This window comes from Scyliorhinus torazame, chromosome 12 (assembly GCF_047496885.1).
Source record: "Scyliorhinus torazame isolate Kashiwa2021f chromosome 12, sScyTor2.1, whole genome shotgun sequence".
NCBI classification, from domain to species: domain Eukaryota; kingdom Metazoa; phylum Chordata; class Chondrichthyes; order Carcharhiniformes; family Scyliorhinidae; genus Scyliorhinus; species Scyliorhinus torazame.
In genome coordinates, this window is record NC_092718.1 from 29,760,377 (window position 1) to 29,885,813 (window position 125,437).

The 125,437-nt window shown below is 45.6% G+C and overlaps 1 protein-coding gene across 2 annotated transcripts; it reads right to left on the bottom strand.

Moving 5' to 3' along the window:
• Positions 1-31,433: 31,433 nt before the first annotated feature.
• clpxa (caseinolytic mitochondrial matrix peptidase chaperone subunit Xa) lies at positions 31,434-103,108 on the bottom strand. Of its 2 annotated transcripts, XM_072470597.1 has the most exons (14): positions 102,766-103,107; positions 87,036-87,196; positions 86,672-86,792; positions 85,265-85,419; positions 79,724-79,883; positions 67,484-67,525; positions 57,585-57,761; positions 55,031-55,195; positions 43,772-43,860; positions 41,155-41,319; positions 37,292-37,591; positions 35,053-35,145; positions 34,324-34,430; positions 31,434-32,425 (listed from the first exon to the last, which is right to left on the bottom strand). In XM_072470597.1, the coding sequence occupies exons 1-14, from the start codon at positions 102,836-102,838 to the stop codon at positions 32,335-32,337; spliced, it is 1,899 nt and encodes a 632-aa protein (XP_072326698.1). In that variant the 5' UTR covers positions 102,839-103,107; the 3' UTR covers positions 31,434-32,334. The 2 variants fall into 2 exon arrangements, with proteins under 2 accessions (XP_072326698.1, XP_072326699.1); XM_072470598.1 differs by lacking the exon at positions 67,484-67,525 and having other exon boundaries at positions 102,766-103,108.
• Positions 103,109-125,437: the final 22,329 nt, after the last annotated feature.

A 125,437-nucleotide genomic window follows, 5' to 3' on the forward strand; every position in this document is an offset into this window, starting at 1 on the left:
CCACCTCCTACATGCAAACCCGCAGTACGCCTACGTGGCACACCCCGACGGGCGCCAGGACACAGTCTCCCTCCAGGACCTGGCACCCGCTGGATCCCCACCCACGACCCACGACCTGACACCGCCCCCCCCCCCCCCCCCCCGGTTGCCTCATTCACCCCTGCGCCACTCATCCTCCATCCAGCAAACCTCACCACAGCCCCCACCCCAGTTGGATCCGTCCTCCCACTGGATTCACTCAGGGGTGATGAAGACGAGGACAACACGCTCCCGGAGTCGCAGGTGACCAAGTCGGCGCCCACATCACCACCAGGACTGAGGCGATCGCAGAGGAGAGCCAAGGCCCCCGACAGACTTAACTTGTAATGGTGTCCACCACCCCCAGGGGGTGAATGTGGTGGTCACCACTAGTGGCATATTATATGTATTACGGCACTGCCCGTATATTAAGGGTACAACGGTAAATCCCTGCCTGCTGGCTCCGCCCAGCAGGCGGCGTATAAAAGTGTGTGCTTTCCGATGCTGCAGCCATACAGGAGGCACAACATCTTGCTCAATAAAGCCTCGATTGTTCCACCATTCTCGTCTTGTGGTAATTGACGGTGCATCACAAGGGCTCTTGGATATCCCTGTAACCCTCAGGGAAAATCCAGGGCTCCATCCCACACAAACCAGAGGAACAGCACCTCATCTTCTGATTATAATAATAATAACCTTTATTGTCACAATTACTTACTTACACAATTGCTTACTGCAATTAACATTAACACTGCAATGAAGTTACTGTGATTAGGCACGTTACAGACGTCCGGGCCTAACATTGAGTTCAACCCGACTGTGAACTCTCTCGTCCTTCACCCCATTTATATTTCTATCAATTTATTTTCACTTCTTTCATCCATCAGTTTCTCCCCCACCATTGTCGTCCCTCCCCCCCCCCCCCAGTAAGGTCATCTGTTCCTTGTTCCAAGTTGTCCTGTGACACACCGCTTACCTCTGTTCTACAACTAACATATTCTGATCTCTTAAAGTGCCACTATTAGCACTCTTCTTAGCATGGATCACCACCATTTACATTCCCTTTTTTCCCACAACAATTTTGTCAATCTCCACTCTATCCAGCTCCACTGATCCACACCATCCCTCCCCGCCACCCCCCCCCCTCCCCTACACACAACAGTATAAATCTCATCCTGTTTCCAATTCTCTACAGCTTTGACAAAGAGTCATCCAGACTCGAAACATTAGCTCCCTTCTCTCTCCCCTTGATGTTGAGATTGTCCAGCATTTTTCGTTTTGTTTCCATCCCACTTACCTTCACTGTACCCTTTAGTTATGTTAGGTGGTTTTACCTTTCTCTGCAGACTTGGAAAACTTCACAGGAAAAAGTAATTATTGCAGATTGACATGATTATTACTTTCATTGAAGCCAAACCAAGCCACTGCTCTTCAAATCCATCACATCACCAGTCAGTTAATGATTCATTTAATTGAAACTATCCCTTAAGTTAACAGTAGTGTTCATTATAACACTGGTTAAATTTAATCTAATAACAGGAAAAACTGACAATTATTTAATTTCCAGGCAGGTACTCAGGATACAACTTATTCTACCAGCACTGTGGGCAACTACACCACATGAACTGAAGAGGATCAAGAAGGTGGCTCACCACCATCTTCCTAAGGGCAATTAAGGCTCGGCAATAAATGCAGGCCTTGCCAGTGATGCCTGCATCCAGCGAACAAATTTTAAAAAATTATTGAGTGTTTTTTACGTATTTTTAGAATGTGCCATAAATGTTAAATATAGTTAAACATAAAAATAATTTTAGTATTTGGCTTCTTGGGACACTTTGGTGTGATGAATATCAGAAATTATCATATTTTATATACATTTAAATATAAATATATTTTATATACTTTTTTTGCAGTAATGTTATTTAAACCCGGGTTCAGATGCAGTCAAACAGTATGTCTGCTAAAGCTGTGATTAAGATGTCATAAAAGTGAATAATCATTGATTTTACAGGTGATGTGTTCTGCTAAGGGAATATTGTTTACATTTAAAGGACAGTTCTGGCTTAGATCATTTATGAGGATGTTTGGCCCTAGCTAACCAGGTCATGGGACATCATGTGGGAGGAGACAGAAGAATACCTCATGCTTTGGGTACAGTTAACGTAATTAAAGGGAGGAGCCAGGTCTGTCTGAAAAGGTAGTTCTCCCAAGGATTTTAATCTGTTTCAGATTTGGTCCTGAAAGGTTCCCTCTCCAAAGGTTCTGCACAGAGAAAAGCAAGTAGAAACCTGATTGATAATGTCATTCATGAGTGGTATTTGGACTATATTTGCTTAATTGGAATGCAGACGCAGGTTTAGGAAGTAAGTTACAGTTTTTCCTTTTACTTAAAAACTGTTGCAACTGTTAACTGTCCAGCTATTTCTCTGTTGTTAATGGGGTTAATTGTGTGCTTCAATTAGAGTTTGTTTTAACATGGAATATACCTCTGGGTCAATGTTATCTCTTGTGTGGTGCAGTAACATTTCCTCACAATTTTTCGAATTGCAAATAGTTGGGTTCTCATCCAGGATCCTAACACTTGCAAGTAGATATTTGATGATTAAATATGTTTGTGATCCAAAATGTTAAATACAGGTTGTCACTGGGACTTCCTGGAATGCTAACCAATATACAGGGTTGAGAAGCGACCACACCAATGCAAGCAACTGAAAATAACAATTAAAAGTTTCAACTTAAAAAAAAAAAAAAAAATTTACAATAATGTTTATTGAGGTTTTCACAAAATATCAACAGAAGGAACCCAATAGAATTAAATACAGAACAAAATAAAACAACCCCCGTGCCCCCTCCCCCCTATACATAAATAATAAATTAACACCCCGAATTAACACAAAGCAAACATAGCAAATATATACACCCCCTCAGATCCCCCAGTGTAAACAAACAAGAATAAAATAGAACCCCGGGGGGAGCCCATACTTCTCCTCCAGCTCACCAGGCTCGCAAACTTCCCATCCACAACAGGACCCCCAACCTTCTTATCCCTGCACTGTGCCACCCCGAAAACTCCGCTCCTGTTGACCCGCCTAAAGAAGGCCTTCGGGATAAAAATGGGGAGGCACTGGAACAGGAACAAAAACCTTGGGAGCACCGTCATTTTAACTGACTGCACCCTACCCGCCAGGGACAGCGGCAACGCGTCCCACCTCTTGAACTCCTCCTCCATTTGCTCCACCAGCCTCGTGAAATTAAGTCTATGCAGGGCCCCCCAGCTCCTGGCCACCTGGACCCCCAAATACCTGAAGCTCCTCTACGCCCTTTTTAGTGGGAGCTCGCCAATCCCCCTCTCCTGGTCCCCTGGGTGAACCACGAACAACTCGCTCTTCCCCATGTTGAGCTTGTACCCTGAGAAATCCCCAAACTCCCTGAGGATCCTCATTACCTCCGGCATTCCCCTCACCGGGTCCGCCACATATAGCAGCAAATCGTCCGCATACAGCGACACCCTATGCTCCTCCCCACCCTGCACCAACCCCCTCCAGTTCCTCGACTCCCTTAGTGCCATAGCCAGGGGTTCAATCACCAGTGCAAAGACTCCCTCAGTGCCATATCCAGGGGTTCAATCACCAGCCGCATAAAACCCGCATTGTCCCGGTTCGGGGCATACACGTTGACCAGTACCACCCTCTCCCCTTGCAGCTTACCACTTACCATTACGTACCTGCCGCCATTGTCTGTCACAATGCTCCCGATTTTTGGCATCTAGCCCCGAATGAAAAACCTGACCTACCCACACTTCCTCAATCTTATCTGGTCTGCCACCTTCAGGTGCGTCTCTTGGAGCATGACCACATCCGCCTTTAGCCCCTTCATGTGCGTGAACACCCGGGCCTGCTAGACCGTCTCGTTCAGTCCCCTTACATTCCAGGCTATCAGCCGATCAGGGGGCTACCCGCCCCCCTCCCCCGCCGACTAGCCATAGCCCCTCCTCGGCCAGCCACGCGCCCGCATCCCACGCCCGGCCCGTTCCCCACGGCGGCAGACCCCGTCCCAACCCCCTCTACTCGTTCCAGCTCCCCCTTGACCATACCAGCAGCAACCCGGTTCCCCCCCACCCACCCCCCACCCCCAGCTAGGACCACTCCTGCTGACCCCAGCCACTCCCGCCTCTCCTTCGACTCCTCCCATTGTGGGACATCCCCTCCTCCTCCATTACCCATCAGCAGGCTCTCCACCTCCCCCTTCCATCCCAAGCGCGGGAAACACCCTTCGCTTCCCCGCCCTGGCCCCACCCCCTCCAGCCTTCAGCACGGGTAAAAGCCCGCGCTTTCCACCTGCCCGGCCCCGCCACCTCTGACGCAGCTCCTTTTACAGGCCCAGACCCCTCACCCCCGACTTGGGCCTTCCCCTCCCCCGCGGGGCCCCATCCCCCCTACTGGCCATCCACCCCTACTCCATTTACTTACCCCCCTCCAAGAGCCCACCCGACAGACCCAACCAAAACAGTGCCCAACCCACCCTAACCACCCACACCGAACCAAAAAGAAACAAGAGCAAAGAACCCCCCTCAAAATGTAACACACCAACAGCAATCCCCGACCACCCATCCCGACCTCAGTTTGTGTCCAGCTTCTCGACCTGAACAAAGGCCCACGCCTCCTCCGGAGACTCAAAATAATGGTGCCGGTCCTTGTAGGTGACCCACAGTCGCGCCGGCTGCAGCATGCCAAACTTCACCCCCTTCCTGTGCAGCACTGCCTTCGCCCGGTTGTACCCGGCCCTCTTCTTCGCCACCTCCGCACTCCAGTCCTGGTATATTCGAACCTCTGCGTTCTCCCACCTGCTGCTCCTCTCTTTCTTGGCCACCTGAGCACGCACTCCCAATCAGTGAACCGATGAAACCGCACCAGCACCGTCCACGGCGGCTCGCCTGCACTCTATGGGCCCCTTCTAGCTCCAGGGGCCCCTGGAAGGACCCCGCTCCCATCAGCGAGTTTAACATGGTGACCACATAGGCCCCCACGTCCAACCCCTCCAGCCCCTCCGGGAGGCCCAGAATCCGAAAATTCTTCCACCTCGACCGATTCTCCATCTCCTCGAACCGTTCCTGCCATTCCTTGTGGAGCACCTCGTGCGCCTCCACCTTTACCGCAAGACCTAAGATCCCGTCCTCGTTTTCGGATATCTTTTGTCGGACCTCGCGGATCGCCCCCCCCCTGGGCCGTCTGGGTCTCCAGCAGCTTCTCGACAGAAGCCTTCATCGGCTCCAGCAGGTCCGCTTTGATCTCCCTGAAGCAGCGCTGGATAGCCTCCTGCTGCTCCTGCGCCCATTGCATCCACGCTGCCTGGTCCCCGCCTGCCGCCATCGTGCTCTTCTTCCCTCGCACTTTCTTTGGGTTCACCACCACTTTTTTAGTCGCCCCGCTCCTGGTCCAAGCCATACACTGTCGGAGGAATATTGCAATCTTCTTCCCACACCGGGAAATGTCGAAAAAATGCTGTTGGGGGCCCTGAAAAGAGCCCAAAAGACCGTTCCAAGCGGGAGCTGCTGAACGTGCGACTTAGCTCTACATAGCCGCAACCAGAAGTCAAAAGTTTGAACTTTATAAGGGACAAATCTGAATATACTGAACTTCTGGTAAATTGATTGAAATACCAGAACCTATAACTTCTAAAGCTATGTAGAGCTGATTAGTAACAGAGGAGCAGGCATGAACTTGTATCTGAGATCACCATTGCAGTCGTCAGAGCAGCCTTCTCGAAGGTCAACCCACGGAAAGCCACTGGCCCGGATGGGTTACCCGGACGGGCACTCAGGTCTTGTGCGGAACAGCTGGCGGGGGTATTCGCGGATATCTTCAACCTCTCTTTACAACAATCTGAGGTCCCTATCTGCTTCAAGAAGACGAGCACATTCCTGTACCAAAAAAAAGCCAAGCATCGTGCCTTAATGACTATCGTCCAGTTGCTCTGACACCCATCATCATGAAGTGCTTCGAAAGGTTAGTCATGGCACGAATCTACTCCAGCCTCCCGGATTGCCTTGATCCACTGCAGTTTGTCTACAGCTGCAACAGGTCGACAGCAGACGCCATCTCCATGGCCCTGCACTCTACCCTGGATCACCTAGATAACAAAGACACCTATTTCAGACTCCTATTTATCGACTACAGCTCAGCCTTCAACACCATCATTCCTACGAAACTCATCTACAAACTCCGTGGCCTTGGCCTCGGCTCCTCCCTCTGCGACTGGATCCTGAACTTTCTAACACACAGGCCACAATCCGTAAGGATAGGCAACAACACCTCCTCCACGATCATCCTCAACACCGGTGCCCCACAAGGCTGTGTCCTCAGTCCCCTACTATACCCCTTATACACCTATGACTGTGTGGCCAAATTCCCCTCCAACTCGATTTTCAAATTTGCTGATGGCACCACAGCAGTGGGTCGGATTTCAAACAATGACGAGATAGAGTACAGGAATGAGACAGAGAATCTGGTGAACTGGTGCGACGACAATAATCTCTCCCTCAATGTCAACAAAACAAAGGAGATTGTCATCGACCTCGGGAAGCGTAGTGAAGAACATGCCCCTGTCTACATCAATGGGAACGAAGTAGAAAGGGTCGAGAGATTCAAGCTTTTAGGTGTACAGATCACCAACAGCCTGTCCTGGTCCCCCCATGCCGACACTATAGTTAAGAAAGCCCACCAACGACTGTACTTTCTCAGAAGACGAAGGAAATTTGGCATGTCACCTATGACACTCACCAACTTCTACAGATGCACCATAGAAAGCATTCTTTCTGGTTGTATCACAGCTTGGTATGGATCCTGCTCTGCCCAAGACCGCAGGAAATTACAAAAGGTCGTGAATGTAGCCCAATCCATCACGCAAACCAGCCTCCCATCCATTGACTCTGTCTACAATTTCTGCTGCCTCGGAAAGGCAGCCAGCATAATTAAGGACCCCACGCACCCCGGACATACTCTCTTCCACCTTCTTCCATCAGGAAAAAGAGACCAAAGTTTGAGATCACGTACTAACCGACTCAAGAACAGCTTCTTCCTGCCATCAGACCTTTGAATGGACCTACCTCGTATTAAGTTTCTCTACACCTTGCTATAACTGTAACATTATATTCTGCAGTCTCTCCTTCCCTATGTACGGTACGCATTGTTTGTACAGATGCAAGAAACAATACTTTTCACTGTATACTAATACATGTGACAATAATAAATCAAATTTAAAAAAAAGGGGGAGGCCTTTTAGCCATTCGAGTCTACTCTGTCATTCAATGAGAGATCATGACAGATCTACAACTTAACTTCATAGTAGTTCCAATACAAGCAGTACCTGCATAAAGTTGAATCACTAAACAGCTCGCAGAGTAGTTTGTTAATATTTTCAGATATCAGAAAAAATATATATTTTTGTAGGTTTTGAGGGATATTGCACATGAATAGGATTTATTTTGTAAAATATTTTATTAAGGCATTTGTGATTGTATAACAGTAACAGTAAACCATATACAAACAACTATAAACATAGTGCAAAGACCCTGTACCTCCCCCACAGGTCGCACCTTCCTTGAACAGTAATCTAGACTACCCCCACCCCCCTGCTAATGTGAATTTTCGTTTCCCTTCAGTCCGGATGAAATTATCAATCGAACACCAAGTTACTTCAACAAACGTACGTTTATTCACGGCCGGGACTTGAGCACTGTACATCAGAGAGTCTACAGTAGCAAGCTGAAATTAATACAGCAGACAATTACTTATATATAATTAAATGACAATGTTTCCTTCCTAAGGACGGCCCCCTTAGAGGAGGCCTGAGAATTACAGCATTCTGTGGCTCTCAGCTAAAATATAGTTATCTGTAGAATTAGAAACGATTCCCAAGGCCGTGTTTTGTTACTGCAAACTGTCTAGCGCAAAAGCATAAGCGATAACAAAATGCCTTGAAATTCCATTAGACTAAAAGCTCTGTTTGACATTTCATTTTCCCATCAAGCTCTATTCTAGTTTAAGCCATATTCTCACTGACAGTTAATTTTCTTTAAAGAAGTCGACAAACGGCTGGCACCTCCGGACGAACCCTAGCGTTGACCCTCTTGGGGCAAACTTGATTTTCTCAAGACTGAGAAAGCCAGCCATGTCATTGACCCAGGACTCTGTTTCGGGGGGCTTCGAGTCCCTTCATGCTAACAGTATCCGTCTCCAGGCTACCAAGGAGCCAAAGGCATGAATAGGATTGAGCAGCATGTTATGCAAGGAACACTTGTTTACTTTCTGATGTTGTTATCATTATTGTTTGCACCAACAATGCAAATGATAAGACTGATGCCAATATTCTTGTCAGTATTTGTTGAGTATTGCTACAGAATGAACTTTCGTGGTCTTTGATTTTAATGAACATGGAACTTCTTTTCTCTAAGAATTATTCCCAATACTTTACATTCTGATACAGGCAAAATTCTGATATCCTATTAGGCTAGGCTATAATCATTAGCTACAGTATGCCTGAAGAATTGTTTTGAGAAGCATATGCCCTCTTGCAAGTGTTGGAAGATGGGTCCCTTTACTAAAAAAAACCTAATCTGCTGGTAGTTCATATTTGATCAATGTACCAACTTGGTCAATCAGTTAGATTGTCCTCTGGGAGGTATGAATAAATCAATGGGTTCAGCAGAGTGGGTTAGTGAAAAGCAGATCGAAAGGATCTCCTTGAACCTTGTCCACTTTATTGATAGCCATGTGCTTGAACTGTGTATAGTTTGTTCCTGGTCACAGCTTCTGTTGGCCTTTTCCCAAGAAGTAGGATCGATCCATGTTTTTCCAACTCCCATGGCTTGTGCAAAAGTGTTTATCTTTATATTTCCTTAGTTTAAAGAGTATGAAATTCTTACAGAAGTGTTACAATTTAGACTTTCATTAAAGTAATTGTACAATAAACTGATTGTCTCTTACAATCTAGATCGGAATCTTTTCAATAAATGGCTCTTAGTGAGCAGCTGTCCATGAACAATTAGACATAGGTCGGTTGCAGGAATCTGCTCGCTGGATTAAACGATTTTCATATTATATACTATCCAACTCACTTTGGAATGGCAGACATCAAACACAGATTGGGTTTATCAGACTGAAGCAACTCTTATTTACCATCAAAGAGAAGTACGAGATATGAAATTTCAAATATAGTCTGTAGGATATATGAGATGGCAAAAGTAACAGGCTTATAAAAGCTTTGCTTTGACTGATTTTTAAAATATCAACATAATTCTTGCACTATATGTTTTGTAGCCCAACATATAAGGATCGAGACAGAGGCAGGGATTCTCTGCCCCGTTTTCAGCGGGTGGAAAAGCCAGTGGGCGGGGACAATCCAACAGGAGTCATTAAATGGCTTTTAGGCCAGCGGGATTTCCCCTTCCTATTATCCTCGCCCCATGCCATTGGCATATTGAGGTGACAACCATGCAAGGTCGGTTACTATTATCATATATTTACATATCATTATCATGTTTCCCCGCTCCATCACCCCAACATGTTAGAGCATCCCCGTCACATCAGTGGGCTTTACAACAGCATTTGACAAACGGGGACCCGCCGAACGGTCCCTGCTGGCTGCGCACAGTTAAGTACAACCCCCAAGGGGTGGAGAGTCATTGTTTAAAAGTATTTTATTACAAACATGTATCAAAACAAGTTACAGCGAACAAACACCCCGGGAAACATACTTCCCAACAATCAACTATACAGTCTGTACAGATTTTTCCTCTTTTTCACCCCCTGCCTCCCCCGTGATGAACAGCCCCTCAAACACGGTCACAAACATCCCCCACCTTTCCTCAAACCCCACTGAAGAGCCCCTTAACTCATACTTTATCTTCTCTAATTGCAGGAAGTCGTACAGGTCACCCAACCAAGCCGTTAACCCCGGCCATGATGCCGACTGCCACTCCAGCAAAATTCGCCGCCGTGCAATCAGAGAGGCGAAGGCCAAGACATCGGCCTTCCTCCTCTCCATGAGCTCCGGCTTCTCTGAAACCCCAAATATCGCCACCAAACGGTCCGGGTCGAGCACCTCCTCCACTATCCCGGCTAAGGCCGCGAACACTCCCGCCCAGAATCTTCCAATTTTTTGCAACCTCAAAATATGTGCGTGTGATTTGCTGGCCCCCGCCCACACCTCTCACACTCATCTGCTACCCCCTGAAAAAACCCACTCATTCTCGCCCGAGTCATATGCACCCTGTGCACCACCTTAAACTGTATCAGGCTCATCCTAGCACAAGAGGAGGTCCCGTTTACCCTACGCAGTGCCTCGCTCCATGCTCCTCAATTGATCTCCCCTCTCAACTCCGCTTCCCATTTCTCCTTGACCTTCACCACCCGCTCGCCTCCCTGCTCCCCCAGCCACTTGTATCTATCCCCAGAGGGTAGAGAGTCATTCCCAGGTAGTGCTCCATGGCACTTCCTCCTGGGATGTAGGCTTCCATTGGGAGGTCAGTTGAGGGGAAGGGGGGGTGAGGGAGATCCTTTTTTTTAACCCTTTGAAAATGGCTCCCTGATTTCCTGAAAGCTGAGATTGCTGGTGGGGCAGGCTCCCAGGATTTATTTTGACCAAGTATCAGAAGGTCGCAATCCAGCTCTTGGTCTATAACATTGTAGGTAGCAAATGAGGAACATATCAACCATGATCGAATGGCAGAGCAGACTCGATGGGCTGAATGGCCTGATTCTGCTCCTACACCTTATGAACTTATGAAAAGGCAGCGATGGACTTCCGGTTGCGGCGATGCGGAGCTAAGCCACGCGTTTCGGCAGCTCCCGCGAATACGGATTTTCGGGCTCACCAGAGGAGCCCCAACGGAGGTTTTTTTTTGACTGATCCCGTGTGGGAAGGAGCAGTGAGGTCCCCCCCCCGACAAAATTTGGCAGGGAGCAGCGGTGGAGCAACGAGGAAAGAGACTTTGGAGCAGAGAACAAAACGGGGAGAAGAAGGCAAGGTGGCGGAGGGTGGAGTGCATGCAGCGTGGGGGACAGAACAGCAGGAGTTCTTCATGAGATGTGTGGAGGTGCTGAAAAAGGAGGTGCTGGCGCCGATGCTGTTGCCGATCGAGGGGCTGAAGGAGACCCAGACGACCCAGGCGGTGGAGCTTCGTGAGGTGAATGATAAGGTGAACACCAACGAGGACGATATCCAGGGCCTGGCGGTAAAAATTGGGGCGCACGAGGCGGTGCACAGGAGGTGGGCCGTGAGAATTGAGGTCCTGGAGAACAGGTCGAGGAGGAAGAACCTCCGGATTCTGGATCTTCCCGAAGGAGTGGAGGGGGCTGATGCTGGGGCGTATGTGAGCACGATGCTCCATTCGCTGATGGGTGCGGAGGCCTCTCCGACCCCCCTGGAGCTGGAAGGGGCTCACCGGGTCCTGGCGAGGAGACCCAAGGCAGATGAGCCGCCAAGGACGATAGTGGCAAGTTTCCATCGCTTTGTGGATAAAGAAAGTGTGCTGAGATGGGCCAAGAAGGTGCGGAGCAGCAGATGGGAGAACGCGGTGATCCGAGTATACCAGGATTGGAGTGCGGAGGTAGCAAAGAGGAGAGCTGGCTTCAACCGGGCCAAGGCAGTGCTGCATAGAAAAAGAGTCAGGTTCGCCATGCTGCAGCCTGCGCGACTGTGGGTCACTTATCAGGACAGACACCATTATTTTGAAACGCCAGAAGAGGCTTGGACCTTTATACAGATGGAAAAACTGGACTCGAACTGAGAGGATGTGGTTGTATATGGGGTTGTAAATATGGGTAAAGAATATTTTGTGGGTGGGGTGATGGATGGGAATGTGGGTAGAGTTCTGGTTAAAATTCCTAAAATTTCCTTTTTTCCTGTCTGTAGACAAAATGATGATGATGGGGAATGTGGGCGTCGGTCCTGGAGGGAGGTGAGACTCGGGGATGAGGGAACTGGGATGTTGGACGCAACAGGAGCTGCGCCACAGGGGGCGGGGCTGGTTCAGGAAAGCACGGGCTTTTTTCCCACGCCAAAAGGGGGGGGGGGGAATGGAGGAAGGTAAGGAGGAGGAGAGACTCCCACACGGGGAGATCAACGGGAAGGTGGGGGAAGCCGGGGTCAGCAGAGGTCAGCTGACTCACGGAAGTAATATAGGGGGAGCAAAAGTGCTAGATGTGGATCTAGCGGGGGAGCGGGAGGGGGGGGGGGGGAAGAGGGGGGGATTCTAGGGTTGCTGCTGCACTGTCCGAGGGGGAACTGAAAATGGAAGAGGTGGTCGGGGCGGGGGTTCCCCGCCTGGGGGACTGGAGGGAGTGGGAGGCGCAAGCACGGGACTGGCCTAAGATAGGAGATGACTGAAGGCAGACGTGGCCATGCTCCAGGAGACACATCTGAAGGTGGCAGATCAGGTCAGGTTAAGGAAGGGATGGGCAGGACAGGTGTTCCATTCAGGGCTGGATGCGAAGAATAGAGGGGTGGCAATACTGGTGGGAAAGCGGGTGTCATTTGAACCCAAGAACATAGTAGCGGACAAGGGAGGCCGATACGTGATGGTGAGTGGTAGGTTGCAGGGGACGGAGGTGGTACTGGTGAATGTATATGCCCCAAACTGGGACGATGCTGGATTCATGAAACGGATGTTGGGGCGTATTCTGGACCTGGAGGTAGGGAGCTTGATAATGGGTGGGGATTTTAACACGGTGCTGGACCCAGCATTAGATCGTTCCAGATCTAGGACGGGGAGGAGGCCAGCTGCGGCCAAGGTGCTTAGGGGGTTTATGGATCAGATGGGGGGAGTAGATCAGTGGAGATTTACCAGACCTTTGGCCAAATAATTTTCTTTTTTCTCCCACGTACATAAGGCCTACTCCTGGATAGATTTTTTTATTTTGGGCAGGGCACTGATCCCGAAAGTGGAGGGAACGGAGTATTCGGCCATAGCCATTTCAGACAATGCCCCGCACTGGGTGGAGCTGGAGCTGGGGGAGGAGAGGGACCAACGCCCGTTGTGGAGGTTGGATGTGTGCGGGATGGTGCGGGGGTGTATTGAAAGATATCTGGGGGCTAACGACAACGGGGAGGTGCAGGTGGGAGTAGTATGGGAGGCGCTGAAGGCGGTGATCAGGGGAGAGTTAATCTCCATCAGGGCTCACAGAGTGAAGAGCGAGGGTAGGGAAAGGGAGAGGTTAGTGGGGAAGATTTTAAGGGTGGACAGGAGCTATGCAGAGGCTCCGGATGAGGGACTACTCAGGGAGAGACGAAGTCTCCAGACGGAGTTCGACCTGTTGACCACGGGGAAGGCAGAGGCACAGTGGAGGAAGGCACAGGGGGCGATATATGAATATGGGGAGAAGGCGAGCCGGATGCTGGCACACCAGCTCCGTAAGAGGATGGCAGTGAGGGAAATAGGTGGAGTCAAAGATGGCAGGGGAACTACGGTGCGGAGTGCTGTGAAAGTGAATGAGGCTTTTAAGGCCTTTTACGAGTAACTGTATAGGTCCCAGCCCCCTAGGGGGAAAAGAGGATATGCGGCGATTCTTGGATCAGTTCAGGTTCCCAAGGGTGGAGGTGCAGGAGGTGGCTGGTCTGGGGGCGCCAATTGGGGTGGAGGAGCTGGTTAAAGGACTGGGGCGCATGCAGGCAGGGAAGGCCCCGGGGCCGGATGGGTTCCCGGTGGAGTTCTACAGGAAGTATGTAGAATGTAGACCTGTTAGCCCCGTTGCTGGTAAGGACCTTCAATGAATCAGGGGAGGGGGGGACGATCTCTTTGATCTTAAAGCGGGATAAGGACCCACTGCAATGTGGGTCATATAGACCGATCTCGCTCCTTTCTGTAGATGCTAAGTTGCTGGCAAAAATGTTGGCCATGAGGTATGAGGACTGTGTCCCGGGGGTGATTCACGAGGACACTGCATAAACTCAATTTGACATGATTGGTGAAACAGATGGAGGGCGATTTTAAAAGGTGGGACATGTTGCCACTCTCGCTGGCGGGTAGGGTACAGTCGGTTAAAATGGTGGTTCTCCCGAGATTTCTTTTTGTATTCCAATGCCTCCCAATTGTGATTACTAAGGCCTTTTTTAAGAGGGTAAGCAGGAGCATTACGGGATTTGTGTGGGCGAGCAAGACCCCGCGGGTAAGGACAGGGGCTCTTGGAGCGTAGCAGAGATAGAGGAGGGTTGGCATTGCTGAATCTGGGTGGTTATTATTGGGCAGCCAACGTGGCAATGATCCGTAAGTGGGTGATGGAGGAAGAGGGGGCGGCGTGGAAGAGGTTGGAGATGGCGTCCTGCAAAGGAACGAGCCTGGGTCGCTGGTGACAGCACCGCTGCCGCTCTCGCCGACAAGGTATACCACGCGCCCGGTGGTGGCGGCAACGCTAAAGATCTGGGGGCAGTGGAGACGGCACAGGGGTGCGACGGGAGCCTCGGAGTGGTCCCCGATCAGAGACAACCATCGGTTTGTCCCAGGAAGGATGGACGGGGGATTTGAGAGCTGGCACTGGTAGGGATTAGAAGAATGGGGGACCTGTTCATTGACGGGACGTTTGTGAGCTTAGGGGCGCTGGAGGAGAAGTTTGGGCTACCCCCGGGAAACGCTTTCAGGTACATGCAAGTGAGGGCGTTTGTGAGGCGGCAGGTGAGGGAATTTCCGCTACTCCCGGCACATGGGATTCAAGACAGGGTGATCTCGGGCGTATGGGTCGGGGAGGGCAAGGTGTCGGCGATATACCAGAAGATGAAAGAAGAGGGGGAGGCTTTGGTAGAGGAGCTGAAGGGTAAATGGGAGGAGTTGGGGGAGGAGATTGAGGAGGGGCTATGGGCTGATGCCCTAAGTAGGGTTAATTCCTCTTCCTCGTGTGCCAGGCTTAGCCTGATACAATTTAAGGTGGTTCATAGAGCGCATATGACGGGGGCGAGGCTGCGTAGGTTCTTTGGGGTGGAGGACAGATGTGGGAGGTGCTCAGGAAGTCCGGCGAACCATGTCCATATGTTTTGGTCATGCCCGGCACTGGAGGGGTTCTGGAGGGGAGTGGCGGGAACAATATCTAAGGTGGAGAAAGTCCGGGTCAAGCCAAGCTGGGGGCTAGCACTATTTGGAGTAGTGGATGAGCCGGGAGTGCAGGAGGCGAAAGAGGCCGGTATTCTGGCCTTTGCGTCCCTAGTAGCCCGGCGAAGGATCTTGCTAATGTGGAAGGAGGCGAAGCCCCCCAGCGTGGAGGCCTGGATAAATGATATGGCAGGGTTTATCAAGTTAGAGAGGATAAAGTTTGCCTTGAGAGGGTCTGCGCAGGGGTTCTACAGGCGGTGGCAACCGTTTCTAGATCATCTCGCGGAGCGTTAGATGAAGGTCGGACAGCAGCAACAGCAACCCAGAGGGGGGGGACATCGTTCATGGGGGGAGGGTGAGGTTCCTGTTGGGGGCATGTGAGCAAGAAAGCACATGAATGATCCGGAAACTGACATGTACGGGAAGTTCTGTATTTTATTGACTTGCCATGTTCATGTCTTGCCACGCGAGTTCTTTTTCTTTCCTTTGTTACGGGGGGGGGGGATGTTTGTAAGGTGGAAAATATTGTTATTGAAAAATTCTTAATAAAAATATATTTTAAACTTTAATTAAAAAAAAAAATGAAAAGGCAGCGATGGAGCTGGTGGGTTACACACTGCTTTTCCTGCCTGAGATGACACTTAGTTAAAAAATGATAAAAGTCTGTCTCAAGTGCTTTGACTCTATGTGGACTATCAGAAAAATCAGTGAACTGGAAATTCTGTGAACTGCTTAATTCCTTGGAAAAAGTGATTTTCAAAGAAATATAGATCTGATAACGTTATAGACAAAAATCCAATTACATAATGCAAATGTGTCACTTGGCAGGATTCATATAATTTGATCATAACAGATCACAAACCTATCCATTTAATATCCCATTTATTATCAATAAACTAAATCACTTCAACTTTTACATGAGACGTCCTTTTTAATTAATTGTGAAACAAGGCAATGATGAATCCATAACAGGAAATATGTCATTTTGGCATTAAAATATTTTCAAACATTTGCCTGAGATCGCCTCTTTCCATTAGATGATGAGGCTGGAGGCTCCTGCATCCCAATCAAGTTGGGATAAAAGGATCAAAGCAATGAGGGCACATGCGGCAGACATTTGGCACATCATCTGGCCTTTACTGGTACTCAGTCTTCAACCGGTGTCAGCGCCTCAAGTCCCAATATAATCAGAGAAAATAAACTAATTGTGAACTCAACTAGCATTTGATCTCGAACATGCCAGCTCTTTTTCAATCAACAACGTTGGCAATATGGTCCTCAAAGGACTATTGAATCATTATTGATCGCAAGGCCAATTGGAAGTCCTGTAATTAATGGGTAGCCTGCAGGGCTGATGTGAAATACTTCTAATGGATTGTGCGTGGGCCCTAATATCTCACAACTGGATTGTGTGGTGAACGTATTGTATTAACCATTCACCATGTATGTCACTGTATCACACTGTTGCCCATGTGGGCTCCACCTATGGACCATTGTACGATATTACATGGAATGTATCATGTTGGTGCCCTTGTGGGCTCCGCCCCAGGCTCCGCCACTTGAGGGGAGGTATAAAGAGCAGCAGTCCTGTAGGCAGCTCTCACCAGCAGAGCAGTCGCAGGCAGGCACTGTTCTAGTCGATTAAAGCCACAGTTTACATCCACTCTCTGTCTCGCGTGAATTGATGGTTGCATCAGTTTAATCGACTACAACACCACAATGGAATCGGCCCTCAAACCTGACCGACTGGGACTCGACCCACAGGCCGCGGAAGCCAAAGGGATTTTTTCACACTAGCTCCGATGTTTTGAGGCCTACCTCGCCACCTCCTCCTCGCCCTCCGTCACCGACGGTCAGAAGCTGAGCCTCCTCCACGCCCAGGTGAGCCATCGAATCTCTGTACAACTCGAGGAAGCCTCCACTTACGCAGACGCCCTCGCGATGCTGAAGCACCTATACGTAAGGCCAGTGAATGAGGTGTACGCGCGGCATCTCTTCACCACTTGCCGCCAACGCCCCGGAGAATCGCTGGAGGAGTACCTACACGACCTCAAAGCCATGGCGCGAAGTTGCAACTACCAGGTCATTACGGCCCCTCAACATATGGACCTCGTTGTCCGGGACATCTACGTGGCTGGAGTCAGGTCCAACTACTTGAGACAGCGCCTACTCGAGAAAGGTGCCCTCGACCTGGAAGAGATGGTAAAGCTAGCCTCCTCCCTAGAAGTAGCGTTCCAAAGACTCAACGTGTTCCCGTCTGATCACACGACCCCCTCGTGGACCCCCGACCAGAGAGTACCCCAGGCCTGTGCCGCGCGGCTGCCCACCCAACACGGGGGGCTACCCTGCTATTTCTGCGGCCAGCACCAGCACCAGCACCCCAGGCAGCGATGCCCGACCCGGAACGCGAACTGCAGCGACCTGCGGCAAAAAGGGACACTTCGCTAAAGTTTGCCTGACCAGGTCCAAATCCTCAAAATCACAGGCCCGACTCTCAGACTCACAGGCCCGCAGACCCCGCGGTGTGGCTGCCTGCCTGCCGGCTCCACCCGGTCGTGTCATCTGCCTCGTGTTGTCCATGGGGGCAGCCATCTTCAAGCCCGCACAACAGGTTTGATTCACGGGGGCCGCCACCTTGGCCATCGTCGCCCACATGGCCCGACACATGAGACCGACGGGGGCCGCCATCTTGGCCGCAATCTGCAGCGCCGCCCGACACGTGCGACCGACGGGGCAGCCATCTTGGGACCACCCCAGCACCTCCGCCCACGCCGGCTACCCGCAACTCGGCACGGTCACCCTCGACCAGTCGCGACCATAACACCTCCGAAGCTCCATGATGACCGTCCAGGTCAATGGACACGAAACACCTTGCCTGTTCGACTCCCGGAGCACAGAGAGCTTCATTCACCCAGACGTGGTAAGGCGCTGCTCGCTCCCAATCTTCGCTGCATGTCAAACCATCTCCCTCGCTTCTGGGTCGTACTTGGTGCAGATCCGGGTGTGCACTACCGCACCCTTGCAATACAGGGCGCCGAGTACGCTGATTTTAAACTATATGTACTCCCCAACCTCTGCGCTCCTCTCCTGTTGGGACTGGACTTCCAGTGCAACCTCAGGAGCCTAACCCTGAAGTTCGGCGGGCCCCTACCCCCAATTACCGTATGTAGCCTCGCGACCCTGAAGGTCGACCCCCCCCCCCCCCCGCGCTCTTCGCAAATCTCACCGCCGACTGTAAGCCATGGAATGTATCATGGTGGTGCCCTTGTGGGCTCTGCCCCTGGCTCCGCCCCTTGAGGGGAGGTATAAAGAGCAGCAGCCCTGTAGGCGGCTCTCACTAGCAGAGATGTCGCAGGCAGGCACTGTTCTAGTCGATTAAAGCCACAATTTACATCCACTCTCTGTTTCGCGTGAATTAATGGTCGCATCAGATTGCTATCAATATCGTCAAAGTTGATGGATTGAACAGGCCAATAGCATGGGCTCAATAGGTCTCCATCTGTGCTGTATCTTTCTGGGATTCTCAATGACGATGCAGCCACTAACCTCTGGCAAAATCCTTGGAAGTTAATCATTTTCATTGAGAGAACAGGCAGAATGCCATCTGCAAACAACTTCTGTCCCAAGGTAAAGGCCCTATATTTAAATTTAGGAGTCAGATCCAGCGGGTTTCTAACAACAGCTTTAGTTTCAGTTGTTTTAAAAGCGCAAGAGGCCGACAATGCCTCTCATTATTTTTACAGTATTAAGGATTGCAAATCAGGGAAAACGCCATTTGTCCCCGCAGAAGAGTTTTCTCTAAACCCTGCAGCTTTACATTCTCCACTTCAATTGTGTAATTGCAGGCCACGAGCTTGAATTTTTGATTTGCTCTTTACATGCTACTGATGTGGCTGTAATGATATTTTATGTGGCAGATGTAATCTTTTGAGGTCTTATGTTTCAACTCAAATTCCTCTGTTGTTTTCAGCACTGTTTCTTTCTGCATTGCTTGAAATATGTGGCTTTGGTTCCTGACGGGACCAAGTATTAATTCCAGTGTATCAGTTTGGAATCTAATTGCTGATATCCACCAACCTTTTTTTAAATTCAGAGTACACCCTTCCTTTTTTCCAATTAAGAGGCATTGTAGTGTGGCCAATTCACTTACCCGACACATCTCTTTGAGGTGCGAGTGTGAGACGCACGCAGACATGGGGAGAATGTACAAACTCCACATGTACAGTGACCCGGGTGATATCCTGCAACTTATCAAAATCTGCTCATCGAAGGCGAGCAGGTGGTGAAGATCAAGGAGAAATTGGAAGCGGAGTTGGGAGGGAATGTCAATTGGGGATAGAACATTGAACATAACAACGCAGTACAGGCCCTTCGGCCCTCGATGTTGCGCCGACCTGTGAAACCACTCTAAAGCCCACCTACACTATTCCCTTATCGTCCATATGTCTATCCAATGACCATTTGAATGCCCTTAGTGTTGGCGAGTCCACTACTGTTCCAGGCAGGGCATTCCACACCCTTACTACTCTCTGAGTAAAGAACCTACCTCTGACATCTGTTTAAACTAATGTGGCAGGGGGATGGGAACCGATGCAGGAAGTTGGAAGGTAGTAAAACAGGGACAGAAACAAAAGTGTAAGGCAGAGAAACCATAGTCAAAAATCAAAAAGGGAGACAGTACAAGGTACAGTGACTGAGGGGAGCTCAGTGAATAAAACGGGAAGTGAAAACATTAATGGTAAGCGACGTGGCAGGTTGTTACATGAAGATATGGGTTCAACGACAAGGAAAATTAGGAGAAAGGTTAAGAGGAAATATAACTTAGGAGAGGTTACTGATCGAACTGTTAAGATTCATAACAGAGGTAAAAAAGCCAACATAAGTGTACTTTACCTGAATGCTCGTAGTATTCGGAATAAGGTAAATGAGTTGATGGCGCAAATCATCGTGAATGACTATGATTTAGTTGCCATTACTGAAACATGGTTAAAGGATGGTCACAACTGGGAGTTAAATATCCGAGGGTATCAAACTTTTCGGAAGGACAGAGTGGATGGTAAGGGAGGTGGTGTAGCTCTGTTATTTAAGGATGACATCCGGGCAACAGTAAGGGATGACATCGGTACTATGGAGGATAAGGTTGAATCCATTTGGGTGGAAATCAGGAATAGTAAGGCGAAAAAGTCACTGATAGGAGTAGTCTATAGACCACCAAATAGTAACATTATGGTGGGGCAGGCAATAAACAAAGAAATAACTGATGCATGTAGAAATGGTACAGCAGTTATCATGGGGGATTTTAACCTACATGTCGATTGGTTTAACCAGGTCGGATAAGGCAGCCTTGAGGAGGAGTTTATAGAATGTATCTGCGATAGTTTCCTAGAACAGTATGCAATGGAACCTACGAGGGAACAAGCGGTCCTAGATCTGGTCCTGGGTAATGAGACAGGATTGATTCAGGATCTCATAGTTAGGGATCCTCTTGGAAGGAGCGATCACAATATGGTGGAATTTAAAATACAGATGGAGGGTGAGAAGGTAAAATCAAGCACTAGTGTTTTGTGCTTAAACAAAGGAGATTACAATGGGATGAGAGAAGAACTAGCTAAGGTAGACTGGAAGCAAAGACTTTATGGTGAAACAGTTGAGGAACAGTGGAGAACCTTCCAAGCGATTTTTCACAGTGCTCAGCAAAGGTTTATACCAACAAAAAGGAAGGAAAGTAGAAAGAGGGAATATCGACCGTGGATATCTAAGGAAATAAGGGAGAGTATCAAATTGAAGGAAAAAGCATACAAAGTAGCAAAGATTAGTGGGAGACTAGAGGACTGGGAAATCTTTAGGGGGCAAAAGAAGCTACTAAAAAAGCTATAAAGAAGAGTAAGATAGATTATGAGAGTAAACTTGCTCAGAATATAAAAACAGATTGTAAAAGTTTCTACAAATATATAAAACAAAAAAGAGTGGCTAAGGTAAATATTGGTCCTTTCGAGGATGAGAAGGGAGATTTAATAATGGGAGATGAGGAAATGGCTGAGGAACTGAACAGGTTTTTTGGGTCGGTCTTCACAGTGGAAGACACAAATAACATGCCAGTGACTGATGGAAATGAGGCAATGACAGGTGAGGACCTTGAGAGGATTGTTATCACCAAGGAGGTAGTGATGGGCAAGCTAAAGGGGCTAAAGGTAGACAAGTCTCCTGGCCCTGATGGAATGCATCCCAGAGTGCTAAAAGAGATGGCTAGGGAAATTGCAAATGCACTAGTGATAATTTACCAAAATTCACTAGACTCTGAGGTGGTCCCGGTGGATTGGAAATTAGCAAACGTGACACCACTGTTTAAAAAAGGAGGTAGGCAGAAAGCGGGTAATTATAGGCCAGTGAGCGTAACTTCGGTAGTAGAGAAGATGCTGGAATCTATCATCAAGGAAGAAATAGCGAGGCATCTGTATGGAAATTGTCCCATTGGGCAGACGCAGCATGGGTTCATAAAGGGCAGGTCGCGCCTAACTAATTTAGTGGAATTCTTTGAGGACATTACCAGTGCGGTAGATAACGGGGAGCCAATGGATGTGGTATATCTGGATTTCCAGAAAGCCTTTGACAAGGTGCCACACAAAAGGTTGCTGCATAAGATAAAGATGCATGGCATTAAGGGGAAAGCAGTAGCATGGATAGAGGATTGGTTAATTAATAGAAAGCAAAGAGTGGGGATTAATGGGTGTTTCTCTGGTTGGCAATCAGTAGCTTGTGGTGTCCCTTAGGGATCAGTGTTGGGCCCACAACTGTTCACAATTTACATAGATGATTTGGAGTTGGGGACCAAGAGCAATGTGTCCAAGTTTGCAGACGACACTAAGAAAAGTATCCAATGACCATTTGAATGCCCTTAGTGTTGGCGAGTCCACTACTGTTGCAGGCAGGGCATTCCACGCCCTTACTACTCTCTGAGTAAAGAACCTACCTCTGCCATCTGTCTTATATCTATCTCCCCTCAATTTAAAGCTATGTCCCCTCGTGCTAGACATCACCATCTGAGGAAAAAGGCTCTCACTGTCCACCCTATCCAATCCTCTGATCATCTTGTATGCCTCAATTAAGTCAGCTCTTAACCTTCTTCTCTCTAACGAAAACAGCCTCAAGTCCCTCAGCCTTTCCTCATAAGATCTTCCCTCCATACCAGGCAACATTCTGGTAAATCTCCTCTGCACCCTTTCCAATGCTTCCACATCCTTCCTATAATGCGGCGACCAGAATTGCACGCAATACTCCAAATGCGGCCGCACCAGAGTTTTGTACAGCTGCAACATGACCTCATGGCTCCGAAACTCAATCCCTCTACCAATAAAAGCTTTCTTAACAACCCTCTCAACCTGGGTGGCAACTTTCAGGGATCTCTGTACATGGACACCGAGATCTCTCTGCTCATCCACACTGCCAAGAATCTTACCATTAGCCCAGTACTCTGTCTTCCTGTTATTCCTTCCAAAATGAATCACCTCACACTTTTCTGCATTAAACTCCATTTGCCACCTCTCAGCCCAGCGCTGCAGCTTATCTATGTCCCTCTGTAACTTGTAACATCCTTCCGCCCTGTCCACAACTCCACCGACTTTCGTGTCATCTGCAAATTTACTCACCCATCCTTCTACGCCCTCCTCCAGGTCATTTATAAAAAGAACAAACAGCAGTGGCCCCAAAACAGATCCTTGTGGTACACCACTAGTAACTGGACTCCAGTCTGAACGTTTCCCTTCAACCACCACCCTTTGTCTTCTTCCAGCTAGCCAATTTCTGATCCAAACTGCTAAATCACCCCGAATCCCATGCCTCCGTATTTTCTGCAGTAGCCTACCGTGGGTAACCTTATCAACTGCTTTACCCTCATCCACCTGTTCGGTCACCTTCTCAAAGAGCTCAATAAGGTTTGTGAGGCACGACCTACCTTTCACAAAACCGTGTTGACTATCTCTAATCAAATTATTCCTTTCCAGATGATTATACATCCTATCTCTTTCCAAGATTTTGCCCACAACAGAAGTAAGGCTCACTGGTCTATAGTTACCGGGGTTGGCTCTACTCCCCTTCTTGAACAAGGGGACAACATTTGCTATCCTCCAGTCTTCTGGCACTATTCCTGTAGACAATGATGACTTAAAGATCAAAGCCAAAGGTTCAGCAATCTCCTCCCTAGCTTCCCAGAGAATCCTAGGATAAATCCCATCTGGCCCAGGGGACTTAGATAACACCTCCTCCTTATGAACCTCAAGCCCTTCTAGTCCAGTAGCCTGAATCTCAGTATTCTCCTCAACAACATTGTCTTTTTCCTGTGTGAATACTGATGAAAAATATTCATTTAGCACCTCTCCTATCTGTGAGGCACTGCGTAGGGTAAACGGGACCTCCTCCTGTGCAAGGATGAGTCTGATACAGTTTAAGGTGGTGCACATGACTCGGGCGAGAATGAGTGGGTTCTTTCAGGGGGTAGCAGATGAGTGTGAGAGGTGTGGGCGGGGGTAAGCGAATCATGCACACATGGTTTGCGGTTGCAAAACAATTGGGAAGATTTTAGGCGGCAGTGTTCACGGACTTAGCCAGGATAATGGAGGAAGGAGTGGACCCGGACCCTTTGGTGGCGATATTTGGGTTTTCAGAGAAGTCTGAGCTCATGAAGAGGAGCTTTCGCCTCTCTGATTGCATGGTGGCTAATTTTGCTGGAGTGGCAGTCGGCATCGCCACTGGGGATAGCGGCATGGTTGGGTGACCTATACGACTTCCTGCAGTTGGAGAAGGTAAAGTATGAGTTAAGGGGCCCTACAGAGGGGTTTGGGAAAAGGTGAGGGATGTTTGTGACCGTGTTTGAGGAGCTGTCCTTCGCTGGGGGGGGGGGGGAGAGAAAGAGTTTGTACAGACTGTAGAGTTGATTGCTGGGAAGTATATTTCCCGGGTGTTTATTTGTTGTAACTTGGTTTGATACATATTTGTAATAAAATACATTTCAAAAAGAAATATGCTCATCAGCAACTGGCCATCTTTTTGAGGTCTGTGATAAAATTACACGGAGCCCATTTATTTCCATAGCAACAATTAGGGTGAATTTGATTGCTCAAATTTCTAGTATTTTGATGACTTGTACAAATAATTCCAACATTCATAATTGAGTGGGCAGGTTTAAACATATTCTGTGGTCACTGCTCTAATGATCGTATCTAGGAAATCCGAAGATGCAAGAAGAACAGATTTCTATTCGGCTGAATTCAACAGACATCTTTTAGGCAAGTCTGGCAAGTTAACCATGAGAAGCACCAAGGTTCATAATGGAGGACATTACCGTGCTGAAGAGAGAGATGACCCGTGGATCAAAGCGACGACCTATACCACCTAGGTGAACAGGGCAGCAGGTACACAGGTGCACCACAATCTGCACGTTCCCCTCCAAGTTACACATCACCCCAACTTGGAAATATATCACTGCTCCTTCCCCAGCACTGGATCAAAATTCTGAAACTTCCTGCCTAACAGCACTGGTGATCAACCTACGGCACACAGGTTGAGGCAGTTCAAGGCAGCTGTTTCTCACCTACACAAGTGCAAGTATGAATGGGCAATATATACTGGTCTTGCTAGTGAAGCCTACAACCGCTGACAAAATAAAGAAAAAAGAACAAGTGAAGAGAGCATTCAGCAGAGCAGATTCCTCTGTTACCCTACTTTAATGTTCCAATCACTCGGATGTCCGGTGGTGGCCATGGAGTGAGTGGTCGCACACAGGACGGCGCCTGCTTGAAGATTTTGGTTTTGGCCCTTTTCACCTGTGGTTTGGGTAGATTCGGCGGGAAAATGAAGCGGAGAGTGTAGGGGAAGAAGTTCCCCCAAGGATGGGCATGTTTACGGGCTATCAGACCTGGCTGAAGACAGTGAAGGACCTGGCGAAAGGGTTGGAGGAGACTTGTGGCGTAGCACCAATTACTAAAATGGCGGATGGGGAAGGGTCTGCAGTGGCGGGAAAGCTGTAGATGGAGCAATTGATGGGCTTCATTAAAGAGGAGTTTTGGCAGCAAAGGAAGGAGATGCAGAGCGATTGGTTGAAGGCGATTCAGGGGGCAGTGGCACCACTTTCCGGGACCCTGTTGAGGGTGCAAAAGTGCCTCGAAACGCAGGGAGCGACGATCCATAGGTGGAGAAGGTGGTGTCCAACCAGGGTGACCGTATTGCGGCTTTGGAGGCGGAGTTGGAGAACCTGGGGGAATCTGTGCAACTTTCCGCGATCGAATTTGGAGGACCAGGAGAATAGGTCCAGGTGACAAAACCTGCAAATTGTGGGTCTGCGGGAGGGAGTAGAGGAAACGAGCGCCACGAACTACGTCGCGAGGATGTTGGCCAGGTTGGTGAAGGAGAAGGTATTGGACAAGGTCCCAGAGGTGGACCGGGCCCATAGGTCTTTAAGGCAGAGAGCAGGGGAGACACCGCGGGCAGCGATCGCATAGGTTTCTGGACAAAGAAAAGGTCCTGAGGTGGGCCAAGGCGAAAGGGGCCTGTTAATGGGAGGGAAATCTAATACGGATTTATCAGGATATTGGAGCAGAGTTGGCCAGGATGCGAGCGGGGTTCAACAAAGCCAAGGCAGTGCCGTACCAGAGATAAATTCAATTTGAGGTGTTGTACCCGGCCAGACTTTGGTTAACTTATGATGGCCGGGATATCACTTTGGGACGCCGGAGGAGGCAAATTACTTTATCAGGGATCATAAACCGAGGGCTAGCTGAATGGTGACTTGGGATGGAGGAGTTAGGTCTGTGAAAGTTTTATTTTGTTATTGTTCTCCTTTGCCGATGTTGGGGGAAGTTAAGAAGCTGTAAGTTTATAAGGGGGGACAATTGCTCCCACCCCTCTACTTTTTTAGGGAGGGCTTTGGGTTCTTTGGAAGGGTTGTATTTTGGGGGCTTTTTGGGAGGATTGGGGGGCCTTTGGGAAGGAGTCGCCAGGCTAATGAGCAATGCCAGTGAACGTGAGTGCAGCGTGGGGCGGAGAGGCTGCGATGGTTGGCCAGTGTGGGGTGGAGGGGGGAAGAGAGAGACTGCGAATTGGCAGGTATGGAGGATGAGTGTGGTCACGGGAGGAAATCTTGGATGGGCCCTGTTTAGAGTGGGAATGGGCCAGACGGAGTCTAAGGATGAAGATGGCGGACACTAGACGTGGGTGGAGGCATAAGCTTCCGGTGAGAATTGTGACATGGAATGTCCCACGTGTTGAACGGGCCTGTAAAGAGGTCCCGGGTGTTCGCGCACATGAAGAGCTTTAGAGCGGAGGTGATCTTCTTGCAGGAGACGCATCTCTGGATGAAAGATCAGGTGAGGCTCAGGAAGGGATGGGTGGGACAAATGTTTCACTCATCGTTTGATTCAAAGTCAGAGAGGGTGGCCATTTTGTTGAGCAAGAGAACAGGGTTAACGGGGGCTTGGGAGGTGCCGGACCCTGGTGGGTGGGTGGGGGGGGGGGGGGGGGGGGGAGTGGTGGGGGGAGGGGGGGGGCACTATGTGATAGCGAATGGGGTATTAGAGGGGACGCCTGTGGTGTTGGTAAAAGTGTATGCGCCTAATTGGGACAATGTTGGTTTTGTAAAGAGGTTATTGGGAGCAATTCTGGAACTCAACTTTCATAAGTTTTTTTTTAAATTTAGAGTACCCAATTCATTTTTCCAATTAAGGGGCAATTTAGCATGTTCAATCCACCTAAGTTGCACATCTTTGGGTTGTGGGGGTGAAACCCACGCAAACACGGGGAGAATGTGCAAACTCCACACGGACAGTGACCCAGAGCCGGGATCGAACATGGGACCTCGGCGCCGTGAGACTGCAGTGCTACCACTGTGCTGCCCTCAACTCTCATAAGTTGATTGTGTGTGCGTGTGTGTGTGTGGAGGGGGATTTTAATTGTGTAATGGAGCTGAGGTTGGATAGGTCGAGCCCCAAGTCGATGGGAAGGTCGTGAATGGCAAAAGAGCTGGGAGGGTTCATGGAAAGGATGGGGATAATGGATCCGTGGAGGTTCTAGAACTCAGGAGGAAAGGAGAACTCCTTCTTCTCGCACGTGTATAGAGTGTATTCCAGGATTTATTTTTTCAGTGGTGATCCAGGCAACATTGGTGAGAACGGTAGGGGCGGAATATGCAGGAATTGTGATCTCAGACCATGTGCCACACTGATTAGAGGTGAGGCTTGTTCGGGACAGGTGCAGAGGCCAGCTTGGAGGTTGGACTTGGAACTTTTAGCTGATGAGGGGTTTTGTGGGCAGGTGAGTGTGCCGATTAAGAGCTATGTGGAGTTCAACCAGAATGGTGAGGTGTCAGCAGCAGCTCTCTAGTAGCATTAGGAGGTTGCTGAATGGAATTATGACTCCGTCAGGGGATCAGGAGCCAGAGGTGATTATGTCCACGGACATGGAGAAGGCATTTGACTGGGTAGAGTGGAGGTACCTGTTTGAAGTTCTGGGAAGGTTTGGGTTTGGATCGAAATTTGCAGCAGAGTGCGATTGTTGCATGCTTTCCACCAGCGTCATACCCTGCTCTCCCAACCACCCGTATATGGTTGGTGATTGAACATTTGAGATGAGTTTGGGGTATCTTGGGTTGCATAGGGGGTGAGGCAGGTGTGTCCACTGTCACCGTTATTTGCATTGGCAATCGAGCCCTTGGCAAAGACTCGTCAGGCGTTGGTTGAGTGGCGAAGGATTATGAGTGGGTGGGTAGGAAGAACCGGGTATCACTGTATGCAGACTATCTGTTGATGTATGTCGGACCGTTGAAAAGTATGGGCAGCAGACTTTATCCAGCTATAAATTGAATGTAGGGAAGAGTAAGGTGTTCCGGTGAACGCAGCGGGGTGCGGGCAAACCTGGGGGTGCTACCATTTAAGGCAAGGGAGCGGTTTAGTATCTGGAGATTCAGGTAATGCATGAGTGGGCCACAATGCATAGGTGGAACTTGACAGGGCTAGCGTTAGAGGTTAAGGAGGAACTTTAAAAGGTGGGATACATTGCACTTGATGTTGGCAGGGAGGGTGCAGGAATGTGGTGCCTAGGTTCCCGTTTGATTTTCAGTCCCTCGCGATTTCTGTCCCCAGGGCCTTTTCCCAGAAGGTGGAGGCGCTGGTCTCAGACTGTGAGTGGACAGGGATGGTACCGAGGATGAAGTGGGTTCTGCTACAAAGGCAGAGAGGGTTGGTGCTCCCGAACTTGACACACTACTATGCATGTGTGCTGATGTATGTCGGACCGTTGAAGAGTATGGACAGAATTATGGTCCTGTTGAAGAGATTCAGGACTTTTTCCAGCTATAAATTGAACGTAGGGAAGAGTAAGGTGTTCCGGTGAACGCAGCGGGGTGCGGGCAAACCTGGGGGTGCTACCATTTAAGGCAAGGGCGCAATTTAGTATCTGGAGATTCAGGTAATGCATGAGTGGGCCACAATGCATAGGTGGGCAGCGAATGTGGAGAAGGTGAGGCGTTGATGGTGGGGAGAACGGAGTGGATCAGGTTCAAGGGGAGTCCTGTAGAGGCTCATGTTTAAGGGCCCTAGTGACGGCCCCATTGCCATTAGCCTCAAGGAAGTATACGGGGAGTCTGGGGGTGGAGCCGACTATTAAGATTTGGAAATCAACTGAAGAGGCACTTTAAATTGGACCAAATGTCAGTGTTGACGCCACTGTATGGTAACCACAAGTTTAAGCTGGGGTAGAGGTTTGGGGGGGGGGGGAGGAGGGGGGATGGGATGGATGGATGGGATGTATAGACAGTGGAGGGAGGAGTTGGAACAGGTCAGGGATAGGTTCTCGGGAAGGGAATTTCGCTGGGTTGGATGGACTGCGGGTGAGGTTTGAGGAGGAGTGAGCTTAGGTTAGACAGGTGCTGGACTTTGCACGAAAGGAGCTGCCGACGTTCCCTCAACTACGGGAGTACACGCTGCTCGAGAAATTGCTGCTCCCAGACAAGGTGGGGAGGGCGGGATCAAAGCCATATACGGGTGGTTGGGAGAGCAGGGTATGACGCTGGTGGAAAGGTTTAAGGGGAAGTGGGAGTTGGGAGGGAGATAGGATGGGGTCTCCAGTGTGAAGCGATGCGGCGAGTGAACTCAACTTCCTCCTGTGCTAGAATGAGCTTGATTCAGTTTAAAGTGGTGCATAGGGTACACATGATTCAGATGAGTGGGTACTTCCCAGGGGTAACGGATGGGTGAGAGAAGTGTGGGCAGGGACTGGTGAATCATGTTCACATGTTTTGGGATAGAGGTTTGAGCGTTCCTGGAAGCGGTGTTTGGGACCTTACTGAGGTTAGTGGGGGCCTAGGTGAAGCCGTACCCCATGATAGCGATCTTTGAGGTTTCGGAGGCACCGGAGCTGCTGGAGGGGAAGGGGGCTGATGTCGTGGCCTTTGCTTCTGATTGCCCATCGATGGATTCTGTTGAAGTGGTGGTCAGATATGCCTCCGGGGGTGGGAATTGCAGCTTGGCTGGCAGAGCTATGCGAGTTTCGCTGGTTGGAGAAGATTAAATTTGCCTTAAGGGGGCCAGAAGAGCACTTTGAGTTATGGTGGACGCCTTTCATGATATTTGAGGAGCCGTTCGACGCAGTGGGGAGATGAAAGGGTGAAAAAGTACAAATTGTTAACTGTGTTTTGTTGGAATGTGGTTTTGTCATTATTGTTTACATTTGGAATAAAATAGCTTTTAAAAAGAAACTTTACAATCACAACTTTCTGTATGCTCTGTAACTACAAAACTGAAAAAATAAGTCCTTTTATAAAGGGCTTCCATCTCACAGAGGCGGCTTCAGCTCAATCCACATCCAACAACGTACTCTGAAAACTCTGCTCACATTTTGACAGCTGTGACAAATTCTATCACCGCAATGGAGACAAACTACAACATTATAAAACAAACAATATTCTAAACTGTTCATAATATTCCAAAATTTGCCCCATCTCCCAATGCTAAAGGATCAATTAAAAATACTCCAAGATCCAGATCTGCAACTTCGCCATAATCAAATCAGTTCTTCCTTGGGCCATGCAATATAAACATGGTTTTGTTGAAATTCACCCATTAGTTTTTGAGATTTGTTTACAGACCAAACAGGCTAACAAACAGCTTCAATGGCAGAGGTAAAAAGAACTCCAAACCTTTTTTTCCATATTTTGAAATGGCTTTATAAACGTACCCATTTTTAACATCACACTCAAATGTTTCCATGTTGTTGACAATTCTGGATTGTATAGCTCATCTTATGTGCAAGCTTATTGATTAAATTTTTTTTAAATACAGTACCCAATTTTCTTTTTCCCAATTAAGGGCCAATTTAGCGTGGCCAATCCACCTACCTACCCTGCACATCCTTGGATTGTGGGGCGAGATCCACGCAGAAACGGAGAGAATGTGCAAACTCCATACAGATAGTGACCCGGGGCCGGGATCGAACCTGGGTCCTCACGGCTGTAGGCAGCAGTGCTAACCACTGCGCCACCATGTCGCCCCCGTGCTTATTGATGATGACTAATTGTATCTGTAGTTTCAATAAATCCCGTTTTTTCCTTTGTAATGGTGCAGGAGACACAGAAAGGAAACTGAAAAGAAACCCAGCAATAATTATTTAACAAAACAATTTAAACCCTCCTGCTGGCTCATTGGACAAAGATACCATCCAATAAGGCACTGAACCATAACAAGACCTGGAAAGTCACAGGTTTCATTCTGTCCTCTAGTTCCCAGATCTCAGCTGGGATGACAGTACAGCTGCTGAATTTGACCCAGAACTCCAGGATTATTTATAAGTGTTCAGTGGTTCTTCCATCAAATGCACAAATAGATATGTGGCTGAAGACATCGGTTCAGTTGCCACACACTTCAGGAACGAACAGTTGATTTCATTTGTTAAGGTACCCTAGGGTTGCTGACGCCCCTGGATATATAGGTAAATCGGGGGATGAAAGGTGGAAAACCTCTCATCTTCTTCCCATTTCTAAAGGTTGCTGTTCTGATTCCTGGCACTCTCAATTATGATCAGCATGGTAAAAGCTTCAACCCATTAAAATATTTTACACAATAATGGTTCTCCCACTAATTCATTAGATAAAACACAAAGTGCCACCTGGCATTTTCTCTGCTGCAGACTCTGCACATAGTAGCAGTTCTGGATTGGACATAGATCTCAGAATGTGCAGCCAGCTTCTGTGCTTTTTTTTCTCAGGAGTCTCCATTATTTGTGCAAATCATTCTAAGTTTGCCAGTTCACTGTCAATCTTTAACGATTGCCAAAGTCAAAAAGTATCACACTTGGGTGAGTGCTTAATTTATACACTTTATTTATATAACCAGAAATTTGCAATAATTCATCTTCAAATCCTTTAGTGCTCCAATAAAGTCAATTTCTAAAGGATCAGAGCCAATCCGGTTTCTGGTCAGCCATAGCATAAAATGAAGTACAGAAAAATATGGTACAGATTTATTTCTTGTGCATAATATTAAATGTATCTAAAACAATGTTATATATACTTTAGCACAAGCAAAATGAAACCAAAATCATGTCCAAACTATTGTAATCAAGAACAGAGGCTGAAATCCCTGCAATACCTGTGTTAGTAAAACCTGTTTATTGTTTAGTTCCATTGACACTTGCTGTGACCCAACTTTGCCTCAATCTGATTCCTAAATCTTGAACGCAAATAGAAATTCTACCTTTTAAAAGAAACAAAATACCGTTGTTACATGACCACAGCACATCTAACCCAAAGAAACATGTGATATTTTCAGACACATTAGAGAAAACTGAAGGGGCATCCAGTAAGATTATGTTCTTTGTACTGGGGTGGAGGGGGAGGTTGATGACCTCTTTTGTTTCTAAGCAGTTACTGTAGGGAAGCAGCTGTTAAAAATTGTATCATAATAAACACATTCAGAATGTGTCTACAGTAAAATTCATAGGCGGCATAATGTCCACTGTACAAAATGTTGCTATTTTACAAATCCATGATCAGTTTCACTGGTCTGCTGAGATCATGTCAAATGGGTGGGTGGGGATGAAACTTTTAGCCCTTTCCAAAAAAGCTATTTTCTTTAAAGGGTAACTTTCTCTGGCGAGAGTATTGGGTTAATAACACATTTAAAATTAAATTAAATAAAAATAGTTTCATATTGTATACGAGGCTCATCTTTGCACAAATTGCTCCAAATTATAGCTGTTTAATTATTAGCTGCATCTGCTTGGCGATGCCACCGATCATCTTCCACTCCAGAATCATATTCTTCTTCAACAGGTTCCTTGGATGGGGCTCTAAATACAAAATATCTAATCAGTTAAAAATGACTTAACTGAGAAATCTACATGTTTTTAAACAAAAGTCCTCCAAATTATTTGGCACAGCAGCAAATCATCTGCCTGTGAAATCTAAAATTTATTTGACCTCTTTGACCTGTCTTTGTCATTCTCTTAAACAACCTAAAATTTAAGGACGAGGGGCGCAACCAAACGGATTTCTCAAGCCCAATGTAATGATGCCAAACTGTAGCTAACGATCATGATCAGATTCAGGTAATGCTTGATAAAAGATTGTGCTGTTATCCAATATTGATGCATTATAGCTGCCCTTTAGGCAAGCAGCTTAAAATTAATCTACAGTAGAAGCAATGATCCAGTACAGTCAGCACCAACTGATGTGTTTCCCCCCCCACCAAAAGTGTACGTGCAAAGCTTGAGGGGGTGGGTGGGTGAGTGGGGTGAACAGGGGGACAAGACCGCAAATACTGATGTATGCTTGCTGGACAGAAAATATTATACAAGCTGTAAGAGCATCTAAAAGGATGTCTCATAGCAACCAATTTCTATGAAGAGCAGAGCCACTTGTTAAATGTTGTAGGTGAAATGCTGTCAATGTGACAATCCGCCCAAGACAACAAATGAAGTCCGAAAGAGCTGGTACAATTACAAATGAACTCAAGACAGGTTTAAGAACCAGGTTTCCCCATGGCTATTATGTCACTACCAGAATTAATGATCTTTCAGCTTAGTTGTTCAGCAGATCAGAGCGTTCCACTGCATGACTCCTACAAAATGATTTGGTCCCGGGGCCTGCAGGAGAAATTATCCAGCTGTTTGGGCTAATCAGTGCCCATCAGATCTAATTTGTGATATTTTCTCAACATGAATTTGGCTTGAGGGGTTGTGAGAAAACGTACTGTTACATTTCCTCAGGAATTGTATTCCATCTACCAAATAAAAGATGTCAAAATTACATTGTGGCAAGGCTATTTGCTGCAAGAACGGATTTAGCCAGTCTATCCCATCTGCTTGACGGGGAAAGGAAGAAAATAAAGCCCAATTTTACCAGAGTAGGATTGGAGGCAAATGAAAAAATATTTAAACAATAAAGGGAGATACTATTAAATAGTCTCTACTGTCACTGTGCTACCAAGATGGTTGTTATATTGTTGCAGAAATCTGAAATGGGTTTTGACTTGGTTTTTCCTTTCAGCAGCATCTGGGAAAAAGACCCACTGAGCACAACATTGTGCAAGGGTTGCAAATAGCTTATCCCAGTTTGTCAGGACTTACAGGCAAATGTGGAAAGGGACGGCAAGGTTGCCTCACAGCACCAGGGACCCGGGTTCAATTCTGACCTTGGGTGACTGACTGTGTGGAGTTTGCACTTTCTCCCCGTGTGTGCGTGGGTTTCCTCCGTGCTCCGGTTTCCTCCCACAGTCCAAAGATGTGCAGGTTAGGTGGATTGGCCAGGCTAAATTTCCCCTAAGTGTCCAAAGGTTGGGTAGGGTCACAGGGATAGGGTAGGGGATTGGACCTAGGTAGGATGCTCCTTCGAAGGGTCGGTGTAGACTCAATGGGCCGAATGGCCTCCTTCTGCACATTATGATTCTAACTTGCAAAGTCCTAGACACTGCCACAGTCATGGCTTTCAGGGAGTTCACTGGGGGAAAAACTGTACTATTAAGCATCTTAGATGTGTTACTATCACCAACAATAATCTAAATCTGGAAATAATTTAAATCAGCTGAGTGTTAAATAGAAGCTATTGCCAATCTTAAAAGCGGTGGGTTCTAAATTCAATGGTACAAATATGCAGATCAGATTAGAATCATACACAGATTTTGCACCTCATTAATCAGATTCGGCCAGTCTGCATTGTATCCAGAGCTACATGACCACTCAAAATTTACCGTATGTATGCAGGTGGTTTCTTTCCATCCACGATGTCTTTGTCCACTTCTACGGCTACAATGTCAGAATTTGGCACTTCAAACATTGGCTCCAACAGCAACTTTTCCTGAAAATGCAATTTTCTTTCATGAATTGCTGTTTCATTCACCTCACCACCCACACCCCCAGAAAACAGTAAACCAACCATGTAAAGCCCCCAAATTAGACTTGGTTCCCTTAGGAACATGAGTATTTCATTTAATTCCCGCTTGAAGGAGGAGTGCAGTGCAAGGTACTACTTTGATGCTTCAGATCGAACAGGCCCTAATATCTCCATGCATGGCTCCTGGTCAAATTTAGTTTGATCACGTCATGGGACATTATGTTAAAGGAGCAATAAAATGAGGTTGTTGCTTCAATAACCCATTCTTTTTAAATAGAAGAGTAAAATTCTTTGAAATATATTCTTAATGAGATTTCACAAAACAGCAAGGATATTATAAAAACTCAGTCACACACATCTTACTGTGTACCCCACTACAGTCACCTGCCTGCGATATATTTCAAGTTTGAATTCAAAATATAGAACTACTTGATGGATCTTTTTATTCCGACATTGAACAAAAACTTTACATTACCCAGTCAGGAGATTAAATTTTCCAACACCATCCCCAACTCCTCACTCTTAAATTGCTAAAGGACAATAACCTTGTAAACTGAACTTTCTAATAACCTTTTCAGCAACTTACCATGATTGACCTAAGGCCCCGAGCACCAGTCTTCCTCTCCAGAGCGAGTCGAGCTATAGCTCTCAAAGCATCCTCAGATACATTAAGATCACACTACACAAAGTGTAACAAATTGAACGTCAGTAACATCAAAACAAATATTCATTTCACAAATTATTTCCTCCAGGTAAAATGGTTAGATTCAAATTGTAAGATTCAGGGGAAGTAATTTTTTTGAAAAGACAGGTTAATATTTAGCTCAAGTCTTTCAATTATTACCTATCATCCCGTTCGCCAAGTAGGGTCTCTGGTATCATTCTATGCACATTATAAGTAATAATGTTTTGACTGATTCAGATTATTTCCATTTAAAATAAGGCTGACGGGAAGCTTGTAGCACATTACAATTGTATTAACTGGCAACATGACTGTCATGGAATTTAATCTGGAGAAGTGTGAGGTAATGTATTTTGGGAGGGAAAACAAAGCAAGGGAACATTTAGTAAATGGGAGGAAATTGAGAGGTGTAGAGGAAGTAAGAGATCTTGGAGTGCATGTCCACACATTCCTGAAGGTGGCAGTTCAGGTGGATACGGTAGCAAAAGGCGGCAAATGGAATTATTTCCTTTATTGGACAAGGTATAGAACACAAAAGCAGGGATGTATTGGTGGAAATGAATAAAACACAGGTTAGGCCACTACTGGAGCTCTGCATAGTTTTGGCCATCATAGCACAGCGGTTAGCACTGCTGTCTCACGGCGCCGAGGACCTGGGTTCGATACCGGACCTGGATCACTGTCCGTGTGGAGTTTGCACATTCTCCCCGTGTCTGCGTGGGTCTCGCCCCAAAACCCCAAAAGATGTGCAGAGTAGGTGGATTGGCCTAAATTTCCCCTCAATTGGGAAAAAAATAATAGGGTACTCTAAATTTATTTTTAAAAAGGTTTTGGCCATCACATTACACAAGGGACATATTGGTCTGAAAAGAGTGCAGTAAGAAGTTTTACAACACCAGGTTAAAGTCCAACAGGTTTGTTTCGATGTCACTAGCTTTCGGAGCACTGCTCCTTCCTCAGGTGCTCCTTCCACCTGAGGAAGGAGCAGCGCTCCGAAAGCTAGTGACATCGAAACAAACCTGTTGGACTTTAACCTGGTGTTGTAAAACTTCTTACTGTGCTCACCCCAGTCCAACGCCGGCATCTCCACATCATGAATAGAGTGCAGAAAAGATTCACAAGAATGGAAAATTATAGCTACGAGGAAAGATTAGGTAGGCTAGCACTGTTCTCCTTAGAACAGAAAAGACAGAGGGGTGAAGTGTCCAAAATTATGAGGGCCCTGAGTGACAGTAGACAGGGAAGACTTGTTTCCCCAAGTAGAGGGCTCAATTACCAAGGGGCACAGATTTAAGGTGATTGGTAGAAGGATTCTCGTGGATATTAGGAAAACCTTTTTCACCCAGAGGGTGGTAGGTGTCTGAAATTTGCTGCCTGGATTGGTGGTTAAGGCAGAAACCCTCCATTCATTTAAAAAGGTATCGGGATCTACATCTGCAGTGCTGTAACTTGGAAGGGTGTGAGAAGGTGGGATTAGAATGGGAGGCTAGTTATTTTTCAGCCGACGCAGACACAATGGGACACATGGTTTTTTTTCCCTGCGCTATAACATTTCTATGGTTCGATATGCATTTCAATCAGAAAACTGCCATTCTTGAGCCAAAGGTTAGGGTTAGGGTTAGGGTTAAGCATGAAGCTTGGAGAAAAAAAAAAAAAAAAAAAAATGGACAAGCAGTAGCTGAAGTCCAAAATTTTCATTTTTGTGCAGCTGGTACCAGAAGCAAGCTACATAGCTACATTGCACAAAGAACTTTGTGGAGATATTTCACATGAAAATAAAACACAAAAATCATGCATAATTAAGGGTTAGGCATTAAAGTTAACAATGGAAGTCTTTAATCATCTTAAATTTCAGCAAACAGTAGTCCCAGATGTTTTAAATACTTTATGAGCAATACAAATAGTAAAGGAAAATGGGAATGTCTGCATTCAAATGAGGAATGTGAAAATGATCCAAGGAAGTTAAATAAATGGACCTAAGCAGGTTTGTTAGTGGGCTGAGGGTCATTTCATTTCTTCCCCCACATTTGATACAACAAACATCCAGATAAAAGGGAAGCTATCATTTTTATCATGCAGATATATTAAGTCACCTCTTTAATAACTAACAAAAGAAGAGAATGAGAAGATTAGTGATTCACACCTTATCCATACTAAACAAAGCCTGGTACTGTGGGATTACAGCATTTCGAGGTTCTGTTAGAATTCGCACCAATGTGTCCTCATTTAGGCTATGCAGTGGAACAATCACAGGCAGGCGTCCTACAAATTCTGGAATCATTCCAAACTCTATCAGGTCTCGGGCCTCGACATGGCGAAGTAATCTGTCCTTTTCTTCCAATTCCTGAACAGTATTGTTATCACCGCTGGTGTTCGCTAAATCAGCAGCCGCCGCCGCCCTTCTCCCTTTGCCAAGGTTTGAGGGCGTGCCAAATCCAAGGTACTGTAGAGATAAAGACAAAATGTGACTGTCATGCAAGAAGCGTACTAATGCGTACAAATTATTTACTGAGGCAAAAAGCCCAAATATTTCAAAACTCCCATTCACAATAAGAAGACCATAAGATATAGGAGCAGAATTTTGCCATTCAGCCCATGGAGTCTGCCCCGCCATTCGATCATGGCTGATATACATCGCAGAGTACTTTGAAGTGCATGATAAAATAGGAGTTAGTCAGCACAGCTTCGTCAAGGGGAGGTCATGTCTGACAAATCTGTTCTTTGAGGAGGTAACAAGGAAGTTAGACAAAGGAGAACCAGTTTACCTGATTTATTTAGATTTCCGGAAGGCCTCTGACAACCATCGAATCATAGAATTTAGTGCAGAAGACGACCATTCGGCCCATCGAGTCTGCACCGGCTCTTGGAAAGAGCATCCTACTTAAGCCCACATCGCCACCCTATCCCTGTAACCCAGTAACCCCACCTAACCCAAGTGCAATTTAGCATGACCAATCCACCTACCTGCTTACCTTTGGACAGAAAGTAAGTTGCGTTTGCGAGTGCCTTTCACATCTTGAGGTCATTCGAAAGAGCTTAACAGCCAATGAATTATTTTGAAGTATGTTCACTATTGTTTCATAAGCACACAAAGCTGCCAATTGAGGAAGCAGGGGGGGATGCAGAGGGACTTGGACAGGCTAGGAGAGTGGGCAAAGTGGCAGATGGAAAACAATGTGGAAAAGTGTGAGGTTCTGCACTTTGAAAAGAGGAATGGAGGCATAGACTATTTTCTAAATGGGGAAATGTTTAGGAAATCAGAAGCACAAAGGGACTTGGGAGTCCTTGTTCACGATTCCCTTAAAGTTAACGTGCAGGTTCAGTCGGCAGTTAGGAAGGCAAATGCAATGTTAGCATTCATTTTTGAAAAAATATTTTTATTCTCCTCCTTTTTCACATTTTCTCCCAGATTTGCACCCACCAACAATAAACAATAAGCAGTAACGAATATACTGCCAATGCCCGTATCTACAACAATCCCATCCTCCCACCAACCCCAAAGAACTGCCCGCATGTTAACATAAACAAATAAAAAGGAATCAGGAATCACCCGCAGTCACCATTAACACATACAGTCCCCCTCCCCCTAACCCTCCCAACTCTCTTCCCCCCCCCCACCCCCCCCCCCCCCCCAAACTAATGTTCGATGTTATCCAATTCTTGAAAGTGCATGATGAATAACGCCCATGAATTGTAGAACCCCTCCATCCTTCCCCTCAGTTCAAACCTAACTTTCTCAAGAGCCAAGAATTCCAACAGGTCCCCCCGCCACACCAGGGCACAGGGTGGAGAGGTTGCTCTCCATCCCAACAGAATCCACTTTCGGGTGATCAACGAGGTGAAGGCTCCAACATCTGCCTCCGCACCCGTTTCCAATCCCAGCCGATCCGACACCCCGAGTATGGCCTCCCGAGGGCCCGGTCCAGTTTCACGTGCACCACTTTAGAGTTTACCCTAAAAAGCTCCTTCCAGTAATCCTCCAGCTTTGGACAGGACCAAAACATATGAACGTGATTTGCGCCCCCCCGCAACGTTCACACACATCTTTCACCCCCTCAAAGAGCCACCTCATCCTCGCCCTTGTGAGGTGTGCTCTATATACCACCTTCAGCTGTATCAGCCCCAACCTTGAGCACAAGGTGGAGGCGTTCACTCTCCGGAGCACCTCACACCAGAACCCCTCCTCCATACCCTCTCACAACTCTTCCTCCCACTTTGCTCTGATCCCTTCCAGTGGTGCCTTCTCCTCTTCCAAAATAGCCCCATAAACCGCCGACACTACCCCCTTCTCCAGTCCCCATGTCGTCAGCACCTCCTCCACCGGGAAGCTCTGTATCTCCTTCCTGGCAAAATCTCAAACCTGCTCCAGTCTATACTTCGCTCCCAGGTTCTACAATCCTGCAAACCGACCCCCAAGAAACAAATCTTTTAGTGTCTTAATCCCCTTCTCCTCCCATTTCTGAAAATTTCCGTCCCACTTCCCTGGCTCAAATCTGTGGTTCCCCCGAATCGGCATTTCCCTTGACCCTGCCCCCAACCGGAGGTGTTGGCAAAACTGCCTCCAAATTCTCAATTAAGCTATTATTACTGGACTCCCTGAGTATTTCCCCGGGGCCATCGGGAGCGGCGCTGTTGCTTGTGCCTTCCATCCCGACCCCCTTCACAAACTCTCCTCCATTCTGACCCAATGGGAATCAACCCCTCTGACCCAGCTCCGCACCTTAATGTTAGCATTCATGTCGCGAGGGCTAGATACAAGACCAGGGATGTACTTCTGAGGCTGAAGAAGGTTCTGGTCAGACCCCATTTGGAGTATTGTGAGCAGTTTTGGGCTCCGTATCCAAGGAAAGATGGGCAGGCCTTGGAAAGGGTCCAGAGGAGGTTCACAAGAATGATCTTTGGAATGAAGAGCTTTTCGCATGTAGAACGGTTGAGGACACTGGAGTTTAGAAGGATGAGGGGGGATCTTATTGAAAATTACAGGATACTGCGAGGCTGGAAAGAGTGGATGTGGAGAGGTTGTTTCCACTTGTAGGAAAAACTAGAACCAGAGGACACAGCCTCAGACTGAAGGGACGATCCTTCAAAACAGAGATGAGGAGGAATTTCTTCAGCCAGAAGGTGGTGAATCTGTGGAACTCTTTGCCGCAGAAGGCTGTGGATGCCAAATCCCCAAGTGTCTTTAAGACAGAGTTGGATAGGTTCTTGATTAATAAGGGGATCAGGGGTTATGGGGAGAAGGCAGGAGAATGGGGATGACAAAAATGATCAGCCATGATTGAATGGCGGAGCAGACTCAATGGGCCGAGTGGCCTAATTCTGCTCCTATGTCTTATGGTCTTATATGTTCCTCATCCTCATAAATCCTGATTTGATCATGAACATTTTAATGATGGTTGAGCTGATCATTCAATCAGTGGCCATAAAGGACATTACTTATACGATTGATCTTGCTTTCGCTAAAATGCATTCCTAACCTCCCTGAAGGGTTGCATTATTTAAGGTGCTTAACAGTGTTCAATATGTCACCATCACCATCTTCTTTATAAAATAAAACCACTGTTTTATACAGATTATTCAGGGATAGGATCAAGTTTGGCTGTGACAAAGTTACAACCAAATAATTTTTTTTTTAAATGCCAAGGGGCAATTTAGCATGGTCAATCCAACTACCCTGCACATCTTTGGATTGTGCGGGTACGACCCACGCAGACACGGGGAGAATGTGCAAACTCCACACGGACAGTGATCCGATGCCAGGATCGATCCCGGGTCCTCGGTGCCGTGAGGCAGCAGTGGTAAGCACTGTGCCACCGTGCCGCCCTTTACAACCAAATAATGTGCAGTCATTGACTGTCTATAATCACACATGTCAGGTGACCACTTGGGAAGGATTGTGAAGAGAGAAAAGAAAAACAGCGGAAAGCGGCCAATGGGAGTCTGTTTCAGTTAGCAACAACCATTTCTCAAAGCTAAAATGTTCAGGAGAAGTCAGGGTATCCATACCTTTTCATTCTTTCTCCTGCTGATGATCCTGTCCAGGCCATTGAAAGCACCAGATGCCACAAATAAAATATTAGTAGTATCCACCTGAACGGTCTCTCCTCGCAATTTTCTTGAATTCTTTTCTGGAACATTTACAATCGTCCCCTCAAGCAGCTTCAGTAGCCCCTACATGGAAAAAAGAAATGAATGATTTAAAAAAAAATATACACACACACGTGAACTAATTCAACCAGAATTATTTAAAATTCATTCACGGACGTCACTGGCAAGGCCAGCATTTATTGCCCATCCCATATGGTCTTTAAGGTGGTGGTGGTGAGCTGCCTTCTTGGAACTGTTGCAGTGCATGTGGTGTCGGTGCAGCCCAGTGCTGTTAGGGAGAGAGTTCCAGGATTTTGACCCAGGAACAGAGACGGAATGATGAAATAGTTGCAAGTCAGGACGGTGACGGGCTTGGAAGGGAACTGTCAGGTGGTGGTGTTTTTTAAATTATTCATTGACCCTGCCTCCATCGTTCTCTGGGAAAGAGAGTTCCAAAGATTCACAACCCTCTGAGAAAACAATTTCTTCTCATCTCTGTCATAAATGGGAGACTCATTATTTTTAACCCGTGTCCCCTCGTTCTAGTCTCACGCACGAGGGGAAACATTCTTTCAGTGTTCACCCGGTCAAGTCCCCCTCATGATCTTGTATGTTTCAATAAGGTCACCTCTCAATCTTTTAAACTCCAAGAGGTGCAGGCCCAGCTCTTCCAACCTTTCCTCAGAACAACACCCCCCCCCCCCCACCCCCCCACCACATCCCAGGCCGAGTAAACCTTCTATGAACTGCTTCTAACGCATATACATCCTTTCTTAAATAAAGGGACCAAAATTGTCCACACTACTCCAGATGCAATTTCATCAACACTGCACAATTGTAGCAAAACATCACTGTTTTGATATTCCATTTCCCTTCTTAATCATTTACTGTATCTGCAAACTTCATGTACCAGGGCGCCCAGATTCCTCTGTACCTCAAGAGTTCTGTAACTTCTCTCCATTTAAATATGCAGCTTTTCTGTTTGTCCTGCCAAAGTGCACAAGTTTAGATTTTCCCACATTATACCCCATCTGCCAAATTTTTCCCCACTCACTTAACCCATGTCCCTTTGCAGATTTCCTATATCCTCTTCACAACTTACTATTGCCATGTGAAAGTACCTTTAAGAAGTGGGTGTTTATAAAAATATCTGTAGTGGATGTACCTTTAAATAATGGGTGTTTATCAGTGATGTCAGAGTGTGGGTGGAGCTGGGCTGCCTGTCTGCTTTTACTTTCGCTTTAGGCTGTTTGCTACAGGGTGCGTTTAGTTTCGTTTTAGATTTCGAAAAGCTGCAATCACAGCAAGATGTGTATGAATCTCAGCAAGCTTATGAATGGTCATTTGGTGATTTCAAAGTGGTAACTGTTCTCAGTAGTGAAGTTAAACCTGATGTTTTTCTGTTAAGAGGGTTCATTTTTGTCTTATGGATGTTGCAAGGAAAGATTAAGAGTTACTTAGAGAGTACTGTATTCTTTGGGGAATTTATTGGTGTTGATAGTTGTTCAGATGTTTACTGTGGGTTTATAAAGTGTTAACTGGTTTCATAAATAAAGTGTTTTAATTTAAAAATACTGTAGATTTCTGTTGCATCACAACTGCAGAATAGGGCCGTGTGCTCCCCATAACCACAATCTATTCAAAGTTGTGGATTAGGTGAACTCCATGATACACTTTGGGGCTCTCTAAACCCTGACCCATAACACTATCTTTGTGTCATCAGCAAATTTGAAAACCATACATTTGGTCCCTTCTTCCAAATCATTGATATAAATCATAAATAGTTGAGGCCCCAGCACGTATCCCTGTGGCACTCTACTTGTTTCAGTATGCAACTCAAAAATGAGGCACTTACGCCTTCTCTCTATTACTGTTTGCTAACCAATCCTCAATCCTTGCTAATATGTTACCCCCCCCTACACCAGGAGCTCCGATTTTGCATTGAATCTTTGATATTTTATGCTGCTACTACCCCCTTAAATTAATGGACTTCAATTTTGCGAACAAGCCGAATATATGGTTCTTTATCAAACACCCTTTGCAAGTCCAAATATATAAACAGCACTGTCCTCATTCAACTTCTTTGTTACCTCATCTAAAAATGCAATCAAATTAGTCAATCATGTTTTTCTCTCAACAAATTAGAGCTGGTTGTCTTATATTAGTCCATGCAGATGTAAACATTTTTCTGGATTATTGACTCTATAAACTTCCCCACAATCAATGTTAAATTGACAGATCTGTAATTACCAGGTTTAACTTCTCTATCGCTTAAAAAATCTTTTTAGCCTGAAACATATAGTTTCTAGTCTTGCCCAGTTGAAGGCAAGTTTCCGCCCCAATCATAATATCATCTCTCCATTCTAATTAATATCCGAAGTTTAGTCAATTTCTTTGTTCTCTGCAGGCAAAAATTAAAACCAGGAACCAATAAATAATCATAGTCAATTATTTTATTCCGTGCTGAAAATAGTTTATATAAAAACATTTCCCCCATTAGCCTATTTCTTTTGAATTGAAATTGCATATCACTTGCCTGCTGAACACCTTCACCGCCCACATCACGTAGTTGATGAATTCCTGGCACACTGCCAATCTTATCTACTTCATCCAAGAATACTATTCCTGCAAAATAATAGATTTTGGTAAGACAACACCCAGTTGAATACAAGGTCCCACAAACAGTAATTAGATAAATGACCAGTGCATCTATTTGATGATGCACTGGTATAAATATTGGCCAGCATGCCAGGAGAAGTAAAAGTGCGATTGAACCGTTGCCGTAAACCCAAGCAAGCAGCTGAAGTCACAGTTTAATGTATCATTCCAAAGACAACAGCAGGAACCCTCAACGTTGCACTAAAAAATAATAATAATAATAATCGCTTATTGTCACAAGTAGGCTTCAATGACGTTACTGTGAAAAGCCCCTAGTCGCCACATTCTGGCGCTTGTTCGGGGAGGCTGGTACGGGAATGAACTTGCGCTGCTGCCTTGTTCTGCATTACAAACCAGCTGTTTAGCCCAGTGTGCTAAACCAGCCCCTGGTTAGCTTGGGTCAGTGTCTGTGCGGAGTCTGCACGTTCTCCCTGTGCCTGCGTGGGTTTCCTCCGGGTGCTTCGCTTTCCAACCACCAGTCCCAAGAGGTGCTTGGACATTCTGAATTCTCCCTCAATGTACCCAAACAGGCGCTGGAGTGTGGCGACTTGGGGATTTTCACAGTAACTTCATTGCAGTATTAATGTAAGCCTCCTTGTGACAATAATAAAAATTATTTATTAGCTCAAGATGGCAATGGGATCCAAATCATTTCATTTCGTCAATAAACATTTGATTTTAAGCTCAATTCCAAAGAAAATAGGGTTCTGTAATTTATCTCCAGCTCCATCTAGATCCACCAAATAAAGTCCCTTTTGATTTTGGTTACTACTATACTGTAGGAAATGTGGCAGCCAATAATTTGGGGCAAATGATTTGGAGGATAGAGTGACTCCTGATGGAGGAAATGCCATCCAAAAGGTAGATGAGCTAACATGTGAATTAGTTAGCAGCATCCTAGGCCTGCAAGCCATACCACAGCTGAGGTTCAGAACAAGTCAATGGAAGAGTAGTTTATGGACAGTCAGAAACATACACCAGTAGGGCTGCACGGTGGCATTGCTGCCTCACGGCGCTGAGGACCCGGGTTTGAATCCCGGCCCTGGGTCACTGTGCGTGTGGAGTTTGCACGTTCTACCAGTGTCTGCGTGGGTTTCACCCCCACAATCCAAAGGTGTGCAGGATAGGTGGATTGGCCACGCTAAATTGCCCCTTAATTGGAAAAATTAATTGGGTACTCTAAATTTATTTTAAAAAAGAAACATACACCAGGGTTAAGTCCCTGTCTTGAAAGAGTACGGGACGGCAGTCACAGGACTTTTGACAGATTGATCATGAAAATTCTCCAGTTCTACTACTCGCAGAGCAGAATTCTGTGATGTCCTATGAAGCCTGGTTAGTAAGAATTAAGCATGTAATAATGAGTAAATGCAGATTAATTTTAACATCAAATATGGCAAATTATCAAGTGAGGTGAGAGTTCAGAGATTATGAGTATGATAGCATATAGGTTGCATGATTGAACTAGTATTTCAGAATTCTGACCAAAAGACTTGGATGCACTAATACAAATCCCACCACGGCAGGTGGATTAAATAGAAGCTCTAATTATGGTGACAATGAAACTGTCAGAATGTCATTAAAAAATCTATCTGGGTCATGAATGTCCATTAGGGCAGGAAATGCGTCATGCTTACCTCACTGACCACCGTGTGACTCCAGAGCCACAGCAATGTGGTTGATTTTTATCTGCCCTCTGAAATGTCCTAGAAAGCCATTCTGCTGCATTCAAAAGGGCAGCTCACCACCAAAAGGGCAATTAAGGATGGGCAGTAAATGCTGGGCCTGCCAAGGATGCTCATATCATATGAATGAATAAAAAAAGTTCACGTTCTCAATCAGATAAAATAGAGAAACATCCGCTACAGTATTGCTTCTGTTCTTCAAATTACTTTCATCGTCCATGAATTTGTGCTTTATTTCTTTGCTTTGTATTTGGAGTTCATGAAATAGCTTACATTGCTCAACACATTCTGAATTGAAAAGTTGCCAACGTAAAAGGTAAACTTAATGATGACATTAAATTGTTATGACTGGCTTGACTTCCGGTTGCGGTGATGCACTGCTAAGCCGCATGTTTCGGCAGCTCCCGTTCTAACGGGCTTTTGGGCTCTTATCGGGAGCCCCAACGGAATTTTTTCCCGACCTAACCCAGTGTGCGGTGACGAAGGAAGGAGTCCCCCCGGGTGTGTATGGAAAGGAGCGGCGGTAGTGGCCAGATTGCGAAGGATCCTTTGGAGCAGCGGCAGAGAAGAGAAGGGAGAAGCAAGATGGCGGTGGATGGAGCCCAGATGGTATGGGGCCCGGACCAGCAGGAGTTTCTCCGACGATGTGTGGAGGAGCTTAAGAAAGAGGTGCTGGCGCCGATGCTACTGGCAATCGAGGGACTGAAGGAAACACAAAAGGTCCAGGCGATGGAGCTCCGTGGAGTGAAGGCAAAGGCAGCCGAGAATGAAGATGAGATACAGGGCCTGGTGGTAAAAACGGAGACACACGAGGCACTACACAAGAGGTGCATAGAAAGGCTGGAAGCCCTGGAGAACAGCTCGAGGAGGAAAAACCTACGGATTCTAGGTCTCCCCGAAGGAGCAGAGGGAGCTGATGTTGGGGCTTATGTGAGCACGATGCACCACACGCTAATGGGAGCTGAGGCCCCAACGGGCCCCCTGGAAGTGGAGGGAGCGTACCGGGTCCTCGAGAGATGACCAAAGGCAGGTGAAACACCAAGAGCAATAGTGGTGAAGTTCCATCGCTACATGGACAGAGAGATGGTCCTGAGCTGGGCCAAGAAGGCACAGAGTAGCAAATGGGAGAATGCGGTGATACGGGTGTATCAGGACTGGAGTGCGGAGGTGGCGAGAAGGAGGGCAAGCTTTAACCGGGCCAAGGCGGTGCTCCATAGGAAGAAAATAAAATTTGGGATGCTGCAGCCGGCGCGATTGTGGGTCACGCATCAGGGCAAGCACCACTACTTCGAGACGGCGGATGAGGCATGGACATTCATCCAAGAGGAGAAACTGGACTAGATTTGAAAGTTTGATGTTTGGAGAGAAGCAGCGAGGTGGTGATACAGGAATGTAAAGTGGGGAAAGGGGAGGGCTATTGTACAGCAATGTTGGACGGGGAATTTCTCTCCCCCCGATGGGGGGGGGGACACGAAGAAATGTGGGCGCCGGTGGAAAAAGGGACAGGGAAGGGGAATGAGGGAACTGCGCCATAGGGGGCGGGGCCGAGAAGAAAGCGCGGGTATTTTCCCGCGCTATGGAAATTATAGCGGGAAAACGGGCGCAGGAAGGAAGGGAGCCCCACACGTAGGAAGGTCAAAGAGTGAACGGGGGAAGCCGAGGTCAGCCAGTTAGCTGACTTCCGGAAGCAATATGGGGGGAGTAACCAAGCTAGAGGGGGATCTAGCGGGGGGGTTAACTAGGTTGCTGCTGCTGAGGGCAAGGGGGAGCTGGTAAGAGATGAGGTGACCGGGGCGGGAAGGTGCTGCCTGGGGGACGGACGGGTGCGCGGGACCTGGATGGGGAGATGGCCTAAAAAAGGGGATGGCTAGTCGACGAAGGGGGGGGGGAATGGCCCCCCAATCCGGCTGATCACGTGGAATGTGAGAGGCTTAAATGGGCCGATTAAGAGGGCACGGGTGTTTGCGCACTTAAAGAGACTGAAGGCGGACGTAGTCATGCTCCAGGAGACGCACCTGAAGGTGGCGGATCAGGTTAGATTAAGAAAAGGATGGGTGGGACAGGTATCCCACTCAGGGTTGGACGCGGAAAACAGAGGGGTGGCAATATTGGTGGGGAAACGTGTATCATTCGAGGCTAAGAATATAGTGGTGGACAGTGGGAGCAGATATGTGATGGCGAGTGGCAGACTGCAGGGAGAGGCGGTTGTGCTGGTGAATGTATATGCCCCGAACTGGGATGATGCGGGATTCATGAAGCGAATGCTGGGACGTATCCCGGACCTGGAGGTGGGAAGCTTGGTAATGGGGGGGGGGGGATTTTAACACAGTGCTGGATCCAGGGCTAGACCGGTCCAGATGCAGGACCGGGAGAAGGCCGGCAGCGGCCAAGGTGCTTAAGGGATTTATGGAACAAATGGGGGGGGGAGTGGATCCGTGGAGATTCGCCAGGCCGATGGCTAAAGAGTTCTCTTTCTTCTCCCACGTCCATAAGGTATACTCCCGGATAAACTTTTTTCATTTTGGGAAGGGCACTGATCCTGAAAGTGGCAGGAACGGAGTACTCGGCCATAGCCGTTTCAGACCACGCCCCGCATTGGGTGGATTTGGAACTAGGAGAGGAAAGGGAGCAGCGCCCTCTCTGGCGACTAGGTATGGGACTACTGGCGGACGAGGGGGTCTGCGGAAGGGTGAGGGGGTGTATTGAGCGATACCTGGAGGTCAACGACGATGGGGAGGTTCAGGTGGGGGTAGTATGGGAAGCGCTGAAGGCGGTGGTTAGAGGAGAGCTGATCTCCATCAGAGCCCACAAGGGGAAACAAGAGGGCAAAGAAAGAGAGAGATTAGTGGGGGAAATTTTGAGGGTGGATAAAAAATATGCGGAGGCCCAAGACGAAGGACTATACAGAGAAAGACGAAGACTACAGACGGAGTTTGACCTGCTGACCACGGGAAAGGCAGAGGCACAGTGGAGGAAGGGACAGGGGATGCAATAGGAGTATGGGAAAAAGGCGAGCCAGCAGTTGGCCCACCAACTTCGGAAGAGGATGGCGGCGAGAGAGATCGGGGGAGTTAGGGACGAAACGGGAAATATGGAGCAGAGAGCAGGGAAAGTGAACGAGGTGTTCAAGACCTTTTATGAGAGGCTAAATAAGTCCCAACCCCCAGGGGGAAAAGAAGGAAAGTAGTGGGTAAAGTCTTGGAGGGCATTATAAGAGACAAGATTTATAATCATCTAGATAGGAATAATATGATCAGGGATAGTCAGCATGGCTTTGTGAAGGGTAGGTCATGCCTCACAAACCTTATCGAGTTCTTTGAGAAGGTGACTGAACAGGTAGACGAGGGTAGAGCAGTTGATGTGGTGTATATGGATTTCAGCAAAGCGTTTGATAAGGTTCCCCACGGTAGGCTATTGCAGAAAATACGGAGGCTGGGGATTGAGGGTGATTTAGAGACGTGGATCAGAAATTGGCTAGCTGAAAGAAGACAGAGGGTGGTGGTTGATGGGAAATGTTCAGAATGGAGTTCTGTCACAAGTGGAGTACCACAAGGATCTGTTCTGGGGCCGTTGCTGTTTGTCATTTTTATCAATGACCTAGAGGAAGGCGCAGAAGGGTGGGTGAGTAAATTTGCAGACGATACTAAAGTCGGTGGTGTTGTCGATAGTGAGGAAGGAAGTAGCAGGTTACAGAGGGATATAGATAAGCTGCAGTGCTGGGCTGAGAGGTGGCAAATGGAGTTTAATGTAGAGAAGTGTGAGGTGATTCACTTTGGAAGGAAAAACAGGAATGTGGAATATGTGGCTAATGGAAAAGTTCTTGAAAGTGTGGATGAGCAGAGGGATCTAGGTGTCCATGTACATAGATCCCTGAAAGTTGCCACCCAGGTTGATAGGGTGGTGAAGAAGGCCTATGGAGTGTTGGCCTTTATTGGTAGAGGGATTGAGTTCCGGAGTCAGGAGGTCATGTTGCAGCTGTACAGAACTCTGGTACGGCCGCATTTGGAGTATTGCGTACAGTTCTGGTCACCGCATTATAGGAAGGACGTGGAGGCTTTGGAACGGGTGCAGAGGAGATTTACCAGGATGTTGCCTGGTATGGAGGGAAAATCTTATGAGGAAAGGCTGATGGACTTGAGGTTGTTTTCGTTAGAGAGAAGAAGGTTAAGAGGAGACTTAATAGAGGCATACAAAATGATCAGAGGGTTAGATAGGGTGGACAGTGAGAGCCTTCTCCCGCGGATGGAAATGGCTAGCACGAGGGGACATAGCCTTAAACTGAGGGGTAATAGATATAGAACAGAGGTCAGGGGTAGGTTCTTTACGCAAAGAGTAGTGAGGCCGTGGAATGCCCTACCTGCTACAGTAGTGAACTCGCCAACATTAAGGGCATTTAAAAGTTTATTGGATAAACATATGGATGATAATGGTATAGTGTAGGTTAGATGGCTTTTGTTTCGGTGCAACATCGTGGGCCGAAGGGCCTGTACTGCGCTGTATTGTTCTATGTTCTATGTTCTATGAATGTTACACTTTCTGGACCAGCTAAGGTTCCCGAAGGTGAAGGGGCAGGAGGTGGCAGGTCTGGGGGCGCCAATCGAGGTGGATGAGGTGATTAAAGGACTGGGGAACATGCAGGCAGGGAAGGCCCCGGGACCAGACGGGTTTCCGGTGGAATTCTACAGGAAGTATATGGATCTGTTGGCCCCGCTCTTGGCGAGAACCTTTAATGAGGCTAAGGAAAGGGGGATGCTACCCCCGACAATGTCGGAGGCGACGATATTGCTAATCCTGAAACGAGATAAAGACTCGCTGCAATGCGGGTCATACAGGCCTATCTCACTCCTAAATGTAGATGTCAAACTGCTGGCAAAAGTGATGGCGGTAAGGATAGAGGATTGCGTCCTAGGGGTGGTGCACAACGACCAGACAGGGTTTGTAAAGGGGAGACAACTAAATGTTAATGTACGAAGGTTGCTGGGGGTGATGATGACGCCCCCACCGGAGGGGGAGGCAGAGATAGTGGCGGCGATGGATGCAGAGAAGGTATTCGATAGGGTGGAGTGGGACTATCTGTGGGAGGTGCTGAAGAGGTTTGGGTTCGGTGAGGGGTTTATTAGATGGGTCAGACTCTTATATGGAGCCCCGGTGGCAAGCGTAGTCACAAACCGGCAAAGATCGGGGTATTTTCGGCTACATAGGGGTACAAGACAAGGGTGTCCCCTGTCCCCGTTACTGTTCGCGTTGGCAATTGAACCACTGGCCATAGCGCTGAGGGATTCTAAGAAGTGGAGGGGGGTGCTTAGAGGGGGAGAGGAGCACCGAGTGTCGCTCTACGCAGATGATCTACTGCTATACGTTGCGGACCCGGTAGAGGGGATGCCAGAAGTAATGCAGATACTTAGGGAGTTTGGAGAGTTCTCGGGATACAAACTAAATATGGGGAAGAGCGAGCTTTTTGTAATGCACCCCGGGGAACAGGAAAGGGGGATAGATGCTCTGCCGCTGAGGAGAGTGGAAAGGAACTTCCGATACCTGGGGATCCAGGTGGCCAGGAACTGGGGAACCCTGCATAGACTTAACCTGACGCGACTGGTGGAGCAGATGGAGGAGGACTTTAAGAGGTGGGATATGGTGCCGCTATCGCTGGCGGGCAGAGTGCAGGCAGTTAAAATGGTTGTCCTCCCGAGGTTTCTTTTCGTTTTTCAGTGCCTCCCCATTCTGATCACAAAGGCCTTTTTTTAAAAAATAGACAGGAGTATTACGAGCTTTGTGTGGGCAGGAAAGACCCCGAGAGTAAAGAGGGGGTTCCTGCAGCGTAGTAGGGACAGAGGGGGCCTGGCGCTGCCGAGTTTGAGCGGCTACTACTGGGCCGCCAATGTGTCGATGGTCTGTAAGTGGATGAGGGAGGAAGGGGGAGCAGCGTGGAAGAAGCTGGAGATGGCGTCCTGTAAGGGAACGAGCCTAAAAGCGCTGGTGACGACGCCGCTGCCGTTCTCCCCGAAAAGGTACACCACAAACCCAGTGGTGGTGGCAACCTTGAGGATCTGGGGGCAGTGGAGGCGACACAGGAGAGTGACGGGTGCCTCGGTGTGGTCCCCGATAAGGAATAACCACAGGTTTGTCCCAGGGAGGATGGATGGGGGGCTCCAGTGTTGGCAACGAGCAGGAATTAGGAAGCTGAGGGACCTGTTTATAGACGGGACGTTTGCAAGTCTGAGAGCGCTACAAGAAAAATATAAGTTGCCCCCGGGGAACGCCTTCCGGTATATGCAAGTGAGGGCATTTGTGAGGCAACAGGTGAGGGAATTTCCACAGCTTCCGACGCAGGGGATCTAAGATAGAGTGATTTCTGGGGTATGGGTCGGAGAGGGTAAAGTGTCCGAAATATACCGGGAGATGAGGGACAAGGGGGAGGCGATGATAGAGGAGCTGAAGGGAAAATGGGAAGAAGAGCTGGGGGAAGAGATTGAGGAGGGGCTATGGGCTGATGCCCCAAGTAGGGTAAATTCCTCGTCCTCGTGTGCCAGGCTTAGCCTGATTCAATTTAAGGTTCTACATAGAGCACATATGATGGGAGCAAGACTGAGCAGGTTTTTCGGGGTGGAGGACAGGTGTGGGAGGTGCTCGGGAAGCTCGGCGAACCACACACACATGTTCTGGTCGTGTCCGGCACTGCATGAGTTCTGGGGGGGCGTGGCAAGGGTAATTTCAAAGGTGGTGAAGGACCGGGTCAAGCCAGGCTGGGGGTTAGCTATATTTGGGGTTGCGGAAGAGCCGGGAGTGCAGGAGGCGAAAGAGGCCGATATTTTGGCCTTTGTGTCCCTAGTAGCCCGGCGAAGGATTCTACTCATGTGGAAGGAAGCGAAACCCCCAAGCGTGGAGGCCTGGATAAACCACATGGCAGGGTTCATAAGATTGGAACGAATAAAATTTGCGTTGAGAGGATCGGCTCAGGGGTTCTCCAGGCGGTGGCAACCGTTCCTTGACTATCTCACGGAACGATAATGAAAAGATAGAAATGACAGCAGCAGCAACCCAGGGGGGGGGAGGGGGGAAGCACTATTTTGTGTTTTTGCTATTTGTTTTTTCTTTTTTTTTTTATAAAAGTTGTTGTTGTTAGCTCACTATATTATTATTTTACTAATGTTATTTACCAGTTAATGTATAATCCCTTGTTGAGTTGTAAAAACGGAAAAAATTTTGTTTGAAAAATTTTAATAATATATATATTTTTTTAAATAAAAAATTGTTATGACTGTTACTAATTTAATGAAGAAAATGATCATCCTCATGGGTACTCTGCCCGAAGTCAGATCCTTAACTCATAGCAGTCGTTCTGTATTGTCCTAGCCTGTACTGTTCTTTCATTTGCCAATAACTTCCTTCAATTTTCAAGCCTCCCAACACCGATATTCTCTTCCTTCTGTTTTTTCCTTGAATTCTTCCTCTACAATGCCATTGACAAGTCAGTTTCCTTGTGTTTCTCGGTCTTTTCCTAATTATGTTCAACAATTTTTCATTCATTCACTCTTCACAGCACTTTTTCAGTTGTTACTATTTCTGTCCAGCAGAACCTTTCTCTTCTCCTCCAAACGCACATTTCAAAATTTTTTGCAAGTTGGTCTCCTTCTTCTGGAAGGTCCGCATCTCACATCTCTAAACACCCAAGTTGTTTTTTAATTTGGTTATTCAATCTTCCAGTTAACAAACATCTTGTCTCACAACTATAGCCTTTCCCTTTATTATCCTGATTCTAATTTTTTTGTTGTACCTTGCACCTGTTTCCTAAATACTTGAATTCTTGCATCTGTTCTCATTTTCTCCAATTAATATCTGAATGATTACTGGTGATTTTGATGTGCGCATCCGTTTGGTTTTGCCAAATGTTCACTTTCATTCCTTTTTTTTTAATAAATATTTTTATTGAGTTCTTGGTTTACAGAGCAAATATATAAATATAAACAAACATTAGGATATGAAACAAAAACAAAGAAAATAAAAAGTAAAACTAAAACTATTTACACATATAATAAAAGCAAATTACTGCAGATGCTGGAATCTGAAACCAAAGAGAAAATGCTGGAAAATCTCAGCAGGTCTGGCAGCATCTGTAGGGAGAGAAAAGAGCCAACATTTTGAGTCCGATGAGTCTTTGTCAAAGCTAACAGACAGAGAAAGTGGGAAATATTTATACTGTGGAGTGAGAATGAAAGATGAGTCATAGCCACAGAAACCCAGGGAAACCGGTGGTGCTGATGGCCACAGAAACCAAGGGGAAAGAGTGCTAATGGCAGTCCCCAGAGAGAACAAAAGATATGAAAGGTCAAACAGTAGAGAAACTACCATCAGAGGATGAACTGTAGATTCTCAGTCCACAGTATAAATATTTCCCACTTTCTCTGTCTGTTAGCTTTGACAAAGACTCATCTGGACTCGAAACTTCAGCTCTTTTCTCTCCCTACAGATGCTGCTAGGCCTGCTGAGATTTTCCAGCATTTTCTCTTTGGTTTCACAATAGAACGGCTTCACCTATTTGCATACATACATCGCAGTTTCCTTTTTCTCCTTACAGAATTTGCAGTGCCAGGTGTGGTCCCCTGTGTTTCGTCTCCCACCGGTTTTCTCTTTGTCTTTTCCTCTTCCCCCCCCCCCCCCCCATCTTTTGTTCAGGTTGTTGCAACCCCCCCACCTCCAGCCCCGTACTCCTGTTCTTTGGCTTCCTAGTTGTTGGCTACAACCAGGTCTTGGAACAACCGAGTGAATGGCTTCCACGTTTTGTGGAAGCCTTCTTCTGACCCTTGGATGGCAAATTTAATTTTCTCCATTTGGAGAAATTCCGACAGGCCAGATGGCCACTGTGCAGCATTGGGTGGTGCTGCTGACTGCCAGCTGAGCAGGATTCTCCGGTGGCCGATTAGGGAGGCAAAGGCAAATGACTAGGCCCGCCTCCCCATTAATAGATTGAGCTGTTCTGATACAGGTGAAGACTGCCACTCTTGGGCATGGCTCCATCCTGATTTCCACCACCTTGGACGTAGCCTTGAAGAAGGCTGACCAGAACCCAGCAAGTCTGGTGCAAGACCAGAAGATGTGGGCGTGATTGACCGGGCCGTCTTGGCACCATTGTTCACTTTCATTCCTAAATTCGTACCTACTGTTACTAGCCTATATTCTAGTTCTGGTGATCCTCCTTTTATGCTTGCTGCAAGTGCTTTTTCATCTGCATATCTATATGTTATCATTTACTTCTGCCCCATTTTAACACCAGGCTATGTGTCAATACCTAATAAAAATAGCAGTACATACAGTGACATGCTGAGGGGGTACTACTTTTATTTATTTATTTTGATAAATATGAATATTTGAAACTTGGCCAATCAGCATGCTTAAATTAAATGATTCAGACTTGAAGTTTATGATGGATAAAGTTAATTGTTCACAAATCCTACCTTGCTGTGCTTTATCCACATTATAATTGGCATCCTGCAGGAGCTTCGCCACAACTGATTCAATATCTTCACCCACATATCCGGCTTGGGTTAGGGTAGTACAGTCACAAATGGCAAAGGGAACCTCTAGGCATCGGGCAAGAGTCTGGGCAAGCAAGGTCTTACCTAAAATAAGAAACAAAATAAGAAACAAAATGTTATTTTTTAATGTCCACCATCTTTGCAGCTAATCACCTCCATCCAAAGGATGGATCAAGTGATACTACATCACCTCCACAATTATACTATGTATAATGGCCTTTGCATCAGCAAAGAACACATTGAGTACATAAAGGAAAAATGCCATATATAAAGTCTAAGCACTCAAAATTACTTATTGATAAAAACACTTCAATTATTTTTAACATCGTATATTAGTTCAGCAGGGGATGCCGATGCAATTATATTGTGCAAGCATCTATGACTCGATCACAGTTGATGTTATAACTGGATGGGAAGATCCCAGAACGGAAGCCTGGCTGAAAAGACCATAATTTTTACTTTTTAAATGGAAACATGGTGGGACAGAGTCACAGGACGGACAACTGGTTTTTAACAACAATATTTAAAAAAAATTAAACATAAAAAGTTGGATTATTATACAATACCTCTTTATTCCAGCCCCCCTTAGCTTAACAAATAAACATATTGAAGGATCAACATGGATAACAAATTACATTTTAAGTTACAATGGTTTAGTAAACACACATAATAATAATGATAATAATCTTTATTAGTGTCACAAGTAGGCTTACATTAACACTGCAATGAAGTTACTGTGAAAATTCCCTAGCCGCCACACTCCGACGCCTGTATGGGTACATAGAGAGAATTCAGAATGCCCAATTCACCTAACAAGCTCGTCTTTCGGGACTTGTGGGAGGAAACTGGAGCATCTGGAGGAAATCCACGTAGCCAGGGGGAGAAGGTGCAGACTCTGCACAGAGAGTGACCCAAGCCGGTAAACAAACACGGGTCCCTGATGCTGTGAAGCCATGAAGCCACAGTGCTAACCACTGTGCCATCCAAAAGTGACCCAAGCCGGGAATAGAACCCGGGTCCCTGGTGCTGTGAAACAGCAGTGCTAACCACTGTGCTACCCTGACGCCCATGACGACTATGGTCAAATATACATACTCTACTCTGAACCCAAGTATCTGCGGATTTCTCCTCAGAATCCTTCCAGTTGAAAGTTTCCAAATTCCACCCCCAAAAACATGCTTTAAAATCTTCACTCAACAATACTTTCCCTTAGCTGTCTGAATTCCAAACTTCAGTCCAGGTTTTACAAATGACACTTTAAACAAAACTTTGACTCCACTTTTAACAGCAAATCCAGTCCAGGATTTTATACCAACCTCTTTAGGATTTCTTTGTTTGGACTTCTATGCAAACTGCTCACAATTGCTTTAACTCTCGATGCGGAGATTGTATTAAAATTACATCAAACATTTCATCTTCCTCTGAAGCCTACCGTCCTACTTTAAAGCTAGTTATCATAATTGTCTCTTTAACTCAGAATACTTGTTCACTCTTCTTTGAACTCCTCTGAACATTACCTTGGTCACGGTTCTCTTAACTTCAGATGTCTTTAAAGCTCTTTCTGTACCAATTCCCTGGTTATCTGGATTGTATCTTTGCAACTCCCTTGTCCTGTCCAATTGTTCTTGGCAGAGTTGACACCCCAGTGGCCTGTGTCCAACTGCCCACAAATTGAGTTAAAACTAAAAAGCTTCACTAACATACAAGGACCTTTGAGCTTTGACAAAGGTCATCTCGACTCGAAATGTTAGTTCTTCTCTCTCCCTACAGATGCTGCCTGAGTTGCTGAGATTTTCCAGCATTTTCTCTTTGGTTTCAGATTCCAGCATCCGCAGTAATTTACTTTTATCTATCTTACAAGGCCCCAGTTGCTAATAGAAACACAGATCTAACCTCCACACATACAAACATCTTTGTCCAGTATGAATCTAATTATAGGCACAGAAACAGAAGTACCCAATTAATTTTTTTCCCAATTAAGGGGCAATTTAGTGTGGCCAATTCACCTACCCTGCACATCTTTGGGTTGTGGGGTAAGACCCACTCAGACATGGGAAGAAACTCCACACAGACAGTGACCCGGAGCTGGGATCGAACCCAGGTCCTCGACGTCATGAGGCAGCAGTGCTAACCACTGTGTCACCTTGCCTCCCAGAAACATTAAATGAAACCCACATTAAACTATACCTTATTTCTAATGTTTACCAACACAAATATAAATCCCTTAAAACTACCTTTATTTGCCTAATACCATCCATTTACTAGAACGGTCATCGACATCGGACTGGTCTTAAGTAGATCAATTCCTTACCCTCTTCTTAATCCAGGTACTCGCTTGATCTTTCAAGAACTCAAATGATATTCAATTTTGACAACACTTGCTGAACTAAGACAAAAGCATTGCAGTGTGTATAATCACTGTAAAGCCTGATGCAGAACGGTAAAGAATTAGCTCCCATTTTGTTAAACTGACCTGATCCTGTGGGACCAAGTAACAGAATGTTGCTTTTCTCCAACTTTATGTCATCATGAGTGGAGTCAAGCACCTCTCCTCCTCGCTTCTCTTGGGGGATTGACTGGCTTGCCTGCTGCTGCATGGAAGCTCCAAGTGCATTGCCGTGTGGACTGATACCAGCAATCTGTAACAACTCTACGGGAAAGAAAAACGAGTGTCCACATAAGAACATGAAAATCATAGTATTTTACAGCTAATTCTATATTGCAATCTTAATCACTTGATGATTTTTCTAATATATTTATAGCAACTGTAAAAATTACATTAAGTAAGTGATTTAAATAATGTGTTACTCGGAGTCTAAATATTTCTGCTGGCACAAAGTTATAGAAATAAATTTAATAGCATCCAATTATTTTTCCCAATTAAGGGGCAAGTTAGCGAGCGTGGCCAATCCACCTACTCTGCACATCCTTGGGTAGACCCATGCAGACACGAGGAGAATGTGCAAAGTCCATATGGTCAGTGACCCGGGTCCGGGATTGAATCCGGGTCCTCAGCACTGTGAGGCAGTAGTGCTAGCCACTGCGCCACCCATCTGCTGGCATACACAATTAAAAAATCATGTAAAATGAAATAGGACAAGAGTAAAAACAGAGAGTACAGAAATCGCTGCCAACTATGTTATAAAACTAGCGCTTTCAACATCACATGATTTTGAATCAGACATCTATAGAATTTTTATAAACATTACCAAACTGCCTTAATTGATGTTAAAAAAAATGTTTTCTAATGATTTGGCCCAAAAGCAGAATCATAGAATTTACAATGCAGAAGGAAATGAAAGAAAAAAAACTTCCACAATTAAAGAGGGCAGGATGGGTGACCATTAATCAATATATGTCAGTGATGGGGAAACTAAAGGTTGTCCAATACCTGTTAAGTAATGGGTTAAGAGACATTGCAATTAGTTGTCTCATTTATGTTAAATATCCATTAATTGACACTGATATGTAAAGAGGCTTCAGGTGGCGTATAGTTAGAGTTTTGTGCGAAGGTTGTTGGAATGAAATAAATGTGTGTTTGTGAAAAAGGAACAGAACTTTAGACTCTTCATATCACAGCAACTAAAACGTCTAACAATTGGTAGCAGAGGATGGTTGCTGTGTAAATGTAAAGGGTTGAAAGATACAACTTTTCCAGATCAAACCAAGGAGTGAGTGAGAAAAGGAAAAAAAAAAGGGATATATGGCTGAACAGAGGATAAAGATGGCTGGATATGACTATCCTCCCTTATTTTCTGCAAGGGAATCGTACGACCAATGGAGAAGTGCAGTAGTTATGTGGACTAAGGTAACTGCTTTGGGAAAGAGAAAACAAGGTATGGCATTGGCTCTTTCTCTACCATATGGCAGTAAAATCCAAAACAAAGTGTTTTCTGAGCTGGAATTGGAAGAGTTAGACTCAGAAGGAGGTCTGGAGACTTTATTACATTATATGGATAAGATTTATAAGAAAGATGACTTGTTAAGTGCGTATGAAGCATGGTCGGATTTTGATAAGTTCCGGAAATGGAGGATATCTCCATGGAAGACTATATAATGGAATTTGGCAGACTATATAAAAGGCTGCAGAAACACAACCTGGAATTTCCACAGTCTGTGTTGGCCTTTAAATTACTTGACTGTGCTAGAGTGAGCAACATGGATAGGCTCCTGGTTTTGACAGGAGTTCAGTTTACTGATAAGGATACCTTATTCGAACAGATGACAAAAGCTTGACAAAGGTTTCTGGGGAAAACATTTGATTCCGATGGCTCTGATGACCCAAATACGTCAGCCTGCAATAATGCAGAATATGGAAGATACACTAGTAACAGGATGGCAAAATCGTATGGCTACGAACAGGGCTCAAGACTATAGAAGGAGACCGAGACAAGGAAATTATGAAGACAGAAACCCAGTTAGAACCTACAATAGGAAGATGAACCCCAGAAATGCACGGGGCATGTTAAATCGATGTTTTCGATGTGACTCTCAATACCATTATGCTTGCAACTGTCCAACTCGTTATGATAGCGTGTTTGAAGCGACACATGACACGGAAGAGTCAGAAGAGGAAAAAGATAGTGACCAGAAAGAAGACATTGTCCTAATGACAAGCAGTTTTACGCCGGTAATGAGGGTGTTGGTTGCAGAATCCTTCAACTGTGCTGTATTGGACAGTGGCTGCACATCGACTGTGTGTGGAATTGACTGGTTAAAATGTTACCTGGACTCTTTGAGTGCTGAAAATCGAACAAGGTTAAGGAATTTGAAAGTTCCACAAGTTTCAGGTTTGGGGATGTTAATACTCTGAAGTCGGTGAAAAGAGTGGTGATCCCTTGCAATATTGCCGGAGTGAATCATTTCATTAGCACGGATGTTGTATCAAGTGAGATACCTTTGCTTCTGAGCAGACCGTCGATGAAGAAAGCACACATGAAACTGGATATGAAACAGGATAAGGCAACAGTTTTTGGAAAGATGGTGGACTTACAATTTACAGTCGGGACACTATTGTATTCCATTACTGACAAATAATATTTCAAGTAGAGTGGTTAAGGATGTGTTAATGGCAGTTGAAAATGGGACTTTAGCTGGTAAAAAGCTTGTGGTATTAAAACTGCATAGGCAATTTGCACATCCGTCTCCTCGGAGGCTGAAAGATTTATTAAAGGATGCAGGGGTAAGGGATGACGACTATACTAAACTGATAGAACAGGTTAGTGACCGCTGTGAAGTTTGTAGGAAGTACAGAAGGACACCAGCACAACCGATAGTAACCCTACCTTTGGCCAGGGATTTTAACGACATTGTGGCCATGGACCTTAAGATCTGGGATAAAGCAAATAATATATTTATTTTGCAATTTGCAGATTTAGTAACCAGATTTAGTCAATCAACGATTGTACGAAGTAAAGAAAAGAGAGTAATTCTGGATCAAATCGTGGAAAAATGGATAGGGACAGGAATGGGTCCACCGGCACAATTCCTTACGGACAATGGGGGAGAATTTAATAATGATGAGTTTAGGGATGTGTGTGAAAACATGAATATCAAAATTATGAATACGGCTGCAGAAAGCCTATTTAGTAATGGTATCTGTGAAAGAAATCATGCTGTCATCTATGACATGCTTTGGAAAATTTTGGCAGATCGATCAAATTGCAGGCTAAATTCAGCTTTAGCATGGGCAGTATATGCAAAGAATTCATTGCAGATGGTTGGGGGCTATAGTCCTTATCAATTAGTGTTTGGTAGAAATCCTAAAATTCCGTCCATTTTGGATGACCAGCCTCCAGCTTGGGAGGGGACTACAATTAGCTCTGGTTTTACTGAACATTTAAATGCATTACATAGCAGTAGAAAAGCTGTTTTGGAAGCAGAAGTCTCTGAAAGAATTCGCAGAGCTTTAAGACATAACGTATGGCCGTCAGATGCTGTTTTTCAGCAAGGAGGCATGGTATACTATAAGAGAGACAATTCTAATGAATGGAAAGCCCAGGGAAGATCATTGGCATAGATGGCAAAACAATTATTTTGCAACATGGTAATCAAACTGTTAGGGTACATTCATCAAGGATAATGGGTACAGATTACACATTTTCAAATTTAGACAGCAGACAGACATGACGAGGAATCAGAGTCACCTGGTACGCATGTGTTACAGAATTATGAGGACCAATTAACTGATATAGACAGGGTTTGTGTGGAGGAACACAACTCTTCTGATGAATTAGAACAGGCCATTTTTCCGAAAGGGCAACTGCCAAAAGTTGGTACGAAAGTGACATACTTGCCTGAAGGGTCTAGTCAATGCAACTGTTATTAGTACAGCAGGGAAGGCCACTGGAAAGCATAAACATTAGTTGAATGTACAGAATTCAGGGGAAGGAGTCAAGACAATGGATTGGGAAAACAAAGTTCAAAAATGGAGGGCACAGAAACGCAGTGCCAGTTCAGATAGTACATCGGATAGTGAACAGGTCCGCAGGAAAAGATTGAGAACTATTGACAGGACATCCCACAGCAGAAAGGAAAGATCAAGCAGGAGCAGTACAGAACGAGATACCAGGCGGGAGAGGGGACGTAGTTTATCAAGATCTCGGAACACGAGTAGGACTACGAATACTAATAGGAGTAGAAGCCCACATGCACGTGAGATTCTGGTGGCTTCAAATAAATTAGATGAAAAAGTTCTCAAAGAAGCTAAACAGCAAGAATTGCATACCAGGCGGGAGCGGGGACGTAGTTTATGAACATGTAATATTCTCGGAACATGAGTAAGACTACGAATACTAATCGGAGTAGAAGCCCACATGCACGTGAGATTTTGGTGGCTTCAAATAAATTAGATGAAAAAGTTATCAAAGAAGCTAAACAGCAAGAATTGCATAGTTGGAGTGAATTTGGGGTACACACGGGTTCTTTCGGATGAAACTTATAAGGCAAAGGCCAGGCTTGTGGCAAGGGGATTTGAAGAAAACTTAGAAGATCAGGATTTAAGGGTAGATTCACCTACAGCAGGAAAGGTTATTTTCAAGATCTTCTTGGCTCTATTAGCCACAAAGGCGTGGGAATGTAAATCTATAGATATAAAAGCTGCCTTTTTGCAGGGGCATCAGCTCCAGAGAGACATTTTTCTCTGTCCTCCCAAAGAAGCAGCTAACACAGAAGGGGTACTCTGGAAGTTGAACAAATGTGTATGTGTATAACAAGCACCTTTAACACTGGCTGCTTGTCATAGTCTGGCCCTAAATAACTGCCTGCCCAATCAACTCAGGCCAGAGAGTTTGAACTCAGCTCTAGCACAAATATCTGCAACCCTCAGTGACACAGATTAAACAAAGTCACATTCAACAACTGATCTCAGGTGTTTTGAATAGACTCAAAAGAAATTAGTAACCCTCCCCCACCGTTTGATTTTTTTTTTCATACAATGGCCATTAGGCATTGGTTTGCAGGCTATTAACTGCCTATCCTCCACAGGGGAACAAGAAATGAACTCCCCTGCCCGTGTGGAGTTTGCACATTCTCCCCGTATTTGTATTCTCCCCAAAGATGTGCAGGCTAGGTGGATTGGACACGCTAAATTGCCCCTTAATTGGAAAAAATTAATTGGGTACTCTAAATTTTTTTTTTAAAGAAATAAACTCCCCATGTCACATCTGTCTCTCATGCACAAAACCTGTGCACAAGAGCTGAAACTACCGAGCCCAGGATCCTTTTCCATCTGGTTGCCATGTGACAATTATTGTGATGTGCTTCAGGTATTGTAGATCCAGAATAAATGGTACAACTTTTACAATTTCTGTCTCGTAGAGAATTTGTCACCACAAGCTGGTGATTCACAACAAAGGCACAAGTGAAATTTCCAATTATGAAACAGAAGATAACAAAGTCCCAAAACCTGGAAAGATGGTCTTATAGCCATTTCTAACTTTTGAGTGCTAATTTTAGATTACTTAATGATTCTACTGCCATGTCCAGTTGTTTATGCTAGAAATAAAACAGTAAAATGTGTAACTATATATACTAACAGCTATTTTAGAATCTAAATGTTAATTGCGAACAACTTGCATTTATACAATGCCTTTAACTGAGAAAATATCCCCGAGTGCCTCATAAAGATTTAGTAAAAATTTCAGAAAGGTGACGGAAAGCAAGTCCAAAACAAAATGAAATGAAAATCGCTTATTGTCACAAGTAGGCTTCAAATGAAGTTACTGTGAAAAGCCCCTAGTCGCCACATTCCGGCGCCTGTTCGGGGAGGCTGTTACGGGAATTGAACCGTGCTGCTGGCCTGCCTTGGTCTGCTTTCAAAACCAGCGATTTAGCCCTGTGCTAAACAGCCCCTGCAAAAGATTGGTTTGGTGAAGTTATGGATTAATTAATTGCTGTATCTGTACAAACAGCACAATTACGCTAGATGTTCAACTTAAGTTGAATAACTGTCTGCACAACAGTGATTAGATTGAGACTCATCATAAATAAACTTATCCATGCAAAATTATATTTTTTATTCCTAGCAGGAAATGAATTAGTACCTAGGTCAATCAAACAGCCATATATCCATTTAAGGACCATAAACCTTTAATAGATCTAATCTCATATTTTAAATGTACCCACAGATACCAAATGTGTGGATTTAACCTTTGGATTTATTAATAAAATATTTTTTAAATGCTAGTGGAGTAAGTTGAATGGTATAAGAAGAGCAAGAAAAGTTGTTTCAGACTGCAACAATTATCCTCCTGTGGAGTGGTCACACATTTCATCCTGGTCCTACAGGGCCACTTGAAGATACACGTTATCACTGCTCTGAAAAATGTTTATAAATCATATGCATCAATCGTTATTTTTGTCATGGCAATATACTTGAATTAATTTACTAAATATAATGCCAAAAAAAAATAATCTTAAATTAATGTGAAATGTGATAAAATCTTCATTTAAACCAAAATAGGTGATTGATATATTTATATGTAATATAATAAATGTAATATTGATATAAATATAATCAATAAAAATGAAACATAAGGCCACAGACAGTCACAGCTTTGAAATGAACCAAACTGACTCATTTGATCCTAGCAGTCACTGACAGAAGTTGTGTTGGGTGTCAGATTTCCCAGAGGCTCCATCCAGGGTCCCTCATTCAGCAAACTGATGGTCAACTTTACAACCTGGCCTTCTCTGCCGAAAGAGAGGAATTCAGGGTGGTGACGCTGCCTGGGAGAAAGCTTGACAGTTATAGGCAGTGGGGGAGGCTGTGCTGGTAAGTTGTGCTGACTTTTTTTTGGCACTGACATGGAACTTTGCAGCTACCTTTGGGCTGGTAATATAAACCGTGGAGGTTAGGTTGAAGTGTCAGCACATTTGTGGTGCTACTGTTGTCATGGCTTTGTAAAGGAGATTATAGCTGCCACTTCACTTTGAAAATTGGTCAACGCTAGATCCAAGTAGGCATCACCTTTAGCTGAACAATAAGTTGCACAATTACACAGATGGTCGAATTAAATCAACGTCCATTCGACTCAACAATTACGCTAAACATTCAGTGTAAACCCAGAATCCGGTTCAACCTGACTCGCTGGTGGCAAGAGCCTGCACTGCTTCACTTTGAAACTAACAAGTCCAATCTGGTGCCAAACCTGGCTTACAATGCAATTATTGTACAAACAAACATGATTCTCTCTCTCCATCTGCTGCATTGTAAATATACCCACTGAGGCCATTACAACTACAAGAAAGAATGCAGCAAAGTTGTGTCCTTTTGTTCCTTTCAATTTGTCATAATTGAAGCTTGCAATGGGGGAAATTATCTTAATTTATATTACTAAATTCTGACAGGAGTAGACAACAGAGTGAAAATTCATTCATAAGCAGTTGCACCATATAGCAAAATGTCTAAGTTTGTAGATTATATCAAGAGTTGAGGGAATGTACAATGTTAAAAGGTAAAATACAGAGGGTCTTACCAACTCATACAGAAATGTTAGCCAATGCATATTGGAACAAAAAGCAACAAGAGAATTACAAACTGAAGGGTTCGTTACTGATGAAGATGGGTCACTGAAGAAATTTAAATGCAATAGTCAGCCAAACAAAGAATCACATGATGGCAGTTACAAAGAAAACTAGGTTCAGATACATTAGTAGATTCAAAAAATATGATGTCTGAGAAATTAATAAAGTCTCAAGAATACTTAATTGAAATACAACCACAATGCATACTGCAACAGGTGCACTACCTTTGGCATAAAAGCTTAGTCAGGGATCCCTGTCCGCTTGGCTGATAACGATTAAGAGGTCATCCCAATTGTCTCGAATGGAAACATCAGGGGCAGGATTCTTCGGCCTCCCAGCCGAATGCTTCTCAGCAGCGGTAGGTCACGTGCCATTCACTGGCGGCAGGATTCTCTGCTCCCGGTGCCATCAATTGGAATTCCCATTGAAGCCACCCCCCCTGCCATTGGGAAACCTATGAAACCAGAGAATCCCGCCGCCAGCGAACGGTTGGAGAATTCCGGCCCAGGACAGACTAAGTGTCACCATGATCAATGAAACAATGTTAGAGGCTGAGAATACAAAATTGTCACTTGAGTGGCTTCTTGGATTGGGCTATAAATCTGGTTAAAGATGCATGCCCACTGTTTACCATGGAGCCAGATGTGACTTCCTGGAACTGACATCAGTAGACTGAAGAATTCAAAAGAGAATTGTATCAATTTCTGATTCAGCAAAGAGGAGAACAACAGAGGCTTGAAGGAGGAAGAGAAAAAGTCGGACCAGATCCTAAAGGAGGACCTGAATGACAGTGTCAGCTGAAAGATCTGAATGACTGTTTCTCATTCCAGCATTTAGTTCTTAAAATCAGTCAAGTTTCAAAAGATACAGCAGTCAAGTTAATGGGGTAAACGTAATAGTACAACATTAGCTTTCTCATCATGCGGGTGCAGAGACACACAAATACAGACAAAACACACAACTGCACCACTGCAGATTTGTGGAGCCACAGACGTTTTTTAAAATGGTGAACAAAATAATGGCTTAACATACAAGAGGAAGAAATGAACATATCACTTTCACCAAGGTATAACAAGTAAAAAGGTGAAATATGCCATTTCCCCGTCTTTTTAAAAATTACATTCTGTAAAGGCTAGTATACAGATTATATCATCAGGGTTTTCGTAAGGTCAAATGTGCTGATTCAGCTTAATGCAGTGACCCGATTATGAAGTTTTACCGAATACCATAAAGACTTATAGTTGGGATTTTGAACATGGAACAAGCTTTGAGACAATCACCATAGTTCACCAAGTAAGAAGTCTTACAACACCAGGTACCTGATGAAGGAGCTGCACTCCGAAAGCTAGTGATTTGAATCAAACCTGTTGGAATTTAACCTGTTGTAAGACTTCTTACTGTGCCCACCCCAGTGCAACGCCGGAATCTCCACATCATAGTTCAACACAGTGTGTCTCAGAAATAATGAAACAAGAGCAAACCATAGTTCACCAAGCTTCAGGGCAGCACGGTAGCACAAGGGGCAGCACGGTAGCACAAGTGGATAGCACTGTGGCTTCACAGCGCCAGGGTCCCAGGTTCAATTCCCCACTGGGTCACTGTCTGTGCGGAGTCTGCACGTTCTCCCCGTGGCTGCGTGGGTTTCCTCCGGGTGCTCCGGGTGCTCCGGTTTCCTCCCACAGTCCAAAGACGTGCAGGTTAGGTGGATTGGCCATGCTAAATTGCCCTGAGTGTCCAAAAAGGTTAGGAGGGGTTATTGGGGATAGGGTGAAAGTGAGGGGTTAAGTGGGTCGGTGCAGACTCGATGGGCCGAATGGCCTCCTTCTGCACTGTATGTTCTATGTTCTATGTTAAAACCTTTCTCAAATTAAGCTTTCAATTAATATCACATTACAAGTTATAAATCAAGCCTATATTGTTGGAGATGGGGGAGACGATGGAAAATTGAAGAATAAAAAACAATTTTAGGGACTTGCAGAAAATAATAAACTTGTGGAAATTAGATTAATTTCAGTCAGTGCTCTCTCCCCAAAATTAGTTTAAAGTTTCTAAACATTGGGGGCATGTTCTGTATTTTGTACAATTTTCTATTTAATGAACACAAGTCTTCTCAAAAGCACCACTGCACTTTATATTTATTGTTCTTCTGAAATAGTTTCAGAAGAAACCTCAACTTGAAACAAATTTGTACAATCACCTGTGTCCATTTTTAGACCACTTAGGACTTACCCCGAGTGGTTGGATACACAATTCAGTTAACTATTGAACTGGTTTAGTTTTCAATCAAAAAAATAAAGAAAGAGAAACCAAAAAAAGGGCACAGGTGAGAAGATGGAGTCAACTTACTTGTAAATCTGTACTCATCCTCTCGTCTTCGGATTTCTAACTCTACAGAGAAAGGTTAGAAATATTGTCAAAGATCGAACTAACTAGATGCAGCACAGGCATAGATGAACTTTTAATCTGTACATTTAATAAATATATGTGCTGCATTTTACTTCTTCACACTGGTCTCCAAAACATTTCTAATCCACAGAACAGATTCTGACTGGAGTAGTCTAATTGTACACTGAAACCTTAAGTGGTAAAGGACTTCCATTTAACCACACCACGACCTACAAAAAAAGTTGAAACAAAACATACCAGTTGAGAACTACATAAAATGGACATTTTGAGGAGGGACAGGTGGTATAAATCTAGTAATGATTCCTATTGCAATGGAGCGCAAACCTAAATTGCCACGGCTGATTAACTATATTAAAAATGCACGCTTTCTATATATTTAGTGTACTACAGCAGACCATCAGGTAATATTCAACTTCATATAAAAGGTAATTCTTCTGGAGACTGAAACAAAATGCTTCTTTTCTTCTATCTAACTAAACATTACAACAGATTACATCACTGTAGTTATTCACAACTAAATAATTTACAAGTAAGAATTTAAAAATTCTACATTCGTTGTATTTTTGTATCGAGGTTCACCCCAATTTGTTGGATTAAAATAAGCCAATTTACAGCTGAAAGTTCAGTAGCTTCTGTTTCAACCACTGCTATAGTCCACTTAAGCCACTTGTACTTAAATACTAATTTTGGAAGAGCAATTTCAAGTATACTTTGATGCATGAAAATAAAAAATGGATGTTTTAAAAAATAAATTTTTTTTTGATGTTTGTTTTTACAAAATGCTAAAGGTGGATTGGAGCTACAAAAGTGAAGATAAAATCTGCAAGGTTTTACACACGGGAAAGGAGGATGTTACAAGTAAGCAGTGCATGCATGGCACATCTAAAATTGAAACGTAAAGTTAATATGCCAAACCACAGTTTAGAAACAATAAACAAAGCAAGCGGAAGTATACTGCTAATTCAGTTGGCAAGTCAGAAAATGAAATGGTGAGCCTGTACATTTGTCCAGGAACTATAGCCTGCATTGGGAAACACAGAGGTCAGTAACCTCCCAGACTGTAGAGCTAGAAGGAACAACGGTGCTCCTTCCAACCACACATTAAAGGACTCGATTGCTGCTCCAGACTTCCCCACCACCCCACAGCATAAAATGTTCCCACAGTCTCCAATGTCAAAACATCATTTGATACCTTTTTAAAATACATTTAGAGTACCCATTTTGTTTTTCAATTAAGGAGCAATATAGCATGGTCAATTTACCTACCCTGCACATTTTTTTGGGTTGTGAGGGTGAAACCCAAGCAGACACGGGGAGAATGTGCAAACTCCACACGGACAGGGGGCCGGGATCGAACCCGGGTCCTTGGCACCGTGAGGCAGTAGTGCTAAACACTGCACCACCGTGCTGCCCCATTTGATACTTTTTGTGTATTAGTTGGAACAAGAACCTGCAGTGAAGGCCATTATACAGAAATTACATTTTACAAAATAAACACTAGTAGTTGCTTTACTAGAGTACTAATGGACAGCTTTCAGAGCAATGTACATTCCAAGAACTTGGTTTTAGTAAAAGGAGCTTTACCACATTTAGTTTTCTGCAAACAAGGACCAAGTTCCAGGTAAATGACTATCAAAAATTCTACGGACTGAAACTTGAAACTCAACTAGAAGCAATCTGCGTACATGTCTTGACCTGAAACGAAAACGGAATGCTGTGTGCAACTCATGTTGCTGATACAAATAAGGCAGTCTGTCTTAAACTTGATCAACACTTGCAGTCCGCGGCAGCACGGTGGCGCAGTGGGTTAGCACTGCAGTCTCACGGCGCCGAGGTCCCAGGTTCGATCCCGGCTTTGGGTCACTGTCCGTGTGGAGTTTGCACATTCTCCCCGTGTTTGCGTGGGTTTCGCCCCCACAACCCAAAGATGTGCAGGGTAGGTGGATTGAACACGCTAAATTGCCCCTTAATTGGAAAAAATGAATTGGACACTCTAAATTTATTTTAAAAAACACTTGCAGTCCTGCTTCAGCTACAATTCTGTAGACAGTTTTGCAACGTCTCTACTGAATATTAAACACGACAACAGTTTTCAATTTGAAACAAATATTACAGAAATTAAAGATCAACTATGTCCCAAAATGCTGTGCTTATATTACACTATTTCAAACAGTATTTTTAATTATCAATATTGGTCAGCAACAGTCCATCCATAAATATATTTCACTGCTAAAATAGACTGACAGTATATTTGATTACTATGCTTGCAAGAATGGTAAATACGTTATGTATTACATCTGACAGGAATAAGCTGGCAATAGAAACTATCATTAAAAGCTTTGACATATAGTTGATCATCATGAAAACACAAACACTGGGCAATGAAATGTATTACAGCCCATTAACAAAAAGGTAATTTGATTAGATGACTCATAAGATACTCAGCATAAACAGATCTGGAAAGGCAATTATACCCATTAGAAGTATTATGGAACAGATTTTGCCATCCGTACAGCTCCATGGCCAAGCAGATTTGACATTTTTCCAGCTGCTGGTTTTTATGGGAGCTAAATCACTGCAGTGCTCAATTTTGACTCATATCCCACATAATAACACTTGATTTTTTGGCGCATGGAATTAGTATTTAGTTTGAGGAAACCTCTGCTGCAAACATGAGTCATAAATTCTGTGAAAAGTAACCAGACAGCTGCTTGAAAATGAATATTAATCATCAAGGGGAGCAAACCAGAAAGTGGGATTTAGCTTGTGGAAAATAGACCATCAACAATATTCATTTATATACGAGAGAGAAAATGCTGGAAAATCTCAGCAGATCTGGCAGCATCTGTAGGGAGAGAAAAGAGCTAGAAAGTGTCATTAGGAACACTTTCTGTGTGAAATGTCTGTGAACATTTCACTATGTTAAAGCTGTTAGAGACACTTCACAGGAGCATTATAGAGCAAAGTATAACACAAAGTATAACACATAAGGAGCTATTAGCTCAGATGACCAAAGAGGAGTAAAGCTGGATGAAGAGGCAAAGAGGTCAATCAAAGCGCATTCCAGAGATAAGGGCCCAGGCAACTCAAGGTACAGCCACCAGCAATGGGGTGATTAAAATCAGAGATGCTCAAGAATCCAGAATTAGAAGAGGGCAGATATCTCAGAGGGTTACGGGGCTGGAGGAGTGAAGCAGTGGAAGAATTTGAGAAAAAGGACGAGAATTTTAAAATCAAGACGTTGTTTGACAGGGAGCTAACATAGATCAGCAAGCACAGGCATGATAGGAGAATGGGCCGAACTGTGAGTTAAGACCCATGCAGCGGAGATTTGGGTGACCTCAAGTTTATGGAGACAGAATGTGGAAGACTAGCCAGGAGTGTATTGGAATCGGAGTCTTGAGGTAAATTAAAGTTGCCATAGTGCCATGATGACCATATGCTGCTTTGGCCATTGAGGGGGGGGTGCTAACTGGTGGTGATTTAATCTGAGGGTCACCACACCTCAGGTGAGGGGCAAGGTTGAGAATACGGGGCCCTTCATGAATAACCTCAACCGGTACGGGAATTGAACCCGCTCTGTTGGCCTCGCTCTGCATCACGAACCAGCCGTCCAGCCAACTGAGCTAAACCGAGCTAAAGATTTCTAATACAGTGTCCTTCTGTTTGAAAACTTGGAAAGCCTGCAAAACAAATATTTTATCTCTGGAATCAAAAGTTAGCAATTGCTTTCAGTCCCTCATCCACTCCATTTCTAAACTGGGGAGTTTGTATCCACTGAGAAGTATCTAATGTGCTGTGGCAGGATCAAGTTCTCACTGTAATGGAAATAATTTTTTAAAACTGCACATAGAGGGAACATTGCCCAAAACAAAGCACAGTGCAGGAAACTCTACAGAGTGAGATCTTGCAAAAGAGACCCAATGGACAATCAGCAGCTATTCTGAAATATTTTGTACCCTGATCAGCAAATCTTAAACAGGACTTGGTCTCACACGTAACTGAAAGACCAAGAAAGAGATTCTTCTATTTGTACATGTATACGCACTTTGCTTTTTCAGGCAGGACTCATCATGCTGATTCTATCAGGCTAAGGCATTAAGATTATTTTTAAATTCTGAAGTTTTAAATTTCCTATTTAAGTACATCATGTTTAACTTTTCCTCCACAAGGGCAGCATGGTGGCGCAATGGTTAGCACTGCTGCCTCATGGCGCTGAGGTCCCAGGTTTGATCCCGGCTCTGGTCACTGTCCGTGTAGAGTTTGCACATTCTCCCCGTGTTTGCATGGGTTTCACCCCCACAATCCAAAGGCAGGATTGGTGGATTGGCCACACTAAATTGCCCCTTAATTGGAAAAATGAATTGGGCACTCTAATTTTATTTTTTTTAAACGTTTCCTTCATCAAGCTGCCAATATTTGCGTCTCTGAAGTAGGTGGCATTATACTCCATCATGTGGTGACCCTCAGGTTAAATCACCACCAGTCAGCTCTCTCTCAAAGGGGAGAGCAGCCTATGGTCCGTCCTCTGGGACGTGGCAACATTTACATTTTTATTGTCCATTTTGTTAGGGCTATGGGTATAATAATTGAACCAAATACAAATGTTTACTTTTAAGAACCTGTTATCACTGCACCCCTTAAGAGTCATAAATTGTCTGCACGTCGTCACCTTACAACATGAGTCGTGAGATCTGATCGATTCTTAGTTCTTTTTGATACATGAAGTCCATAACCATGCTTATGAATCAAAACCGGGGAGCCCAAACACACCAGAATCACATGCACAGATCAAATCCAGCAATACTATGTCATGCACCTTTAACCTGACGGATGCAAGAACCTGTGGCTATGCTTTTTTTTTAATTCTTTAAAAATTTAGAGTACCCAATTATTTTTTTCCAATTAAGGGGCAATTTACCATGGCCAATCCACCTACCCTGCACATGTTTGGGTTGTGAGGATGAAACTCATGCAGACATGGGGAGAATGTGCAAACTCCACACGGACAGTGACCCAGGGGCGGGATTTGAACCTGGGTCCTCAGCGCCGCAGTCCCAGTGCTAACCACTGTGCCACATGCTGCCCTCCCTGTGGCTATGCTAATCCATCTAACCATTTAATTCCACATTGAAGTAGTGAGACAAACCATTGTTAAGGTTTGCACAGGATTGTATTTCAGATTCCTTGAATCTCGTTGTAGTTCAAATGCTAATGGTACCACTTAAAATCCATTTGACAACTTTCAACAGCCAAATTTAAACACGAGGTTACCTGTCAAAAAAGTTTTTTTTACACATTAATCTATTTCACTGCAGCGACCAAAAAGGAGTATACGCATTGCTGGGAGTGTTCAATAGGCTACGCACAGTCAGAGGGAACTGGAAGAGCAGATATGTAGGCAAATTTCAGAGAAGTGTAAAAGTAATAGGGTAGTGAAAGTGGGGGATTTCAACTTTCCCAACATTAACTGGGGCAGCCATAGTGTAAATGGTTCAGAGGGAACGGAATTCTTAAAATGCATCCAGGAGAACTTTATAAGCAGATACATAGAAGGTCCTGGACTTAAATTTAGGTAACGAAGCTGGGCAAGTGGTTGACATCTGTTAGATTCAAGACTGTAAAGGAAAAGGACAAAGATGGGCCTGAGATCAAAGTTCTACACTGGCAGAAGGCCTATTTTAATAAGATCAGATACGATTTGGCCAGAGTAGATTACGAGCAGATATTTTAAAGTAAATCTGTGATAAAACTGTAGGACGCATTCAAGGAAAGGGAGAGTACAGGGCTAACATGTTTCAATCAGGGCAGCATGGTGGCACAGTGGTTAGCATTGCTGCCTCACGGCGCCGAGGTCCCAGGTTTGATCCCAGCTCTGTGTCACTGTCCGTGTGGAATTTGCACATTCTCCCCGTGTTTGCGTGGGTCGCATTCCCACAACCCAAAGATGGATTGGCCATGCTAAATTGCTACTTAATTGGAAAAAATGAATTGGGTCCTCTAAATTTATATTAAAAAAAACATGTTCCAATCAAGAAAAAGAGTGGGCCCAACAAATCCAGTGAACCCTGGATATCGAGGGATATAAAGCATTGGATAATGAGAAAGCGGGAGGCTTATGCAGTTATCGAGGGCTCAAAACAGCAAAAGCCAAAGAAGCAAATAGAATGTGCAAAAGGGAACTTAAAAAGGAAATTAGGAGAGCAAAACGGGGAACATGAAAGGATACTGAAACGTAAAGTAAAGGAAAATCCTAAGTTGTTTTACAAGTACATTAAGGGGAAGAGGATAACTAGGGAAAGAGTAGAGCCCATTAAAAACAACAGTTGTAATTTGTGTGGAGCCGGAGGATGTAGGTCAGGTTCTAAATGAATAATTTGTGTCGGTGTTCACATGTGAGAAAGACGGTGTAGGTATAGAAATCACTGAGGACTGTGATAAAATTAAAGAGATTAACATAGTGAGGAAGTTCTGACAGAATTAGTCTGCATTTGGAGAAGCAGGGATTAATCAAGAAGTCAGCATGGTTTTGTTAAGGGCAGATCATGTGACTAACTTGATTGAATTTTTCGAAAAGGTAACCAGGTGTGTAGATGAGGGAAATGCATTTGCCATAGTCTACTTGGACTCCAGCATGGCTTTTAATAAGGTCCCACATGGGGGACTGATAGCAAAGATACGAGGCCATTGGATCCAAGGAAATTTGGCAAATTGGATCCAGAATTGGCTGAGTGGCAGGAAGCAGAGGGTGATGGTCAAGGGGTGTTTTCACTGTGTCTAGTGGGGTCCCCCGCAGGGATCATGTTGGGGCCCTTGCTGACTTATATAGATGATTTAGACATGAATGTCGGATGGTTGATCCGTAAGTTTGCAGATGATGCAAAAATTGGTAGGGTGGTAAATAGTGAGGAGGATAGCCTTAGATTACAGGGGGATATAGATGGGCTGATCAGTGGCAAATGGAACTCAATCCAGAGAAGTGTGAGGTGATGCACTTGAGCAGGACAAACAATGCAAGGGAATACATGATAAAGGGTAGGACCCTGGGAAGCACCGAGGATCAGAGGGACCTTGGTTTGCAAGTACACCTGTCCCTTAACGTAGCACAGCAGGTGGATACAATGGTTAAGAAATCAAATGGTATACTTGCCTTTATTAGCCGAGGCACAGAGTTTAAGAGCAGGGAGGTTATGCTGGAACTGTATAAACTGTTGCTTAGGCGACAACTAGAGTATTGTGCCCAGTTCTGGAATCCACATTTTAGGAGGGATGTGAGAGCACTTGGGGCACAGAGAAGATTTACCAGGATGATACCTGGGCTGGAGAATTTTAGCTACGAAGAGAGATTAGATAGACTGGGGTTGCTTTCCTTGGAGCAGAGGAGACTGAATGGGTTAAGTGGGTTGGTGCAGACTCAATGGGCCGAATGGCCTTCTTCTGCACTGTATGTTCTATGTACTATGTAAGTGGGAGTCTGGAACTCACTGCCTGAAAGGGTAGTAGAGGCAGAGACCCTCATAGAAGTATTTAGATGTACATTTGCAATGCCAAGGCCTACAAGACTATGGGACAAGTGCTAGAAAAAGGGATTAGAATAGTTAGGTGGTTGTTTACTGGCACAGATGTGATGGGCTGAAGGGCATTTTGTGTGCTGTAGACTCTATAACAATGCAAAATGCTCTGACAAATAAACGCTGCCTAAAAAGTTTTAAAACTCAAGAATACTAAAAGCTCTCTTTAGCAACATCTTCACAGTATGTGAAGAAACAATTTTTGATAAATATTTCCTCGCTTCCCTCTCCCATCAAACATGTCATGCTTGAATTTTATTGTGTCCATGTGATAATTTTGCTGAGCTATTCATACAAAGCAAATTTCATTTTTTTAGACTTATATGTCTGCAAAACCGAGATTACACAAACAAATTAACTGTTGGTTTAAACCTTGATGGTTCATTGACATCCTTTTAGCGAAATATTGCATACGTACATTCTTTCCTACGAGAAGCAGATATATACATGTAATACAAACAGAAAATTGGCAACAACAGTTCAAATTCTTTGAAATCTGGAATGTTAGATTATCGACATTTGGTCGTGTTCTTCATTCTTTGACATCTAACCTATGTCAACTAAAATAGAACCACAAGAACAGTGCTCCTGCCAGAATTCTGCTCTCTGTGGATGTGCAAGAACCACATCCATGTTTTTTTCTCGGTTTTCACATTGGTACAACAAAACCCAGGCCTAGAAAATTAGTTTTTGAAGAGAAGTACACTTTATAGAAGATCAAACTTCGTCATTGTGGAATACATTTCAAATTTAATCAAACATTTTGAATCGCAGTATGTCTTTTTGTGTTTTGAACATGGGAGGTTACCAAAGAGTGAATATTGTAGCCACTTCCTCAGGAACTTTTCTTTAATCATTTACAGGATGGGGCCATCACTGGCTAGGCCAACATTTATTGCCAATCCCTAGTTGCCCTCGAGAAGGTGGTGGTGAGCTGCCTTCTTGAAACACTGCAGTCCCCAAGGTACAGATACACCCGCAGTGCTATTAAGGAGGGAGTTCTAGGATTTTGAGCCAGTGACAGTGAAGGAATGGCGATAAATTGATGGTGAGCAACTTGGGAAGGGAACTTTCAGGTGGTGGTGTTCCAGGTATCTGCTTCCCTCATACTTCTGAATGGTAACAGGAAGGTGCTGCTTGAGGTGAGTACTTGCAGTGCATCAGTGGTGGAGTGATTGAATATTTGTGGAAGGGGCACCAATAAACAGGCTATTTCCTGGATGGTGTCAAGCTTGTGTGTTGTTGGAGCTGCATTCATCCAGATAAATGGACAATATTCCATCACATTCCTGACCTGTGCATTGTAGATGGTGACCATGATGTGGAGATGCCAGCGCTGGACTGGGGTGGGCACAGTAAGAAGTCTCACATCACCAGGTTAAGGTCCAACAGGTTTATAAGAAATGACAAGCTTTTGGATCGCTGCTCCTTCACCTGACGAAGGATTAGTGCTCCGAAAGCTTGTGATTTCAAAGCGGATGGCATGACAGCAGTTGCTTCACACCGCCAGGACCCGGATTCGATTCCCGGCTTGAGTCACTGTCTGTGCGGAGTGTGCACGTTCTCCACGTGTCTGCGTGGGTTTCCTCCGGGTGCTCCGGTTTCCTCCCACAAATCCCGAAAAACATGCTTGTTAGGTGAATTGGACATTCTGAATTCTCGTTCAGTGTAAACAAACAGGTGCTGGAGTGTGGCGACTAGGGGATTTTCACAGTAACTTCATTGCAGTGTTAAAGTAAGCCTATTTGTGACAATAATAGATTATTATTAAACCTGTTGGACTTTAACCTGGTGTTGTGATACTTCTTATTGTAGATGGTGGAGAGAGGGCGGCACGATGGCGCAGTGGTTGTACTGCTACCTACAGCGCTGAGGACCCGGGTTCGATCCCAGCCCTAGGTCACAATCTCCCCGTGTCTGCGTGGGTCTCACCCCCACAACCCAAAGATGTGCAGGGTAGGTGGAGTGGCTACGCTAAGTTGACCCTTATTTGGAAAAACATAATATGGTACTCTAAATTTTTTTTTAAAAACAGTCTCAAAGAACATCACTTAAGTATGCCTGGGTCTGCTAACTATATTTCAAAGTGGATTAAGAGCCAAGATGGTTTTGTTGTTCGAGGGAGAATAAAGAGAGCAGTTAAGGGTTCTTCTGTCACTGTATTGATTAGCATTGTTTAAGAGGTAATTGTAAACTATTTTTATTGTACTGTGTTAGTAATAAAGTTTGCTTTAATACACCATAACCCTAATTTGCAAGAAATCACTCCTTGAGCGAGGTGTCCTTTCCCAAGTCTTGTAAAATTAAAATAAAATATTGGAGTTTCTGTCTAGCATCCTATCCACTGTTGGGGTCTGGTCTGGGATCATAATAAAATGCCACTGAATGTCATGGGGTGATGGTTAGATCCTCTCTTGTTGGCGATGGTGTAGCCATCTGAGATGGCCACTTTCAGATTATAAAATGGACACTCGCAGAGCACACAGGGAAAAATGGACAATGCAAAGTAACAAGCAGGCACAGAGCCTGAATGTGTATTTAGAAGACAGACTGCAGACAGAGCTGAAACTCTTGGCCGATTTACACATTGATGGCCCATCTCCGATGAACAAAGACTAGTGCTCAGGGAACCGATACCGTCCCAGACATTCCGGCGCCACAACCTCAGCAAGAAGATACAAACAAAGCAAGGCCAACGGCCACTTAGGACAGGCCCAGCCATCAGGGCACCCGCCCCTTTATTGGCTCAGATCAATGGCGGTGATCGAGAAGCTGCCCAATTGATTGGGACCAAGTTTAAGGCCCGCCTAAAAGTGCGCGAAGCCCCCCCCCCCCCCCCCCCCCCGAGTATAAGAAGGAACCCCGCCATGTGTTCGCTCTCTTGGATTCGGCTCTCAACTGGAGAGACCCCTCCACATGCACCACCAGAAGCAAGTACAGGTTCAACCCTCGCTACCAGACGGATGACCATAGCTACACTCCTGCTACCTCTTCGAACCCAACAGCCTCAGATCTGAACACCGGCCACTGTTCCTCTGACCTAAGCGGGTACCCGAAGTTAAGTATAGGTGTTAGTGATCACCTATACTTTAGCCTGTAGTGTTATTGTGCAAGAGTAAACCATACGGTGTGTAAATAAAGTACCATTGACTTTGAACTAATTGGTGTATTGGCTCTTTGATTTATATTTGGTTGAACCTTGTGGCGGTATCAAGAGATACCTGGCGACTCTGGAAGCATATTCATATTTAAGATTAAGAAAGGCAACCTTATTAACCGCCATATTTAGAGCCACTAAAAGATAGCAACAATGGTCATTGCCTCGCACTTGTATGGTGTAAATGTTACTTGTTACTTGTCCGCTCAAGCCTGAGGGAATCCCTTGGACTGCAGTATTGCTACTGCTTCTTGATATGCCATATTCAAATGCTGCCTTGATGTCAAAGGCAGTCACTCTCATCTCACGTCTGGAGATCAGCTCTTTTTTCCATGTAAGAACCATGGCTGTAATGAGGTCAGGAGCATGCTGATCTTGGCAGAACCCAAACCGAGTGTCAGTAAGCAGGTTATTGCTGACTAAGTGCCACTTGATTGCGCTGTTGATGACCCCTTCGATCACTTTACTGATGATCGAGAGGAGGTCGATGGGGCAGTAATTGGCTGGGTTTTGCACATTGCCAGGAAGTTACTCATGTTGTAGCTGTACTGGAACAGCTTAGGGAGGGGCACTAAATGTTATAGAGCACAACTCTTCAGTGCTGGATATTGTCAGGGCCCATAGCCTTTGCAGTATCCAATGTCTTCAGCTATTTCTTGATATTAAATGGAGTGAATCGAATTGGATGAAGAGTGGCATCTGAGATGCTGGGGATCTCCGGGGGAGGACAAGATGGATCATCCACTTGGTACTTCTGCCTGAAGATTGCTGCACATGTTTCAGCCTCATCTTTTGCACTGAAATGCTAGGTTCCTCCATATTTGAGGAAGGGGATATTTGTGGAGCCCCCCCCCCCCTGCAGCAAGTTGTTCAATTGTCCATCATTCATGGCTGGATGTGGTAGAACTGCAGAGCTGAGATCTAATCTACTGGTGGCTAAAAGTGGTAACAGATAACACATGGTGGTTTATTTACCATAATTTACACACTTACACGCACGCGCACACACGTGATTTCACGATTCTTTTTCTATTTAGGATCATCTTTTGCTGCATAGTATTTATCAGTCTGGACAGATAAACTATTTCTCAAAACTATTGGTTGCATTCAATCTACTAGTCCATCATTTTCACACGCTTTGGGAAGCATCTTGTTTGCAGCCAATTTCTTGAGTTATTGGTCTGTGAAACAGTAAATGTATTGCTGTACTACACTGATGCCAAGTCAAGTAAATGGAAAAAATAGACATTCTGCTAAAACAGCAGCATTATACAAAGGAAATGAACCAACTTCCAAACCGGATTGTTTATTCTTCACCAGCTTTTTCCAATAATTTTGCAGTCATAATGAACTCAGGACAAAAATGAACTTTCACTCCAGCTCAACTCAATGATCTGAACTGTAAAAGCTTTAAAATTAATGACGTGTTCATAAAGATAGTAAAATACTAACCCCGGGGTGTCAGAGAGGCCTGCTTTTCCACTTCGGTTTGTTGTCTCAGACTAGTCGGAATATTGTTGTAAATGCGCTTGTAGTGGTTATACACGGCAACTGAAAGCACCTTCTTGGCATAGGACTGACCAACTACATATTTGTCGAGATAACTGTAAATCTGAAACAAAATTAAAATCAGACTCTGTCAAGAATACTTCAATGAGACTTTTGAACATTAGCACATAACAAGAAACGAGCATGCAATGCAGTAAATACAGTTGAATAAAGTGAACACAAATAGATGAGAGTCACATAACGATGAGTGTGATAAGGAGTCACATAATTTAGTTCAAAAATGAATTAATTAGCAATAAGCCTTAGCATATCCATGCACAAGCTGAATATTATGGTGCAACAAAGATGCCATCAAGTGGTAGGGAAAATGCTAAAAACTATTATAACGGATGTGATAAATGGACACTTGGATAATCATGATCTGATTGGACATAGCATGGATTTGGACATAGCATGGATGCCAAATGGGAAATCGTGTTTGATGAACTTTGTTGGGAATTTTTGAGGATGTTACTAACAAAGTTGACAAAGGAGAGCCAATGGACATAGTACATTTGGAATTTCAGGCTGATACAGTTCCCAACAGGAGGTTGATTAGTAAAATAAAAGCACATGGGATAGGAGTTAATATACTGGCATGGATCAGGATTGCCTAACAGGCAGAAAACAGTAGGAATAAATGGATCATTCGCACGCTGGCAGGCTGTGGCTAGTGGGGCACTACCAGGAATAGTACTTAGGGACCAACTGATCACAATATATATCAATGATTTGGATGTGGGGACCAAATGTAATACTTTCAAATTTGCAAATGATACAAATGTGTTCAGACGAAAATGTAGGCTGAATATTCTACTCCTGTTCCTCTGTTCCGAAGACTATTGGCACAGCTATACCAAGGGAATCACACTTAATCCAGTGATTTTTTATTAATGCATCAGCCAAGTATATAACTGGCATCATCAGTTTCCATTATGATTATATAACTAGAAAAGCTCAATTTCCAGACTGAACACACATGGCAGCATAATGGCAGAAGCTAGGGAACAGTTCACAGCCTATTCTTGGTTAGGGAGTACTCATGAGGGAAACGTTGTGTTGGTTATGTCCAAGTTCAATCTAATAGGATTTGTTTGGTTGAGATTGCAATTATAAAGGACCACTCAAAATCTTTCTTTTTTAAAAGTAAATTTAAAGTACCCAATTCATTTTTTGTTATACAATTAAGGACAATTTAGCGTGGCCAATCCACCTACCCTGCACATCTTTGGGTTGTGGGGGTGAGACCCACGTAGACACGGGGAGAATGTGCGACCTCCGCATGGATAGTTACCCAGGGCTGGGATCAAACCCGGGTCCTCAGCGCCGCCCGACACAAAATCTTTCTGATACCGTCTCCAGATAAATGATACCGTCTCCAGATAAAAGAGGGTCAATCGGAGATAGACCAGATACGTCTTTCCATCCAGGAACAGTACATGGTAAATCACCATGAAACACCTTTCTCTTTTTTAAAAATTGCCAAGCAAAAGTGGACCATTCTAACTATTTGTGTTATCAATTTTCTACTCCTTTCCTGAAAACACTGTTAAAGAATATGTCAATGGAGATCTCTGAACTCTCCAGTACTTTTCTCAAGTGACCATTATCATCCAATTGGAACTCCCACACTGTTGCTCTTGGGAAGTCTTAGGTCTGGATTATGGTTATACTATTTAGTTGCTAATTTGGCCTTTGCCTGCAAGACCAACTTTGTAAATGGGTAAATCCAGTTAATTACAAAATATGGAAGTAAATAAGAGAACAGGTGCAACCATATTCTCTCACGTTAAAAGAGAAAGAGACTTCTTGGACACTTGATATGTTTGTGCGGGACTGTGCTGCCTCACTCTGAGCGAAAAGGCCGAGTCACAGGGAAGGGTGAGGACAGAGGAATGCAGGTGAGGGTGAGGCACAGGTAGAGGGAGTGGTCAGACAGCAGGCATAAGGTAGGGGACAAAAGGATTGGTTTTCATATTGGCTTCAGCAGGTATGGTGCAGGTTGAGGGAACAAAATGGCGCCGCAAGCAGCCATGTTGGAGGGGCCCCAAACAAAGGGAAACCCCGGAGTGCAGGAACGCGTCAGCCAGGTAAGTTATCACCTGGAATGTCAAGGCACTTAATGGCCCAATGAAAAGATCCAGGGTCTTCGCCCAGGGAGATGGTACGTCATGATCAGCGGTGCCCTCGATAGGGCACCTGTAGTTCTGGTAAACGTGTACGTGCCCAACTGGGATGGCACGGATAGACTGGAGACAGGCTTTTGGATGGAGTTTGGATACGAACCTCTTGGTCGACGAGGTCTTCTGCCAGACAGCATCACAGGCCATAGGCGAGTACATTTCTAACAATCAGAATGGGGAAATCTCACCTTCCACGTTCTGGGAGGCACTGAAGGCGGTGATTAGGGGAGAAATTCTAGCCTACAAGGCAGGCAGGGATAGGTAACTGAGGGCAGCTTGGCAACAACAGATCAACTCCACCCTGGAGGTCGACAGAAAGTATTCCAAGGCCCCGACCGTAGAGGTTCTGGCAGAGCAGAAAAAGCTGCAAATGGACTTTAACATGCTCTCCACCAGAAAGGCAGTGCACCAACCCGCCAGACACAGGGGACCTTTTATGAACACGAAGAGAAGGCTAGCCGCCTATTGACTCATCAGCTGAGAAAGCAGGCCGCCACGAGGGAGGTAGTGCAGGTGAAAGATAGCAGAGGCAGACTGGTAGCTAAACCAAAAATGGTCAACGAAGCATTTGAGACCATCTACAGAGGACTGTACATCTCCGAGCCCACCAATGGAGAAGCAGTGTTGAAACGGTTCCTCGACGGACTGGATATGCCAGTCATGGGGGACAATAGGCGAGAGGGGTTGGAAGCACCAATAGGATTGGGAGAGATCATGGAGAGCATCAGCTCCATGCCGTGGACTTCTGCAAAAGATTAGCACCAGCCCTGGCCCCACATGTATGGGAAATGTTCGCAGCCTCGACTCATTAGCGAGGGGCACCCTGCCTCCAACGCTAACACAAGCCATGATAATACAGATACCCAAAAAAGACAAAGACCCAATGGAATCACATAGACCTATCTCACAGCTTAATGTGGACGCGGAGATACGCACAAAAGTCCTGGCTAAGAGACTGGTGGACTGCGTACAGTGGTGGTCGCAGAGGACCAAATGAGCTTTTGTCAAGGCTAGACAGCTAACTGTGAACATTGGGCGGCTGCTACATGAAATAATGACCCCCCCCCCCTGGGGAGAGACCAGAGGAGATCATCTCCCTCGAAGCAAAGAAGGCCTTCTTCAGAATCGAATGGAAGTACTGGAGTGGTTTGGGCTAGGGACAGGGTTCACCTCATGATCCCCAAGATGCGCATTCAGACCAACACCACCAGCACGGAATACTTCCAGCTGTGAAGGGGCACAAGGCAGGGATGCCCACTGTCCCCGCTCCAGGAGATAGCCCTGCGGGATGCAAAAGACTGATGGGCATCCGAAGAGGAGGCAGAAAGCACAGAGTGTCACTCTATGCGGATGACCTGCCCCTCTACATCTCGGACCCAAGAATGGCCTGAAAGCAATCATGAAGAGTTCGGGGCCTTCGTGGGCTACAAACTCAACCTGGCCAAGAGCGAGGCATTCCTAGTGAACCCAAACGGGGGAGGAACGGAGCTCGAAGGCCTACCATTCAAACTAGCACAAAGCAAATTCCGCTACCTGGGATCCAGATAGCCCACAATTGGACACGGATCCACAAGTGGAATCTGACCAGTCTGAAGGACCTATAGAGAAGGGAAGCATTCTCGCTTTCCCTGGCGGGGAGGATGCAAACGATCAAGATGAATGTGCTGCCGAGGTTCCTCTTCCTGCTCAGATCCATGCCGGTCTTTATCCCAAAGGCCTTAATGAAATGATCATGGTGTTTGTGTATGTGTGTGTGGGGGGCCTCCTATCCCCCCCGGCAAAATACACATCTTGCTGTGGTGGTCGCCACATTGAGGACATAGAACCAAATGAGGCAGCATTTTGGTTTAACCGAGGTGCCCTCCATAGCCCCCAACTGTGGTAACTTAAATTCCCACCAGCCATGCTCGAGGCCACCTTCACAAAATGGAGACAGGATGAGGGGGCACTAGCAGTCAGGGACTTTTACAAAGGGGACAGACTCACGGCCCTGGACAAGCTGACGGAAGAACTGGAGCTACCGACAGGATAGGAACTCAAACACCTGCAAATCAAACACTTTCTCCGCAAGGAGACAACGCGATACTCTAGGGACCTGAGGGACACACTGCTGGAGGAGCTAATTAACACAGACAATAAGGAGAGGGGGGAACTGTGGGGACATCTACAGACGACTTCTGGAAAGGGCAAGGGCACCACTGGACGGCGCTAGGCAAAAATGGGAGGACGAACTCGGGAGGGAAGTGGGTTGGGGACTCTGGAGCGAAGCACTGAGTAGGGCCAGCTCCACCTCCTCCTGCGCAAGGCTAAGCCTCATTGCAGTTTAAAGTGGTGCATAGAGCTCACCTAACTAGAAGTCGAATGAACAGGTTCTTCCCAGGGGTGGAGGATAAATGTTAATGGTGCCAGGGAGGCAAGGCCAACCACGCCCACATGTTCTGGGCCTGCCCCAGACTTGTTGGATTCTGGCCAGCCTTCTTCTAGGCAATGTCCAAGGTTGTCGGGGTGAGGGTGGAGCCGTACCCCAGAGTGGCAGTCTTCGGGGTATCGGACAAGCCAGGACAGCTTTCTTCAAGGCAATGTCCACGGTTGTGGGGGTGAGGGTGGAGCCATGCCCAAGAGTAGCAGTCTTCGGGGTATCGGACCAGCCTGAACTACATAAGGGGAAGAGGGCCAATGCCCTGGTTTTTACTTCCTTAATCGCATGCTGGAGAATCCTGATCGGCTGGCGATCAGCAGCACCACCCACAGCTGCAGACTGGCTGGCAGACCTGGTGGAATTTCTCCACCTGGAGAAGATCAAGTACACCATCCGAGGGCTTCCCCAAAGCATGAAGACCATTCATCAGCCTGTTCCAACAGTGAGAACGCATGTAAAGAAACACCACAAGTGTAAATATTAGGTGCACTGGAAAATGCCAATAAAAATATTTCAAAAAATAAAGTAGGAATACCTATGCACTCATCAGAAAAAAAGAGCTGCATGATTCAGGTCAACCCTCAGCTAGCTCTAGTTCGCCAAACCAAAACAGTATGCCTTAAGTCCCAAAACAGTTCATAATCTAAGTCGACACTTCAAAACAGTGCTATATGGAAGTGCTGCAGTGAGGAAAGTCCAACATCTCCTCAATCCAAACGTAATATTGTCGGTCAGGTTCTGTCCAAGTATCATTTTGGTTTGGGTGACCTTGTGGAAAGTTACTGCAGAACAATTGTAGTACTATATACAATTCATATATTATATCACACAGATAGACTTTACCTTTTTTGGAGGTGGTGGTGGTTTCTGTTGGAAAGCTAATTTCACAGCTTCTGCTGCTGATTCTGGCTCTTTGTTTAAGCTCTTCTTGGAGTCTGCTTCAGACAGTACCACAAAAAAATGGTGGCATTTTTCACATTTCACAAAGCGTGTTGAAGCTGCAAGAATAGAAGAGTTCCTAAAATATGTTTCTGTAGCATCAGCTTTGTTAATCAGCTTCAATTAGTGTCACATTAAAGAATTGTTGAATATTCAGATGTAGGCGAAGCGCATCACTATTATTTCCATCCAGATTTATAACCGGCTTCAAAGTTTCAGTTCTTGTCACCAGGAAGTTATTAGATTCTCAGTATTCCCAAATATAAAAAATGTTTGCCAATCTTAATTTGGCAAACTTCTCAACAGGAGAGAAATTGGGAACAAAATCATATCTGGACTCTCAGGATAAAAATGGCTACACTGCAGCATTGTCAGGAGAGGAAAAATTTGTAGCATGCAGATCGATAACAGCGCAAGGCAGGAAGGCTGCAACCTCCAAACATTATGCAAACTCCCACCTCTTCAGACAGAACATCTAACCTACTGGCCAATTTCCTACAATTAGCATTTCTGTTGCATCTATGACGTATTTTCATAGAACACAAACAAACGTTCCTTGTAAAAGGTATTTCAACTTTTGTTCCTAACACAGACATACACTGAAGTTCCAATAGCTTAAAAAGAAACTTTCTCCAAGAACCATTTTCTCTTAATCAAAGACACCCCTCTGGCCAGAGGGGAGGACAAGCACTTCCAGGCCTCTGCTAATAAAACTCTGGGAATACAATTCATATTCTGTGGAAGATGAAAATGAAATGAAAATCGCTTATTGTCACAAGTAGGCTTCAAATGAAGTTACTGTGAAAAGCCCCTAGTCGCCACATTCCAGCGCCTGTTTGGGGAGGCTGGTACGGGAATTGAGCCGTGCTGCTGGCCTGCCTTGGTCTGCTTTCAAAGCTAGCGATTTAGCCCTGAGCTGAACCAGCCCCTGTGCAACTTTATAACAGATTTAATCACCCTCCGGTGGATAGGGACACAGGAATCAAGTTAGCACCACCCCACAGCAGTGGCAACCATTAGAAACATGGTGGAGGGGTGTGGCAATTGACTTTAAAATTAGGGTCCTTGTATCTTTAAACTGCTACATCAGCAAGCAAATACTTGGCAATATAAAAGCTTTTGTAACCATTGTTATTTCTGTCAATGCTTGTGGATTGAGGACAAGAGAGGGAGAAGACAATGTTGCCATGACAAACATTATGAACAGAAGAGGTGATGCAGAGTTACCAAATTCAGAGATGGACCTCATTAATGTACTGCATGCAAGGTGATCAGTATCTAAAGACAAAGTCAGGTCTATATATTACTTACAAACAAAGGTCTCCACGTGAGTGCATGGGTCACCACACTTTGGGCACCGTAGCTGGTTTCCACCTTTCCCCGAACCACCCGATCCTGATGCTCGTTTGGTGCTCCCTTCACTGACAGATTTCTGCAAACATTTTAGCAAGTCAGCAAACAAACTCTATGTTAAAATATGGATCACTCCATCTGGAGAGTTTAGTCCAAGTTTACAGCAGTTGCAGAAGTTTTGCAAGTTTATCCATTTGATAACTAAACAACAGGAAAAGCATTGACATAAAAATCATTAAACAAATGCTGTTCTGTAGAGTTACATAAAAGAAAAAATAATTTAATAAGAAAGCCCAGTTTAATCCATAACTTGGAAGATTACCTTGTTACTATCTCCAGAAGTGTCTTTAGTGCCCCCTTCTTTTGATGCAAGTAAAGTAATAGTCTCACAAAATGTCCGACAAGGAATTTTTCTTCCTCCCTGTGTTTCAAAACTTGCTGAGTGTGCCAGGAGTGGGAAATGGAATCGTGCAGATGCAAATCCTGAAATAGAAATGCAAGTTTTTGACCAGAAATTGAACTAGACCGGTTATAAAAATACTGTGGCTACAGGGGCAGATCAGAGGCTGGGAATTCTGCAGACAATAACTTACCTCCTGGGTACACAAAGCCTATTTGCCATCTACAAGGTTTAAGTCAGGAGTGTGATGGAATACTCTTCCCTTGGCCTGAATTAGGGGCAGGTCCTCCAACAACACTCACCAGGACAAAGCAGCCAGCTTGATTGGCATCTTATCCAACACCTTAAACATGCACTCTCCCCACCACCAATGCACAGTGGCAGCAGTGTTCAGCATTTACAAGATGCACTGCAGGGACTCACCAACATTCGTTCAACAGCACCTTTCAAATCCACAACCGCTTCCATTTAGAAGGACCAGGGCAGCAGATACCTGGGAATGCCACCACCTGGAGATTCCCTTCCAAGCCACTACCATCCTGATTTGGAAACATAGTCATTCCTTCAATGACACTGGGTCGAAATCCTGGAACTAGTCACCCCCAACTGCATTGTGGGTGCACCTACACCAAATGCACTATATCTGTTCACGGAGGTGGCTCACCATAACCTTCTCAAGATCAATTAGGGACGGGGAATAAAAATGTTGGGTTTTCCAACAATGCCCACATCCCTTGAAAGAATTAACAAATTTCATACTTAATAATGATCTTGTAAAACTTAATATTTCTGTAATAGTGCTGTAAATATTACTTATTGCAAATTATTTTCCATAATATATATAATTTCTTAGGAACTGACTTTTTAAAAATGGAAAATTCGACAGCCAATTCCTCAAATGGCATTAATTACTAAACAAATCATATTCCATGTTTGAGGTTGATGCAGTTTCTGCATCCAACTATTAGCAAATGCACGTACTATTACTGATTTCTCAGCCTGTTGTGTGTGCTGGCTCTCTGAAGGTGCAACTCACCTACTGCTACTCTCCCACTTTCTCCCCATAGATAGCCTTATACAGAGTACTATGCATTTGGGTGCAGTGAACTATGCAGCTTAACCGCACTTAGTACAAAGATGATGGAATGTTTTTGAAAACTAGTTCCAAAGAAGAAAAGCTATTCTGAAAGATATGCATGTGTGCAGAGCTCTACTTTCACTATTCAAGAGCTGGATGTGCAGATGTGCCCTTGGCCGCCTGTGCCCTTGGCCGCCTGTTTGAGCTTTCAAAGGTGCCCCTAATAATGCAGCAACACAGGGCAAATAATTCTTGTAACTCACAGTAACGAAAAGATAAAACGCTAGTGGCAACAGCATCAGTCCAAACTTAAAAATAAGTCAGTTCAAACTATAAACTAGTCTTGTAACTCAGATTTTATGAACCAATCCAAGCTCTTTTTATTGTATTGAACAGTTTTCATTGCCTAATGCCAGCCTCATTATTAATTTTCAATAAGCTATCCGTAAGCATGTAAATTGGCAGAAAGGAGTTTTCTTTTCGTCTTTGCGCATTGTCCATTAAGAGAGACAAAACAATATCCTGGCACTGGCCAATCTCATGGTAACTGGAAGAAAACGTGGGTGTTTGGTGTGCTCAAAATCCCATCACTGTTGCTGGACCAAAATCTTGGAACTCCTTTCCTAACTGGTGGTTCAAGAACATAGATCGCCACTCTTCTCAAGGGCAATTAGGGATTAGCAATTAAAAAATGCTGGCCTAGCCAATGATGCCCACAGCCCATGAAAGAATTTTTAAAAGTGCGTCCCATAATTCTCTACAGTACAACCGTGGCAATTATACTTCTTAAGTACTTTGTTGACTTTCAAATGCTTTGGGACATCCTAAGATCATGAAAGGCACTATGTAAATAAAGATTGATTCCTTGTTGCCCTCAGAAGCGGAGTATAAATAAGCCTTATCCACGAATTACTGCAGTTCGGAGGGTGATGGCCTTCCATAAGACATCGGAGCAGAATTAGGCCCATCGAGTCTGCTCTGCCATTCAATCATGGCTGATATGTTTCTCATCCCCATTCTCCTGACCTTCTCTCCATAACCTCTGATCCCCTTATTAATCAAGAGCCTATCTATCTCTGTCTTAAAGAGACTCAGTGATTTGACCTCCACAGCCTTCTGCGGCAAAGAGTTCCACAGATTCACCACCCTCTGGCTGAAGGAATTCCTCCTCATCTCCATTTTAAAGGATTGTTCCTTTAGTCTGAGATTGTGTCCTCTGGTTCTAGTTTTTCCTACAAGTGGAAACATTCTCTCCACATTAACTCTTTCCGGGCCTCGCAGTATCCTGCAAGTTTCAATAAGATCCCCCGTCATCCTTCTAAACTCCAACGGGTACAGGCACTGAGTCCTCAACCGTTCCTCATACGACAAGCTCTTAATTCCAGGGATCATTCTTGTGAACCTCTCTGGACCCTTTCCAAGGCCAGCACATCCTTCCTTAGATACAGGGCCCACAGCATTTAAGAGATGGCAAACTCCTAGATGTTAATTAAGCAACAAATGAAGAAATAGTAATACATGTCCAGGTTAGAGGAACTCGGAGGCAATGGTGTTCCCACGAGATTGCTGCTCTTGTTCTTCTTCGTGGTAGAGGTCACATGCAGGGGAAATATTGTCGAAATAACCTTGGTGAGTTGCTGCAGTACTTTCTGAAGCTGACACATACAAAACCTGCAGAGCGTGCTGGTGTGACTCCAGTGGCATGGGCACAATCATTAACTGCTCCGCAGGGAACAGTATCAAGCTTCTCACGTGATGTTGCGGCTGATCCTATTCTGACATGTGCTGCATATTCCTGAACCAACTTGAATACTCTTCCTGATTCCAGCTTGGAGATGTTGGAGAGGCTTTGAAGGGTGTGCGAATAATTGTCATTCAGCATATGTCCTTCCAGAATACTGATATAGATATTTCTTATCTTCAATGAGCAGATAGATATCAAAAATGATCACCTTTGGTGATAAAACCACCCAAGCAAAAGGGTTTCAAGAAAAGTGGCTGCGGTCAATGAAGAGAAATGAAGAATTTGACAGCATGCAGCTAGATAAATGATGCCCCATTTTCGGTGTCAAGATGATCAAATCAGTAAAAGTTGACAAAGACTGATATTGTTTTTTACTATTTGAGACCGTACTTGCCAAGACTTTTGATTGTTACAAACTTTATTTTGATTTATTATTGTCACATATTAGTATACAGTGAAAAGTATTGTTTCTTGCATGCCGTACAAACAATGCATACCGTACATAAGGAAGGAAGGAGAGAATGCAGAATATAATGTTACAGTTATAGCAAGGTGTAGAGAAAGGATCAACTTAATACGAGGTAGGTCCATTCAAAAGTCTGATGGCAGTAGGAAAGAAGCTGTTCTTGAGTCGGTTGGTACGTGACCTCAAACTTTGTTATCTTTTTCCTGACGGAAGGAGGTGGAAGAGAGTATGTCCGGGGTGCGTGGGGTCCTTAATTATGCTGGCTGCCTTTCTGAGGCAGCGGGAATTATAGATCGAGTCAATGGATGGGAGGCTGGTTTGCGTGATGGACTGGGCAACATTCACAACGTTTTGTAGTTTCCTACGGTCTTGGGTAGAGCAGGCTCCAGATCAAGCTGTGATGCAACCAGAAAGAATGCTTTCTATGGTGCATCTGTAGAAGTTGGTGAGGGTCATAGCTGACATGCCAAATTCCCTCAGTCTTCTGAGAAAGTAGAGTCGTTGGTGGGCTTTCTTAACTATAGTGTCGGCATGGGGGGACCAGAACAGGCTGTTGGTGATCTGTACACCTAAAAGCTTGAAGCTCTCGACCCTTTCTACTTTGTTCCCATTGATGTAGACAGGGGCATGTTCTCCACTACGCTTCCTAAAGTCGTTGATAATCTCCTTCGTTTTGTTGACATTGAGGGAGAGATTATTGTTGTTGCACCAATTCACCAGATTCTCTATCTCATTCCTGTACTCTATCTCGTCATTGTTCAAAATCCGACCCACTATGGTGGTGTCATCAGCAAATTTGAAGAACGAGTTGGAGGGGAATTTGGCCACACAGTCATAGGTGTATAAGTAGTATAGTAGGGGGCTGAGGACACAGCCTTATGGGGCACCGGTGTGGAGGATGATCGTGGAGGAAGTGTTGTTGCCTATCTTTACTGATTGTGGTCTGTGGGTTAGAAAGTTCAGGATCCAGTCACAGAGGGAGGAGCCGAGGCCAAGGAGTTTGGAGATGAGTTTCATAGGAATGATGGTGTTGAAGGCTGAGCTGTAGTTGATAAATAGGAGTCTGACATAGGTGTCTTTGTTATCTAGGTGTTCCAGGGTAGAGTGCAGGGCCATGGAGATGGCGTCTGCTGTGGACCTGTTGCAGCTGTAGACAAACTGTAGTGGATCAAGGCAATCTGGGAGGCTGGAGTTGATTCGTGCCATGACTAACCTTTCGAAGCACTTCATGATGATGGATGTCAAGAGCCACTGGACGATAGTCATTAAGGCACGCTGCTTGACGTTTTTTTGGTACAGGAATGATGGTCATCTTCTTGAAACAGATAGGGACCTCGGGATTGTTGTAGAGAGAGGTTGAAGATGTCTGCGAACACCCCCGCCAGCTGATCCGCGCAAGACCTGAGTGCCCGTCCGGGTACCCCATCCGGGCCAGTGGCTTTCCGTGGGTTGACCTTCGAGAAGGCTGCTCTGACGTCTGCAGTGATGATCTCAGATACAAGTTCATCCGCAGCTACTGGGGTGGAGGGCTCGTTCTCACTGACCTCTTGCTCAAAGCGGGCATAGAATGCGTTGAGCTCATCAGGGAGGGGTGCGTTGGAGCCGACGATTTTACATGCCATCATCTTGTAGCCTGTTATGTCTTGTAGACTTTGCCATAGATGGCGGGCGTCCGTGTGGCTAGCCTGGGACTCGAGCTTGGTCCGGTACTGTCTTTTGGCATCTTTGATGGATTTCTTTAGATCATATCTGGATTTCTTGGAGAGGTCAGGGTCGCCTGACTTGAACGCCTCAGACCTAGACTTCAGCAAGCAGTGGAGAGCTCTGTTCATCCAGGGTTTCAGAGTTGGGAAACACGTGGGTTTGCTTCTTTGGCACACAGTCTTCTACACACTTACTTACTAATGAAGTCAGTTACTGTAGTGGCGTACTCAGTCAGGCTGGTCGCAGACCACTTATTTAATCAATAAGTGCTCATTGAATATTTACTTCCAAAAGGCATTTGATAATCAGCCTCACATCAGAATTGTGAGCAAAGTAGAGTTCATGCATGTGAAATTAGCTGAAAGACAGGAATCAGAGTACACAGAGGAATGGTTGTTTTCTGAACTGTTAGAAGGTTATTAGAGTTTTCCAGAGGTCAGTGTTAGGACACTGGTTCTTCCTGATATATAACGACCTAGAGTAGTGGGCACAATTTCAAACTTTGCATGTGTACAAACCTTGCAAGTATTGTGAACTGCAAGGAGGGTAGTGCAGAATTTCAAAAGAACAGGTTGGTGGAATGGGCAAACAAGTGGCAAAGGAAATTTATTGCAAGGAAATTTGAATAAATATTAATACGAAGAACAAAGACCTTAAAAACAAGTGCTGGAGGTAATTTGGACATTCTGAATTCTCCCTCTCTGTACCCGAACAGGCGCCAGAATGTGGTGACTAGGAGCTATTCACAGTAACGTAATCACAGTGTTAATGTAAGCCTACTTGTGACAATAAAGATTATTATTATTAAAGTGTACCGGTGCAGAGGGGCCTTCTCATGTACGTGTACATAAATCACTGAAGGTGGCAGAACAATTTGAGATAGCTTAAAGCATATGGATTCCTGGGCTTTATCGGGCAGCACGGTAGCCTTGTGGATAGCACAATTGCTTCACAGCTCCAGGGTCCCAGGTTCAATTCCGGCTTGGGTCACTGTCTGTGCGGAGTTTGCACATCCTCCCCGTGTGTGCGTGGGTTTCCTCCGGGTGCTCCGGTTTCCTCCCACAGTCCAAAGATGTGCAGGTTAGGTGGATTGGCCATGATAAATTGCCCTTAGTGTCCAAAATTGCCCTTAGTGTTGGGTGGGGTTACTGGGTTATGGGGATAGGGTGGCGGTGTTGACCTTGAGTAGGGTGCTCTTTCCAAGAGCCGGTGCAGACTCAATGGGTCGAATGGCCTCCTTCTGCACTGTAAATTCTATGATTTATCAATAGAAACAGAGTATAAAGGCAAGGATATTATAATAAACTTGCATAAATGCTGGTTCAGTTTCAATGATGAAATTGAGTTCTTTCTATCCAGTCTGGTCTCAATCAAAAGGCTGAGTTCGGATTTGTAGATATTGTTTTATTTTATCTCAAATAACTTGCAAACCAGACTCACTCTGATAACAGCAGGACCAACACTGTTCCTGAGATCCCCAGAGCAAGTGAGTGAAAACAAAGCACATAACATCTTATACACATGAACATAGAATCAAGTTTCACACACGACTAAATAAGGTAAAGGTGACAAATACAAGATTCTTATAGGCCCTTTCCCCACATTCCTTGACCTGGCCATGTAACCTGACCTCCACAACCACTGATCCTGATAGGCCCATTATACATTCCTCCCCTTGGGCCTCTTTCTCCCAGCATCCTTTGCAGTATCCTTTGTGCAAAGAACTGGTCCTAATAGCTACCCATCCCCCTCTCACCATGCTTTACCCAATCTCCCAGTTCACTCCCTGCAACCCGAATTAATGTCCATAATGCATTATTCTAACTGGTCACCCCAGTCTAATGCTCTTTTCTTCAGTTCAATTCCTCATCAACTAGAGTATTGTGTCCTGCTCGGGGCATGACATTTTAAGAAAGATGTAAAGGCATTAGAGAAAATGCAGAAAAGATCACAAGAATGGCTCCAGAAATAAGGTACTTCAGTTATGTAGACAGTTTGGAGAGGTTGGGATGGTTATGCTTGGGAAGAGAACATTGAGAGATTTGACAGAGGTGTTCAAATCATGAAGGTTCTGGACAGTGCAGATCGGGAGAAACTGTTCCCAGTGGCAGAAGGATCAAGAACCGTTAAGGCAAAAGTAGCAAGAGCAGCACGAGGAATTTTCTTTTCACCCATCAAGTGGATTGGATCTGGTCAAGATATTAAAGAGAGAGAATTAAGAGTATGCAGTCCTCTGGAAGGGGTGCGAGTGTGGGTCACTAGGCAAATTGCTCCAGAGCAATGGTGGCAGCGTGGTTAGCACTGCTGCCTCAAAGTGCCAGGAAACTATGTTCGAATGAAGCCTCAGGTGGCTGTATGGAGTTCGTACATTCTCCCACTGTCTGTATGGTTTCCTCTGGGTTCTCCAGTTTCAGCCCACAGTCCAAAGATGTGCAGGTTCGGTGGATTGGCCATGTTAAATTGCCCCTTAATGTCCAAAAGGTTAGGTGAGGTTACTGGGAATAGAATGAGGTGTGAGCCTAGGTAGAGTGTTCTTTCGGAGGATCGATGCAATCTCGATGGGCCAATGGCCTCCTTTTGCACTCTAGGAATTCTATGATTCAGAAAGTTAGCAGATTACCCATGGCCTTCTCCTGTGCTGCATTATAAATGCTCTCCCTCACCCTATCCCCGTAACCCCACATTTCCTTTTTTCTTTTGAGCACCAAGGGGCAATTTAGCACAGAAAATCCACTTAACCTGCACATATTTGGACCCGGAGGAAGCCCACGCACACACGGGGAGAAACATACAAACTCCACACAGACAGTGACCCAAGGCTGGAATTGAACCCGGGTCCCTGGTGCTGTGAGGCAGCAGTGCTAACCACTGATCAGATTGTGGCCTCAACTCCACTTCCCACTAGTCTTGAATAAATTCAGCCCCTGCCTCCACTCCTTTCTGGGGAAGAGAATTCCACAGACTAACGACCCTCAAGAGAAAATGTTCTCTTCAGTTTGCACTGAGTGCTGAATTTGGTGCATTTGAGTGCTATAGTGAGAGTTTGGTGACTGAGGGAGGAGAAGGCTTCATTTTTTATCTAAAGTCTAGTCTTTCTTTTATTTAGTTAATTAACTTAAAAGTTGCTGTTTGGTTTAGAAGAAGGTGAATTTTCAATCAGCTTTGAACAAAGCTTCTACTTGTAGGCACTTGCAGCTGGAGCTTGTTAATTAGTTAACTGGATTAGGCCAGTTTTCAGAGGCTAGATTCACAGGATAAAAGTGATCCCCTACAGTGCAGACTTTGTTTGCACTGAGTGCTGAATTTGGTGCAGTTGAGTGCTATAGTGAGAGTTTGGTGACTGAGGGATATAAAGGTTTCGTTTTTATCTAAAGTCCAGTCTTTCTTTTATTTAGTTAATTAACTTAAAAGTTGCTGTTTGGTTTAGAAGAAGGTGAATTTTCAATCAGCTTTAAACAAAGGTTCTACTTCTGGGAACTTGCAGTTGGAGCTTGTTAATTAGTTAATTGGATTAGGCCAGTTTTCAGAGGCTAGATTCACAGTATAAAAGTGATCCCCCGACAGTGCAGACTTTGTTTGCACTGAGTGCTGAATTTGGTGCATTTGAGTGCTATAGTGAGTTTGGTGACTGAGGGAGTGCTGAATTTGAGTGCTATAGTGAGAGTTTGGTGACTGAGGGAGTGCTGAATTTGGTGCATTTGAGTGCTATAGTGAGAGTTTGGTGACTGAGGGAGTGCTGAATTTGGTGCATTTGAGTGCTATAGTGAGAGTTTGGTGACTGAGGGAGTTAGGTGAGGAGGACGTAAGGTGCTCCTTTCATTTTGTTTCCTACATTTCCGGAAAGAGTGAGAAGAGAGCCAGGAGTTTACAGAGAGTGCAGCTGACTGGGAGCAGAGTCGGAGGGCGGAGATCCAGTTGGTCCACAGGGAAGCTATATTCTGTAAGGTAAGAGGGGATGGAGGCTAGGCCAGTTGCATGCTCCTCCTCTAGGATGTGGGTGGTGAGGGATACCACCGGTGTCCCCGATGACTATGCCTGCGGGAAGTGCACCCAACTCCAGCTCCTCAAAGACCGTGTTAGGGAACTGGAGCTGAAGCTGGATGAACTTTGGATCATCCGGGAGGCAGAGGGGGTGATAGAGAAGAGTTACAGGAAGGTAACCACACCCAAGGTACAGGACAAGAATAGCTGGGTTACAGTCAGGGGAAAAAAACAAACAGGCAGACAGTGCAGGGATCCCTCGTGGCCGTTCCCCTTCAAAACAAGTATACCGTTTTTGGGGGGATGACCTACCGGGGGAAGGCCCTAGCGGCCAGGTCTCTGGCACTGAGTCTGGCTCTGGGGCTTAGAAGGGAAGAATAGAAAAGCAATAGTTGTAGGAGATTCAATGGTTAGGGGAATAGATAGGAGATACTGTGGTCGCGAGCGAGATTCCCGGAAGGTATGTTGCCTCCCGGGTCCCAGGGCCAGGGATGTCTCGGATCGTGTCTTCAATATCCTTAAGGGGGAGGGGGAGCAGCCAGAAGTTGTGGTGCACATTGGTACCAACGACGTAGGTAGGAAAAGGGGTGTGGAGGTAATAAACGAGTTTAGGGAGTTAGGCTGGAAGTTAAAAGCCAGGACAGACAGAGTTGTCATCTCTGGTTTGTTGCCGGTGCCACGTGATAGCGAGGCTAGGAATAGGGAGAGTGCAGCTGCACACGTGGCTGCAGGAATGGTGTAGGAGGGAGGGCTTCAGGTATTTGGATAATTGGAGCGCATTCTGGGGAAGGTGGGACCTGTACAAGCAGGATGGGTTGCATCTGAACCAGAGGGGCACCAATATCCTGGGAGGGAGGTTTTCTAGTACTCTTCGGGAGGGTTTAAACTAATTTGGCAGGGGAATGGGAACCGGATTTGTAGTCCAGCAACTAAGGTAGCCGATATTCAGGACGCCAAAGCGTGTAATGAGGCAGTGGGGATGGGAACACTGACAAAGGAGAGTACTTGCAGGCATGGAGATGGGTTGAAGTGTGTATACTTCAACGCAAGAAGCATCAGGAATAAGGTGGGTGAACTTAAGGCATGGATCGGTACTTGGGACTACGATGTGGTGGCCATCTCGGAAACTTGGATAGAAGAGGGGCAGAAATGGTTGTTGGAGGTCCCTGATTATAGATGTTTCAATAAGATTAGGGAGGGTGGTAAAAGAGGTGAGGGGGTGGCATTGTTAATTAGAGATAGTATAACAGCTGCAGAAAGGCAGTTCGAGGAGTATCAGCCTACTGAGGTAGTATGGGTTGAAGTCAGAAATAGGAAAGGAGCAGTCACCTTGTTAGGAGTTTTCTATAGGCCCCCCAATAGTACCAGAGATGTGGAGGAACAGATTGGGAAACAGATTTTGGAAAGGTGCAGAAGTCACAGGGTAGTAGTCATGGGTGACTTTAACTTCCCAAACATTGAGTGGAAACTCTTTAGATCAAATAGTTTGGATGGGGTGGTGTTTGTTCAGTGTGTCCAGGAAGCTTTTCTAACACAGTATGTAGATTGTCCGACCAGAGGAGGGGCAATATTGGATTTAGTACTTGGTAATGAACCAGGGCAAGTGATAGATTTGTTAGTGGGGGAGCATCTTGGAGATAGTGACCACAATTCTGTGACTTTCACTTTAGTAATGGAGAGGGATAGGTGCGTGCAACAGGGAAAGGTTTACAATTGGGGAAAGGGTAAATACGATGTTGTCAGACAAGAATTGAAGTGCATAAGTTGGGAACATAGGCTGTCAGGGAAGGACACAAGTGAAATGTGGAACTTGTTCAAGGAACAGGTACTACGTGTCCTTGATATGTATGTCCCTGTCAGGCAGGGAAGAGATGGTCGAGTGAGGGAACCATGGTTGACAAGAGAGGTTGAATGTCTTGTTAAGAGGAAAAAGGAGACTTATGTAAGGCTGAGGAAACAAGGTTCAGACAGGGCGTTGGAGGGATACAAGATATGGATTTCAGTAAAGCGTTTGATAAGGTTCCCCACAGTAGGCTATTGCAGAAAATACGGAGGCTGGGGATTGAGGGTGATTTAGAGATGTGGATCAGATATTGGCTAGCTGAAAGAAGACAGAGGGTGGTGGTTGATGGGAAATGTTCAGAATGGAGTTCAGTTACAAGTGGCGTACCACAAGGATCTGTTCTGGGGCCGTTGCTGTTTGTCATTTTTATCAATGACCTAGAGGAAGGCGCAGAAGGGTGGGTGAGTAAATTTGCAGACGACACTAAAGTCGGTGGTGTTGTCGACAGTGTGGAAGGATGTAGCAGGTTACAGAGGGACATAGATAAGCTGCAGAGCTGGGCTGAGAGGTGGCAAATGGAGTTTAATGTAGAGAAGTGTGAGGTGATTCACTTTGGAAGGAATAACAGGAATGCGGAATATTTGGCTAATGGTAAAGTTCTTGGAAGTGTGGATGAGCAGAGGGATCTAGGTGTCCATGTACATAGATCCCTGAAAGTTGCCACCCAGGTTGATAGGGTTGTGAAGAAGGCCTATGGAGTGTTGGCCTTTATTGGTAGAGAGATTGAGTTCCGGAGTCAGGAGGTCATGTTGCAGCTGTACAAAACTCTGGTACAGCCGCATTTGGAGTATTGTGTACAGTTCTGGTCACCGCATTATAGGAAGGACGTGGAGGCTTTGGAGCGGGTGCAGAGGAGATTTACCAGGATGTTGCCTGGTATGGAGGGAAAATCTTATGAGGAAAGGCTGATGGACTTGAGGTTGTTTTCGTTGGAGAGAAGAAGGTTAAGAGGAGACTTAATAGAGGCATACAAAATGATCAGGGGGTTAGATAGGGTGGACAGTGAGAGCCTTCTCCCGCGGATGGAAATGGCTGGCACGAGAGGACATAGCTTTAAACTGAGGGGTAATAGATATAGGACAGAGGTCAGAGGTAGGTTCTTTACGCAAAGAGTGTTGAGGCCGTGGAATGCCCTACCTGCAACAGTAGTGAACTCGCCAACATTGAGGGCATTTAAAAGTTTATTGGATAAGCATATGGATGATAATGGCATAGTGTAGGTTAGATGGCTTTTGTTTCGGTGCAACATCGTGGGCCGAAGGGCCTGTACTGCGCTGTATCGTTCTGTGTTCTAAGACAGCCAGGAGGGAACTGAAGAAAGGGATTAGGAGAGCTAAGAGAGGGCATGAACAATCTTTGGCGGGTAGGATCAAGGAAAACCCCAAGGCCTTTTACACATATGTGAGAAATATGAGAATGACTAGAGCGAGGGTAGGTCCGATCAAGGACAGTAGCGGGAGATTGTGTATTGAGTCTGAAGAGATAGGAGAGGTCTTGAACGAGTACTTTTCTTCTGTATTTACAAATGAGAGGGGCCATATTGTTGGAGAGGACAGTGTGAAACAGACTGGTAAGCTCGAGGAAATTCTTGTTAGGAAGGAAGATGTGTTGGGCATTTTGTAAAACTTGAGGATAGACAAGTCCCCCGGGCCTGACGGGATATATCCAAGGATTCTATGGGAAGCAAGAGATGAAATTGCAGAGCCGTTGGCAATGATCTTTTCGTCCTCACTGTCAACAGGGGTGGTACCAGGAGATTGGAGAGTTGCGAATGTCGTGCCCCTGTTCAAAAAAGGGACTAGGGATAACCCTGGGAATTACAGGCCAGTTAGTCTTACTTCGGTGGTAGGCAAAGTCATGGAAAGGGTACTGAATGATAGGATTTCTGAGCATCTGGAAAGACACTGCATGATTAGGGATAGTCAGCACGGATTTGTGAGGGGTAGGTCTTGCCTTATAAGTCTTATTGAATTCTTTGAGGAGGTGACCAAGCATGTGGATGAAGGTAAAGCAGTGGATGTAGTGTACATAGATTTTAGTAAGGCATTTGATAAGGTTCCCCATGGTAGGCTTCTGCAGAAAGTAAGGAGGCATGGGATAGTGGGAAATTTGGCCAGTTGGATAACGAACTGGCTAACCGATAGAAGTCAGAGAGTGGTGGTGGATGGCAAATATTCACCCTGGATGTCAGTTACAGTGGCGTACCGCAGGGATCAGTTCTGGGTCCTCTGCTGTTTGTGATTTTCATTAATGACTTGGATGGGGGAGTTGAAGGGTGGGTCAGTAAATTTGCAGACGATACAAAGATTGGTGGAGTTGTGGATAGTGAGGAGGGCTGTTGTCGGCTGCAAAGAGACATAGATAGGATGCAGAGCTTGGCTGAGAAGTGGCAGGTGGAGTTTAACCCTGAAAAGTGTGAGGTTGTCCATTTTGAAAGGACAAATATGAATGTGGAATACAGGATTAACGGTAGAGTTCTTGGCAATGTGGAGGAGCAGAGAGATCTTGGGGTCTATGTTCATACATCTTTGAAAGTTGCCACTCAAGTGGATAGAGCTGTGAAGAAGGCCTATGGTGTGCTAGCGTTCATTAACAGAGGGATTGATGCAGCTGTACAAAACTTTGGTACGGCCACATTTGGAGTACTGTGTACAGTTCTGGTCGCCTCATTTTAGGAAGGATGTGGAAGCTTTGGAAAAGGTGCAAAGGAGATTTACCAGGATGTTGCCTGGAATGGAGAGTAGGTCTTACGTGGAAAGGTTGAGGGTGCTAGGCCTTTTCTCATTAGAACGGAGAAGGATGAGGGGCGACTTGATAGAGGTTTATAAGATGATCAGGGGAATAGATAGAGTAGACAGTCAGAGACTTTTTCCCCGGGTGGAACAAACCATTACAAGGGGACATAAATTTAAGGTGAATGGTGGAAGATATAGGGGGGATGTCAGAGGTAGGTTCTTTACCCAGAGAGTAGTGGGGGCATGGAATGCACTGCCTGTGGAAGTAGTTGAGTCGGAAACATTAGGGACCTTCAAGCAGCTATTGGATAGGTACATGGATTACGGTAAAATGATATAGTGTAGATTTATTTGTTCTTAAGGGCAGCACGGTAACATTGTGGATAGCACAATTGCTTCACAGCTCCAGGGTCCCAGGTTCGATTCCGGCTTGGGTCACCGTCTGTGTGGAGTCTGCACATCCTCCCAGTGTCTGCGTGGGTTTCCTCCGGGTGCTCCGGTTTCCTCCCACAGTCCAAAGATGTGCAGGTTAGGTGGATTTGCCATGATAAATTGCCCTTCGTGTCCAAAATTGCCCTTAGTGTTGGGTGGAGGTGTTGACTTTGGGTAGGGTGCTCTTTCCAAGAACCGGTGCAGACTCAATGGGCCGAATGGCCTCCTTCTGCATTGTAAATTCAATGATAATCTATGACAAAGGTTCGGCACAACATCGTGGGCCGAAGGGCCTGTTCTGTGCTGTATTTTTCTATGTTCTATATCCATCTTAAAAAGGAGACATCTGATTTTAAACGGTGCCTCCTAGTTCCGGTTTGCCCATTAGTTAATAGCCCTGTGTTAATGTAAAGCACCAATAATTTTTATTAGAAATGAATTCAGTATGTATTCACATATTAAATACGTTCATATATGTGGAGATATGGTTGATAAGATGGTATCTGGTGTATCTGTGATCTATGGATATTCCACAGCTGGTAGCAAGGTGGAATTAGAGGCCGGGACATATTGCTTTTGACTGCGCAGGTGCAGTGGATAGCACTGCTGCCTCACGTCGCCGAGGTCCCAAGTTCGATCCCGGCTCTGGGTCACTGTCCGTGTGGAGTTTGCATATTCTCCATGTTTGCGTGGGTTTCGCCCCCACATTCAAAGATGTGCAGGGTAGGTGGATTAGCCATGCTAAATTGTCCCTTAACTGGAAAAAATGAATTGGGTACTCTAAATTAATATTTTTTTAAAATAAAAAATGGTTATGGCTGGTGTCAAATGGGTAGCATGGATCTTTTGACTGTTTAACACAACAAAACTGTGATTCATCCAGCACCAGGTACCGATCAAACAGGTTGACAACACAGAAGCAGAAAGTACTTTAAGAATTGTCAAAACGGCAGTAGAAAGTCTTGTGCAAATTCTGCCATCATGATAACAAATGCCTGGTCACCATTGCATCATACATGAGACACAATAATGCTTTATGTCATTGCATTGTTCCCTTTTTTTCTCCTAAAACAGCAGCCTTCAGCAAAACTGTACAAAAGGAGTTCAAAGGGCCAAAAAAACTTACATTTACACGGAGTACTTTCATGACATCCCAAAGCACTTTGAGACGCATTAAGAACCTTAAAAGTGCAACATAGCAGTACACCGCAGCCAAAGTGCACACAAGTTCCCAGAAACTAAAAAAAAATATGAAACAAACGACCAGAGATCATCAGTGTAAGGAGTTGGTTGAGGCTTAAATGCGGGGAACTCCTGTCGAACCGACATACAGCAGGCCCAACCAACTTGGTTAACATCCAAGTTTTAAGAAAACAGCATCTTGGACAGTGTAACACTGACTGGGCACTCCCGACCTGAGATATCATACCGTCTCGATCTGGATTTGAATCAACAACTTTCTGACCCAGAGTCGGCGAGAAGGGAGAGAGGCCAAGGCCTAGAGCACAACATCACAACCGACAAGACAGTTGCAGAAGAGAGACCCGGGACGTTTGTTTTTCTAACCTCCCCCCAGCAGATAAAGGCTCCTTAATCCGAGGATTAACCCGGTTTTTAATGGACGATCACTCTCTCTCTCCTTAAGCCCCTCTCAGCCCCCGGCTCTTACCCAGCCCGGTTATGGACGAGCGGAGGAGCCGTGCCGCCGACGAGCAGGTACACATCACCACGACGCAGGACATGCCTGGCCTGAGTCTGGGCCTGAGCCAGGCCGCCCTCCGCGTCCTCGGGCTGACACACCAGGGCTTGGCGGCTTCCCTCTTCCTGAGCCTCCGGTCGGAAATAAACCTCGGAATTCGAACCGAACGGCCGGGGGACCGTGCAGATTCTCCGGGAGACGGACTCCCTCCGCTCTAGTCCCAGTAATCCCGATGACAGCAATAAACTTCCACAGCGCCAGAAAAAGAAAACTCGCCGAGCCTCCGCCGTCGGCGTCACTGTCCAGCGTCGCTGACGCACCGTTGCGACCCCCTCTCCACGGTGAGGGGAACCACTTCCGGGGTTAACCTGGACTTCCGGCGGAGGGCCCGGCTCGGTTGGTCGGCCGCCATGCTGGATGGGCAAATGGTGGTAGGTGGTGAAAAAGAACACCAGCCAGCCGGGCCGGCGCTGGGCCCCCTCTTGGTCCGGGTGTTTCTCTCGCTCTCACACACATACACCGTGCCCCGCATCCGTGTGGTCTTCCCCGGCGCTGCTCATCCTTTCACCGATGAGGCGCAAGAGTGCGGGTGGGCTTTGTTTCTGGTGTATTGTGGATGCTTTTAACATATTGCTGGTTGTCCTGCATTCAGCTATGTTTCTTTTTTAATTATGAAGTTGTTGATAAACTCACGGCGCTGGGCCACCTTTGCGCAGCGATGCGCCGAATTAGGTGCATCCTCACATTAAAAAGCCCACCAGCCTGGACAGAGGAGAGAAAAAGAATGTTTTTTAAATGGCGGCTGTTTTTTTAAATGGCGGCTTGGGATCCCCTATCCTTCCCTCTCCCATTTTCATCTAATGCTCATCCGTCCGTGAAAGGCGGCGACTCCGGCATTACTGCACGCCCGGTTGGGACCAACCGTCGGGGATTTTCCAAGAACACCCCACCCCCGGTGTTTGGGCCGGTTTGAGGCTGGGACGTCTTCTCCCTCCCCATCGTCTCCCGGTATTTGCAGGTTCACATAGATGGCAGAATGCCTCAAAGTTTTCACGGGGAATTAATTTAGATTTATTGTCACGTGTACTGAGGTACAGTGAAAAGTATTGTTCTGCATACAGTCCAGGCAGATAGTTCCATAGATGGAAAACATAGGACATACGATAAATACACAATGTAAATACATAGGCATCTGATGAAGCATATGGGTACAGTGCTAATCATAGATAATAGCAGTAATTTCTTGGATTGGTGACTGTTGCTATTCCAGTGCAACACTGGGGCAGAGTGGGAAGTCGCTAACGCTGGAAGACTTTGCTGAGATCAGGAGGGGATTGTTTTTGGTTTCATGAGGTTTGTGCTGAAACGTGCTTCTTTTTCTCCCCTTTCCTCTCCATGGATTTTTTATTTAAATGCATTCCTTTCCTAAAGTTACAATGCTAATATGCAGAATGGACAGGACATGACCTTAATCCAACTCCTTGCTTGCTCCAAAAAACAATTGAAATGGAATCCAGTTGATGTTCCCCAGAATCGAGACATTAGAAAATCCAAGCTGAGAAAAAAGACATTGCACCTTGATCCTGGGTTTGATCTGATGCTGGACCTGAGCCAATGGGCTGGTAATTCCTTTCCTATCCACAGAGCTCAGCTCCACATTGAGTTTTCGGTTGATTCAAAAATTGCCGCCACATTATTTTTAGATGGATTGGCATCCATCCGCTCCCTCTGCTTTTAAATGACATTGACTGCCCTACTACATCTTTGTCACTGTCCCAATGACAATTGATACTGGAGCCAGACCCACCTCACTTGGGGGTGAGGTTAGTAATGAAGCTTGTCACTGGATGTATAAATAAAAGCAAAATACTGTGGATGCTGGTAATCTGAAATAAAAAATGCTGCATTAACGCAGCATGTCTGGCTGCACCTGTGGAGAGGGAAACACAATTAACGTTTCAAGTCCACATGACCCATCTACAGAACTGACTAGGCATGTCCTCTTCATATAATCATGCAGCACAGATAGAGGCCATTCGTCCTTTCTTGCATGGGCCTGGTCTTTGAGAACCAGAAAATGTGTTCCTTCCCATTCTTGACAGCCTGACAAAGTCTTCTTCAAGAATTCATAGAATTCACTTTTTAAAAATTTAATTATGTCTACTTCCATCCCCCTTTTAAGGCAGCGTCTGCCAGATCATATGGCCCTTCTGGAGAACTGTTTGCAGTTGCTTTGGTATCATTGGGTTTAGCCAGTGCCAACATATCAAGCTGACAAAAGTAGATAAAATCCATGCAGGATACCTGTTTCATTTTGAAATATGGTGTCAGCTTCCCACTTCTACAAGGATGGCTGTGGAGTACCCCAGGGTCTATACTTGGTTCCCTCTTATTTCTCATGCTGCTCCTCCATGACATCATCTAAAAACACATTGGTTCCATCTGTACATTGACCCACCTATTCCCCACCATTGCACAGCAAGGTGCCACAAAAAGCAATGTGATAATAATTATTGATGCTGGTTGAAGGCCGAATATTGGCATGGACAATAGACCTCTCTTGCTCTTCAAAATTGTGCCAGGGAATATGGGTGGCACAGTAGCAGAGTGGTTAGCATTGTTTCTTCACAGCGCCAGGGTCCCAGGTTCAATTCCCGTCTTCGGTCACTGTGTGGAGTCTGCACGTTCTCCCCGTGTCTGCGTGGGTTTCCTCCTACAAGTCCCGAAAGATGTGTAGTTTGGACATTCTGAATTCTCCCTCAGTGTACCTGAACAGGCGCCTGAGTGTGGCGACTAGGGGCTTTTCACAGTAACTTCATTGCAATGTTAATGCAAGCCTACTTGTGACAATAAAGATTATTATTATTTTACATCCATCTGAGAGGAGCCTTGGTTTAATGTCTCAACTGAAAAATGCCAATGCACTCTTCCAGTGCTGCATTAGAGCAAAAAGTTGAATGGGAATTATGGGGCTGGAGAAAGTTGCAAAGAACAGTAGGAGGAAGGACACAAAGGAATTAAAAAAATTGTAGAGGCTTTCAGCAACAGGATTTGAGTGGAGCTCAGGTGATGTTATAAGAAAAAATCTGCAGTCTTTGTGATGGACAGCGTTTGGAAGCTCAGCTCTGGGTCAAAGAGGACAGAAATGTAAGATAGGGAGCGGAAGAGTTTTATGAAATTATGAAGGAGGAAGGACAGGAGTAGAGGCAGGTGAACAGATGGCTGCTATCTCAGTGATGACAATCCATAATTAACACAATTTTTGTTAGAGGTGAACATAGAACGATACAGCGCAGTACAGGCCCTTCGGCCCACGATGTTGCACCAAAACAAAAGCCATCTAACCTACACTATGCCATTATCATCCATATGCTTATCCAATAAACTTTTATATGCGGCTGATGGACTTGAGGTTGTTTTCGTTGGAGAGAAGAAGGTTAAGAGGAGACTTAATAGAGGCATACAAAATGATCAGGGGGTTAGATAGGGTGGACAGTGAGAGCCTTCTCCCGCAGATGGAAATGGCTGGCACGAGGGGACATAGCTTTAAACTGAGGGGTAATAGATATAGGACAGAGATCAGAGGTAGGTTCTTTACGCAAAGAGTGGTGAGGCCATGGAATGCCCTACCTGCAACGTGAACTGGGAATAAAGGATTTAGCAAGACAGTTGATCATCGGAAAACAAGAGTCGATATATCTTTGCATTCTACAATGAGCAATGATCAAGTTTAGCAGCAAGGAAAGAGGCCTGATAAGAGTTTAGCATGCTCTTAACCTGATCTGTGATGGATCACTAAGCCAATTGTGTAATAAATATATAGTTTTCATCCTTGCACTTTAGAGAGTGAAGAAGGAGTCCATACCGTGAGAAATGGCAGAGAGACTGAAGGTTCTGCTAGCGTCAGGACTCTGGGAGATACATAAAAACATAGAAAAATAGAAGCAGGAGTAGGCCATTTCGGCTGTTGAGCCTATTCCACCATTCATTATAATCATGGCTGATCATCAAGTTCAATACAGTGATTCTGCCTCCCCCGCCCCCCATATCCTTTTAGCTCCAAATTCTATATCTAATTCCTTGAAATTACACAACATTTTGGCCTCAACTGCTTTCTATGATAGTGAATTCCACAGATTCACCACTCTGGGTGAAGAAATTCCTCCTCACCTCAGTCCTAAAAGGTCAAACTAAATCCTCAAACTATGGCCCCTAATTCTGGACTCTCCCACCATCTGGAATATTCTTTCTGAATCTACCCTGTCTAATTCTGTTAGAATTTTGTAAATTTCTATGAGATCCTCTCTCGCTCTTCTAAACTCCAATGAATATAACCCTAACCGACTTAGTCTCTCCTCGTATAACAGTCGCGCCATCCCAGGAATCAACCTGGTAATCCTTCGCTGCACTCCCTCCATAGCAAGAACATCCTTCCTCAGATAAGGGCACCAAAACTGCACACAATACTCCAGGTGTGGCCTCACCAATGCTCTATGCATTTGCAGTAAAATCTATTCCTATACTCAAATCCTCTTGCTATGAAAGCCAACATACCATTTGCCTTATTTACTGCCTGCTGTACCTGCGCACTTACTTACAGCGACTGATGCACGAGGACACCAAGGTCTCGCTGAGAATCCACCTCTCAATTTACACACATTCAAATAATAATCTGCCTTCCTATTTTTGCTCCCAAAGTGGATACCCTCACATTTACCCACATTATACTGCATTTGCCATGCATGTGCCCACTCATTCAGTCCAAATCCCGCTGAAGCATCTCTGCATCCTCCTCACAGTTCACCCTCCCACCCAACTTTGTATCATCTTCAAATTTGGAGATAATACATTTAGTTCCCTCATCCAAATCATTCATATATAATGTGAACTGTTGCGCTCCTAGCACAGATTTCTGCGGTAACCCACTATTCACTGCCTGCCAATCAGAAAAAGACCCATTTATTCCAACGTTTTGCTTCCTGTCTGCGAACCAGCATTCTATCCAACTCAAGACACTAATCGTAATCTCATGCGCTTTAAATTTATATTTAATCTGCTTGTCGAAAGCCTTCTGAAAGTCTCAATAAACCACATCCACCAGTTCTCCCTGGTCAACTCTACTAGTTACAACTTCAAAGAATTCTTTTAGATTTGTCGAGCATGATTTTCCTTTCGTAAATCCATGCTGACTTTATCTGATTACATCACTGCTTTCCAAATGCTGTGCTATGAAACCCTTGATAATGGACTCTAGCAACTTCGTCACCAACATTAGGCTCACTGGTCTATATTTCTGTATCTTTATGATGGTAATAATGGTTGCTTGGAGACTGAATGGCCTCCTCCTACTCCTGCATGGGATCTCTTCTGATCCCATGTGACTTCACCTTTTGTACCAAGGTACCTCATGGTAGACTGGTATAAAAGGTGAAGTCTCATGGGATCAGAGGAGAGCTGGCAAGTTGGATACAGAACTGGCTTGGGCACAGAAGACAGAGGGTAGCAGTAGAAGGGTGCTTTTCTGAATGGAAGGCTGTGACTAGCGGCGTTCCACAGGGATCAGTTCTGGGGCCTTTGTTGTTCGTGGTGTATATAAATTATTTGGAAGAAAACATAGCTGGTCTAATTAGTAAGTTCGCAGACGATACAAAAATTAGTGGAGTTGCGGATAGTGAAGAGAATTGTCAGAGGATACAGCAGGATATAAACTGGTTGGAGTCTTGGGCGGAGAAATGGCAAATTGAGTTTAATCCGGACAAGTGTGAGGTAATGCACTTTGGAAGGTCAAATGCATGTAGGAATTACACAATAAATGGTAGAACTCTTGCGAGTACGGACAGGTAGAGAGATCTGGGTGTGCATGTCCACCGATCACTGAAAGTGGCAACGCATGTGGATAAGATGGTCAAAAAGGCATAGGGCATGCTGGTCTTCAACGGTTGGGGCATTGAATATAAAAATTGGCAAGTCATGTTGTAGCTGTACAGGACCTTAGGCCTCATTTGGAATATTGTGTACAATTCTGGTCGCCACACTACCAAAAGGATGTGGATGTTTTGGAGAGGGTACAGAAGCGGTTTACTAGCATGTTGCCTGGTATGGAGGGCATTAGCTATGAGGAGAGGTTAGATTAGGTCTGTTCTCACGGGAACGACGGAGGTTGAGAGGCAACCTGTTAGAGGTCTACAAGATTATGAGTGGCATGGACAGAGTGGATAGTCAGATAATCTTTCCTAGGGTAGGAGAATCAAGTACGAGGGGGACATAGGTTTAAAGTGCGCGGGGAAAAGTTTAGAACAGATTTGTGAGGCAAGGTTTTACACAGAGGGTGGTAAATATATGGAACGCGCTGCCTGGGGAGGTGGTGGGAGCAGATACGATAGCAGCATTTAAGGGACGTCTAGACAAATATATGAATAGGGTGGGAATGGAAGGATACGGACTCCATAAGTGCAGATGGTTTTAGTTTAGGCAGGTACCATTGTCGGCGCAGGTTTGGAGGGCTGAAGGTCCTGTTCCTGTGCTGTATTCTGTGTTCTTTATTTTCTATTTTTATCTCTTTCGTCATGATAGAATTAAGTGGTGCCATTGCCGGGAGATGGATGGAAGGTTTAGGTCTTCATGGGTGGGTCCCAAATATGGGAGGGACATTTGGCTCCCATTTCCTTGTTGGCTTTTTTCTTCCCCTCTGCCTCTGGTGTAACTTTAGATGGAACCGGTGTCTTTTGGTGCATGCCCGAATATGGCGTGAAAATCCTACCCGATATTTCTTCTGGTGGGGTGTGCAATGACGGCAGCTAATTTTAAACTATGTTCCTAGAATGTACAGGGAATTCATCATCCTATCAAAAGGAAAAAGATCCTGGGCTGGATTCTCTGTTTCTAAGGCTAAATGCTGGCGTCAACAGAGAAGCGACTTTTGTACTTCATTGGCTGTAAAGCTCTTTAAGATGTCCCGTGGCTGTGAAAAGAGCCTTATTTATGCAAATCTTTAATTTTTTTTTCATCGGAACTGGAAAAGGTTAGAGACGTAACAAAGGAGATAGTAATGTGTCAAGTTATATTCATTCATGGGATGTGAGCATCACTGGCTGGGATAGCATCTGTTGCCTATCCATGATTGCCTTTGAACTGAGTTGCTTGCTCTGCTATTTCAGCGGGCAATTAAGAATCAGGCGCATTGCTGTGGATCTGGACTCACATTTAGGCCAGACCACGTAAGGATGGTAGATTTCCTTTCCTAAAGGGCATTAATGAATCAGATGGGTTTTTAGGATAATCGATAATGGTTTCTTTGTCGTCATTAGACTTTTCATTTCAGATTTTCAATTCAAATTTCACCATCTGTGAAAGTAACAGAACTTAAATGGATCTAGCAGTGGTGTAAATTGGAACAGCAGAATCATTGCCAAAGTTGCTCTCTAAAAATGGGGGCAGAGATTAAACTCTTTCAATAATTCATAACTTTCTGGTTCCCCAATGTTGCATTTAGGGGTGTAGCCACCGATTACAAAATGGACACTTGCAAAGACTGCAGGGAAAATTGGACAATGCTAAGAAACAAGCAGGTGCAAGCTCTGTCTGTTGATTAGAACCTTAAACGCTCAGACAGGACAGAAACTACCAAACGATTTACATACTAATGAGCCATCTCCGGGGACAAAAGGGAAACATTTAGATACACAATGTTAGGACAGACTCCCCGGCGCCAGAAGAAGCTAAGACAAAGCTGACTGACAGTCACCAGGACACGCCCAGCGATGAGGGAACCACCCCTCTATTGGAGGAAAATCGATACCGATGATTGGGAAAGACCCAATTATTTGAGGCCAAGTTAAAGGCCTGCCCAAAAGAGTGCGAAGCCCTTTTGAGTATACAAGGTATCCCCCAAGGGAGAACGGCCTCCTTTGGCTTTGGCTCTCAGCGAAGAGAGAGACCTGCCTAGCAGCTACAGCAGACCAAGTAAGTTTAAAGGCAACGCACGCTACGAGATAGACGCTCCTAGTTGCTACCCTGTAAACAGCTCAACCCAGCAGCCTCAGAACCGAGCAACGGCCATTGTTCCTCTGACTGAGTGGCGCCCGAAGCTAAGTATAGGCCTTAATAATAGTGGTAGTTTAGTTTGTAGAGTTTATGCATGAGCAGATTTGACTATGTGTAAATAAATGTGCATTGCTTTTGAACTTACTAACTGGTGTATCGAGGTGTTGAATCCCAAATTTCTTTCTCCGTCAGTCTGGCCTCAATAAAAGTCGAGATGGATTTGCAAGTAAAAAGAAGTTATTTTATTCAGCTTGCAAGCTACCTAGTCCACAGTGATACAGATAACATGTTGCTTTCTGCAGCCCCGGGAACTAAGTGAAGGTCCCAGACAAAGAGATCAGTACTCATACATTCAAATGGCATCAAGTTTCACATACTCGACACCCATAGGTCATCCTATGTCCCTCCTGACTTGTTTGATCTATTCTGATTGGCTCACTTCCAATCCCTTTCTCCGGCCCCTATCAATGCAGCATCACTCTCATAGACACACCTCTTCCTGCTTTTTCCATGAGGTCTAAAATCCTTTGTCTCTACTTGCCAGAATCAAAGTGGCTTATTTCTACATTACATTAACTAATATCTCTAAAGTAACTATTTTATATCACATTCGTCATTCCCTCCTTTTATCATTCCATGATAACCGAACTATCCAATCCATAGCTACGGTTCCTCATCTAAAAAGATCCGTCGCTGCATTTCCAATTCCTGTCTTAGCCCCCCTTCATCTGCTTCACCCTCATGGATTTTTACAGTTAAAATTTTTTGGGGGTTAAATTTTACCCATCACACATTTAAGGATGGCCAGGCCTACAAAGATGCAGCCGATAGCTACCACTAGATACATGGCCATATTTATCAACCAGTCCTTCCAACCTCCAAATCCCTAGTTACCCCAAGAGCCAGGATCCTGCATTCTGTCCAGGTGATCCCGTATGTGATCCATAAATTTTGTGATGTTATCCTGAACTCCCATGATACACTTGCCCTGCACTATGGCGCATACCCCACCCTCACGGGCCAGAAGATAGTCAAGAGCATACCGGTTCTGCATTGCAAACAACCGTAGCTGAGACAATTCCTTGGTTATTGCCCCGAGAGCTCCCAAGGTTTACTACCCGGGTTTTCCTCAGTTTGGCCTTTAACTAACTTAAGTGTATCTCCCGGTAACCTACGTTCTAGCTGTACTTCCCTTCTCATACGCCCCATCCTCTCTCTAGTCCCTTTCACTTCCTCATAGCCTCTTCCTACGCTCTTCTGACAGCCTGATATTACCTTTATTGCACCACTCTTAACACATCCAAAATCGAATTTACATGTATTCCAAAAACAAGGCAATGTCGATATAATGTTCCCTTCCCATCGCCGGGACCGGTGCAACTGCTTCATGACTCCTGCATTCTCCTTAACTTTGATGACCTTCCATGAGTCAATACCATGTCCTCGTATATGGGGGCAGCGAAGAACATCACCTTTGCAGAGGTGATGTAACCTTGTAGATTGGTTGGGGCTACACAGATACATAATATTCCCCTTTTCCATGTCCATCGCCAATAACACGCCAAGCGAAGTGAGGCCAAATATCATACAGACGATGCGTAGCCACTCCATCATGCTCCACACCTGTAAAATAGCACTGGAGAAGGGAGGCAGGTTAGTATCCGACCTTTTACAGTAGTGGAGATGGACTCAATTTACAGTGATGTAGGTGGACCCAAGCACTTCGCCCCTCCACTTTAACTGCTGTGGGGGTGGTAAGGAGAACTTGGAAGGGCCCGTCCCATCGCGGCTCTGACCCCTTCCTAGTCCAAGTTTTGACCATGACATAACTACCGGGCTGGACTGAAAGTGAGCTAGGTACTGGGGGCGATGGCTGGTGAGCCGCGCGGACCTGGCCATGGAGTTCCTTGAGCACTAGCGTGAGAGCTAGAACATAGGTGGTCATCTCTTCAGTCATCTGATGAAACTGAACCAGTCTGGGAACCTGCAGGCTCCAGGGAGTTCTAAGAGGCCTGCCATAAAGAATCTCGGCGGGAGAGAGCCGGGCCGGTCCCGCAGGTGTAACCCGCAGCTGGAAGAGGGCAACGGGGAGCAACTTAAGCCATGTCAGTCCCGTGTCTGCTCTTAATTTAGCCAATTTAGTTTTGAGGGTCTGATTGTGTCTCTCAACCAACCCGGCCGCCTGCGGTCTATAAGCACAGTGTAACTGCTGGCGTATGCCCAACTGGGAGCAAAACCCCTTGTTAATTTGTCCAATAAAATGAGGCCCATTATCAGAACTTAACTGAGCTGGTATACCGTACCGGGGAATGATTTCCCTCATCAAGACTTTAACCACAGTAGCAGCTTTATTATCGATAGTCAGATACGCTTCGACCCATCTGCTGAACACATCCACAATGATCAAAACATATTTATAACATTGACACCTTTCCAACTCAATGTAATCCATTTGGAGCGTCTCAAAGGGACCACTGGGCAACGGGGTTTGCCCCTTCCCACAAGGGATACCTTTTCCGGTGTTATATTGCTGACAAATCAAACGCCGATTACTGATACTTTGGGCTAACCCCTGCATTTTAGGGTGCCACCAAGTGTCCAGCAACAAATCACTAGTCCCTCGAGCCCCACAATGAGTTGCAAAGTGTACACATTCAATGACCCATAAAGCCAGCACATCAGACATACAAGTCTGATGTGCAGGCGTGGTCCATAAAGAGGAAACAGAATCATATGTACAACCTAACCGTTTCCACATTTGTTTATCACTCTCAGGAGCGTCCTCCTGTAACCTTATGACGTCTTGGATGGTTGGCATTGACTTGTCAGAGGCAGACATATTTATAGTAGATTGTTTAGTCTGACTTAACATCTTAGGCACCATCACTTGCTGAATTTGCGCGGCTGTTCGCGCTGCACAATCTGCTCGTTCATTACCAACGTCAACTGGCGTTGTACCATTCGTGTGGGCAGCGCATTTAATAACGGAAATCTGCGCGGGCATAAGGAGGGCCTGCAGTAGGTCATTAACTAAACCCCGGTGGGATATTTGACCACACATAATCATGTCAGGTTGTTCTGACGAAATGTCACTCAAATCGCCCCTTATTGTGGTAGTTTCCTGAATCAAGGCTAAACAGTCGTGGCCAGGTGCGTCTTCATGGACAGGGGGACCACTAAGAAAACAGGCTGGATTGATAGTGGTACAGTATTTAAATGTCAGACGTGGATTGTTCAAAAGGTATATCTCATACCTATTCTGACGAGCTGCGGTATGATGCTGAGTCTGCAGTTGCCTCAGTAGTGCGATGACCGAGTGGGAGCTATACACCGTAATATCCTGTTGGAGGGTGAGAGCATGTAACGGCTATGCGATGGCATTGATTGAACGTAAATCCTGTACTAATCGGTACTGGTCTGGTTTGGCTGGTTTAGGCACAGCAAGTATGGGGGTGTTAGATTCTGATTGGCAAGGGACCAAAATACCCTGTTTCAACAGCTCTTGAATTAATTTATCTATTGATGGAGCAGCTTGAGATTTCAGGGGGTATTGTCGAATGGAAGGTAGCTTTACATGATCCTTAATCATCACCTTAATAGGTGTAACATTTGTCTTTCCCACTTGTGATGGGCATTCCGCCCAGACCTGTGGATTGACATATTCCAACACATCATGTCCCCTGTGATGCTGCAGTCGAGTGTTAATCGTTTCAGGGACCTCAAAATATTTTATGGTAGTGCCGTCCGGCATGACTTGAAGTGCGTAGTCTGTTGGATCTGAATGATCCACTGCCCTCCTGACCATTCGCCCCATATCCCTGGCATGGTACTGGTCATGGACCTGACGTGTAATATGAGGGCTTACCGAAGCTGACTGTGGCCATAAATGTGGTGATATTGTAACAAAATCGGCTGTACCTTCTTTTCCCGTGACTGTGGCTGTAACCTTGACTGGCCATTCGGTCTCAAGTAATGGCCGGTATTTGTCCTCCAACTCCCTGTTTCGTCCAGTTCTGTCATAGGCCAGGGTAACGTGATGCAGTGACTGTTCAACGTCTAATGTCCACCACGGGGGGGGGTGATAGAAATATAGCACTGTTGTCTCATCCTCCATGATGTAACCGTTACCCCCTCATCTCCGCATTCTAGCTGTAGCTGGAAGATACACAGTAAATCTCGGGCCAACAAGTTACAGTCCAATCCAGTAGTCACTACAAACTGATGATCTGCAGACTTATTCTCGTAAGTGACTGTCACAGGTTCAGAAATAGGATACTCACACACCTGTCCTTGGAACCCTGACAATTGCTGCGTGTGGTCGGATAATGGTAATTTAAGTGCTGATTGCACAGAAGACATGGCTGCCCCGTCCTCTTCTTCCAGTAGACCAATGGCCCCTCAGAGGGGGCTGCGGTTGTAGAGCTGTTGATTCGTTCGGTGGGCCATAAAAAGGGGGTGAGGGTCCCTTTGGGTGGGTTTGGTATCCTCCTCTTCGCTGATCCACCCACCCAAAGTCACTATATTGGGGCTCCTGCTGGTAAACTACCATTTCTGCCGCTTGTTGGGATCGCCAATCATCCTTTTTCATTACATACTCAGTCTTAACCTTTGTAACTGAGCCTCCTTCTTGGCCTACACCCTCCTTCCAATAAAATCTGACTGCCCTTGCCACCTGGGAAGGGTCGTTCTCTGTCCAATTCATGTTATTACATTTCACAGCAGTAACCACAGAAGGTGGTAGGCAATGCATTAACATAGCACAATATTGAGGGGAATTCTGACCATTTTGATACAGCAAATCGCCTGACTGCCCCCGGTAGATTTCATTAAAACGCTCCAGAAATTCCTCTGGCTCTTCAGTCTTCTTAGGTTTTAGGTCTAAGATAACAGAAAGATTTGTGGGCCTTTGAAATGTGCTATTCAACGCATTCAAGATCTGTGTCTTTCTATCGTCGTCTAACGCATAGGCCTGCTGAAGTGCGGCATGACTAGCATAATTCAGGTGGTTAAGATAATTGCGGTACTCTGCTGGGGTTAAAATCTGCTGGACTAGGGCCCAGAGGTCCCTTAAATCAGCTTGATAAATTGAGATGGTAGTTCTCAAGGAATCCATGAAGGCAGCAGGAGATTTTTTCTATCTGGGATTGTAGACATAATAGCCATCATCTCACTGGGTGTCCATGGGAAGTAAACGTCTATCGTGGGGTTCGCTCCCACAGTCACTGCGTCGGGGTTTCGCATCTTCCTAATCGGTAACTGTCTCCGAATGTCACCAGGGGGCACTCTAGCTATTTCCCCTGGTTGTTCCAGGACTTCAACATCTCTCCCTGTCACTAGGGGGAGTTCTTTCTCTTCAAAAGAATCTGTTTCAGCTTCTTTTGTTCCCGAACCTTGTGGTTTCTGCTTAGTTTGGAGAGACTTAGGTGATATGCTTACTTTTCCAAATTATTGAATTTTTCTTTTTCTGTCAATTCAAGGCCAGCCATTGAACTACGTAGCTCATCTCTTGTTTGACCCGCGCCTTTCCTCTACTTGCGCTTTTTTTTTTTTAAACTTAAAAATGTTTGAAAATTCAAATTGAATTACTGCAACTTGCAAGCTTAGCTCTGATCTCAACTCAGAACTAAATTTACAATTTGCTTAACACAAACTTGTATAACATTTACAACTTAATTATTTCTTTATCTTAACAATTTTTCTTTTAACAAGTTTTTTTTCTTTTACATACACATAAGTATTAGCAAAATCAACTATCATCTCCAGATTTACACTTTTTAAAATGGTGTCCATGATCTTCTTTAAGTTTCTATTAATCTCCAGATAAAATGAGATAAACCTTATTTCAAGTAAGTAAAACTTAAGATTCTGGCAATTTCAATCAATTGCTTTCGAAAATAATAACTTTTATCAAAGAGGTGGAGAAACCCACTGGTTTCCTTTAATTAATTCAAAACGTAACTTTGCTGGTGTTCACTGACTCAAAGGAAAGGTATCCGATTACACTACAGACTGGTGCTGTTATCTCAAGGCCTGAGTGAGAAGCACTGTCTGTCTTTAACTTTGCTTGCTGCTGTTAACCCTTTGAGAGACTTCTGCTTCAACCAATATGCAGCATTCCCCACAATCTCAACTAGTCCTTGGAACTGCGTTTTTCGCCAATACAGTCCAAGGAGACAATTTTAGCTTAATCAACTATATATTTAAAACACTCACACATAGAGTTGAACCATCTTCAGATTTAAAAACAGTTATACTGGACTGAACCTTCATCTACTGAAGTCACATCAGCCATAAAAACACTTATACTTGACTGAACCTCCATCTACTGAAGTCACATCAGCCTCTGAACCCTTATACTTGGAATTGAATCATCATTTGAGATGTCACATCAACCCAAAACCCTAACCCAAGCCGAAACAACAATATGAAATCCCATCAATTAAATTGCTAATCCCCAGACTGACCTGTGATTTCGTCGAGGCGGTCTTTCTGTGCCAACCGCGAGTGACCAGTCTAATCAGACGATAAGAAGAGGGGAACAATCAATGCGCGGTCATTTTCCAGTTCTACATTGAGGGCCCTCGTTCCCCATCCTCCTGTTCATAATCAGTCTAATTCTGAGTTCGCAGTTGGACCAGGATCGCCCTGAGAAATCCCGGTTCGGCACCAAATGTTGAATCCCAAATTTCTTTCTCCGTCAGTCTGGCCTCAATAAAAGTCGAGATGGATTTGCAAGTAAAAAGAAGTTATTTTATTCAGCTTGCAAGCTACCTAGTCCACAGTGATACAGATAACATGTTTCTTTCTGCAGCCCCGGGAACTAAGTGAAGGTCCCAGACAAAGAGATCAGTACTCATACATTCAAATGGCATCAAGTTTCACATACTCGACACCCATAGGTCATCCTATGACCCTCCTGACTTGTTTGATCTATTCTGATTGGCTCACTTCCAATCCCTTTCTCCGGCCCCTATCAATGCAGCATCACTCTCATAGACACACCTCTTCCTGCTTTTTCCAAGCGGTCTAAAATCCTATGTCTCTACTTGCCAGAATCAAAGTGGCTTATTTCTACATTACATTAACTAATATCTCTAAAGTAACTATTTTATATCACATTCGTTAGAGGCATTGATCAGTATTCGGTTCTGAACCTTGTGGAGGTGTCGAAAGATACCTGGCGACTCTTGAGAAAACGTGATTAAATAGAGCCAAATTAAGAACCAACCAAAAGTTAGCAACAGGGGGTACCCAATGATGCACTGGGGAATCTCTCTAGGAGGTTCCCACGTAAGTGTTTACCTGGTAATTGCCTAGAAGTGCTACCTTCCTCTGGACAATTGCACTGGGCTGAGAACCATCGAAGAAAAGCGATATAAATTGCGAACTTCAGGTGGTTCTGCCTGTTTTACTGATAGGTACACCGAGAGAGTTAGAAGAAAAAAAAAGACTTTGAACTCCAGAGTAACTTTAAAAAAAAACAGACCCAGCCTTGCATGGGACACCCGCACCCCCCCCCCCCCCCCCTCCCAGCACGCATGACCCCTCGGGGGATCCGTCCGATCTGAACCGTTCCCCCCCCCCCCACCTGCTTCCTGATCCGCCCCCTCCCCCTTCCTGACTGAAACCACCCTTGGGGGATCCGTCCGATCTGAACCGTTTCCCCCCCCCCCCCCACCTGATCCGCCCCCTCCCCCTTCCTGACTGAAACCACCCTCCAGCGGCACCCCCTCCCCCTGTCCGACTGGTGCGTCTGCTATAATTGAAGTCTGGGTAGGTATTTCTTGTGGGTGCCCGAATGGGGTACAAAACCTTCGGCTGTATGAGCAATTGCTACACGTAAAGAAAGGAGTGCCTATTTTACCATGTTTTCAGCTTATCACCAGCTTATCCGTTCACTGTTTTTGCCTGTATAAACAGGCACCAAGTTTAATGATTAAACTGAGCTGGTGTTCTCTCTTACTCTGCATTCATTTACGCAGAAGCATTTATGCTGTACTGTACCAGTTTTGAGGGTTTGTTCCGTTATTTGTCAAAATGGAAAAACACTCATAAAAATATATATTCAAAAAAACAGGCATTGTTTAACCGAGACCTAATGTAGATCTACAAGCACAGAGGTGATGAGGTATGAATGCAAGTTAGATATGTGCAGACGGGTTTTGGATGAGCTCTGATTTATGGAGAGTAGAAGATGGGAGGCAGGCCAGGAGTGTGTTTGAATAGTCAAGAAGCTTTTTTAGACCAGTATCCTACTAACGCAACATTGAAACACATATATCATGTGTAGATGCTGTATTTCGCAACTTGTACAGTGGTTAGCACTGTTGCTTCACAGCACCAGGGACTGGGTTTGATTCTTGGCTTGGGTCACTGTCTGTGTCCGCGGAGTCTGCATGTTCTCCCCAAGTCTGCATGGGATTCCTCCGGGTGCGCCGGTTTCCTCCCACAAGTCTGAAAGACGAAGGGCAGCACGGTGGCGCAGTGGTAGCACTGCAGTCTTTAGGCGCCGAGGCCCCAGGTTCGATCCTGGCTCTGGGTCACTGTCCCTGTGGAGTTTGCACATTCTCCCCGTGTTTGCGTGGGTTTCACCCCCACAACCCAAAGATGTGCAAGGTAGGTGGACTAAACACGCTAAATTGCCCCTTAATTGGAAAAGATTAATTGGTTACTCTAAATTTTTTTAAATAAAACATCTGAAAGACATGCTTGTTAGGTGAATTGGACATTCTGAATTCTCCCTCAGTGTCCCCAATGCGCGCCGCCGGACAGTGGCGACTAGAGGATTTTCACAGTAGCTTCATTGCAGTGTTAATGTAAGCCTACTTGGGACACTAATAAAGATTATTATTATTATTATTAGCAGAAACCCACTCATCTCACCAGGAAACGTTACGGCTGTCCATTCTTGTATAAGTAAATACTTAATGATACAGTGTCATATTTATGCTGCCAAACAACCTCTCGCACTGAAAAGTAACATTTTACAAACATGTAGTCTCATTCCTTCCAATGTAATTGTGAGTTTTAAAAATAAAAAAAGCAACTTAACTTTTTCTTCCTGCCTTAAATCTGTCTCTGATCCTTATTTCCATCTGTTTTTTTCTGTGTCGGATTAATGGACCAAATGGTCTCCTCTGTCTGCAAATAATTTGGCATTGGTAACATTAACTAGGACCCCTTGAATTAGACTCCGTATGACTTAGTAACCATTCTTAAGTATGACTTGGAACTAGGTCCCTGTATCTTTTGACAAGGTGCCACACAAAAGGTTGCTGCATAAACTAAAGATGCATGGCATTGAGGGTAAAGTGGTAGCATGGGTAGAGGATTGGTTAACTAACAGAAAGCAGAGAGTGGGGATAAATGGGTGTTTCTCTGGTTGGCAACCTGTAACTAGTGGGGTCCCTCAAGGATCAGTGTTGGGCCCGCAGTTGTTCACAATTTACATAGACGATTTGGAGTTGGGGACCAAGTGTAATGTGTCAAAGTTTGCAGACGACACTAAGATGAGTGGTAAAGCAAAAAGTGCAGAGGATACCGGAAGTCTGCAGAAGGATTTGGATAGGTTAGGTGAATGGGCTAGGGTCTGGCAGATGGAATTCAATGTTGCCAAGTGTGAGGCTATCCATTTTGGGAGGAATAACAGCAGAATGGATTATTATTTAAACGGTAAGATGTTAAAACATGCTGCTGTGCAGAGGGACCTGGGTGTGCTGGTGCACAAGTCGCAAAAAGTTGGTGTGCAGGTGCAACAGGTGATTAAGAAGGCTAATCGAGTTTTGTCTTTCATTGCCAGAGGGATGGAGTTCAAGACTAGTGAGGTTATGCTGCAATTGTATAGGGTGTTGGTGAGGCCGCATCTGGAGTATTGTGTTCAGTTTTGGTCTCCTTACCTGAGAAAGGACATATTGGCACTGGAGGGAGTGCAGAGGAGATTGACTAGGTTGATCCCAGAGTTGAGGGGATTAGATTATGACGAAAGGTTGAGTAGACTGGGACTGTACTCATTGGAGTTTAGAAAGATGCGGGGGGGATCTTATTGAGACATATAAAATTATGAAGGGAATAGATAGGATAGATGCGGGCAGGTTGTTTCCACTGGTCGGGGAAAGCAGAACTAGGGGGCATAGCCTCAAAATAAGGGGAGGTAGATTTAGGACGGAGTGTAGGAGGAACTTCTTCACCAAAGGGTTGTGAATCTCTGGAATTCCTTGCCCAGTGAAGCAGTTGAGGCTCCTTCTTTAAACGTTTTTAAGAAAAAGATAGATGCCTTTCTAAAGAATAAAGGGATTCGGAGATATGGTGTACGGTCCGGAGAGTGGAGCTGAGTCCACAAAGATCAGCCATGATCTCATTAAATGGCGGAGCAGGCTCGAGGGGCCAGATGGCCTACTCCTGTTCCTAGTTCTTATGTTCACTGTCGCTGGGTCAAAATCCTGGGACTCCTTCCCTAACAGCACTGTGGATATGTCCACCACATGGCCTGCCATGGTTCAAGAAGGTGGCTCATCGCCATCTTCTCAAGTGCAATTTGGGATGGGCAATACGTTCTGGCCTAATTGACACTCAATCCCCATGAAGAATGTTTTAAAGGTTAAGGAGATACATAGTTGCTTGTTCTGTTCCCACATGTCCCAGATTCACGGGATCTCTAACTATTGCAACCTCCAGTGCCTTATCGGGTCAGGGTCCCAGCTTCGATTCCGCTTGGGTCACTGTCTGTGCAGAGTCTGCACATTCTCCCCATGGCTGCGTGGGTTTCCTCCAGGTGCTCCGGTTTCTTCCCACAAGTCCCGAAAGATGTGCTGGTTAGGTGAATTGGACATTGCACTTGTGTAGCGCACAATGACTTACGAGAGACGAGAAGTGATGAAGTCGATCCAGGTTTTATTAAGCGATGCTTGTCCCCAGCAGCTCAGCAACAGAATGAAGCTGCGGGGAGAAGCTCGGGTTCTTATACTCCGCCTTCAGGGCGGAGCCAGAAGTCAGCAGATCCAACCAGGACCCGGGATCTGTCAGCCAATAGCATCTCGGCTTCACAGGTCCCACATGACCCCTAATACATACCACCACATTCACCCCTTGTTAAAAAGGAACCCGGCGGGGTGGTGGTTCGCATGATGGTAGGGGTTTACAAGGCTGGCCCTGGAACAAATTTCGGACAGTGTTACTACAGCTTTAGCCCTACACTGGGCTATGTACAAGTTTCTGAGAACTATTTACAATATGAGCAAAAAAATTTATTTTTTTTGTTACAACAACATTCTTGGTGTCACGCGGATTCCCCGAGTCGAGCGGGCGGTCTGGTCTTCCTCGTCGATCGCCTCAGCCTCGGTGGTGGTGCAGGTGCTTGCTCGGGCGTTGTCGTCTCCGGGAGCGTTTCGCTGTTCCTGTTTTACTCCTGGGTGGGCACGGGAGGAGGACCGATCCCCCCGGAAAGGGGGCGGTCGCGGTGTGTGCCGGTGGCAGGGAGGGGATGATCGGTGTCGGGGGTGTGTGTGTTTCCGGCGGGCACCAGGTCCCGCAGGGAGACCGTGTCCTGTCGGCCGTCGGGGTATGCCACGTAGGCGTACTGCGGGTTCACGTGGAGAAGGTGAACCCTCTTGACCAACGGGTCCGATTTGTGCGCCCGCACATGTTTCCGGTGCAAGATGGGTCCTGGGGCCGCCAGCCAGGCCGGCAGCGACGTTCCGGAGGAGGACTTCCTGGGGAAGACAAGGAGGCGCTCATGAGGCGTTTGGTTCGTGGTGGTACACAGCAGCGACCGGATGGAGTGGAGAGCGTCCGGGAGGATTTCCTGCCACCGGGAAATTGGGAGATCCCTGGACTGTAGGGCCAGTAGGACGGTTTTCCAGACCGTGCCGTTCTGCATCTCTACTTGCCCGTTCCCCCGGGGGTTGTAGCTGGTCGTCCTGCTCGAGGCTATGCCCTTGCTGAGCAGGAACTGGCGCAGCTCGTCACTCATGAAGGAGGACCCCCTGTCGCTATGGATATACGCGGGGCAACCGAACAGTGTGAATATGGTGCCAAGGGCTTTAATGACTGTGGCCGCTGTCATGTCGGGGCAGGGGATGGCGAAGGGGAAACGAGAGTACTCGTCCACCACGTTAGGGAAGTATGCGTTGCAGTCAGTGGAGGGGAGGGGCCCTTTGAAATCCAAACTGAGGTGTTCAAAGGGGCGGGAAGCCTTGATCAGGTGCGCTCTATCCGGCCTGAAAAAGTGCGGTTTGTACTCTGCGCAGATGTGGCAGTTCCTGGTGACTGTACGGACCTCCTCCACAGAGTAGGGGAGGTTGCGGGACTTTACGAAATGGTAGAATCGAGTGACCCCCGGGTGGCAGAGGTCCTCGTGGAGGACTTGGAGGCGGTCTATTTGTGCGTTGGCACATGTACCGCGGGATAGGGCATTGGACGGCTCGTTCAGCTTTCAGGGACGATACAAGATCTCATAGTTGAAGGTGGAGAGCTCGATCCTCCACCTTAGGATCTTGTCATTCTTAATTTTGCCCCGCTGTGCATTATCGAACATGAAGGCTACCGACCGTTGGTCGGTTTGGAGAGTGAATCTCCTGCCGGCCAGGTAATGCCTCCAATGTCGCACAGCTTCCACTATGGCTTGGGCTTCCTTTTCCACTGAGGAGTGGCGGATTTCTGAGGCGTGGAGGGTCCAGGAGAAAAAGGCCACGGGTCTGCCCGCTTGGTTAAGGGTGGCCGCCAGAGCTACGTCGGATGCGTCGCTCTCGACCTGGAAGGGGAGGGACTCGTCGATGGCGCGCATCGTGGCCTTTGCGATATCCGCTTTGATGCGGCTGAAGGCCTGGCGAGCCTCTGTCGACAGGGGGAAAGTAGTGGACTGTATTAGCGGGCGGGCCTTGTCTGCGTACTGGGGGACCCACTGGGCGTAATATGAAAAGAAACCCAGGCAACGTTTCAGGGCTTTGGAGCAGTGGGGGAGGGGTAATTCCATAAGGGGGCACATGCGTTCGGGGTCGGGGCCTATTACTCCATTGCGCACTACGTATCCCAGGATGGCCAAACGGTTTGTGCTAAAAACGCATTTTTCCTCGTTATATGTGAGGTTCAGGGCGTTAGCAGTCTGGAGGAACTTTTGGAGGTTGGCGTCATGGTCCTGCTGATCGTGGCCGCAGATGGTTACGTTGTCGAGATACGGGAACCTGGCCTGCAACCCGAGCTGGTCAACCATTCGGTCCATCTCCCGTGGGAAGACCGAGACCCTGTTCGTGGCGCCAAATGGGACCCTTAGGAAGTGGTATAGACGCCCGTCTGCCTCGAAGGCGGTGTACTTGTGGTCACCTGGGCGGATGGGGAGCTGATAGTAGGCGGACTTGAGGTCCACGGTGGAAAATACCTTATACTGGGCAATCCGATTGACCATGTCGGATATGCGGGGGAGAGGGTACGCATCTAGCTGCGTGTACCTGTTGATGGTCTGACTATAGTCTACGACCATCCTTTGCTTCTCCCCGGTCTTTGCTACTACCACCTGGGCTCTCCAGGGACTATTGCTGGCCTGGATTATGCCTTCCTTCAGCAATCGCTGGACTTCAGACCGAATAAATATCCGGTCCTGGGCGCTGTACCGTCTGCTCCTAGTGGTGATGGGTTTGCAATCCGGGGTGAGGTTTGCAAACAAGGACGGAGGTTCAACCTTGAGAGTTGCGAGGCCGCAGATAGTGAGTGGGGGTATTGGGCCGCGGAATTGGAATGTTAGGCTCTGCAGGTTACACTGGAAATCTAATCCCAGTAATGTGGGCGCGCAGAGTTGGGGAAGGACGTAGAGCCTGTAGTTCTTAAGCTCCCTCCCTTGCACCGTTAGGTTTGTGATGCAGAACCCTTTGATCTCTACGGAATGGGATCCTGCAGCTAGGGAAATCTTTTGCGTGCTTGGATGGATGGTCAGAAAACAGCGCCTTACCGTGTCTGGGTGAATAAAACTTTCAGTGCTCCCGGAGTCGATCAGGCATGGCGTCTCGTATCCGTTGACCAGCACCGTTGTTGTCGTCGTCTGGAGCGTCCGGGGCCGCGATTGATCCAGTGTCACCGAAGGCAGTCGTGGTAGTAGTGTCGCGGCGTCTTCTTTGGACCCCCGTGGAGCCGTCGATGCTGGGGTCCTTTGTTGTCAACCAAGATGGTGTCGTCCATGAATCGCACACGGCCGGGGGTGGACAAAATGGCCCACCCCCATGAATCGCACGTGGTCGGGGGTGGACAAAATGGCCACCCCCATGAATCGCACGTGGCTGGGGGGGGTCACAGGATGGTGGCGCCCATCCTCCCCTCGTGGTGCCCGGGACCCAAAATGTCGCACATGGGGCGCTGGGGGGGTTGGGTGGTGTTTGGGATGTGCTGGGCTCGTTCTTCTCCGGGGATTGCGGCAACCCCCCGGGACCGGCACACTGCCGCGTAATGGCCCTCTTTGCCGCAGCTTTTACAAATAGCTGCGCGGGCCGAGCAGCGCTGCCGGGGGTGTTTCGCTTGTCCGCAGAAATAGCAGCGGGCCCCCTCGGGATGGTCTGGCGCTTTAACCGCGCAAGCTTGCGAGGGGGGGGGGGGAGTTTGTCGCGACGGGGGTCCA

Bases quoted from the DNA above. Each gene is read 5' to 3' on its own strand.
- clpxa (XM_072470597.1), bottom strand. From the start codon at position 102,838: ATGTCCTGCGTCGTGGTGATGTGTACCTGCTCGTCGGCGGCACGGCTC. The intron at 41,320-43,771 runs GCAAGTGATATG...TTTTCCATGTAG, and splicing joins GCGGTGAAGGTGTTCAGCAG to GGGCTACTGAAGCTGCTTGA. The intron at 35,146-37,291 runs GTGTGAATCACT...CACTTTGTGTAG, and splicing joins CTTTGTTTAGTATGGATAAG to TGTGATCTTAATGTATCTGA.